Genomic DNA, 144,179 nt, shown 5'->3' with positions numbered 1-144,179 from the left:
TTACATATAAAAATTAGTTCTGACCAGGTATTGTTGTTTTTACTGTAAATAAAGGTTGGTTCTGAGGATGTACCGACATAAAGCTTCGTTATAAAATTTGGTTCTGACAAGGTATTGTTGTTTTACTGCAAATAACGGTTGGTTCTGAGGATTTACCAACATAAAGTTTACTTATAAAATTTGGTTCTGACAAGGTACTTATGTTTTTACTGTAAATTAAGGTTGGTTATGAGGAGGTACCGACATAAAGTTTACTCATAAAAATTAGTTCTGACCAGGTATTGTTTTTTTTTACTGTAAACATGGTAAATAAAGGTTGGTTCTGAGGAAGTACCAACATAAAGTTTACTTATAAAATTTGGTTCTGACAGGGTACTTATGTTTTTACTGTAAATTAAGGTTGGTTCTGAGAAGGTACCGACATTAAGTTACTTAGAAATTTAGTTCTGACAAGGTATTGTTTTTTTTAACTGTAAATGAAGGTTGGTTCTGAGGAGGTATGGTTGTTTTTACTATAGTTAAAGATTGGTTCTGAGGAGGTACCAACATAAATTTTACTTAGAAATTTTAGTTCTGACCTGGTATGGTTGTTTTTACTGTAAAGAACGGTTCGTTCTGAAGAGGTACCGACATAAAGTTTACTTAGAAAATTTGGTTCTGACAAGGTACTTATGTTTTTACAGTAAATCAAGGATGGTTCTGAAGAGGTAACGACATAAAGTTTACTCATAAAAATTAGTTTTTACTAGGTATTGATTTTTTTTACTGTAAATTAAGGTTGGTTATGAGGAGGTACCGACATAAAGTTTACTCATAAAAATTAGTTCTTACCAAGTATTGATTTTTTTTACTGTAAATAAAGGTTGGTTCTGAGAAGGTACCGACATAAAGTTTATTGAGAAAATTTAGTTCTGACCAGGTATTGTTGTTTTTACTGTAAATAAAGGTTGGTTCTGAGAAGGTACCGACATAAAGTTTATTGAGAAAATTTAGTTCTGACCAGGTATTGTTGTTTTTACTGTAAATAAAGGTTGGTTCTGAGGAGGTACCGATATAAAGCTTAGTTATAAAATTTGGTTCTGACCAGGTATTGTTGTTTTACTGCAAATAACGGTTCGTTCTGAGGATTTGCCAACATAAAGTTTACTTATAAAATTTGGTTCTGACAAGGTACTTTTGTTTTTACTGTAAATTAAGGTTGGTTATGAGGAGGTACCGACATAAAGTTTACTCATAAAAATTAGTTCTGACCAGGTATTGTTTTTTTTTACTCTAAATAAAGGTTGGTTCTGAGGAAGTACCAACATAAAGTTTACTTATAAAATTTGGTTCTGACAGGGTACTTATGTTTTTACTGTAAATTAAGGTTGGTTCTGAGGAGGTACCGACATTAAGTTACTTAGAAAATTTGATTCTGACAAGGTATTGGTTTTTTTTAACTGTAAATGAAGGTTGGTTCTGAGGAGGTACCGACGTAACGTTTACTTAGGAAATTTGGTTCTTACAAGGTATGGTTGTTTTATCTATAGTTAAAGATTGGTTCTGAGGAGGTACCAACATAAATTTTACTTAGAAATTTTAGTTCTGACCTGGTATGGTTGTTTTTACTGTAAATAATGGTTTGTTCTGAGGAGGTACCGACATAAAGTTTACTTAGAAAATTTGGTTCTGACAAGGTACTTATGTTTTTACTGTAAATTAATGTTGGTTCTGAAGAGGTACCGACGTAAAGTTTACATATAAAAATTAGTTCTGACCTGGAATTGTTGTTTTTACTGTAAATAAAGGTTGGTTCTGAGGAGGTATCGACATAAAGTTTATTGAGAAAATTTAGTTCCGACCAGGTATTGTTGTTTTTACTGTAAATAAAGGTTGGTTCTGAGGAGGTACCGACATAAAGCTTCGTTATAATATTTGGTTCTGACAAGGTTTTGTTGTTTTACTGCAAATAACGGTTGGTTCTGAGGATTTACCAACATAAAGTTTACTTATAAAATTTGGTTCTGACAAGGTACTTATGTTTTTACTGTAAATTAAGGTTGGTTATAAGGAGGTACCGACATAAAGTTTACTCATAAAAATTAGTTCTGACCAGGTATTGTTTTTTTTTACTGTAAATAAAGGTTGGTTCTGAGTAGGTACCGACATAAAGTTTATTAAGAAAATTTAGTTCTGACCAGGTATTGTTGTTTTTACTGTAAATAAAGGTTGGTTCTGAGGAGGTACCGACATAAAGCTTAGTTATAAAATTTGGTTCTGACAAGGTATTGTTGTTTTACTTCAAAAAACGGTTGGTTCTGAGGATTTACCAACATAAAGTTTACTTATAAAATTTGGTTCTGAAAAGATACTTATGTTTTTACTGTAAATTAAGGTTGGTTATGAGGAGGTACCGACATAAAGTTTACTCATAAAAATTATTTCTGACCAGGTATTGTTTTTTTTACTGTAAATAAAGGTTGGTTCTGAAAAGGTACCGACATAAAGTTTATTGAGAAAATTTAGTTCTGACCAGGTACTTTTGTTTTTACTGTAAATTAATGTTGGTTTTGAGGAGGTACCGACATAAAGTTTATTTATAAAAATTAGTTCTGACCAGTTATTGTAGTTTTTACTGTAAATAAAGGATGGTTCTGAGGATGTACCGCCATAAAGTTTACTTAGAAATTTTAGTTCTGACCTGGTATGGTTGTTTTTACTGTAAATAACGGTTCGTTCTGAGGAGATACCGACATAAAGTTTACTTTAAAAAATTTTGTTCTGACAAGGTACTTATGTTTTTAATGTAAATTAAGTTTGGTTCTGAGGAGGTAACGACATAAAGTTTACTTATAAAAATTAGTTCTGACCAGGTATTGTTTTTTTTTCAACTGTAAATGAAAGTTGGTTCTGAGGAGGTACCGACATAAAGCTTAGTTATAAAATTTGGTTCTGACAAGGTATGGTTGTTTTTACTATAAATTAAGATTGGTTCTGAGGAGGTACCGACATAAAGCTTAGTTATAAAATTTGGTTCTGACAAGGTATTGTTGTTTTACTGTAAATAACGGTTGGTTCTGAGGAAGTACCGACATAAAGTTTACTGATAAAATTTGGTTCTGATAAGATACTTATGTTTTTACTGTAAATTAAGGTTGGTTCTTAGTAGGTACTGACATAAAGTTTACATATAAAAACTTGTTCTGACCAGGTATTTTTTTTTACTGTACATAAAAGTTGGTTCTGAGGAGGTACCGACATAAAGTTTTTTGTGAAAATTTAGTTCTGACCAGGTAAGGTTGTTTTTACTGTAAATAAAGGTTGGTTCTGAGGAGGTACTGACATAAAGTTTACTTATAAAATTTGGTTCTGACAAGGTATTGTTGGTTTACTGGAAACTGATAACGGTTGGTTCTGAGGAAGTATCGACATAAAGTTTACTTATAAAATTTGGTTCTGACAAGATTTTAATGTTTTACTGTAAATAAAGGTTGGTAATGAGGAGGTAATAACATAAAATTTACTTAAAAATTTAGTTCTGACAAGGTATTGTTGTTTTTACTGTAAATTAAGGTTGGTTATGAGGAGGTACCAACATAAAATTTACTTAGAAAATTTGGTTCTGACAAGGTATTGCTGTTTTTACTGTTAATAACTGTGCAGTATCTGTTTACCCCTCCTATCACCAGTTTTTGGTGAGGTTCGTGTTGATCAGTCTTTTGTGTTTCTATATTTTGTGTCTTGTGTACTGTTGTTTTTTTTTCTTTTTTAGTCATATAGCGTTGTAAGTTTATTTTCGACTTATGAGTTTGAATGTTCATTTGGTATTTTAATTTCTTATCTCCTCTTAAATGGTAAGGTTTTTAGCGCCTTAATCGGGGATGAAGTGTACAAAAAAGTCATATCATAAGAGTTATACAATGTATTCAATGTGCTCCCTGCTGTCTATCATTTGTTGTTTAGTTTTATATGTATTGTTTATAAATTTGTTGTTTCAAATGTATTGGCCTTTTGTTGGGCAATGAATGACAAATATATGTTGAAAAACCTCGCCCGTAATTATAAATTATGTAATTCATTTTCCGCTGCCGACATGTGTAACTTCAAAGCATATTTTAGTGGCGATCGATGTCTTTCAAAATTACTGCACTTTTCTTATATCCCTGGTGCTTTCGACTGGAGAACCGTCGTACACAAGCATCACACAAGTCGGCACTCCGAGGCGGGTGGGGAGCAAGAAGGCGAACTGTGGTTTATTTCTATCAAAAGTACCGCTAACGTCGACGCTAGGGGCCGTCTTGACCTTGTTGTAGGGTATGAATGATTCGTTCATTGTTGAAGACCCTACACCAACTGTCAAGATGAAGAACAGGAATAAAAACCCTGTTCATTGATATTTTTTTATTTTTTCTATGTATTGTGTGCGATTTTGTCCCATGTTCATTTACTCCGTATCCTTTTATTTTCTACTGATTCTAGAGCTTGTCTCTAGTGATGTGTGGAGGCAGTAGAACGTTTCCCCGTGCTTGAGGTGTATGCTCTTATAGTATTTACAGTTATGGTGTGTTTGTTCATGTGAAATTTTCACATATTAATACACCGTCAAAAATTCATATTTTGCTATTTGATATTTTCTCAATTTCTTCAAAATACTGGTCTGGTCATCTGTATGGTATATTGCCCTTTCATACTATTTTAAACTGCTATGTTTTCTTACATATATTTCTATGTGCCCCGTGCTGTCTATCATTTGTTGTTTAGTTTTATATGTATTGTCTATCATTTGTTGTTTCAAACGTATTGGTCTTTTGTTTGGCAATTTATGACAAATATATGTTGAAAAACCTCGCCCGTTATTATAAACTATGTACATGTAATTCATTGACCGCTCCCGACATGTGTAACTTCAAAGCATATTTCAGGGGCGATCGAGTTCTTTCAAAATTACTGCACTTTTCTTGTATCCCTGGAGCTTTCGACTGGAGAACCGTCGTACACAAGCATCGCACAAGTTGGCACTCCGAGGCGGGTGTGGAGCAAGAAGCGAACTGTGGTTTATTTTTATCAATAGTACCGCTTAAGTCGACGATAGGGGCCGTCTTGACCTTGTTGTAGGGTATGAATGATTCGTTCATTGTTGAAGACCCTACATCAACTGTCAAGATGAAGAACGGGAATAAAAGCCCTGTTCATTGATATTTTTTTATTTTTTCTATGTACTGTGTGCGATTTTGTCCCATGTACAATTACTCCATATCCTTTTATTTTCTATTATCAACGTCATGGTCGTGAATGAATGCACTAGTGCAGATTACATCATTCATATACTCATAGTGTAACGTTTATGTTTGACGACAATTGGGTCGGGATTGTAAACTAGTTTTCATGTTGTTTGTTCTTTCAATAAAGTTTGAGTTCTGCAGACATATCTTTTTGTCGTAGCCTAGCTTTTGTTGATATCTGCGATTTGTGGTGGCAATTAGGACCAAAGAAGTGCTTTATTCATTCATCACAATATCGTATATTTTGATAACTATTAACGTGTATTTTTTTTACGATAAAACAAGTCATATGATAATATAGTAAAAGAAATAACTCTGTCAAAAAGTTCTTGGAAATTTATAAAACCAGCACGACATACCAGTTTCTCCGTGATCAATGGATATAGAATATGGAGAAAATTGTGAAAATATCTTTTTTTTTTCAGTCAACATTTCACTTATGACCGCAACAATCGCAGTCGAGATACGCGGAAGCCTTAGAGAATTTTGAAAAATATTCAATTCTGCAATGAACCTTAGATATTTTATTGTATGATTTTACACCTATACTAAATTTGAGCTTAACGGAAATGCAACTTTTTATGTTAACTTCTAAAATCCATTGAAATATTTACTTTGCAGTATGATACTTCCGTGCTCAAAAAAAGAAATAAAATAGATAAAACAATTAATTGTGATCTTCACAAACTTTGAATAACAGAAGCTTAATTAGAATGACACTTTTATTAGTCATTAATCCCCCATTTTCAGCTCGTAACGCACTGAGATGGGGCATATAAGATAGCAGTAATAAAAATATATATCAATGCAATACTAAAACTACTAATTAAGCAAATTTAAATCGCCATAGATCCTTATCATTGTCATACTAAAATCTCATAAAAGTACTGAAACCGAAAAATAAACACCCCTTTTTCTGTTTTTGTTTTTTTTGTGTTTTTTTTTTCTTCAATTTTTTAAATATATATTCTTTAATATTTGACTTATTTCTTAGATTTAATGTTTTCTTACTCTTATCCATACGATTTTACAATAACAGTGGTTTATATAAGGTGCCCAACTGTTCTTATTGACACAATAGAGCGGCATCATGTTATTCTTTATTCTGCGTTAATGTTTGTGTTTTGTTTCCGTCTGGCCCGTATACACGGATGTCATTCAGTTTAAAAGAAAAATTATCGTAAAAGAATACCTAACGGTGGTCAAGTATTGCGATTGGATCGTGAAATTTCTGGTATAGGATCGTGAAGGAAATCTTATCGAAAAGTCTTCAAGACATATCCAAGGTCAATTACTAATCTAATTTAATGAATTATACAGACGAATTTGCAAAAAATAAAACTGTCTGTCAAAAAGGTTCAACATAATGATCAGTATGTGAGAAAAATCAAGCCTTAAAAGTACATCGTTTTAACATAACAGTTTTACAAAAGGCAGATTGCTCGACATTTCAATGACATTAAATATGTAAACAAACAAGTTGTTTTTCATAATTCAAATGACTAAACAACTTTTCTTTGTAAAATATCATTCCATTTTGATGATTCAAATGGTTTTTAATAGATATATAAGAAGATGTGGTATGAGTGCCAATGAGACAACTCTCCATCCAAGCCAAAATTTATAAAAGTAAACCATTATAGGTCACAGTAGTTTAAAGCTACTTTGTGTTAGCATAATAAGAAATTTAGCAAAAATTGAGATATTTACAAAATATTGATTTTTTGGATTGTGAAAGATGGCGTACCGCTTTTTGAAGATCGTGAAAAGGATCGTGAAAGATCTAATTCTACGAAAACATTCAAATCATTATTTAATTATAGGATAACTTATATTTTTAATTGGTATAGCAAATATTGGATTTGCATGACTCATTCCGGTTCTCTTTTGTTGGTGAATAGGGCTGTAATCATTCAATGCTTTTTTATCTGATAATCTTATAATACCACACCGACTTTAGGTGCCTTATAGCAATATCAGTATATTTGTCCGTTCTCTATAAGTTTTGATTTCTTATACAAATTTAAGATTGAGAATAGAACTTAATCGGCTGAATTACAGTTCAAGCGTGGCACCATGCACTATCGAGGTACGTGAATTGGTAATTTCCCCACCAAGTTGGGTACAATGCGTACACATGCATATAGCAGTGGCGGATCCAGAGGGGGGCGTAGAGGGTGTACGCCCCCCCCCCCTTGCTTGCACTTTTTTTTTTTTTTTGTAAAATAATTAATCAGACTAGACTTCGTGAACTTTGCCATTTCCCGTGTATTTCATTTTTATGCGACAATTCTTCACTTATAAAGATATTTTTCGCTCGTATTTACTGTAATATATTACTGATTATGTCAAAGTCATGTGGTTCACTACGGTGGAGTTGACCAGTGCGTCGAAAAAAAAACGTCACTCAGTCATTTTGAAATTCAAATTTCAGTAACACATTACTTAGGCTGAGGATGATAAGCATGACACCTTCAAAGCGACAAAGGATTGAGCAAGAACGTATTGACTTCTATTTCACAATTCCACCAAACAGAAAGTAATACTCTATTACACTCTCATGAAAAAAAATCCACAGCAGTATTATTTACCTTCGAAAACATGTTTTAACCCCACACGCGCCAACCTATTAATAACATAGCTGAATAATGATCCTCGGTCAGTAAGCTCTAGATAGATTTAAAGTCTAAGGTACGGAACATTTGATTTGAGGGGACAGTCTGAGATATGAGAGAAAAAATTCTGACCCTGATTTTTGCCTTAAACAAAACTTCTGGCCGTATCAAGATTGAAAACAATAATCTTGTCCATTTTTTTGCTATTAGAAACAAACATTTCCAACAGAATTATTTAGCATTAAATGAACATGATGAATAACTAGAGGCTCTCAAGAGCCTGTGTCGCTCACCTGACTCTACTTTGGTTTTAGAAATCATGTAAAGATAGATAAAAATCATAACAGATACCCAAATAATGATTGAGGCCAAATTTTGATTAATATTGGTCCCGTTATTTAATAAAATATCATGGTGGCCATCTTGAACAGTAAATCGGCAACAAAGTAGCAACACTTGGTCAGCACTTCATAAGGAACATTCATGCCATGTTTGGTTTCATTCCATTCAGTGGTACTCTAAAAGAAGACATTTGTATGTATTTCCCATAGGGTCCTATGTTAAACTAAGCCCCCCCCCCTAGCGGCCATCTTGGATGATGGATCGACTGCAAAGTAACAACACTTGGTCAGCAACTCATAAGGAACATTCATGCCATGTTTGGTTCAATTCCATTCAGTGGTTCTCTAAAAGAAGACAATTGTATGTATTTCCCATAGGGTCCTATGTTAAACTAAGTCCCCGCTGTCGGCCATCTTGGATGATGGATCGGCTGCAAAGTAACAACACTTGGTCAACATCTCATGAGGAACATTCATGCCATGTTTGGTTCCATTCCTATCATTGGTTCTCTAAAAGAGGACATTTTTATGTATTTCCCAAAGGGTCCTATGTAAAACTAAGTCCCCCGCTGGCGGCCATCTTGGATGATGGATCGGCTACAAAGTAACAACACTTGGTCAGCATCTCATAAGGAACATTCATGCCATGTTTGGTTTCATTCCATTCAGTGGTTCTCTAAAAGAAGACATTTGTATGTATTTCCCATAGGTCCTTTGTTAAACTAAATCCCCTGCTGTCGGCCATCTTGGATGATGGACCGACTGCAAAGTAACAACACTTGGTCAGCACCTCATAAGGAACATTCATGCCATGTTTGGTTTCATTCCATTCAGTGGTTCTCTAAAAGAAGACATTTGTATGTATTTCCCATAGGGTCCTATGTTAAACTAAGTCCCCCGCTGGCGGCCATCTTGGATGATGGATCGGCTACAAAGTAACAACACTTGGTGAGCACATCATAAGGAACATTCATGCCATGTTTGGTTTCATTCCATTCAGTGGTTCTCTAAAAGATGACATTTGTATGCATTTCCCATAGGGTCCTATGTTAAACTAAGTCACCCGCTGGCGGCCATCTTGGATGATGGATCGGCTACAAAGTAACAACACTTGGTCAGCACCTCATAAGGAACATTCATGCCATGTTTGGTTTTATTCCATTTAGTGGTTCTCTAAAAGAAGTCATTTGTATGCATTTCCCATAGGGTCCTATGTTAAACTAAGTCCCCCGCTGGCGGCCATCTTGGATGATGGATCGGCTACAAAGTAACAACACTTGGTAAGCACCTCATAAGGAACATTCATGCCATGTTTGGTTTCATTCCATTCAGTGGTTCTCTAAAAGAAGTCATTTGTATGCATTTCCCATAGGGTCCTATGTTAAACTAAGTCCCCCGCTTGCGGCCATCTTGGATGATGGATCGGCTACAAAGTAACAACACTTGGTCAGCACCTCATAAGGAACATTCATGCCATGTTTGGTTTCATTCCATTCAGTGGTTCTCTAGAAGAAGTTCAAAATGTAAAAAGTTTACGCCGACGCCGGACGACGACGGACGACGCCGGACGACGGACGACGGACGCCAAGTGATGAGAAAAGCTCACTTGGCCCTTCGGGCCAGGTGAGCTAAAAAACGGGCGTAATTTTTTTGGGGCCGGGGGTTTGCATGTAAATCCCATATCTTACCGGAATGTCTGTTTCGCCGAACTGATATATTGAATACTTTTTTCAAGGCCCGACTGCAACCTGCCTGCTGAGTATGGCCTTTATGTCGCCATGTGTCAACCGTCATTCATAAATTCGTTGTCATTTTAGACTCATTCGTAGCCTTGGGTTGATTTGGAACCCCTCACTTCCCTTGTTGGGTGAAACATTTCAACCAAACATTTGGATAACAATTGCTTGTTTGTCTTTGTTAACTGTGTCGGTCGTATTGTAAATGTCATTGAATAGCCCGGCGTATATCTTGTTTACAACAAGAAATCTGTGAAGTTATGCTAACTAAACATACAACAAACGAGTATTTTCCATGTCCATTTTTTACTGACAAGTCCCACATCAAATATATTAGTACATAGCCGTTTGGATCCAATCATTTTATAATAGACAATAAATGGGGAGAATACGGCATCAAAAATGTCCAACCTTTAACTACTAGTATAAAATATACATGCCCCACGTCAGGAACCGTTTAAAAAGTGCATTTTACACTTATTTTATGTTTTTTAGCCAAAAAAAGGTCCAAAATATTTTTCGCCTAGCTTCGCTCGGCAAACTTAACATAATTCGCCCCCCCCCCCCCTTTCCAAAATCCTGGATCCGCCCCTGTATAGTTCAAGGGCCGATACATTAAGCATTATAGATACATATATTCTTTTACTTTTCGAAAATTTTCGCTCCTGAAGGTTCTTTCATCATGTAAATCTACTTATCTTCACACGTTTTAAGTTATTTTAATAACTTTTAAGGAAAAGTGTTGAAATAAAAAAACAAAAAATAGTTACACGCTTCAACTAGTTGCAAGTTTATCAATTGGTAAGAGAAATATTTTTCTCTTATTATTAAGTCTGGTCCGGTGCGGAACGTTTGCACTTTAATTTTTAGGGCATTTGCGCTTTTTTAAAAAGGACATCTGCGCTTTTTCATTAGGACATTTGTGCTTTATCAACATAACATAAAAAAAAAAACACAAAAAAACACAAAATATTCATATATTTATATACAGCTAAAAGCATCAACCTCTCACCATCATACTTGTGTCAGATGAAAACGACAACGCTCCGGGAGGATGGATGCGAGTAAATTCCTTTTAATAAACATGACTCTTTCTAAAAGTGAACATGTACAGCGGGTGATTTAAAAATACAATTTCGGTCTTCATAAAATTGAATTAAGCTTAGATAAACTATGATGAAATTGAGAATGAAAATGGGGAATGTGTCAAAGAGACAACAAACCGACCAAAGAGCAAAACACAGCCGAAGGTCACCCATGGGTCTTCAACACAGCGAGAAAATCCTACACCCGGCGGGCTTTAGCTGACCCCTAAACAAAATGTGTACTAGTTCAATGAAAATGAACGTCACAACAAACTCCAAAACATATAAATGAACTAAAATTAAAAAAAAAACATACAAGACTAACAAAGGCTAGAGGCTCCTGACTTGGGACAGACGCACAAATGCGGCAAGGTTAAACATGTTTTGTGAGATCTCAACCCTCCTCTTTACCTCTAGTACATTTCCTCGGACTATTCATGCAACAGACTGGACACAATAGGAATATAGTTTCAAATTCTAAATCCACTACTAAAATAATTAGAAAGCTAATTGAAAATTTTCGCTCAAAATTCAAATGTTCCATCTATAAAAGTTTCGTTTTCTCTATCGTTTACCAAGAAACTATATTTTTTTTTATAATACTAGACCATACCCGCGACATCGCGGGTCCGTGACTGAAATAAAGAACCTACGCCTTATTTTTAGCCTGGATTTTTAGAATTCGTATTGTCATTTGGTAAAGTCACGCTGATTATAAGGTGCACAGTTATTCCTTGTATAATGACGAAGTTCAGGTATGATTATTGTACTGATAAGTCGTTGAGAGATCAACAGTTTATTGGTATACAGACCCCCGGAGAGGGTGAAAAACTGAAAGTACAAACTAACAATCATAAGCATACTATTAAGGCAACACTTATACAATAAATGTCAAATAGTAGTACATTCACAAAGAAAATGGTTATACAGTTCAATACAAGTAACTCTTGTACACTACACTTCGAAATACAACATAAATATATCAGAAAAAGATTGCACACACGTATCTAAATATGCAAGAAGATTGAAAGGTTGCATTTGTCATTGACTGTACTCTTCATACCACGCACGATATAAAATTTACACACGTTAAGACTGTGCGGGACTGTATTTCTAGAAAATTCGAGCGTGACCCTTGTCTACATCAATAAAACACAAAAATAAATCCGAACATGTGGGATTGACAAATAATGAATGGAATTTAAGGGGGAAATGCATACATAAAAAATACAAACAGTACTGTATATTCACAGCGGCAATATTTACTCATGTCGTGTGTAACTGAACACCAATAATCAAATATGAAGTTGCATAAAATGTATAATTAAACAATATGCACAACGATATAAAAAATGAGCACAAATATAAAAGGTTAACTTACTCTAGTGGTGGATAAAACTTCCAAGTAGAAAAACAACGTGTTTCAGTTTTGACAATAATCGAGGGATTGATGAGACTGGGGAATGAAATGATAAGAAAGGGACGACATGGTCAATTCGGCACTTAGTCAAAACAGTACACTCCTCCTCTGATTTCTTTATGAAATCACTACATTTTCAAAATTAAAAGATAATGTCATATGACAAATTAACATGTGTTTCCCTAACAATGTTATACTAATTGTTCGTGTATTAAATGTGATTGAATAAAACACAATGTCAATATTATAGTCAGTCAGCTTCAAGGAGGGTAACCAATTCGGTAATTGGTCTGAAATAAGTTGTGCGCTTTCCGTCTTTGACTATGGCGACTTCCACTTTACGAATTTTGCCATCCGAGCTTTGAAATACCCTGTCCACAAGTCCTACGGGCCATGAATTACGTGGCGCACCTGATCTTTCATGAGAATTAAGTCACCAACTTGTAGATTACGACGGTCAGTTTGCCACTTTGTACGAATCTGAAGTTCATGAAGATATTCGGATTTCCATCTACGCCAAAACTCTTCTGCTAATCCTTGTGCGCATTTCCATTGAGCTTTCAACATATCCTTTGGACCGAATAAAGGAAACGGTTTCACGTCTGGTGAAGTTTTCATCGTAAGAAGTGACGACGGACTCAAAATACTGGGACACTCTGGATCAGTCGAAACTGGTAGTAACGGTCTATTGTTTATGATGGCCATAACTTCAGCCATGAGAGTAACAAGCACTTCGTGTGTAATTGTCCTACTTTTGTTTTCCAATAACAAGCCGTCGAGTATCCGACGAGAAACACCGATAAGTCTCTCCCATGAGCCGCCCATATGATGTGCATATGGTGGATTGAATTTCCAGGTAGTTCCGGATTTCAGTAAGAATTCCTTGATTGGTCCTTTTTCGACAAATTCAGGGTCAATATTGAGCTCTGATGTTGCTCCAATGAAATTAGTTCCTCGATCAGAACGAAATTGTATGATGGGACCTCTAACTGCAATTACGCGTCTCATAGCGTTGATGAAAGACGAGGTTGACATGTCTTCTATCACTTCGATATGCACAGCGCGTGTGGTCATGCATGTAAACAGTAACGCCCAACGTTTCTGGTTGGCTGAGCCTCCTCTAGTTTTACGAAATACGACGGACCATGGACCGAATGTGTCCACGCCGACATAAGAGAATGGTGGACATGGGCTAAGTCGATCTGTTGGGAGATCGGACATTTGTTGCCATTCAAGTTTTCCTCTGAGCTTCTTACAAATTATGCACTTGTTGATGAGAGTTGAAATAGAACGTTTTGCACTAATAATCCAATAGCCTCCGGCACGGATGGCCCCTTCCGTCAACTGTCGGCCTTGATGGTGTATACTTTCATGAAAATGATGAATAATAAGTGACGAAACATGGTGGTTCTTTGGAAGGATCACAGGATGGTGCGACATGTCTAATGAATCATTTACAGGAGCGTGTTTGAGCCTTCCTCCTACTCGTACGAGTCCATCTGAACCTAGTATAGGAGACAGCTGAGCCAACTGGCTTTTTGATGTTATGCTTTTACCTTCTTGAAGCAACTTAATCTCGTGGGAAAAGGCATCCTGCTGAACTGAACGTAGTATTAAGTTTTCAGAGTCTCTTAGCAGATCGGGCGAAATAACTCCGTCTTGGTGCAGTTTCTTACGAATTACCGATTTTATAAAGGCAATGCTTCTAACGAGACGTGTCCATTGAGAAAACCTGTCGAATCTACTACATCCTAATGAAGTTTCATTGCATTCGATTTGGAGTTCTGTTTTCTTACAGCTAACTGATGGACGAATTTCTTTGTCATTTTCTGGATCTACTAGTAAGTGATCGTGTTCATCCTGTTTGTTGTTAGTCAAGAGCATGTCGGGGCCCTTTATCCAAAGGCTCTCTGGAAGATCTATCGTGCTGATGGACCTAGTAGCCAAATCAGCTGGGTTTTCATTGGTAGACACATGAGACCACTGATTAGGTTGACATGAAGAACGAATTCGACTGACTCTGTTACCAACATATATGTAGAAGCGTCTTGTTTCGTTTGTCAGATATCCAAGTACTACACGACTGTCTGTATAATAATAAAAATCATCTGGGTTGATTTCTAATTGATCTCGAATAATGTCGGAAAGCTCTGCTGCTAAGACTGCAGCACACAGTTCCAGACGGGGGATTGTGTGTCCGTGAGACGGGGCAACTTTGGCTTTCCCGAAAAGAAAGCTAATGTTAACAGTGTTTGCACTATACAATTTAATATATGCGACAGCTGCGATTGCATCTTTAGAAGCGTCTGAGAATATGTGAACCTCCCGTTTAACACTATTGGCGAATGAAGGTCCATTGTACTTTCTAGATATACACAAATTTTCAAGTTCGCTCAATGAATGTACCCACGATTCCCATTGCTGATTCAGTAATTCTGGAAGTGGATCATCCCAATCAATATTAGATGAAGATGAGAGCATTTTACGCATGAGTAATTTGCCTCTAATGATAACTGGTGCAGCAAAGCCAATTGGGTCATACAGACTGTTGATTGTTGAAAGAACTCCGCGGCGTGTAAATGGCTTGATGTTGGAAGACACACTAAAGGTAAACTCGTCCAGTTCTGTGTCCCATGAGAGACCTAAGCTTCTCTGCATCGGGAGATCTGCCGATCCAAGGTCAAGGTCCTTGAGATTTTTGGCAAGGTCATCTGAATGAAATGCTTCTAGCACTAACCTGCTGTTAGATGCAACTTTATGCAATCTAAGTCTACCGTTTTCGTATAAAGTTTTCTTAGTTCTTTGAACAAGATCAATAACTCCCTCTGGAGTTGCACAAGAGGTAAGTCCATCATCTACGTAAAAGTCGTTGCTAACAAAGTCTTTCACATCAAGTTCAGCGCGTTGGACAGTTCGTCTCAGACCATACGTAGCCACTGCTGGGGACGGACTGTTTCCGAAGACGTGTACTAACATCTGATATTCTGTAAGTGGTTTTTCAAAATCGTTGTCCTTGTGCCACAGGAAGCGCAAGAAACGTCTATGTTCATCTATGACTCTGAAGTTATGAAACATTTGTTCGATATCAACGGTAACGGCGTAAGCCTCTTTCCTAAAACGGAGTAATATTCCAAGAAGGCTGTTATAAATGTCTGGACCTTTCAACAAGACGTCGTTCAAAGATAGTCCATGATGTTTTGCAGAAGAGTCAAAAACTACTCTTACACTCTCTGATTTCCTCGGATGATACACTGCGAACATAGGCAAGTACCAGCACTCAGTACCTGGCGATAGTTTGGGTGCTATCTGGGCATGTTCTCGATCAAACAGTTTCTGCATAAAATCTAACACTTGTGTGCGCTTTACGGAGTTGCAACGTAAATTCATATCAAACGATTTAGCTCTACGCTCTGCAATTTGTTTGTTGTTTTCTAAAGAAGGTTTGTTGGGTTTAAAAGGTAGTGGAGCGATCCAGTGTCCATCATCTTGTTTGAAGAATCCCGATGACATTATATTCAAAAAGGTTTGATCCTCTATTGACACACCTTCCTTTTCGTCTAGTTTAGTCTTGTCGAAGATTGGGTCTAGTTTAACTGACATCTCGCTATCACACGGAGACAATAAAGTAGGTCGTCCGTTGCCTAGGATTACAGTTCTGTTTACATTAACTACTTTTTGTCCATGAAATCTACCAAGACATACATTGCCTACAATAACCCATCCTAAAGGTAAACGCTGTGCATACGGTACTTCGTCAGCTCCTACACGGTGTTCAATAACATGGTGTGCTCTAATAAGGTCACGGCCTATTAACATCTGTATTTCAGACTGATTGTCAATGTCAGGAATACAACTTGCTATGTCCATCATGTGCAGATAACTTGAAGCTACAACAGATGAGGGTATTTCCTCCCGATTGTTTGGAATGTCATTACATTCGATTATTTCAGGTACGTTAAGACAGAATGATCCGTCAAGCGATGCTAACACGTATCCGGGAGCTCTTTGTCCACTAGTAACAAACCTTCCTGCACAAGAAGCAAGTACATATTCGGTTTCAGTGTCGTTTTCTCGGAAGAAGTACAAGAAATCTGACGTTGCTAAAGTCCTGTTACTTTGGTCATCGATCACACAGTAAACAGTTTTGAAATGATCTGGTCTATCAGAGTGATATACTTTGGCGAGTACTATCTTAGCACATGATTTACTGGTATTGTGTATCGAGTCACATATTTTGGTGCATTTGCTGCTAATCTGTTCCTTAGAATTCTCCTCCTCGTGCTTTTTCTGGGGTTCGGCTGTAATATCTACATGTAAGGCTGACGGATGGTCACGAGAACAACACACACTGCATTTGACATCCTCTTTACACTTGTCACGGAAATGTCTCTTAGGTCCGCAACACTTGAAACACAAACCTTTCTGCTTAATTAAATCAAGTCTCTCTGACAATGGTTTAGCACGGAAACCACGGCACGTGTTAAGTGTATGATTAGTTCCATGGAGGGGACACACGTCCTCATTTTGCTTCTGAATAGGTGGTCTATTAACACTGTGTCCAATGTCGGTTTTAATGCTTGAAACTTGCGCAGGACTTCGAAAACGATTTTGTACTCTCGTTTGTCTAGATGTGGTCGGTTTGGTGTCTTGATTGTCATATAAAAATCCAGGGTCATTACGCACTTTAGCAATGTTTTGCAAGAATGGCACAAAGAAGGAGAATGGCGGATATGCTCCATGGTTTTTTGATTTATAACCATTGGCAGTAGTAGTCCATTTTTCTTGAATACTGTAAGGTAATCTGGTTACAAAACGATTCACACCTAGAGACGAATCAAAGTAAGCGAATGTGGTGGCAAACTTTTCATCTTTGCGAATAGACTCGATCTCAGCAGCTAAGTCCGCTAACTCGTAGAGTTCCTTTCGGTTATTGTTTGAAAGTTTCGGGAAGTTAACTATACGTGAGTGAAGTGACGACTCTATCATCTCTGGACTACCGAATCTAGCATCTAAGCGTTCCCATATAAGCCGCACTGCAGTATCCGGATTATTGGCATTAGTACATCTAATGTTCTGAGCATGCTGTTTTGAGCTTGGTCCCAAATACTTTATTAGAAGGTCCAACTGTTCCAAAGGATTTGTATCTAACTCGGTCATTATGTGTTGAAAACTAATTTTCCAAGATGAGTAATGTGAAGGTTGGTCATCAAATGATATGAGCCTAGATGTAATCAAGTCTTTCTTTACCATAAACTTGGCCAATTCTTGTGCTTCGTTCCTCTGGGTCGGAACAAAAGGTCGTGCTATTGGATTCAATGGTCCTAAAGAATGAACAGGAATGTTAACACTGTTTGCTTGAAAGTCATTTTCGGTCAAATGAGAAGCATGCTGTGAGCGCTGTTGCTCCACAAATTCTACTGTACGTCGTTCTGTAATGTTATGTGTATCTGGTACTTTAGAACTACGGTACTTTCTTTCAGATATCCTGTCTACATCGGCATACTGAACTACCGGATTAGCAATTATTGGTGGTTCATAACTTTCACCATAGTCATTAGGATCATAATTCAAAGCCTTCTTAACGGCTTGCAATCCCGACTCAGCTTCGTCGACTTCTCGCTTCATAGAGAGGACGTTTCTCTCTGCTTTGAGTGTAGCTTCGCGGTGCAACAGTTCTGCCTCCTCTTTGGCATATTTAAGTCGTGTCTTTGCGGTTTCCAGTTTCACAGTTTGTTTAAGAATCTCTGATTGAGCACTAAGTGACGAGTTTCTTGTTGACCCAGTATGACGGGAACTATGATGGGAGCTACGACTTTTAAGAGTTCGTTCACTATCTTGTTTGGATCTACTAGGTAGCAATTCACTAAGATGTTGTTTGACGACGGATATTTTGGCCTTTAACGCATAGAATGACACTTTAAATGATGCATGCTCGATTTCACTTACTTTTGTCCTATATGATTTTAAGAAATCAAAATATGTGTTAGCTTCTTTTTCAAACTTTTCTGATAGTTTTGAAATTTCATCTCTGTACGTCGACGCTGTGGAGAGGTCCACCACTGGATTATCTTCTACGTCTAGTATAATAGCGTCGATATCTCTCTTAATAGTTCTAATAATGTATTGATGTCGTTCATTGGACTGTTGGAAAAGGTGATCTCCATCAGATGTAAGTGTTCTAGAAGTTCTTAACTCTCTTTCAGAAACGGATTCTGACTGTGACATGTTGAATCTATCTTGGGTTTATGTCTATAATGTAGATTTTTCACTGTACTGATAAGTCGTTGAGAGATCAACAGTTTATTGGTATACAGACCCCCGGAGAGGGTGAAAAACTGAAAGTACAAAATAACAATCATAAGCATACTATTAAGGCAACACTTATACAATAAATGTCAAATAGTAGTACATTCACAAAGAAAATGGTTATACAGTTCAATACAAGTAACTCTTGTACACTACACTTCGAAATACAACATAAATATATCAGAAAAAGATTGCACACACGTATCTAAATATGCAAGAAGATTGAAAGGTTGCATTTGTCATTGACTGTACTCTTCATACCACGCACGATATAAAATTTACACACGTTAAGACTGTGCGGGACTGTATTTCTAGAAAATTCGAGCGTGACCCTTGTCTACATCAATAAAACACAAAAATAAATCCGAACATGTGGGATTGACAAATAATGAATGGAATTTAAGGGGGAAATGCATACATAAAAAATACAAACAGTACTGTATATTCACAGCGGCAATATTTACTCATGTCGTGTGTAACTGAACACCAATAATCAAATATGAAGTTGCATAAAATGTATAATTAAACAATATGCACAACGATATAAAAAATGAGCACAAATATAAAAGGTTAACTTACTCTAGTGGTGGATAAAACTTCCAAGTAGAAAAACAACGTGTTTCAGTTTTGACAATAATCGAGGGATTGATGAGACTGGGGAATGAAATGATAAGAAAGGGACGACATGGTCAATTCGGCACTTAGTCAAAACAGTACAATTATTACCCGCCTTTATAGCAAATCCTGAATCATTGACACCGTTTGGTTGTGCGCCTGAAAAAGGCGGAACGTACAGATAAGGTAACAGGGATCAGGTAATTTTGTGACATATACTATTGGATTCTACCCGGAACTTGTTAATTATTATGTGGAAAACAAAAGGGCCTGGAATGCTGTAATTTTTTCAAATAAAATGTATGGTTTCGAGTAACTAAGATGAGTGCGTGCTTATGTGAATATATAGAAAACCTTTAAATTTGGGTGTCTGTCCAGCATGGAGATTTTAAAATTTATAAATGCATTGCAAATAAGGCAAAAATTGTGATGCTCTGATACAAATCTAATCCTCACCTTCAGAATCCTGCTAATAGCAGACAAGAATTTTAGGCAAAAATCAAGAGATAAATGATGTTCAATGAATTACAGCCTTGTCCGCACCTATCCTTACCATCGAAATCTCAAGATATTTTGTTTACATAAAACTGAATTTTTTTCCCCACTTTGATTGGATGCCGTCAAGTGAGGAGACCACAATTTCGACTTCTGATTGGACCCATATGTGAAGGAAATCCCCAACCTGTGTATGCAACTACTTACTTATGTAATATAATAGCCTAGAATTTACATTCATTTATTTTTTCAGTCCACATGATGCAATTATATACCTCATTGTATATTGCTTAACTATAACAAAATTTCTGCGTGGGACACATGTTCTGGTACACCAAAACTGGTACATGCCACCAAAGTTAAATTCTGCGGGCAGTACGTCGACTGAGCATGCGCGAAAGCGTATAAGACACGAATCAATAACGGTCTCCGAATTTGGATATGTTCTCAAAAATTGGCGTTTTCTGTGGAAAAAAAGATTGTTTCAAAGACAAATTTAGGAAGTAAAAATACTATATTTATAGGTCATATCACAAATACTTCCGACTTTGTATGGTTTAGAGGAGTTGCGCCTCAATGAAATCGGTCTCTTCCATTAGTAGTATAGATGTCTGGTTTACCCGAATAATTTTTTTCTGATTTTGTCGTTTGTTCGGAAGAACTTTCAAAGAATACGTGAACATCTTTCTATGACTTTGGTAAATTTCCTAAAGATTACAGGTAAACTATTATAGGTAAAAAAGCGCAAACGTCTTGTGTCCGTCTAGTCACGCCCTGTCTTTCACGATCAAGATAATGCGTTGCCCTGTCTTTCACGATCAATTTTGATGAAAAAGCAACAAAATTCACTGTTTTCAAAAACAAAATGAACGGTTTCAAGGGGAAAACACTTTTTATTTTACTGTACTATCTGACACACCAAAGATCCAGTTTCAAATATATCATTATATATTGGAATGTGACCATTTAATATAGGTACAAAACGTGTTTTGATCTTAATGAATCACATAGACTTGTGTTGCGCCTTTTGTGTTTTCTCATATAATACTGCATATTTTCTTTATCTTATTGCACAGTATTATTAAGAATCATTTTGACAGACACAATTTTTTTTCGGATTTGTTCCGCGTTTTGAAAGTACAGCAGATTTTTCATAGATTTTGAAGTAGAATTACAAATAATTTGATTCACGATCCGATCGCAATGCTTGACCACCGTTAGATATTTTTCACGATCATTTTTCTCAATATACCGAATGACAGTCGTGGTATAGGTGAAATAAGCAAATAAAGTTATTATTCATTTCCCAAATTAATCTCGGTGCAAGTATTTTAAGTTAATTTTATTAAAAAGACACACACACAAACCTATATACACACAAATGTCATTATAAAGGTGTGGGGAAAATTTCCCTCGTATATGTTACTAACAGTGTCAAAATCAGAAAGTTGTTAAAACCTATTCAAATATTTATATTAGGAGTCTATTTCATAAACTTGAATATACATAATTATTGAAATTATTTTTAGTGTTACATGAATGCTGCTGGTGAAGACAATATTGCACATTTTTCGTTTTTTTTGTGTTTTTTTTTTTGAAATTTTGCATAAAAAATATCGTTAACAAAAAATTAATAAATTTGCATCTGAAAGACCATATAGAATTACCGTCCAAATAATTTTTGGCTTGGTTAAATACGATATTCCAATCTTTTAATAACAACGCAAAACTATCAATATTACTGTTTTGGTGCATCTTTAGGCATTTACAATTTGGTCATATTTTCGCAAAATACGCCAACAATTTGTTAAAATCTATAAATGTGAATCTATAATATAGCGAATTATAGTATATATTTGAGGACATTTAGAAAATAGTCCTTGTGTGAAAATAATGAACTAACGGATAAACGAGCAACGGCATACATACCATTACGAGTTATAGAGCGTATAGAAAGTTACCACATACCTATACAAGATTTAAAACAAACTGAAGATGGACATATAGGAAAAGTGCGGACGCATATATAGACATGGCATAATAATGAGTAAGAAATTACTACAAGGACATTTGAATAAACTGAAGGAAACCAACGAGTTATAAAAAGCTATCTTGTCGTTAATGTAGCAAAATTTATGACTGATTTACAAGCTTCTGAAATAAGTGGAAGCATTTAAAATGCCTTGATCAAAGGTTTAACCGTTGATCAAGAAACTGTTCGATAAATTATGCTTATAAAAGAACATTAAAGTGCTAGGGGAAAACGCATATGAAGGAGATTGAAATTGAATGGTAGAATGAACTTTAATATTGGACCAAGTATTATAAGATAAGTGCTTTTCTTCTACTAGGTTTTTGTTTTTACACCCGTCAAATACATATTATGGTATAACATAGTACGTCCGTCCGTTCGTCGACATTTAGTATCATCACTCAAATTTATGTGAACTTATCAAGAAACTGTTCGATAAGTTATGCTTATAAAAGAATCTTAAAGTGCTAAAAACGCATAAGAAGGAGATTGAAATTGAATGGTAGAATGAACTTTAATACTGGACCTTATATTATATGATTAGTGTTTTACTTCTGCTATTTTTTTTTTACACCCGTCAATACATATTATGGTATAACATAGTACGTCTGTCCGTTCGTCATTATTTAGTATCATCACAGAAATTTATGAGAACCGATCATAATGTAAATACTAATTAAATTTTAACACATTAGGATTGACGGAAGCGAACCCACTATCGATTTATAAATTTTTGGCTGTATTCATATTGCTCCAGAGTAACCGTACCCCAACCGGTAGATTAGTTTAAACAGTATTTATTAATGAAAAATTATAACAATGAAGTACTTACAATTTTACATAAAATTCAGATATGGGATTCGGAAACAAGTTTGTAAAAACTTTAATGAATCCGTCTCCTGAACAAAATACATCTATTTAACAAACAATGTGACTAGCCAACAGTACATTCAGTTTAAGGTAACATATGATAAATTTTAATAAATATCCCCCCAAAAAAACAAAACTAAAAACAACGAAGCAGTTAAATAGTCACTGGAACCACCACACATGTCTGATTATAGTCGATTACGGACAGTCCACTCGATTTGACATTATACTATATATAACTAATAAAACAAGTCTAAATTGAAAACAACGTTCAAACCTATGATTGCGTTGGATAAAAACCGCAATTTTTATACGTGTGCATGCAAAACAAATTTCTTGGTAGAGGGGTCTAAATACAGCACAAACAACATTTTCCAAAAGACCAAATGAGTGAAAAAGTATATTTTAACAAAACGCATTTGATTAGGAAGTCGAACAACTGATGTTCTTAAACCCTGTTAACTGCCATTGGTGATTGCCAAATAAACGGATCACAAGAATAAAACATATACAAGGTCAACTTCCAAAACGTTTGTTTTATTTATATATTAAGAAATTTTATGAAATATTTGCCTTTTGTCCTCATCAGACTTTAAACTGTCCCCATATAAGATAATCTTAAGGTTAATATAAGAGACTGTCACGTTATTGATAGTATACCTTCGAATTTCATTATAATTTGGACATTTGAAGATGTAATGAGACATTATATACAGTAAAAACAACCATACCTTCTTAGAACCAAATTTCTTAAATAAACTTTATGTCGTTACCTCCTCAGAACCAACCGTTATTCACAATAAAAACAACAACATCTGGTCAGAACTAAATTTTCTAAGTAAACTTTATGTCGGTACCTCCTCAGAACCAACCGTTATTCACAATAAAAACAACAACATCTGGTCAGAACTAAATTTTCTAAGTAAACTTTATGTCGGTACCTCCTCAGAACCAACCGTTAATTTACAGTAAAAACAACAATACCTTGTCAGAACTAAATTTTCGAAGTAAACTGAGTGTCGGTACCTCCTCAGAACCAACCGTTAATTTACAGTAAAAACAACAATACCTTGTCAGAACTAAATTTTCGAAGTAAACTGAGTGTCGGTACCTCCTCAGAACCAACCGTTAATTTACAGTAAAAACAACAATACCTTGTCAGAACTAAATTTTCGAAGTAAACTGAGTGTCGGTACCTCCTCAGAACCAACCGTTATTTACAGTAAAAACAACAATATCTGGTCAGAACTAAATTTTATAAGTACTTTATACTTTATGTTGGTATCTCCTGAGAACCAACCTTCATGTACAGTAAAACAACAATACTTGGCCAGAACTAAATTTTCTTGGTAAACTGAATGTCGGTACCTCCTCAGAACCAACCTTAATTTACAGTAAAAACAATAATCCTTTATTTACATTAAAAACAACAATACCTGGTCAAAACTAAGTTTTATAAGTAAACTTTATGTTGGTACTGCTTCAGAACCAATCTTTATTTAAAGTAAAAACAACAATACCTTGTCAGATACAAATTTCTTAAGTTGATTTTATGTCGGTTACTCCTCAGAACTGATCGTTATTTACAGTAAAAACAAAAACAATACCTGGTCTGAACTAAATTTTCTAAGTAAATTTTATGTTGGTACCTCCTCAGAACCAATCTTTATTTACAGTTAAAACAACCAAATCTTGTCAGAACTACATTTTTAAGTAAACGAAATGTCGGTACCTCCTCAGAACCACCCTTTATGTATAGTAAAAAACAACCATACCTTTTCAGAACTAAATTTCCTAAGTAAACTTTATGTCGGTACCTCCTCAGAACCACCCTTTATGTATAGTAAAAAACAACCATACCTTTTCAGAACTAAATTTCCTAAGTAAACTTTATGTCGGTACCTCCTCAGAACCAATCTTTATTTTCAGGGAAAACAACAATACCTTGTCAATACCAAATTTTCTCGGTAAAGTTTATGTCGGTACCTCCTCAGAACCATCATTAATTTACAGTAAAATCACTAATGCCTTGTCAGAACAAAATTTTAAATGTAACTTTTATGACTGTACATTCTCAGTACCAGCCGATGTATAGAGTTGAAACAACAATACCTTGTCAGAACTAAATTTTCTAAGCAAATTTTATGTTGGTACCTCCTCAGAACCAACCTTTATTTACAATAAAAACAACCATACCTTGTCAGAACTAAATTTCCTAAGTAAAATGACTGTCAGTACCTCCTCACAACCAACCGTTATTTACAGTAAAACAAAAATACCTTACCAGAACCAAATTTTCAAAGTAAACTGAATGTCGATACTTCCTCAGAACCAACCGTTATTTACAGTAAAAACAACAATACCTGGTCAGAACTAAATTTTCTCGGTAAACTTTATGTCGGTACCTCCTCAGAACCAACCTTTATTTACAGTAAAAATAACAATACCTGGTCAGAACTTAATTTTGTCTAAGTAATTTAAATGTCGGTACCTCCTCAGAACCAACCTTTATTTACAGTAAAAACAACAATACCTTGTCAGAACTAAATTTTGTCTAAGTAATTTAAATGTCGGTACCTCCTCAGAACCAACCGTTATTTTCAGTAAAAACAACAATACCTTGTCAGAACTAAATTTTCTAAGTAAACTTAATGTTGGTACCTCTTCAGAACCAATTTCATTTACAGTAAAAACAACAGTACCTTGTCAGAACCAAATTTCTTAAGTAATTTTTATATCGGTACCTCCAGAGAACCATCCGTTATTTACAATAAAAACAACAATACCTTGTCAGAACTAAATTTTCTAAGTAAATTTTATGTTGGTACCTCCCCAGAACCAACCTTTATTTACAATAAAAACAACCATGCCTTGTCAGAACTAAATTTTCTAAGTAAACTGAAGTCGGTACCTCCTCAGAACCAACCTTTATTTACAGTAAAAATTTCAATAATACCTTATCAGAACCAAATTTTCTCAGTTAAGTAAATATCGGTACCTGCTCAGAACCAACCTTTTTTTTTACAGTAAAAACATTAATACCTTGTCAGAACAAAATTTTAAATGCAACTTTTATGGCTGTACATTCTCAGAACCAATCGTTATTTACAGTAAAACAACAATTAATACGTTGTCAGAACCAAATTTTTTATCTAAACTTTATGTTGGTACCTCCTCAGAACCAACCTTTATTTACAGTAAAAACAACCATACCTGGTTAGAACTAAATTTTCTGAGTAAACTGAATGTCGGTACCTCCTCAGAACCAACCGCATTTACAGTAAAAATAACAATACCTGGTCAGAACTAAATTTGTTCTAAGTAATTTAAATGTCGGTACAACCTCAGAACCAACTGTTATTTACAGTAAAAACGACAATACCTTGTCAGAACTAAATTTTCTAAGTAAACTTTATGTTGGTACCTCCTCAAAACCAACCTCATTTACAGTAAAAACAATAATACCTTGTCAGAACCAAATTGTTTAAGTAGTTTTTATGTCGGTACCTCCAGAGAACCATCCGTTATTTACAGTAAAAACAACAATACCTTTCAGAACTAATTTTCTAAGTAAATTTTATGTTGGTATCTCCCCAGAACCAACCTTTATTTATATTAATAACAACCATGCCTTGTCAGAACTAAATTTTCTAAGTAAACTGAATGTCGGTACCTCCTCAGAATCAACCTTTATTTACAGTAAAAACTTCAATACCTTATCAGAACCAAATTTTCTCAGTAAAGTGAATGTCGGTACCTCCTCAGAACTAACTTTTTTTTTTTCACAGTAAAAACATTAATACCTTGTCAGAACCAAATTTTAAATGTAACTTTTATAACTGTACATTCTCAGAACCAGCCGTTTTATACAGTTGAAACAACAATCCCTCCTCAGAACAAATGTTGTAAGTAAACTTCATCTCGGTACCTCCTCAGAACCAACCGTTATTTACAGTGAAACAACAATTAATACATTGTCAGAACCAAATTTTATATCTAAACTTTATGTCGGTACCTCCTGAGAACCAACCTTTTTTACAGTAAAAACAACCATACCTGGTTAGAACTAAATTTTCTGAGTAAACTGAATGTCGGTACCTCCTCAGAACCAACCGTTATTTACAGTCAAACAACAATACCTTGTCAGAACCAAATTTTCTCGGTAAACATTATGTCGGTACCTCCCCAGAACCTACCTTTATTTACAGTAAAAATAACAATACCTGGTGAGAACTTAATTTTGTCTAAGTAATTTAAATGTCGGTACCTCCTCAGAACCAACCGTTATTTACAGTAAAAACAACAATACCTTGTCAGAACTAAATTTTCTAAGTAAACTTAATGTTGGTACCTCTTCAGAACCAACTTCATTTACAGTAAAAACAACAATACCTTGTCAGAACAAAATTTTTTAAGTAATTTTTATGTTGGTACCTCCAGAGAACCATCCGTTATTTACAATAAAAACAACAATACCTTGTCAGAACTAAATTTTCTAAGTAACTGAATGTCGGTACCTCCTCAGAACCAACCTTTAGTTACAGTAAAAACTTCAATACCTTATCAGAACCAAATATCTCAGTTAAGTGAATGTCGGTACCTGCTCAGTACCAACCTTTTTTTTTACCGCAAAAACATTAATACCTTGTCAGAACCAAATTTTAAATGTAACTTTTATGGCTGTACATTCTCAGAACCAATCGTTATTTACAGTAAAACAACAATTAATACGTTGTCAGAACCAAATTTTTTATCTAAACTTTATGTTGGTACCTCCTCAGAACCAACCTTTATTTACAGTAAAAACAATCTGAGTAAACTGAATGTCGGTACCTCCTCAGAACCAACCTTTATTTACAGTAAAAATAAAAATACCTGGTCAGAACTAAATTTTTTCTAAGTAATTTAAATGTCGGTACCTCCTCAGAACCAACTGTTATTTACAGTAAAAACAACAATACCTTATCAGAACTAAATTTTCTAAGTAAACTTTATGTTGGTACCTCATCAGAACCAACCTTTATTTACAGTAAAATAAAACAATACCCTGTCAGAACCAAATTTTTTAACTAATTTTTTTTCGGTACCTCCTCAGAACCAATGGATGACAAATTGTGTCCTGCATTTTTTTTAGTTGTAATCTCTGTCCTGCCTTTTTATTTTTCACTCTATTCGATCCTGATTTTTTTTATTAGTTTATCCTGACATTTTTTACATAAATTGACACCCTGTTCTTTTTTTTTTGTGAAGTTGCTCATCCTCCCTTTTTTTTTACTCAAAACTCTTGTCCTGCCTTTTTTTCTTCAAATTTCATCCTAGCCCCCACCCCCCTCCCCCCATGAAAATCAAATGGTAGCTCCCTAATAATATAAGTCAAATCCAATCTTGATTATTATAAATTGTTACCTCATTATAATCAACCATTTTTTTTTTTACTTATTTTTGAAGTGAAAATTTAGTGGTTGCGATGCTCTTTATTGTCAGTAATCACATACTCATTTTTCAAGTCATGTAATATTTTAATTGTTAAATATACTGATCTTTGATTGCCTTAAAATCCATTTCCTAAAATTAATCAAAAATGGATAGACGCACAAATTTATCGAGAAGCAACTGTTTCCCTTATAACAGCTCTATAATGTGACATAAATGTTTTAATTTGTTTATCTTACAGACTCCATATTCCATATTTAAGAAAACAAGTGTATTAGAAGAAAAATTGTACGTGTAAATTCGGACAAAAATATTTAGAAAGAAAATAAACCAAAGATTAAGAATTAAACCAATTGTATAATATTCATAATTAAGTTTATTGTAGGATACACTATATCTAGCAAATAAAATCAAATTAAAATATGTCTCTCGGGACCAATACATCATGAAGTGTATATAACAGATGTTTCTAATACTATTACTGACAAAGATAATAAAATATAAAGTTATCTAATTAACATGATTAAGGACGCATCTCAAAACATTAAATTTTACGTACTGAACCCAAAACACCGGCTAACATGCAATTAATGAAGTCTTTAAGTTCTATATTTTATCATTAAATCATAGACATATATACAAACTAAAAGTGTATATAATCTAAGACTACTGTGTTATAATAGTCTCAGATATAATATATGTCTCTGATTAGATCACTCTGATTAGATCAATATATATGTCGTGATTATTGGTGTACATTCAGGTCACAATTGTTTGTCGGTAATTAGCTAACAAGTGCTGCGCATGACTTTTGAATGGTTCTGGAGACGTATTCCGGTGCTGCATTTGTACGGTTCTGTGCCCGTGCCGGCTGCCGTATATTGATGCATAAAATCTTTGTGCAAGAAGTTTACGTTAATATGTGTGCTTGCCTATCAATTGTTTATGCCACTTTTCAATTGTTTCGGCCTTTGTTTGCTCTCCTTCAATTTTTATTTTCAAACTTTTGATCTCGGGCGTACCCGGTCAAAGTTATTCCAAAAACTTGAATGATGCGTCAGACATCGTATACTTTTTAGTTGGTTTAAAAAAAAAACAATTCTTATTAATTTGATTTTATTTTTGGTTAGAAACAGGTTCATACAGGTTTATCACATTTAACAGATAAATGCATATAGGTGCAGGAAAGAGGCTTATGGTGGTTTGATAAATGGGTAATTTGAATTTGGCATTTACATGACATGTATGAAAGAGAATTTCCGACAAATATATATTGCTAAAAACATACCCTTTTACAGAACATTAGAGCTGATGTTCTCATAATTTCAGTTGCCCATAATATGACCCTGTAATGTCCTGTATTCCTGTATTAATTGACATCAAAGACGGAAGCTGATTAGCACTTACAAAATAATCACGATAGCATGATATGAATGATCAATGAAACGGGAAATTTAAGAATTTAGTCAATATAACAAGCTTTTAGAGCGCTATAAACCGCAATGTAATGCCATAATGAAGATACCCAGCTATTTTTCTGTGTATAGTTTGGAAGTCAAAAAGTCGACAGCCGATTACATGATTTCGTGTTTTACGACTGTGAATCTGCATTAGAAGATGCAAATGCAAAAGATCGAAGATAATTACCAAAACATATAAGTAACAATCTCATTCTGTTTTAACAGAAATCTGAAAATTGCAATACCCGACTATATTCAGAATTCAGTATAAACTCGGTAACTTAAGGACATCTTACTCGGATGTCCCTCCAACTAATGCCAAAGGGGGTTTGCTAGAAGGACCCTTTTCGGTCTACAGAAATGTAGAATTACAATACGATATATTTTAGCTTTGATATAATTGTTAAGCAAGTGCAAAGTTTTGAGTGTTGAAATCTTAAATTAAAAGTTCAAATTTCAGTACAATGTTAGGCCAAATGAAGCCCTTTGGTCTCGATTGTACCTGGTGAAGATATTTCCAAAATGTATTGCGCGCATAGAAATCAATCTATTAAATTATTGAATTATATGTCTAAAATCTTCAATAATTGTTACCGCCAATAAGTCAATGTCATGCACTGTTTGTGGACGTTTCGTCCCCGAGGGTATCAACGACCCAGTTTCGGTGCTACTACCCCTGGCATAAATATCCTTTAATTTTGTTTTTGGTTTTCAATCTTCCTTAACTTTGGAAGTAAATTAGCTTTGCAACTGTTTTAATTCGAGTGCTACTGCTTAGTCTTAAATAGACGAAATGCTTCTCTGGTGTATTAGATTATAAGCCTTGTTTCTTTGGTGAGTAAATACTAGTATGTTTTTACGGTAATAAAACAATTTAGACTAATTTCCTTAAAAAAGAGCTATAGAAAAATTGCTTTGATCACGTATTAGAGTAACTCAAGGACTTTTTGCTCAGATGTCCCTACCAACTAATGCTACAGGTAGGTTGCTGTAAGGACCCTTTTCGGCCTACAAAAATTTAGAATTACAATACGATATATTTTAGCTTTGATATAATTGTTAAGCAAGTGCAAAGTTTCGAGTGATGAAATCTTAAATTAAAATTTCAAATTTCAGTACAATGTTAGGCCAAATGAAACCCTTTCTCTCGATTGTACCTGGTAAAGAATTTTCCAAAAAGTGTTGCGCGCATAGAAATCATTCTATTAAATCATTAAGTTATATGTCTGAAATCTTCAATAAGTATTACCGCCAATAAGTCAATGTCATGCACTGTTTGTGATCGTTTCGTCCCCAAGGGTATCAACGACCCAGTTTCGGTGCTACTACTCCTGGCATAATTATCCTTTAATATTTTTTTTGCTTTTCAATCTTCTTTAACTTTAGAATTAAATTAGATTATAAGCCTTGTTTCTTTGGTGGGTAAATACTAGTATGTTTTTACGGTAATAAAACAATACAGACTAATTTCCTTAAAAACATGCAATAGAAAGATTGCTTTGATCATGTACTAGAGTAAATGAATTTGTAATTCTTCATCAGCAGGTTAAGTTCAATTGAGCTCGCTGCCATTTACTACAGCCGTAGTTTATTATGGTATCATTTAGTATTACGCATATGTTTAAGAAGCTGTTTTTGCTGTTGGCGTCTTATATACAATGTATACCAATCTTGTTGAGTGAAGCACTGTTTACTGATATCGTACATTCTTCTATGTGCCTTTGTTTTATCCACTGTTTTGGATTAAAAATGCTCAAATAACTAGTTGTACATGTGTCTGTCCTATGTCAGAAATCTTTAAGTAGTGTTGTCTTTAGGTTTATCTAAATGGTTCGGTCTTAAAAGAATTTAAAAGTGACGACAGGTCTTTATTCACATTTTTGTAAACTAGATGGCGATTAAGAACCTCACATATTTAATAGACGGGTATCTATAGTAAAAGACTTATGTTGACCTCTTGTAGTTTTTTTCGTTGGTTGTGTCATTGGATCAGTATCGACACAAATATAGTCCCACATCTCTTTATTGATATGCATTAACCTTTTAAAATCTTAAGTGTCAACATTTTCAGATTTAATTCGAATAACATTGCAAAACAACAGCAATGTATTACAAAAAAATCTATAGTATAGTTATAAATAAAACCATTTGTATTTTTAAAAGTACCATCTATAGAAAATATTCCGAAAATATTCGAAACATTTATTTTATATGAATATTTTAATATGTTTATTTACATGAACATTAAGACTGAACTTATTTTGTTACAGACCGATTTTACTGGGATTCGTGGGATCCTATAAATATGTCAGAAGGTCTGTTTGCTGTTGCCAACATTCTCAGCTTTTCTCGCATATCATACCTCCTTCCAGCCAATGAGGCGTTGGGACCACTGCAGATCTCACTCGGAAGAATGATTAAGGTAACCCTGGTTATCAAGTCAATCAAATAGTTTTACTACGAGATTTATATATTATAGTTTAACAGTATGGTGCTGACCTAAACTCTTTGTATTGTATAAAATATTCAGTGACAAAATAGAACTCAGAATGCAGAAAAAAAAGATAATTAATTAGATAAATACGTTATAGATATAGTGAGTTCGAAAAGCTTTTCTGGATTAACCTTTATCAAGAACCATCAAACCCCAAAATTTGAAAGTCAAGGATGTATTAATACTGGATAAGCTACAAAACCATAGTGGACCTAAGAAGAATCGCCAATCCACTTTTGGTCAACATTGCCTTAGGGAGTTGGATTCTAAGTTTCTTAATTATTTCTAAATTTGTTAACGTTTAATTTAAGAACGATACCGTATAAATCATGTCAGTATCAAAACACTGAAGACGCTTCCAATGTGTAAACAAGAACCATGAGCCTAAGAAATACATACAATACTATGACCAAAAAAAACATTAGACAAACAAATGACAGAAAATATTACACAGAAATCTAAACATTGAACAACAAGCACTCCAACAAAAAAAAAACAGGTGTGCCAGAAGGGTACGAAGCTCCTGCCCAACAAGTGGAACAAGCCGTTATGGTCAAGGGAAGCAAAAAATCTGGTGAAAAGTTACAATTTTGATGGGATGAAAAAGGCAATGGAAAGTAAATTGGATAGAGGCTACGACAAGTGGAACATATCCTTGGTCATCTGTAAAACTGATATTACCTGATTATCGACTAAATCATGATGGCGTTTGTTAATTTTCAGAGCTGAGATTGGAAAGTAATCTTCCTCATGCATAGATTTACAGTATGTTTTCTTTATAAGAGAAGAGGCGTTGTCTATCAATTTTTTTAATTGGTGGAGGACATATCTAATATATAATCGATCTTCCTCTTTATAGATCATTTTCAGACATTTTTGTGTTGGAAACTTTTGTTTAAATTTAAAACTTTTAACATAGATGTCGTCAGAAACATAACTTTATCTATATTGAATAGGCATTCAAAGTATATAAACTTTTCTTATAACGTTTTTAGATTTTGGTAATTTTAAAATTTAATCCAAATATTTATCTTTATCTTTCTTTCTTCTTTACTCATCGATGATGAACAGAAGGTAAATGTGTTTGTCTATTTTCTTGTTCTGAGTTGGAATTCCACTAGTTTTGTTATATTTTACTTAATAAAATTACTTTAAACTTAATATTGATGTTGTAATTTATGGTAATTATACAACCTATTATTATCTGACATAGTATAAAAAAAAGGATATGTGGTCTGATTTATTAAGATAATCTATCGAAACTCTTTTTGAAACTTTCAAAAAGGAGAAAGTCTAATTTCATTTGACCATCCACTTTATACTTGCGTTAAGCTATATGGGTTGTCTAAAAGCGTCTCTGTTTTATTCCTTTTCTTTTTTCCTTAGCTTAGTTTAGTTTAGACCTGTTCCACTTGTCGTAGTTTCAAACCGAATGTTTTTCTAGTAAACTAAATACCACTTACTCGTGGAAACGAAGCATCCTTGTACTTAATCCATAGTTTGTAGAAGATTTGCAGTATCTTGATTTACAGATTGTTGTTATTGATCAGAAGGCGACTGGACAAATTTGAGCATTTGCTATCGTCCGTTGTAAACTTCTTCTTTTTTCTTTAATCTCCTCTGGAATGACTTGATTGACAAATCTTTTCCTATTATTATCATGTTTATGAATTTTTATCTTTTATATGAATGCAAACTTCTTTAAAAAAATAATTATTAAAAAAGTGCATGGCCAAAATATTGTGAAAATGGCAAGTCTTTGTTTAAGCAATAGATTTTCAAAATCCCGTATGAGTTCTATAAATCATTTTCAAAAATAAATTATTAAACATTTACAGTACGTGTTAAGTACCTTAATATATATCCCATTATGTTCTTATTGTTATACGATCTCTGATAATTTTTGCAATTACTTTTGGTCATTTATTAATAAAAGTTGCCTGTTAGAGCCCGTACACAGGGAGGAACATTTTGTAATCCCGATAACCATGTTATTGTCGCCAACAGTATCATTTATTGAAATACAAATGATACACACATGGCCAGGACAAACTCCAAATTAAAAGTTAATGTCAGAGTTCGTATACTATATAGATAGAGATACATTGCCATTTTTTGGTTGTTATTGTTATACAATCCCTGACAATTTTTCTACAATTTTTGTCAGGAATTTAAAAAGTTGCCCGTTAGAGCTGTATAGTAAGTTCATACTTCACAAGCTACCGTCTACAGAGGGAGGTACATTTTGTTATCCCGACAACTGTGTCATTGTCCCCAAGAGTACAATTCATTGATATACAACAGACAGTGGCGGATCCAGGGGGGGGGGGGGGGGTTGGGGGGTTGGAACCCCCCTTTTTTTTTGACGATTAATGCATTTGAATGGGGACATATAATTGGAACCCCCCCCCCCCCCCCCTTATCCTGGGTTGGAAACCCCCCTTTAAAAATGGCTGGATCCGCCCCTGTACAAATGATGTACTTATCATTGAACAATCAACTAACTATTATGTTTCTTCTGTTTTTAGGACATCCTGAAGTTTTTAGCCTTTATTGTTTTGGTCTTTTCTGCCTTCATGGTAGGCCTTAACAACCTATTCTGGTATTACAGCATGAGGGAAAACATTGAAGTCACCAAACACAATTTTACAACAAGAGCAGAAGTACAATTTGCAGAGTTAGTAAACTTGAACACTATCTGAAAGTCGGTTTATCTATTCTTAACATTGAACATGTTAGCTTTGATCTTTAATGTGTAATTCTTAACATTGAACATGGGAACTTTGAACTTTAATGGGCAATTATTAACATTGAACATGGGATCTTCGGCCATTAATGTGCATTTGATTTGTTCTGTATTGTTTTTATGTCTTATGTCTTTAAATGTATGGGATCGTTTCATTTTTTCGGACCTAATATCCATGGGTCAAGATAATATAACTGTGACATGAAATGCCCACTTTAAGAGGGACGATAAAATCTTAAATAAATAAAAACAATTGTATACAAATTCTCAAGAATTTATTAAATACTATATCAGCTTAAAACTTGCAATGTGTTTTACTCGACTTTATGAAGTTCTAAACTGTATTGGAAAAGAATGTGACAAATAGTGTAACTTATTTTGCTCTAAAGTAGATATGAAATTGAAATTACATTTCAGTGTATTAGCCACATTCAGAACAGTTTTCTGGTCGCTATTTGGTCGCGGAGACACTGATGTTGTCAAGTTGGGAGAATATGAAAATAAATTTACAGAAGACATTGGATACATTATATACGGTGCCTATAATATCGCCATGGTGATAGTACTATTAAATATGCTTATTGCCATGATGACCAGATCGTATCAAGATATAACTGTGAGTAATGTTACAGGTTATTTTTAGTCGTGACAACATAATGACAAAGTATATTTTATTTCGTATATGTCTGTCCAAAACGGCTCGAATAAAAACAGTTGAAAAGGCGAAATTAATTACAAAGGGAAAGAGCATTTGAAACAAAATATTCCAAAAGTTGTGGCAAAGATTCTTGGGGTTAAAAATACCTTAGTGTTTCAAATGGTTTTCAAAACACCCAAAAGATATTTTAATTAGATGAAGAATAATATAAAGTTTTAAATTACTTGGCCGTATATAAACCCACTCCTTTCATGTGCTGAGCTGATAACCTTTCATCCTAAGGTTTGTTCAGAAAAAAAATAAAAATTTCAAATGAGCTCATGTAATTTGCCCCGATTTTTGTTTTACATTGCACCCAAAAAGATCTGGATATTCAAAATCTAACAGAGTTAATTCAAAGGAAGTTTGTAATAATATTAGTACTCACTTTCAGTTGCTAATGAAAATGTCATGCATATGATATAGCCCGTTCGAATATTGAACTAACCAACAAAAAAGCAAAGTCGAATATAATGTCCCATAAAAAAAATACAGAAAAAAAAAAGATTTACACATGTATGAATATTTCCAAGCTATTTTCTTTTTGTAATAAAATCAACATTTATTTGATTTTTTCTTGACACAGTAGATAATATTGTAACTTAGGTACTTGATCGTATATGCTAGATTTTTTTAAAGTGCTTTTACACAATAAGCGTATCTTCCGTTTATATATGGTTTAATATATGGTTGTATAGTCGAATTGATGGTTACTTTGATTGCTAAAATATTTATTTGACAAACAGGAAGACGCCGATGTCGAGTGGAAATTCGCTAGAAGTGTTCTTTACATGGACTATATTGGAGAAGGAAGCGTTCTGCCTGTTCCTTTGAATATGTTAGGACTTCCGAAAGCTATTGTTCGGAAAATTTCTCGATGTTGCTCAAAATGTTGCGAAAATAATGACAACGAAACACCTGAAGATGGCAATCCAGATGTGGCTCCAGAACCAATGGAAAGGAATGGTCGTCAGAATGGATTGGTATGTATTTAAAGAAAGATAACCTTAATATATGATATATATATATTACCCGGAAACCAAACTTAGTTGAGAAAATAATTGACTAGAAAAATATTATTTGATATACAGCAATACAGAGAATAATGCCTGTCATTACAATACAGATCGGAAATAGTAAATGCATGTGCGCTTGTAATATCTTACTATTGTTTACACAGCGCCAGTTCGAATGTTGAACCATTAAAACGCCAAATCAGACTGGAACGCCCATTTGAAATATGCTTGACAAGCACAAATCATTACGAAATACAGAAGTTTAACATTTCATCCATGAGTAGGCAGTTGTTTGATTGCCAAAAAACCTCGAAATGACACTAATACACAGGTCAATTGTCAATGTTTATGCCCCCGCCGCGGCGAAAAGGGGGGGGGGTGCATTAAGGTTTACCATTGTCCAACTGTACGTCCGTTCGCACGTCCCAAAATTACTTTTTCTTCTCTAACTTTAGTTTGCCTCAATCAAATGGTATTAAACTTATACACAATGTTTATTACCACCAAACACAGATCAAGTTCTCAAACTTGGGTGGCGTCACTTTCACTGTTCACAAGTTATGTCCCTTTGTAAATTGAAAAATTTCTGCATTTGTCGTATATTTACAAGCGGGGCATCTGTGTCCCATGGACACATTACCCATTTATTTTATTTTCTATCTGTTTTGGGACTGTTCATTACGTTGAAAAGTTGATCTTGTTCACTTTTTCAAACAGAATGGTAAACGTTCAAGAGACCGATCACGTGACAATCTCAATATTCAACTCAGTGATGGACACTTGAAGCCGGCAGACATTGATAGAAGAAGGAGTACAGAGAGTTTACCTTTCGGTAAAAAAAGCTATCACGTACGTATCGTATCAAAAACAGAATGGCCTACATAGAATGCATTCATCAATTCAACGTAATTTGTAAAATTAAAAGAAATATGATTAATCTTTTAACCGTGTGCATGTTTAAGTAACTGGCCCCAGTTGTGAAACTATATGAATGCATGGCTGAATAAATACATTTTGTGAACGAGGTATATAATATGTTCCATATACATACAAATAACTCTAACGCGTAATATATAAAATTGAGAATAGAAATGAGGAATATGGCAAAGAGACAACAATTTTTACCCGGCCAAAGAGCAGATAACAGCTGAAGGCCACAAATGTGTCTTCAACGCAGCGAGAAAATCCCGCACCCGGAGGTGGTCCTCAGCTGGCCCCTAAATAAAAATGTGTACTAGTTCAGTGAAAATGGACGCCATACTAAACTCCAAAACATATAAATGAACTAAAATTAAAAAAAACATACAAGACTAACAAAGGCCAGAGGCTCCTGGCTTGGGACAGGCGCAAAAATGCTGAGGGGTTAAACATATTTTGTGAAATCTCAACCCTCCCCCTATACCTCTAGCCAATGTAGAATAAAGAGACTCCAGACCTCAATTAAACTGATTGAAAGATTATGTCTTCATCATATGAAAATCAAGTACAATCCTTCCCGTAAGGGGTTTAGTATCATACCATCATAAATATATATGAGAGGAACAAAACCCGTATCATGCCAACATCATGTTTTAGAATACATGTGTTTATTTCCGATGCAAAGACCCTATGAGTGAATCAATATTCATAACAAAATATGCCATCTTTAATGACTTGACAACAGTATCGTAACTATATCCCTTCCGAATGAGTCTGTTTAAAGATTTGGTTAGCTTTTGAGGTGAATGCCGACATTTTTGTGCTTTGTAAAGAATAGTGCAATAAAAGATTGGATGTGAAATACCTAAACGTATAAGATGTCTGCATGTTAATTTATATTTACGAATGATGTCCTTGTACCGAGGGTAAAATTTAGTAAATGTTCTGACTAGTTTGTGATATCGAAAACCCTGATGTAATAATTTTTTCAGTAATATAGTGATTTCTTTCGTTAAAATCAAATACGTTGTTACATACACGAGCGAATCGAACAAGTTGAGATATATGAATACCATAAGATGGTGACAAGGGAACGTTACCATCTAAAAATGGATAATTGAAAATTGGAAATGAAACATGATCTCTTTTGTCATAAATTTTGGTATTAAGCTTCCTGTTAAAGATATAGATATCAAGATCCAGGAAAGGGCAGTGTTCATTGTTAGTATTAGCTTTATTTAAGGTCAGTTCGGCAGGATAAATCTTTTTAGTGTACATACTGAAGTCGTCGTTATTGAGAGTCAATATATCATCTAAATATCTAAAAGTGTTATTAAATTTTTGAATCAGATGCTGTTTCGATGGGTCTTTGCTGATTTTAACTTGTAACTCATAACTTAAATTGTAACTCATAACAATACAGAAACAGGTCCGCATTAAGTGGTGCACAGTTAGTCCCCATGGAAATTCCAATAACTTGACGATATACGGAATCTCCATAGCGAACAAAAATGTTATCTAGTAAAAATTCAAGGGCAGTTATAGTTTCAAAGCAGGATCTATTAATATAGATTTCATTTTTATATAACATCATTTACAGACACTGACAAGCACTTATTAACACAAATAGGCAAACATTCACCCATGAAACTGACATAATAAAGAGGTCCAACTTATCATAGGTACTTGGGGACAGGACAATATTTTTTAGCCCTCCCCTTTTTTTCTAAAATCCGTTATTTTTTGTTTTCTATTAATTTCAAATATTTTCGCGTTTTTCTGTATTATATGAACATAAATATACTAGAAATAACTTGTATTTAGCGGTCACATATATGGAAAGTAAACTTGGAATTGATAGAAAATAGCAAAAAATTAACGGATTTTGGAAAAAAGGGGGAGGGCTAAAAAAAATGTCCTGTCCCCAAGTACCTTTGCAAATTATAAACAGACAAAGACGCGCATTCACTCATGTAACTGACATAATAAAGAGGGCAAACTAAAAAACAGACATACACGAGCGTTGACACCGGTAACTGACATAATAAAGAGGTCTAAATTATAAACAGACATACACGAGCGTATCCCCACGTAACTGACATTTAAAGAGGTCCAAATTATAAACGGACATAGACGATCATGCATACAGGTAACTGACATAAAAAAGAGGTACCTCATTTTGAACAAACATAAACGATCAATTACACAGATTACCGAATCAGGTCATCCGAAACTTTTAAATTCCAATGATAGAAAGGAAGTTTTCCGTCGTTGATTTCTAATAAAGGTAACGAACAATTTATCATTTTTTAATAGAAAACATAATAAATCTTCTTTAATTCGTGAAATTACAGTTTTGACACAAGTTTATATATTCATCACACAAATGAAGATGTATTTTAAATAAGAACTTGGTAAAATTCTGAAATAAGAAAAATTTTCATAGCTGTGAAATCTACTAATATAATAATGACCTGTTCAAAAAGAGTCAAAGACTACTGCATATTCATGCTTTGTCACAAAGGTGTGTTTGTTTATTTATCTTAAAGTAAACTTGTGATTGGTTGTTTATTTGCAGAAAGTTATGCAAACGATAGTACAGAGATATATCTTTGATATGCAGAGAGAGGCAGAAGTAACAGAAGGTAAAGGTGGTATTTTTTTTTATATCAGAATGATTCTCCATTGACCACGAATATACTAGGGAGAACATTCTTCTCCATAAGCCGTAGTTTCATTGGAATTCAATCTGATTAAGATACAGATTCTGAGTACACGCTTGGCTTATAAGTATCTGACAACACTCCATTATACTTTCTAAGTTAAAGACCTTTCGGGATCACTGGTCATGTGGTTTTGTCGTAATGATACACAGTTTCAATAATTTGTAGGCGGGAATTTCATTGGCTGGTGTAATAATTACCAGAACAGAAAGTGGAACGGATAGTTGTAAGATCTTTATGAGCAAATCTTGGACACCGGAATTGTATTTTTATCAGATTGATTGGAATTTATTTTCTTAACTTTGTTGTTTATTATCTATAATATGTTTCCCTAAAATCTTAGTTCTTCTTCGTAAGGTCCAGATCTACTACCTCTTGGTTGCCAAACTCTAGTTAGGGGTATTTGAGAGCAGATGAGGCGTCCAGTTCTGATCCCAAACTCTAATTAGGGGTAGTTGAGAGCAGATGAGGTGTCTAGTTCTGATCCCAAACTCTAGTTAGGGGTAGTTGAGAGCAGATGGGGCGTCCAGTTCTGATCCCAAAAAATATTTCCTTGGTATGGAATTAAAATAGTTTTATCTTAAAGTTCTTTTAAACTTCCATTACATGTATAAGAAATTACATAAATTTTATATAATTTTGACCTTCGGTTAATGGAAATATTTGTCATTTAAGTATGTACTTTACTACAAGTAAATACCAAACAAGGTTCAAAATCAATGATAAAAACCTTATTAATTGATGTATCTTGACTATCTTTTTCAGCAGGATCATGATTTAATTCAAGTAATTTTTTTTTCATAAAATAGATGACTTTGAAGAAATTAAACAAGATATTTCCAGTTTCCGATACGAGATGTTAAACACATTAACAGTACGAGAAAAACAGCACGAGGAAGTTATGTTAAAACTAAGCCAGATATTAGGGGTCCCAATCAGTCCTTTTGAGAAAACAAAAGATAAACCTGGAACGCCAGTTAGTCAGATGTCCATAGATGAAGAACATGTCCCAGCACCATATGATAACAATTTTGATAAATCACGTGAGAACAGTAAAATTGTATGTGAAGCAGATATAAATGTGGAGACTTCTAATGTAGAACTAGGAGGGTCAAGTTATGAAAGGAAGGAAGAAGAAAATGATAAAGAGGGGGTAGAAATTGATAAAGAGGAAGAAGAAAAAGAATTAGGAATCGGAAACAGTACAAATGGTTATACAAAAGTGTCTGATGAAACTTGACGTTTATGAATTATTTCATTGTGGACTGAAATCAACTTTTATATCATTTGTCTGTTGTATTTGGACAATTCTGTGCCAATTTGGTTTATTTTTTACTTATTTTAATCTTACGTTAAAAAATAGACGTATTGCCTTCAGTACAATAGCACAAAGTAAACTATGTAAAAATAGTATTTATGTATATTTTTGTGTATATTTTTTTGGAAAATCATTTTTGTCTGATAATTACCGAAAAGTTGAAAACAAATATAAAACAAAGTCAAACATACTGTATTTGTTTCGGTGGGAGCACTTTTCATGATTAATTACGAATTGTTTTAAGTCCAAATCAATTGTGAAGTTAAAAAGATTAAAACCAAAATTCCAAAAGGTTGTGCCAAACCTGGCTTAGGCCATCTATACCTGAGGATGGAAGAACTTCGTGTTTCAAATGATTTTAACATATATCATATAGTTTTTGAGTGCTGTTGACTGTGCTGGTCTGCGAAAGCGGACTAAAACGAATGAATAACTAAAAGGCCGATGGTAAGTTTTGCATGAAGATGGAAAGCTCACCGTTTTGTAAAGATTACAGAACTTTAATAGAAAATGATGTTCAGATACAATATAATAAGATATATACGTTTGTCAAAAAGATTTTTTACATTTTTCAAAATATATCTTTGAATTGTTTTAATTATGACTACTATGAAAGTGCCAGCTAACAATGCGTTTCGAATGCAGAGAACGCTTCGTTTCTTTGTAGTGCTATAATTCAAGTGTCATCTCTCTTAAAATTCGTGATCTGTATCCATAATGTACATCTAAATCATTTTGATATGTTGTTTCCTTGTTCAATTTTTGTCTACATGTGCAAAAGTTGTTCTCGCATATATTTTTTTACCGTGTATGTCAAACGTTTTACGTTTAACTAAATCATTTTGTCGATATGTAGTGTACAACTGGATATAATGCTTATGGTGTCCAAGCGAAAACTCCTTTTTTATAATATTTTAGTATCGTTATCGTGTAAGGAATAGTGGAGTGCCGTTGTTGAATAATTATTTTATCTGTTTTATAGCAATTTCATTTCTTTTTGTAAACGTTATTCACAATAAATGATATTTAATGTCAATCAAGAAATATGTGATATATGTATCTTTAAAAGCTTTATTTCTGAGTTCAAAACATTTCATTTTCAGAATATTTACATGACATTGTATAATCTTTGTTTAGTCGTCCTGAATATGTATGAAATGGTTGCCACTGGTCATTAAACATTCTTTACCATACCGTTTTAACCAAATAAGCTTATACCGATAAACGATATAAACGCCAGCACGACAGCATGTCAACGACTCAACTTTCTTAAATTAAAAAAAAACTTTTTTTTTTAATCTTTTTCTTTATATCGCTACCTGGTTACCTAATATAACTGTAATCAATGATATATATTAGTATATATGATACATTTTCAGCAAATAACTGTGATTTTTACTGTGATATATATGAAATGATGTGTTTACTCTTTTATTCTTCCCTTATAAGGTTGTTTAAAAGTTACTTATGTTTTAAGTTTTAATGCACTTCAGTATAGCTGCGGAAAATTTGATATGATTTAGTATGCTATAATGGTCAACAAAAGAAATAATATAAAGCAATTAATTTTTCATATATAATGAAATTGGATAGATGATATAAATAAAATAAGTTGCCCAATTGGTCCAATGTTAATAGAGTGTTGTTTTCTTATCAAAATGATTGATTAAAGACAAAAATGCAATTTTTTTATTCACATTTTTATTGATTTCAAAAACCTTTTTTGCACCTAAAGTTTCAAAACCCAGATGTTTTAGCTGAAAACTTGAAACAAGAGCATGGTCTGATTAAAATTTTTAATTCCTTCGTTTATATTTTAATACTAAATCCTCATTTTCGAAATTGGGTGCCGAGTTTTGTCATCCTTTTCCGCAAAATAAATTGTATCCTTTGTTCGATAACACTGTATTTTTCTCATTTTCCGACTTGGTCAGTTCTTTTTTAGAATAATATGCATTTGATTGCAAAATAAGATTTTCATTGGATAATTTAAGACTTTTTCCTGTATATCAAATTTTATTTTAATTTCTAGTTCAAACTTGTGTATCGTTTCTTTTGTTGACTAGAATATTACGATGATTGTGTAATAGATCAATGCATTTTCTTCTGTCCTCCGTCATTATCTTAACTGTTAGAGATAATAACTTCTTTGTATTATATTCAAGGTTTGTTAAGATAAGTTCTGTTATATTATACATTTTTATCGTGCGTATACTTCTAGCATGACAAACATATGTATAAACTTATAGACAATTTGTCGCGTTATTCTTTTTACATGGTTTTAGATTCGGAAATGTAGGCAGACAGTATGACATAGATTTCAGATTTAATGCACAACTTACAGTGTAAGAAGACAGGTTTTTTTGTTATCCTCCAACAGTTTCAGGTCAACAAAATGATTGAAATGATTGATTGAAAAGAAATTTAAAAGGCCAAAAACAATGGGCAATTATTTTATGAACGAGAGTTTGTAGACTCGAAGTTTTAGGAACGAAAGACACTTACTGTAGCCTAAAATGTCGGATGTATGAAAAGATACGGCAGTGACAGAAGAAATAAATGTGATCAAGTTCAGATGGAAAAGACAAACCTGAAAAAAAAAAAATACAACAAAACTAAAGACTGAACAACACGAACCCCACCAAACTCAAGGATAAAATCAGGTCATCCGGAAGGGTCAGCAGTTCTTGTTCCACTTTAATACGACGTTCATCGTGTTTCCGTTGATGAAACATATCCAGTGGTAAGTTAAAAAGAAGACAAGTGTCTTGTAAACCCTTACTAACATTACTAAATTGGTAAACTACTGGTACATGTAATTTTTTAACCTTGGTAAAGACCCGATATGAATGTTTGGAATAGAAACACATCATGGTAGGTCAGGATTTTTGTATTTTTATGAAAATAGATAATAAAGATGTTAAGCAAGAAGTCATAAACTACATCTGAATTTTAAGATAAAGTAAAAATTTTGAAGAAAGAATTTAAATGTCCGACTTCGCTATACAGACTGTGTCTTTAAAGTTCTTTATATCAAAATATATTTTTTGGTACTCTTATTATTATAACGTATTGATTGTGAGATGTCTGTTTTTGTCTTTAATCTTTATATTTTTATGATTGCAAAGATATTAATTATATGAGATGATTTTTTTTTTTCTATTGTACAGATTAATTACATGTGATTATTAGATGTACCCAGCTCATGACACCTTAATTTGTAAAAAACGTGCCTTTGTGAAACACATAAGTGCATTGCACGTTATGGAGTCATAATTATTTGATATTAATGTATTGCTGAATGAAACTCAAGCATATGCTAAATTAAATAGTTGTGACTCTGATAGCGCGCCATACGATCCTCTGCAGGACAGAGACAATATGTTGTAAGTTTTGGGGTATAACGTTACTTGTTATGTTTGTATTAAAATTTTATAAAAAAAATAAAGTTTTATTTCATTTTTTAAAACAAAATATTAATTCACGACATCTACATAAAAGAAGAAGACGTTACTAATAGAAAAGAAAGGATATGGGTATCCATCCATGACAAAAAATCATAATAAAAATAAAATTGAGAATGGAAATGGGGAATGTGTCAAAAGAGACAACAACCCGATCAAAGAACAGAAAACATCCCAAGGTCACCAATGGGTCTTCAACACAGCGAGAAAATCCCGCACCCAGAGGCGGGCGTAAGCTGGCCCCAAACAAAAATGTGTACTGGTTCAGTGAATATGGACGTCACACTAAACTCCGAAACATATAAATGAACTAAATTTAAAAAAACGAACAAGACAAACAAAGGTCGGAGGCACCTGAATTGTGACAGGCGCAAAAATGCGGCGGGGTTAAACATGTTTTGTGAGGTCTCTACCCTCCTCTATACCTCTAGCCAATGTAGAATAAACAAACACATAGTAATACGCACAGTAAAACTCAGTTTAAAAGAAGTCCGAGTCCGATGTCAGAATAGGTAACAGAAGAAACTAAGCAAAATGACAATGATACATAAATTAACAAGGGACTACTAGCAGTTACTGACATGCCAGCTCCAGACCTCAATTAAATTGATTGAAATATTATGTCTTCATCATATGAAAATCAAGCACAATCCCTCCCGTTATGGGTTTAGTATCATACCATCATAAAATATATGAGAAGAACATAACCCGTATCATGCCAACAACTTGTTTATGAATACATGTGTTTATTTCCGATGCAAATACCCCCTATGAGTGAATCAATATTAATTCCAAAATATGCCATCTTTAATGACCTGACAACAGTATCGTAACTATATCCCTTCTGAATAAGTCTGTTTAAAGGTTTGGTTAGCTTTTGAGGTGAATGACGACATTTTTGTGCTTTGTATGGAATATTACCATAAAGGATTGGATGTGAAATACCGGAACGTATAAGATGTCTGCATGTTGATTTATATTTACGAATTATGTCCTTGTACCGATGATAGAATTTAGTTAATGTTTTGACTAGTTTATGATATCGACAACCCTGGTGTAATAATGTTTTAGTAATACAGAGATTTCTTTCGTTAAAATCAAAAACGTTGTTACATACACGACCGAATCGAACCAGTTGAGATATATAAACACCATAAGATGGTGACAAGGGAACGTCACCATCTAAAAATGGATAATTAACAATAGGAAATGAAAAATCATCTCTTATATGCACAGCAAAATACACAAAAAGCAAAGGAACAGATCTTGTATTGCTGTTCTTCATCTCAAAGTCTTAGTGAGGCCTTCAACACGGAGCAAAATAACTATCAACTCACTGCAAGTTTAAGACGGTCCCTAGCACCGGTTTGAGCGAAATTCTTTGCAAACTGACGATCACGCCACAACTGTGAATTGAAGAACAAAGCCATGGAGTAATATCAATAAAATACATCTGTCAAGGAAAGTAAGTTGTAAAACTTGTGTTTAATCCTTTTGTCATTTTGAACAATAAAATATGTATAAACTACACAAAACCAACTAAGTGTATATTACGTTCTTTCTCTTTATCCAGCAATTGTCGTTGGTGCCTTCCGGCTTGGTAGTCATGCGGTATCATGCTCGCCTGGAGTGCGTATGGCCATGAATTAGATCCCGAGGGTTGTTACACTTAAGTAAACTAAACTTAGTATAGTGTGTAATAGTTGCCAGTGAACATTAAGCAGACGAAACAATAAAAACAAATTGGATTGAGCGATACTTACAAGTATGACACGAAAAAATCGGGGTTGAACTCATGTGTCCTAAAATGGTAGGCAGTTCATGCTTCTCTAGTGACATTTCCCATATAACTTATGTTCAAATCAGATTATTATTTATAATCAGTGAATAGCAACATTTATCTAGCTATAAAACCAGGTTTAATCCACCATTTTCCACGTAAGGAAATGCCTGTACCAAGTCAGGAATATGACAGTTGTTTTCCATTTGTTTGATGTGTTTGAGATTTTGATTTTGTCATTTGATAAGGGACTTTCCGTTTTGAATTTTCCTTGGAGTTCGGTATTTTTGTTATTTTACTTTAAACAATAGAGGATTTTTAACCAACTTTTTTTTTGGCCTAATATCTTAAGAATTATTCTAGATAAATAGAAACTTAAAAAAGCAAAAATGAGCAGAGATACGATCTACAAATAAGTCAAACATGACCAAAAATTGTAAGTCGACTCCTTATTGAAGTTATTGCCCTTTGATGGTATTTTTTCCCCCATTTTTCCCCATTTTTGCCTCTTATCTTAAAAACTGTAAAAGGTAGATAGAAACTTTAAATAGCACAAATGATCAGCAAGACAAGATCAACTTATTAGCCAGTAAGGGTCGAAATATTCAGTCGACTCGTTTTTGGAGTTATTGCCCTTTAAGGATAATTTTCACATTTTTTTTATAAAAAAATAAATAGATAAATAGACACTTTAGACAGGAAAAATTATCAGCCGGATAAGATCTACCAATATGTCAACATGACTGAAATTGTCAGTTAACTCTTTATAGAGTTGATCCCCTTTAATGATGATTTTTACTCAAAAGTCGCCATTGTTGAAGATGCACGTGAGCTACACAGGTTCTTTAGAGCCTCTAGATGGATATTTTTGTCGTTGGGTTACTGTCTCATAGATATATGCCTCACATCTCATTTTATTGACACACACAGTTGTCCAATATGAATATAAGGGGTATACATCAATGAGACAACAACCCAACAACACAAACAACCAAAAGACATATAGATAGGGAGTGGCGCGAGATACGATGGTGGAATGTTTTTCTTCTAATAATTTAAAGATGATATATTGATATGTTAGATCCTTAAATTACACACATGCGGCTATGGTAATATAAATATAAGTAAAGATTGAACGACTTTTTAAAAGTGGCCCTGGTGTGCAATAAATTCAGGGGGAATTGACCCTACTCCTTTGAATCGATCAGATGAAAAATAGCTTGTATGTAAATGTTCGTCCAAAATCACCGCGGATCAAAACTGTATCATTTGCCTTTAATCAGCAGTCTGGCTTAAAAGTCGACAATGGTCACAAAAATTGTTATGCCAAGAAAAAAGGAAAAGGAAATTTTACTTAAAAATAAAATTTATATTGGAAATAATGACGATACTAACCTAATTGTGTGTGGTTTATTTTTGTCAAACGAGATGTATTAATGCTTATCGAACTAGAACTATTATCTGATAATAATGAAGATTATTTACTAAATCTTGTTCTTCATTTTCACGAGTCTTTGTTAGCTGATTGCTTTAAAAATTTGCAGAGTAATGTTTTCTGTTAACGAGACCTTTCTTTTAATCTTTACTAACTAGGTATTTCGTTTAATTGTGCGCAATGAGTTATTTCAACTGTCCTGATAAATAGCCTATGTTTTAATTGCATGTGTCTAGAATATTTTGCCTTGTCAACAAATTTATAGAATTGGTAACAGATGTAAATTACTAATCTGATGTCATGACAGACAACTGAAAATTAATGCACATTATGGACTTAATAAAGCTGCAAAAAAATGTTCAAAGGCTGCATCAATCGATGACTTAAATCAAGATAATTAAAGGAAAAAGATCTTTACATCATTGCCATGGAAATCCCAGTTGGTTTTCCAGTCATTTACAGCTTGTGAGTATTTCAAATGTGGATTAATATATATCTATTAATGAGCTTCTATAGAAGGTATATGTCTTATTTTGTGCACGGTATGTCATTCTAAACTTATGTGAAAAGATATTCTAAAATATTGATTTTATGAATTAACAGTAACACCGACAGCAAAAACAGGATATATTGTCTTATTTTGCATCGAAATCACAAAATTACGCCAACTAAATTTGTTGTGTTTTAATAAATATGTTCATGAAGTAAACGTTTTATTATTATTTGAATAAATTATAATATTTATCGAAATTGAATACATTACGACTTTTCTATTCTTCTTGTCATTATATGAGGTAAGCGAGCGAAGTGTATTTGTACAGTATGATAATAGTGTGTCGAGCATCAGACTCAATATTAAACGTGCAAAATAAAATGACGGATATCCTCGAGGACAGTAAACAAACAATAGAGTAGCGATAATAATGCCACTACTCAGAAATAGGATATTGAATCAATATATGTAGTCTGTTCTGTTTGTTTTCTAAGTTTACAGAGATTAAGTCTTTTTCGGGACCTGACTGGTTTTCTCTGTCTTTACTTATGCTTCGTCCAACTCACTCTAACTTTGGCTACATCGCTCCAGTATTTTCCAGGAATGAATAGCTAGCTAGACTGTCGCTTTTCCGTGTAATCTCTGTTATAAGATGTAGTGCTTGAAATATTGTATAAATAATTTTATATTAATGAAGACCGCATGGAGACCTCTAAATGTCTTTTGGAATCTGTGTGTTGTTCAATTGTCTTTGTGTTTACACCACTGATATCTAAGTACAGAACCCTGTTATTATATTCATATATTAGTTGGTTTAATTTTACTCATACACTTTTTAATGAAAAGGAAAAATCTCACTGATAGATATTCTGAAGAAGAAATACACATGTATCATGTAAACCTTAACTGCAAGAGGGTATCATCAGCTCCGTCGACAAAATTAGAAATTATTAAGAAACTAAATGTCTAACTCCATCAGGCAAACTGACCTTAAATGGATTAATGTATCTTTTTGGTCACATTCCTAGTTTATTTCTAATTCGTTCTTATCCCGTTCTAAATGATATAATAATCTTTTTTTTACCAAAGTCATAACAACTATTGCATACAACATATAAACTACACATAGTATACATAGAATAGCAGAAGGTAGTGTGAAATATATTACAACATGTCAGATCTTAACTTTGGGCACGAAATATGAATTTACCCAAATTACATAGCTCTCTAAGATAGCTCCTCACATGTTGTTTTTATACATCCTTGGCTTTATCATATTTGGGAGTGAGTGTTCCTGGTTAAGAATAATCCAGAAGAGCGTTTTGGATGCACCAAATTTATTTTCATTACCGGATTACGGTCTGCTGCATTGAGACAAGAACATAAAGCATGTGGTGGGTTAAACATGTCTGTGTGCACTTCATTCCTGGGTTATTGGAATGAATAACAGCAAAGCATACGAACAAACTGTAAAAACAAGTTGGAAAAGGCTTGACTTATCAGATCAACACGAAGAGTAAGAACAATCAACAAAAAGATAAAAGACACAAAGTTGCGATCTAAGGATCTTGTAATTCAGAGTTTGTCGTTGGTTGCTCTTGTATTTTTTTTGTTATAAATCAGGCCGTAGGTTTTTCGTTTGAATTCTTTCATATTTTGTCATGTCGGGGCATTTTTCAGCTGACTAAACGGTATGGTTTTGCTCATTGTTGAAGGCCGTAGGGTGACCCATAATTGATTAAATCCACGTAATTTGGACTCTGTTAGATAGTTGTCTCATTGCCAAGCATACCACATCTTCATATTGTCGAATGTCTTCCGAGAATAAAATTTCAATTAGAACTCAGCCAATGGAATATTGGTAAATATAAATAAGATGTGGTATGAGTGCCAATGAGACAACTATCCATCCAAGTCACAATATGTAAAAAGTAAACAATTATAGGTGAAAGTACGGCCTTCAACACAGAGCCTTGGCTCACACCGAACAGCAAGCTACAAAGGGCCCCAAAAGACTAGTGTAAAACAATTCAAACAGGAAAACCAACGGTCTAATTTATATACAAAACGAGAAACGAGAAACACTTATGAACCACACCAACAAACGAAAACCACCGAACAACAGGCTTCTGACTTAGGACAGGTGCATAAAAAGCCGAGAAAAGCATGACCCTGTGCAATGTCAAAATTAGCAGGATGCAGTACCATAAGTGATCATAACTGTACAGCAATACATATTTAGTTATGTTTGAATTTATGAAAAAACAAAATAAATGTTATTACTGATAAAGACAATATTTAATCGTCTTACTACAATGTTAAATTGAAATTAAAGAATAAGTGTATTTAAAGAATACACAAGTTTACATGAATCATATTCAAATGTACGGGACCTACATACAACATAATCGTAAAAGTTTGAATGTGATATACTGTTTGTAATATTGTTTCTACGGGTACAGTCAAAGGTATAAACCAAACATTTGTATCTATGAAAGAATCTAATAAAGGTGTTAAGAAGTAATGTGTGGTAATGAAATCCCTGACTTGATAATTTACCAGTTATACATAGATTACGTTCATTAAAATCTAAAACGTCATTACGACGTGTCTTTGTTCGTTTGAAAAATCTTTTTGTACTACATATGGAGTACTTTATTTAGTTGTAGTTCTTGAAACAATATATATACGGCTTCGTGTTTTTTTCAAGTAATGTCACAGGAAAAAGAGGTAGGAAAAGCTATCCCGTTCTATGATTACCGAACAGTATTATTGGCAGATAGTCACGAGCCTGACCACATGTCAGCTTAATGCCTCTTCTGAACATTTGAAGGACCCTACTATCACTTCAAAAGTCAAAAAGTCTGAAAGACCAGTTTTTGTCTGAATTTGCATGAATTTTTACTCGACATTCTTAATTTGTCTGAATAATTTTTAAAAATTCTTGACATAGTATGAATTTGTCTAATAAGGTTCTTGATTTTTCTTGACAAGTGTCTTGACAGTATGAACATTGTCTTAAAATTTCTCGACACTTCCTGTATCATCTGATAAGAGTCTGGATTAGTCTCGACCAATTCTTGACTGTCTTAAATTTGTCTCGATCTGTCTTGACATATTCTTGACATTCTTAATAATGTCTGAATATGTCTCGACACGTTCTTGACAGTCTTAAATATGTCTTGACACTATCTCAACAGTATAAATTTCGCCTGAAATGTGAACAGACTTATTCTACACTGTTTATGACATTCTATTGCTGTTATATACTCCTTTTTATTATGGCTAAACTAAACTTTGAAGAATCAAGGATTAATTTGGTATAGTAAGATACCCTTTTGGTGCAACTAAGTTGGAATATCCTGAATAATCCCCCATGTAGTTTAATTTTGATTTATTTTTATTAAACATTTAAGTAATTGTTTTCACTTGGAATATAAGTCGAAGGTATTGACAAACAGCATTTAGATTTTTGCCGTTCGCAAAACTGCCAGTCAAATTTGCTTTACTAAAATAGGTGTCTTGTATCTCTTTTGGACCCCACAATTCATCTTTTGGGTTTGTGTGGCTAAAAAAAGAGGGGGGATGGTGGGGGGCTTTCGTTTAAGTCAAAGAATTTGTTCCCATCTTGATTCAAAAACCTTATTAATTTTTTAGAACAACCCAAAAACATTTTTTATTCAAATTTGAGTGTTGAATTTTATAATTTTTTATCAAAAATAAATATTTGTGATAACTCCTTCCTGAAAAGAAAAAAATGTTTAGATCTATATTATGCATGTCTGTATGAGAACCATTTCATAAGACCGATGATTTCTATAGAAATCATTGATGGGACCCATTATAAATACATTTTTTTTATTATTCCTGGAGTAGATAATAATTTTCTTTTAAAGGGAAACTTCGCAAAAAAATGAAAAATTCATATTCTGTTCATTATGTATAAAAAAGCACAAATTCATGGATATTAAAGTTTTATTCTGCAAGTTAAGAGATCAACATCGATTTTAAATTTAGAGTATCAATTCTCCGCATGCGGCCATTTTGACATCCTCCCCGAATATTGACCACGATATATCTATAAACCACAAAGGACCAAAACAAGCAGTAACCTAACGTAGCCGTAATTGAGTGTCGATATCTTGTCAAGCGTACGGTTGTTTTATCCGACAAGGAAAGCATAAACAGTTTCCCGGGTCACAAAAAAGATTATGATAGACATGGTTGTGCAACCTTTCCTAACTAACTTGATACGGAAAATGTAATTTTATATATATTATTTTTTAAATAACTAGTACTAATAGTATGGTCTGTCGTTTTGAAACTGTTTTGTTTACGAAGTATTTAAAACAAGAAATTGAAATTAGTTAAAAAGTCAAAGTTATAAATAAGTGTTCCGTGTAAAATTGTTTTTGAAAATCTAGTTTGTTCATAATTGTTTAAAATAAATTCGGACCTTTCCTTATCTGATCACCAGAATGGCTAAAGGAATTGTTCCCAGAGGTATTGTGAGGTGACACGTACAGGTATTCAAGCGATTTCCTGTCGGGCTTTAAAACTGTTATTACACAATTACATAAAACAAGTTCGTGCATCACTTCTTTTCTGGGGGTATAGATCAGTGTACACGGCCGATAACATGTAACTTCCATTTTGAATCTATCAGGTGTAATATACAACTTTGTATAGCGTATCCGATAGTGATATACTAGTCATTGCTAAACTCATACGCATGTTTATAAATAACATTTTTGGTGTAAAGAATGATATTTATAAAAATTTAAATAATTAAAAAAAAAAGATTTGATGAAATAAAAATCTATTTACACATTTTCCAAGGGTAAATTGGGGAAAATGTAAGAATATACTCGTCAATAATTATGGACATTTTGAAACATACAAATATTGATTTATCAAAATGTGCGGCACTTGTCGATCATTGGTTTATACGCCTAGATGGAAGGTTTAATACGGAACTATGGATAGTCGCAATATAGAACTAATATCATACAAGTATATTGAATATACGAGAGAAACATCCAGAACCAATCTGATTTAAATACAGGTCGATATCTAACTTGCTTTGGTTCATCGAAGCTATAGGCATAGTAAAATCACAGATTTATATTTCAATAAGATTATTTCGAACAGTTTAAGAAATTCGTCATCATCACATTTTCCTGGTCCGACATGCATGTTATATATATATGCCACTGGACGTGCACTAATGATCCCCAAAAGCCTATTTGAAGAAATAAAGAAACTTCACTCCGGATAGACTGATGGTAGTTGTATTAACGTCTGGTCAGCTAGAGGGTTGATTTATTTATTTAGTTAGCTTGTAGGGGATTTAACCACTCTTAATATTGCACTTATGCATTAGATATTAAATGACAGTACCGGTAATATAAGAGAAAATATAAATACGAAAAGTCGCATATCAGATAGAAAAGGACTCACCATGAACTATAGGATTGTACGTACGATTGTCATTCTAAATCGCATAACGGACAGTCATTTAAATGCATACATGTACGCTGTGATAAAAAGGGGTGTCGCAGTTGCAAAGTATTCATCATAAATCTATTTCAAGTTTATTATTTCCTGTTATTTTTATAAGTTAACGCAGAGACATGTATACACTAGATCTCTATTTAACGACAAGCAACTATATAAATATCTGAATCTGATGTGACTTACAGTTCATCTCTTTCTTTTTTCTCATTTTATTTTTATTTTTGCAGGAATATACACATTGTAAGATATACTGTTCCTCGATTTGGGGGGTGGTCTGAGGTCATGTCTATCTATCTATGATTAACCTTGACATTTCCGGGTATAACAGAGCTACTTGTATATTACCTGAATGTGGTTAGGTGACGTCCCATGAGGTCTTACGTATACATGTTCATATTTATAATGGTTTCTGATATAACAATTAGGTTTTATAACATTCACACTTCTGCATGTTCTGTATACCAAATTCGTATCTTTTTTTCAGACCGAATGAGGATGTGAATATTTTCCAGGATCAAATTCATTTCGGGATTTTTTTTATTTCTTTGTATTAAATCTCAGAAATTTACAGAATATACTGCTTGTCCGCTTTAGGAGTTTTCTTGTCAGTTTAAACAGACGTATATATGTCTCTGGTTTAGAGTGGGTTAATGAATGAATGATAAGTCTTACAAAGGTACAAGATATCAAGCACAGTGAAAGTTGATTTCGACGTTCTGTCTCCATTTAAAAAAGGAAAGTTGACGTTAGATTGATTCTGCTAATTTTTTTAAACATCGTTGGTCAAATAGCTTAAGAATTATATAAATACGTTGTCATTCCTGATTAGGTAAATGAAGATCGCTTTGGACGACAAAACTATATTTTTGTAACTGATAATTTTCTCTGCACATTTAAATATTCAAGGTTACCGATGATAATTTAAAATAGTACTGTTTTAATTTATACGCTCGTTTTCGTGGGCCATTTATAATATTTATATAATTATTTTATTAAAAGTGATTCAGAATTTCGATGTTACAACAAAATACTCACCTATTTATTTAAAAACTGAGCAAATGCAAAATGTTAAAAAAATATATATATATAACGGCGATTAAGGTATTTTGCCACCATATTCCTCCCTTAATAATTAAAAAAAATCTGTCTCATACCTGCAACGGTGAACCCTTGAGGACAAACACCACTCTAGTGAAGATCAAAGGATTAAAATTACATAATGCTAATCTTTTAATTACCGTGAATTTAACCACGCCTTTACCAAGTGGTGTCAGCATAATACACATGCATTGTATTTACACAGTACTAGACTGAAGCAAGGATTTGTATAGTAAGACAAATCCTCGACTGAAGTAATAGGGGAGAATACAAACGTGAATTTCTATATACTATCAGTTATATATGTTGTTCAAAATATCCGTCGAAAAAAAAATCATAAAAAAATTCTATTATATGATTTGCTTTTATTACTATAATCATATCTGAAATCCTTAAAATATAAATGATTAAATCGTAAATTTTAATTTAAAAAAATGCACGGCTGATCACTTTTCTTTCTGAATTGTTAGTTGGTTAATAGCTACGCCAAAAGTCGTCGATGCGCTTTAAATCGCGTTATTAGATGATTAACGAACAAGACTTACAATGAGATTTATTCACTCCCGGCATGCAAAAAGACTTAAACTACGTCACATAAGTCAGGAAGTTGGAATAAATAGAATTATTAATTCCCAATTTTCTTCTTTATTAGTGTTCATATCCAGATAACACTTGGTGAATATGTTTTTAATGGTATTATGAACATAATAAGATGATAAGTAAAAAATCGCGAATTTTCCCTTTAATCTTTGGGAATTATTCAATTTGTTTTTATGTTAAAATAATTAACTTCATAATTTTGATGAAGAAAATCCATTTCAATTCAATTTTTTTTCATCAAAATGATGATTTTCATTTTCATCTATCAACAAACTTTTTAAATTGTAGTGGCATGGTCGGTCAACTGATAAGTTGTATGGCTGATTACAGGTAAAGCAATAACTTCTATTTGACAGTTGCGTGTACTCTGGGGTGTGGAATACCTTAATTTTATGGGGAACATCCTGTCCATGTGTAATACTTAATATATTCCAACAGATGACATTACACACATTTTTCTTCTGTTAAATGAATGATTTGTATATCATCATAATTTGCTATTTATATAAACCACATTTTGGTATAATAATTATTTACCATATCAACATTGAATATTATGAATGTAGAATGAAATATGTCTACAGTATGATTGGTTTGCATCATTTAATTTATAAGATTTAGGAATCAAAATTTGTAATTATTTAAAAACCCACTTTGAAATTGTTTTATATCAACACACCCACATTTGAATTATTTTATACTTTAGATTTCATAGCCATATTTGCATTTGTAAAAATATTTATATACCCAAATTTTCAATTATTTTACATGCCCAACTTTTATTTTTGTTGTAAAGAAGTGTGACTTGAAACAACAGTATATCATAAAGAGAAATAAAGATTAAAGTTATATCATGAATATTGGTCATGATTTGTAAAACTCAGAACTGTCAAGTAAATTTAAGACACGATTCAAAATGTTCAGAATATGTCAAGCCATACTGAGAAAAAATAAGAATGTTGAGAATATGTCGAGAAATTTCAAGACAGTATTCAAATGTCAAGAAATTTTAAGACCATATTCAGAATGTCGAGAATATGTCGAGTAAATTTCATACAAATTTAATATAAATCAGAATTTGTCAAGAAAAATTAAGACACAAGTCATACTTTTGGAGAATGTCGAGTAAAAGTTCATGCAAATTAAGACAAAAACTGGTCTTTTCAGACTTTTAGACTTTTGTAGTGTATATATTGGCTACCTATAAACTATACAAAAAAAACGTAAAGTATCGTTTCATCGCGGCCTCTAGTAAGTGTTCTACAACAAATCTTTCAGTGCTTTTTACCAGTTCCTTAACTACTATTAAAGAACTTAACCTAACTTTTTGAAATAAAGCATATGAAAATAGTAGAATTAACCATTTTTGTTGTGTAAACAAATCTTTTGATGTTTTAGATAAAATACGTAATTTTGGTGGTCTTTTGTATTCGGCGGACAATTTTGACTTTTGAACTCTTTACACTACACTTCCAAACAATCGTATCAAACAAAAGTTTTCCTATTTAATTAAATGATCGTTTGAAAACTCTTATTGCAAATTTGTCTGCTGCAACTTATATAAAGCCTTGTTCTGTAATTAAAAATCATAAATATACTAAATATATTTACTGGAAGTGTGATGAGATGATTAAAGCTGTTAATTTTATCCTTGACAATATTTATGTGCGTTTCGGAAATAGAGTTTATCGATAGGTTGTATGTATTCCTATGAGTATTTTACTTTTTCCTATGGGTACCAATTGCGCCTTTTTAATTGTAGTCTTGTTACTGTATTGTTATGAATCACAGTTTACGATCAAACTCAGTATATAATAGTGGAGTGACAGATCAAGAAAAAGGTGCTTATTTTACGACTTTAATGGACCGGCATACCTGTAGGCTAAAAACGATTTTTTTGCAAAGCCAATACCTTAAGCTAACTTTTTTGCCCGTTCGTAGACATTTCATGCGGTGCAGTTTTTTATAAAATGGAAAGAAAAAAGACATTTGGATTTTTTTTCAAATTTCAAGATGGGAAAAAATTTGAATTTTGTTAATTTTTTTTTGTCTTTTGACATATGATTATGCATTTTATACAGAGTTTAATTGTTTATTCATAACGTAAAACTAGAATTCCTTATTTTTTTTCTAAATTTTGTCCATTTTCACTCAGTTTAGCGAAAGCACACTCTGTATCATTTTAAGAAGTGGTTACAACATTTGTAAATTTAGATTACATTGATAATTTCATGATTTTCCGAATTAAAATGTTTTAAACTTCCTATTGTAAAGTTCCGAAGTCATTCCAAGTCAGTATTTCTTATAAATTAATTTTAATGAAGATTTTTAACTTTGCATTATAGTTCAATGAATATGATATGGACCTCCTCTTGATTCTGATGCTCATTGAAAGATTGTAGTAATGTTTCTAAACTTCCTGTCGACAAACTGCGAAAAGTACTGGCAATAACAAAATGCATACTTGCTTTAAACATATACCTGTTAACCCCATTTCATCTTGCTTTGGCATTACAATTACACCATGAGTTTGGCTCTGAAAAATTTATTGAAAATCCAAACTCTCATGGTTTTTGTGCATCCTATTCTGAAGTACGTAGATATCGGAATAGTTTAGCAAATTTGGAAATAGACAGCATCCAAGACATGTCCTATGTACCTAATGGTATTGCTGTATTTAGAAAAAGGTGGTCGTATTATACAGGAGAGAGCAGAAAATATTGACTTAAATGCTGAAACAATCGATGGTAAAAATACATTTCGCTCCATGGCTAGAGTTGTATTTCAGTATCAGAACGAATCATCAAACGCCCACATGAGTTCCATAAAGGTTAAACGGGGACTAGAAAGATCTTTGACGTTGAATGATTCGAATACCAATCTTATGGCATGTTTACCTTTCTTTCGACAAGCCAACAGAACGGTATGGACCTCCTCGTTATTATAATGTTTATGGGAAGATTGTGTATTGTTTCATCGAAAACCGAGATAAATCTGTCCTGTCTTTGGTATTTACAACTATGAAACAATGTTTAGATATGTCAAAACGTGCTGGTCAACAATATGCTGTGCAAACATTTGACAATCAATTGTATGCTGATGCCCAAATGTAAAATAGTCTATTCCAGGCGTGTTCGAGGATGAACTTTGGTATATGAGGCTAGCTTTCAATCTTCCAAGTTATGATAATATTTATCAAAGGTACCAGGCTTATAGTTGATACGCCAGACGCGCGTTTCTTCTACATAAGACTCATCAGTGATGTTCAGATCAAAATAGTTAGAAAGCCAAACAAGTATAAAGTTGAAGAGCATTGAGGACAAAAATTACAAAAAGTTGTGCCAAATGAGAAAAGTCTTCAAACGGGAGATTAGGAATCGCCGTAAACATTGGAAGTGCATTTATCGCCTCATTGTATGATCCGAAGGGAAAGTTCATGTATCTTCATGATGATCTAAACAAGCTAAGGTTGGAGTTTGCCGCCACAAAGGATGCCAGTCTTTTGAAAATTCCCCCATGTAAAAACACGTTTCTACAGCACATCCCACGTGCAATGCTTCAAACGCAAGTTTGGATAAACTCTCATATTGCTAAACCAGTGATCATACTTTCCAAAGACTCTGGTTGGTAAGAGGGTAAACACGGTTTGCTCTCGGTTTTCTTTGAGGGACATATGTCAGTAGATTTCATTCAAGACCTTGTTTGTACGTATACGGACAAGGGAAAACAGCTTGCAATAACAACTGTGTATGCAACCAACAGAAATCCGCGTATACCAATACTTGTTCATGTGAAGGGTCTGATGGTTGTAGAAATTATTTAACTCACCGAGCAATATTGGAAGAAAACGACGATGAAAACGATGACTGATGTCAGGTTTTCGAAAGTTGTCATGCCCTTTGTTTGTTAAAATACCCCATACAACCACTCTTTCTAAGGGGTTCATGTGTGCTTTTGTAACGCAAAGGCACATAAAACCTAAAAAGTTCATAGAGCTAGAATATATGCTGAAACTTTAGTCCATCATTAAACTTATTTGATTTAATTTCCTTGTGAAATATTTGTGACTGGCAATAAATATACATCAAAGCAAAATCCAAATTGACTTCGATTCTTTTTATAAATGCCGTAAAATTCAGAAATATATCTTTAGAAGTACATGCGATGTAAAAAAAAAATAATTGAGATTCCGTTGTTCCCGGGCATCTTCTATTTTGTTGCTAGTCTGAATTCCCTTTAAAATGTGCATTTAGTGGTTTCATTATTTTCAAATTAAGTTGAAAATGTAGTGTCACAGTTTACTTCATTATGAATTTCTTGTTTAGTAACAATTCAGATATTTTTTGGAGACTTTTTATAACCTCTTGTGAAATAAATTGACAATAGTGAAAAACTCAATCATTAACCTTTGACCTTATTTAAAAAAAAATTGCACCATATTTCAATTCTACGACCAGGCAAAAATTAAAGAATAAACATTTCTCTTTCCAAAAAGTCATAATTTAGCCTGCAGGTAGGGTGGTCCATTAAAGTTGAAAAATTGTTGGCTTGGTCACTCCACTATAAAGATCCGTCTTAATTCTATTTTATTGATAAATTCAACAATATTTACCGTTATCTTGGTGATATTTTTACCTTAAATAATCAAGAATTCTCGAAATATACTGCCAAAATTTAACCAAAGGATCTTACTGCAATTGAATAAAATATAAACAGCGATAATTGTCCTTTTGTAGATTTAGATATTTCAGTTTTACACGGGAAACACCACACAAAAATTTACGACGAAAAAGACGATTTTTCGTTCCCTACTGCTTATTTTCCATTTTTGGACGATGATGTTCCTTTGTTACCATCTTATGGTGTTTATATTATCCATCTAGTTCGCTCTAGCCGTCCCCGTAGTCACTGTGACGTGTTGGATTTCAGTACGTGACGTAATCTATGTATTATTGGTAAATTATTAGGTCAAAGAGTTGATGACCACAAATTACTTAAAACCTTTACTGAATTCTTTCATGGATACAAAGATTTAGTTGGGAAATGTGGCCGTACCTGAAGAAAAATTTCTTAACAAACAGGAAATCACATCCATGTGGCCGAGCCCGTGAATTTACGATCCGGATAAACTTGTCGATCCTTTAGATAAATTTATTTTAAAATGTTACCAAAGCACCACTGTTATTAGATCTTGGAATACTGCTTTTTCCCCGGCATAAATAATTATATTGATTTTGTTATCTATAAATTGAATTGTTAAATATTGTTGTTTAATACACATATGTACATGCATTTACGGTCTACAATCTGTCGATACCTATATTGTAGCATTGCACAATGTTATGTTTCTTCACTGTCTGTTAACGTCGTTCTTACCCTAAATCCATTGAAAGTTGGATGTGTTCTGATTGATATTTTAGTCTTAGATGCATGACATTCTGATTAGTTATTATTGGCTTTGAACTAGCTGTCAGTAACTGCGAGTACTCTCAGATCTGTACTTTGTGTCTTTTTTGTTTTTGTGAGAGTTTTTTTGTTGCTTTGTACTTTGTAGCTGTTCTCATATTGCCCTGTTACACAAGGACAGTCTATAGTAGTATAGAAAGTCCCTGTGTTACACCAGTCCTAGGTTAGGGGAGGGTTGGCGCGCACGCAAACATGTTTAACTCCGCCACATTATGTATGTGCCTTTCAAAAGTCAGGAGCATGTGTATCTGTGTGCAGCACTGCTGTATCTGCAGATATGTGTATATATGTCTCTGGTGTCTGTAATAACATAAAAAAAATGCCCTGAAATGACCGAAGTATGCTCACGGCGGGATATATATATTTTTTTATTTGATAACAACGCTCTTTTACGGTCAGTCTCCTTCAGATCAATTACTATTTATTGTTGTAGGCGGAATAATGGCATAACGACTAGATTATTGCTAGGTTTACGTAACCAAGGCCTCATTAAATTCTGCATTAGTGTTATTGTTCTGTGTTTGACAATCGTGGTTGTTGTTTAAACTAGCTTTGATGTGAATTCTGCATGTAGTTAGCATGTATTAAGCTTGGTATGAGTTAAAACAATGAAGGTTAAAAATGTTATTGTTGTTGAGTTTAATAGCGGTTTGGTATCTTAACATTAAAAAAATATTCAACACAAAAAACCCTTTTTAGAAAGTCACTTTATTTTGAAACAATGAAAAAAAATATATAGCAATACACTAACCAAAACACGATTAACAAATATTCAACACAAAAACCGTCACTTTATTTTGAAACAATGAAAAAAAACCGGCACAGTAAAAAAAACTTATGTATAGCAATACAATAACCAAAACACGATTTAAAAATTATTCAACGCAAAAATCGTTTTAAGAAAGTCGCTTCATTTTGAAACAATGAACAAAAAAAGACATTTATAGCAATACACTGTCAAAATACGATTGAAAAATTATTCAACACAAAACCAATAAAAAGGGTGCGGACGTGTAGGGTGCGAACGTGAAAGGGGCGAACGTGAATGGGAGCGAACGGACCAGGATTTAGCCTGGTATCCTGACCTAATCTAATACTTCGTCAAGTAGTAAGCCAGGATCCCAAGCTACCCCGGATTCTTATATTTGCCCAGTTTTGATATTACCTCCCCTACTTTACTTCTTTTACGTATGATTCATTGCAAGAAAATGAAAGAAGAAAGTCCCCAAACTGAAACATCGATCAGGAAAAGATTGGGTAAGCTTAAAAGGACAGATGACTTTAAACAAGACATTTTTGTCTTCCTTGTTTCAAATTAACAGTTGTTGTTGTGTCAGTGAATCATAATATATGAAAGTGACATTGGCCATGGAGCGGAAAATTGTCAACAGTAGCGAAGAATGGACTTTCCATATCATGATATTTACAGTACCGTATATTAACTATAATTTCCCATTAGTGACGTGCTGGGTTTTACTTATGAGGGTCCAATAACCACGGTTCCGTTCGCACTAGTTAAAATTATACCAATAGTTGTATATTTACTTTACATTTATTTTGTACTTATTTACTTTTCAAGGTTTGATTGATATTAACTAAAATAAACAAAAAATAACATTACATAGAAGTTTCATACCATTCCATAATTTTGGTTGGCTGAGGTATTCCAAAAGTTATATTTTATTTTCATATACAATACAACATCTATGACATGTATGACAGATCATTCTCTTTGAGACGCAGTATATTGCAAAGAAAAAGATATACTCATAATATCATGATTGTAGCATACAAAATGTTTTTCATTGTACCCCAATATAATTACAAAATAGAAACATTCAAGTCTCAAAACAAATACTATTTCAGAAAATGAATCAGGTTATACTGATTTTGCAGTTTAATAGACTATTTTCATATTACCGACTTTTGACTCCGGATTATATAATTTGTCGACTGGTTGCCTTGGACATCATGGTACCAAGTCAGGTAAGAGCAAGCTAAAGAAGTTAAACCAAGCATTCAATCGGTACAACTTCGGGGGAATATTACCTGCTTAACATTTTTTTTCACTACAAAATCATCGGAAAACAGTAAACTTTCCCCTCAATTTACACCGATTATATGTTTGATTTTACTTATTTTGGTTGCTCTTACTTGACCGAGTACCATGATGTCCAAGGTTACCAGTCAACAAATTATATAATCCGGAGTCAAAAGTCGGTAATATGAAAATAGTCTATTGAAAAACAAAGGATATGTACCCATCAGTAACACAAAATCAGTACATGCAGAGCAAAAAACACACAAAAAGTAAAGGATGTTACAAACTGCAACTATGAATCTGAGTTTCCACCAATTACCATTCACACCAAGAGTCATTTCCCCTGATACTTGTTCCCCCCTGGGTCATTTTGTCCTGATTTGATAATAAATAGTTTTTATCAAGAATGTAAAACAATCAGTTTTTATGTGTATTTGGCCAGGAATAACAACAACAATACTTTATTTTAATAGGGTTACCCAGTTAGCTATATAACTAATCTTCCCTGAGGCCCTCATCATAGAAAAGCATAAACAAAAAATTGTTGAAAAACAAAATTGCAAACTTATACATGGCATACATTAGTATTAAAGTTAAGTATAATGATATTGTTCATCACGACTGCATATAATGTTATGAAAAAATAATCATGATGACATAATAAATATTTAATATTTTTTCAATTGATTGATTTCAATAAAATGTCTGTTATTTTATATTTGAAAAAATGAATATTTGTAATATTTCTTAACGATAAAGGCAAATTGTTCCACAAGGATGGTCCAGAATACATAAAAGATTTCTTTCATTCAAACAATTCGCTTTTTTGGTTTCAGGAGTATGAGGTTTCTTTGAACAGCATTCCTAAAAGGGTATGGATTTCTGTCTGAAACAGAATAAAACTTGCTTGCTAAGATATGACGGAGCTTCATTTTTGATGCACTTAAATGTCATCACAAATTTGTGATATTTATTCTTTGTTCCACTGTCATCCATTTTAAGTGTTTGAATGAGGGTGCAGAAGGAGCGAAAGGGTCTTTTTCTACTAGTATTATTCTAGCAGCTCTCTTTTTTAATTTTAAGATCCTTAATTTGGCCTGTTGATACAATTTGTAATGTATTTTTGTTATTTAATGTTTACTTGTTTAGAGTTATATCTAGTCTCACTATTTTTAATATATACCACCTTTTGATAAGTGTTTAGTATGACGATAAGTTTTCACTTTTGTTCTCGTACTAGGAACAACAAAATTATTTATTTTGTAAAAAATTAATTCCTTACTCCATGTTTACCTTACAACAAAATTATTTTTATTTACCTGTGTACATTATTTTATTTGGCGGCGTTTTGTCCAAGGTTATGGTTGTTTTTATGCCCCCGTCGTAGTGGAGGGGGCATTAATTTAACCCTTGTCGGTCTGTACGTCCGTACGTCCCAAAATTGGTTTCCGTTCTCTAACTTAAGTTTGCCTCAAACAAATGTTATGAAACTTATACACTATGCTTCTTACCACAAAACTCAGATCAAGTACAGATTTGGGTAGCATCACTTTTACAGTTCTTGAGTTATTTCCTTTTATAACGTTATATGCAAGCAGGGCATCATCTGTGTCCCATGGACACATTCCACATTTATTTTAATCCTTAATAGTAGATATAGCCTAAATGAAATTTTTGAGTAGATCAAATCAATTTGGTTTGTCCAGGTGAGGGAAGGGTCAATTTTAATGCCTAATAGACTTTCACATTTGGGTGGTTGTACCACTTGATTGTTAACAGTTAAACTACTTTCACTGTAATGTGGCATTACTTTTTGGTTTGTTTATTTGGAATAATGTAAATGAATAAAAATTGAACCCCTTCAGCAAAATATGATGACCAACTGGTATGTGTGTTGTTGTGGCTTGCACAGTTTATTACATTTATATGACTGGACAATGTACTAACTTGAAACTGAGAGGAGGGGGGCACAGTCTTTGAAAAGGGGTATTTTTGAGCTGCAATCTTTTTTACAACAGGTTTTTCATGTACATTGACAAATACAGATAGCCTCTTTATATAAAAATAAGAAGATGTGGTATGATTTCCAATGAGACAACTCAGTTGAAAAAGGCTTAACTCATCAGATGGATACAAATAGAAATACATGTAACAAAAACACAGAGTGGACGTGGCAGGGTACTTATACATCCCCACAACAAAGACACTAAGTACAGATCTGAGGGTACTCGCAGTTACTGACAGCTAGTTCAAAGCCAATAACAACTAATAAAAAAAATCATGCATCTAAGACTTAAATATCAATCAGTACACATCTAACATTTAGTATAAAGACATCATTAACAGTCAGAGAAAAACATGACCTTGTGTAATGCCAAGATACAGGTATCGACAGATTGAAGAGCCATGAATGTGCATATGTATATAAAATAATATTAAGTTTGATTTTAATTTACCAATAACAAAAATCAATATTAATACCAATAAAAAAAATATTCAAATTTCTAATTACAGTGTTGAATAGACGTATTTACACTTGTATGCAAATTTGTCTGCCATTACTTAAAATCACACAAGTTCCAGTAAAATTTGACATCACAATTTTAAAAAATTTGACGTCATAGTTAAAAAATGATTGTTGCTTGACGTCAGAAGGTTATTCGGAGACAAATCTAAGGTCATTGGGAAACAAAATTCAGCTATATACCAAAAGTGTAAATACGTTTATTGGTAACCTTTTAGAATAAGTTTATTTAAAGGATCGATAAGTTTACCCGGATCGTTTCTAAATTTCCGGGCTCAGTAAACAACATCTCCATAAAAAGTAGGATGTGCTATCTCGTTTGAAATAAGTTTTCTACAGGTACGACCAAACTTCAAAACCAAATCTTTATATCTATGGAAGAATTTAGTAAAGGTTTTAAGTAATTTGTGGTAACGAAATCCCTGACTTAATAATTTACCAGTAATATATGGATTACGTTCATCATGTTCATTGAAATCCAAAATGTCACAACAGACACATAGGGCATAGCAAACTAGTTGTGATATATTAACACTGTAAGATTGTGCCAAAGGAACATCACCGTCCAAAAAAGGAAAATTAACAATAGGGAACGAAAAATTGTCCCTTTTGTTGTAAATTTTAGTGTAGAGTTTCTCGTGTAAAACTGAAATATCTTAATCTAGAAAAGGACAGTTATTACCGTTTACCTGCATAGTCATAAATATTAAGATGTGACATACATTTTAAAGAGACAACCACAAACAAAGTTTATGGCTTGTTTATATGTTTAGAGGCCAAGGTAAGTGTACATGACAAAGCTTCTTGTTGATCACAGTGGTACTTTCTGAAAGAAAAAAAAGGCTTATTATTTAAATGCATATTTAACTTTCATATATATATTTCAGTTACACAATACAATAATCTACATGATACACAATAAATAAGAGCACACACAATGGCTGATATGCAGGCTGTCCAGCAAGCCTACATACTGGCTCTCAAAGGGGGAGATGAAGATACAGCTTTGTATTTACAGACACTTATACATGCAGACTGTCAGCTGGCACTGAAGTACATGACAATCAACATGGAAAGTTTAATTGAGCTTAATAGTCAGGTAAATGTAAAATTGTATACAAGAGAAACTTGCAATGCTATCCTTAGCATATCATTTTTTTGTTTTAAATCTGTAGATTTTTCGGAATCAGTAATGATAACAGATTATGACATGGCAGAACCCACTAAAATTTTGGGAGGAATCCTTATCCTCCAAAAAATATTATTATAAACAAGTTTTTTTGTATGAATAGTTTTATTCTAAGCTCCACATTTTCCTAGAAGTACTTTTATAACCTAAAATAAACAAAAAGACTCATTTTTGGAGGAAATTGGCACTTTAAAAAAAATACTTAAACAAAAATGAGAAATTCATGACATTAGTGTTATAGAATATGAAGTGGAAAATTTATACAGGAGTAATATAATGTCACTTAAGGTGGTACATAACACTACAGGGAGATAACTCTGTAAAAATCAGCTGAACATTTTAATCAATTTCTATTGTTAAGAAAATATTAAGTTTCTTAATGATCAAAAGTAGTGTTTGTCAAACTGCTATATATCTAATGAAATTTTCCGATGAAGTGTGTGGTTCAAGTTTTTTGAAATTTTTATATTTTTGTCAAAGGGTCGAAGTAAATATTTTGTCAAAATATTATGAAAATTAAACAAGCCAAATTAATTTTAGTCAAGGTGTTTGGTACCACCTTAAAGTTTCAGAATTAAATAAATCTTCCAAGAGTGGTAAAGTGAATCAGCAGAATCGCATGTTTATTTAACAATAATTTATCTGTGTGTTGCCTACATTCACTTCTGTCAAATGGTACATGCAATTCACCTTTTTCTCTTTCACAATGGATTTAATCTGCTAAAACCTGTGAAGCAGCTAGATATTTAAAGCAATATATTCAGAGGTAAAACAGTGGATTCTTGTGTTAAAAATTTAATTTTTTTAGATGTATATTAACTACAATTGAATTTATATTTGACTAACTGGACCTGCAGTACTCAACTGTATACAAACTTATTTTTTCCCAGAATGTTGATCAGCTGACTAGAATCACCATAGCATTGAGTATCTTGGAAAAATATACTAGACACTTGCTCAAACCTGAAGAAAGTAGGTCAAACATGTGGAAGTATGTCAAGTTTTCTAACCAGATCTTCAAAGACAGGGTTGATGCTATACAGGTAAGGTCAGCTTATTCATTCATTTCTTTAATTTTTTTTTTGATTTAGATGCAGTAAAAGTGGTTTTTATATGACCACAGCAAGGGTACAGAAACGGTCATATTTGCCAGACTTGACCGAATCTGAAATTTAATTGTCCTCAACGAAAAATTGGGATTTTGGACAAATTTTATTTTTTTACAGAAATAATTGTGGTCATTTCTTTGAGATTGGGTTTCTATATCGCCATTTTGTACCGTCTTGTTTTTGTTTTGTTATCCCTTTTCTGGATTCTTGGACCACAGATCTAGTTAAGTCATATACTGGTACTGCACTTATCAAGTTATTATACGTTTCGGACGCATGAAATTATTAAACATGTTGTTTTCTTTTTTTTACAGCACTAAGTTGATACCTCTGCTGGTAGACTATTAGTCCCCAAGGGTATCATCAGCTCAGTAGTCAGTACATGATTTATAACTAACCTTTCTAAAATTGTCCATTTATAAATTTTGAAATTATAAAGATTATAAGGTTTCAACTCCCTCAGCCAAAGTTGACCTTAGATGGATTTGGCTATTTTTTAGGTATTTTTTTGTCATATAGCTCTTCAACTGTTTTGGTTCTTATACATCTTTGGCTTTCAAACATTTAGCTTTGAGCGTTCCCGATGAAGGTAAATCCAGAAAAGCGTTTCGGACGAGTTGTTTTCATTTTTTATCAAGATACAGAGATATGCTTTCAAGGCATTATTAAATAAATTGCTTAAGATAAAACTTGAAATTAAGAATACCACAAAAACATTTGCTTGACACCCTTGATATTATTTTGGGGGTCTAACCTCACAGCTATTCTGATGGTGGATTTTGACAAAAATTATGCTGCTTTCAAGGATTGGCAATTGACAGAAAAGCTACTGTAATAATAAATGAACACATGCACACGCATACATTGATTTCTAAAAATTGACTTATGAAAGAAACAGTATTCCCAAAACTGATGGCCAAATAAAAGCAAGTTACTTATTTACCATTTATGTGTTCACCTTGCACATATTACCTTCCCACCTTCCGTTCGTCAATGTCCTGTTACACTACCTTTCTCATATCAGATTAAGGTCAGGAATCTGAGTAGGTATATTATCTCCCATTATATTCCCCTAGTGGTAGGATATGACTCTACATGTTGCAGTCTCCCAACATGGAATAAATAAGAAAGGGATATGTGAGCATTGTAGTAAAAAAGACACACTGTATATTATAGGGAGGAAGAGAATTAATGAAAATGATGGGCTATACCAAGGATATAAAGGATGGCCTGGCATTCCCTGATGATGGCAAAACAGATCCAGAGGTTCTGTTTCAAATGTTGGCTGATATATTGCTTGGTAAACAAGAACTTCAGTTGTTCCTTACAGGATCTCATCCACATAGCCAGTTTATTGACAAACTTCTTCCACAGAATACTTTGTAAGTACCTTACTGGATCTCATCTACATAGCCAGTGTATTGACAAACTTCTTCCACAGAATACTTTGTAAGTGCCTTACAGGATCTCATCTACATAGCCAGAGTATTGACAAACTTCTCTCACAGAATTCTTTGTAAGTACCTTACTGGATCTCATCCACATAGCCAGTGTATTGACAAACTTTCATAGCCAGTTCATTGATAAACTTCTCCTAGCGAGTGATTTATTTTCCAAACTTTCGCGAGTTGAAAAATAACGCGAATATAAATCTTCACGAATTTGTGAAACTTTTTTCTTCCTTTATATAAATACGTCAAAATAATTTAAAAATCGCGAAAATAAATCGCTACAAATTCGGCTACGAAGGGCTTAACGCCAAATAAAGTATCCGTGAAAATAAGTTGGTTTACAGTACTTTGTAAGTACCTCACAGGATCTCATCCAGACCTTATCTCAGAGATAAAAAATCACCATACAGAGATAAAAATGTAATAGAATAATGTTAGATTTGAAGAATTTTTCAGAATATTTTCATGAGTCAAAAATTCATATTAGCTTCCAAAACAGCTTGTTTATGGTAAGGTGTGTGTTAAAGTCTCACTTAAGACCGAAGAACTCTAAAGTCAACTTGAATTTCAAAAACAAATAAAGACTATTTGTCATAATTGTTCTTTGGTATTGAAATACTCTTGTGTCTCGGCCAACAAATTACCTATTTTTTTTGTATTAAATATTTAGCCTGGTATTGAGTCCTCATATCGTTCATTTGATTCCAATACCTTTTATAGAATATTATAATGTAACTTTTTCCTACTTGAATGCTCTATCTATCTCCAGAATAGAATTGAAGAGGTTTCGTAACAAACTGCAGCAGATTGATCCAAGTTCAGTGATAGACAATATTCCTGCAAATCAAGCTACTTCAGTTAACCAGGTCAGAGACCCTTCTCTTAACCAGGTTTGTTATTACTAGTTAGACAATTATGCATTCTTTAATGAAAAAAAATATTTATAGATAATTATGATAAATTAGAATTTGAAAAACTTCGGAATATATACTGTATTCTTAAATGATTGGAATTTGAGGTAGATAATTATAAACATTCTAAAGCTAAACAGTCAGCTACACATTTGTATAGCTGTTATCTTACGTTTTGTATAATTAGGTGAAATCATGTTTTTAAGATTGGCAAACATTGAAGAAAAATCAAAATTTTGTTTAGGATGTTTAGTTCTGTTACACAAATTTACTTTATGCAATTTGTGAATTATTCAGTATTATAAGAAATGTATGCTTAATGATTAAACTATCAGAACCCATATTAGACATACAGAAAGGAAAATTTGGTAAAACTGAATGATACAAAAACCAAAATAAACATATAGAGGTCACCATAGGATCTTAAGCTACACTATATGGTAAATCACTGAGAGTAAAGATAAGTTAAGCATAACCACACTCAATTGATAAAAGAAAATGTTATGTAAGGGTGAATTAGACTTAAAAATGGGTTTACCAACACTGTACAACCATTGGTTTCTCAGGGGTATATTATACTACATTTGAAACAAAATAAATTATTAACTAGTATAAACAAAATACATTCCACTCCTGAAACATATATTGAAATATAGTAACTGTAATACAGAAACTGTTTTCTTGCTTTTTTAGTATCAGAAACACAATAATAATATTTTTTTAGCCAACAATAAAGCCGGAAAGTTATCTGCCTGAGTCCCGTTTATCCACGTCACAGTATGGTAACAGTCCATTGTCTAGTCCTACGCCCAGTAGTTACAGAACAGCTGCAGACCAAAGTCAACAGCTCTCCAGACCAGTAAATGAACCATCAGCCTTCAGCTATGTTACTGCTAATACTGGAATACAAGAAGCACAACCTCAACCACAATTTGTTGTTCCACAAACCAATGCGTAAGTTATAAATATATATATAGATTTAGAATAATTTACAGGTGTTTTTTTCTGACAGTATGAAAGCCCCTTGTTTCAGTCTGATTGAAATACAGCTCCTGTTTCCACACTTAGATTACAAGGATTGGACAGTGGTTTGTTCTACTTTCTGTTCTGGTAATATTTACATGAGCTGATGAAATTTCTGCCTCCAATTATCATTACTACAAAACCAGAGGGCCCAGAAAGGTCTTTAAAACTGAAAATTGAAAAGCCCATTGTCAGTGTCTGTATTATAATCAGATTAGGCCCTTGCTCATATATATTTATGTCTTTAAGGAATCCAGGCAAATTCCTTGCTTCATTGGTGGTAACACATTGTAAAAGTCATTTTCAGAATCTATAAGCTAATTTAAACCATGAATTTTGATATCCAACAAAATTTCTTTTTTCATTAATTGCTATGTGCAGAATGTGAAATCTCCAATAGAAAAACCAATGAGCCATTTTTTAGTTCCCTTCAGATGAAGTCAAAGGGGACTTAAGGTCTGTCTGTCTGTCTGTCTGTCCATCCGTCAGTCCAGCAAATCAGTTTTCCACACTATTTTTCTTCGTGCTTGAAGATATTGATTTGATATTTGGTGTATTGTTTTATTATGACAAGTTACAGGTCAAGTTCAAATTTTGTTCCGGTCTGATGATTTTGTGCAGAGTTATGGTCATTGGACTTAGAAAATTCACGCAAATAATCAGTTTTCAACACTTTTTTTCGTCATGCTTGAAGATATTGACTTGATATTTGTTATATAGCTTACACCATGACAAGTTATAGATCAAGTTAGCATTTTGTTCCAATACAATGAATTTTTAACTGGTTATGTATTGCCATGCAATACTCTCAGAATGCTTGTTTTTCTTTGTTTTCATGGAACTAAGTGGTTGAGAGGTAGTTCATCGACAATGATCATTATCCTCTCAACACTGAGGTTGTGAGTTTAAACCTCACTTTTGGCAGGTGCATTGAACTCAGAACTTAATTGACAGTTTTCCTGATCGCCATGATATAGCCAAGAGTGCTGTAAGTGGCTTTAAACATCAATAGTCAATTGACCGATCAATCTATCTTTACAGGACTGTACCACAGTTACACAATGCTCAGCCAAGTTTAGGTCGTATTGACTCCAACCAAATACCAATAGTGGCCAAGCTGATGGCACAAGGAAAGTCCATTTCATCATTGACTCAAGACATTGAGTCATCACCTTCTAACTCTACATCAACATCAACATCAACGTCTAAACCTGTTACAATATCATCGGGAGATTCACCAAGCGTCATGTCGGAAGTTAGTGTTCCACAAACACAGGTATGTCATTAAAGATAGGCTTAGGTCACAAAATGACACTTCTAACTCAAATTAACTATCACAATGCAGGTTTAGTTGTCTTCACTTTAACATGCCAGAATGCATTTAATTTGTATTATCCACATTGTCATATGATATGTAATCAGTTATCAAGTTGCATTAAGTATAAAGTCTCACTGGTTGTTACATTGATTAATGTTATTTGACATTGAAATTAATTTCACTATCAAAGGTTAAAATTTCCATTATACATGAATTCATACCACACTTATTTTGTTGTTTCCAGATAATAATTCATGTCATGTGTTTAATGAATATCAATCACTTCATGGTAATTAGTGGGTGCCTTCTTTTTTTGGGAGGTACTGGACCTGTGTCCAGTTTGGAAGTTGAATAGTTAAGATTGAATTTAGTTGTAGTTATTTTTTTACAAACATGGTCTACAAATCATTAGAATTGTATAATATAATGTAAGTGATTTTTTTTTGTATGTGTTTGTAGGTAAAAAATATTTTGAAATTATTTGATATGACAGTTGACCATTTTACTACACAAATGCAGTTGCACAAATCAACTAATGCAGTATTTGTAAAGTATAAGTTACAAATATCACCTGATGATATTCTGCATCTTTCTCTAGTTAAAGAAACGGCCTCCGTGGTTTTGAGGTAGCATGCTGTCCTCCAGTGCAGAAGGTTTTATGTTCAATCCCAGTCCAGTTCAATGAAAGACTTGAAAATTGGTATTCGCTGCTTCTCCACTAATCACACAGCATTTAGGAGTAAGAACAAAGACTGGTTGAGTCAGTATAATGTGGGTGTTGCGTCTCCTTCCAGACCTTGTGAACTAGCATGTAAAAAATCAGCTCAGCAGCTGTTGTCAGTCTAGAATAAAGTAGGTTCACATTAATATTACATTAATGTGTTCTCACGCTGAATTTGCATTTAAAAATGTTGCCACTGACGTTGAACATCCATCCATCAGGAACATCTCTAATGAATGGTAACATTAGATTACTGTTAAGGCAACAGTTCATTTTTTGCGAGCCCTCATGGTCAGTGTCTAAGCAATGTTGATTTCTTAAAAAAATCATAGACATCAACTTGTATTAAAGAACTGAAGATATTCAGGTGCAGGTAAATAAATTTATTTATACTCAATACAAAAAATGAGAAAAGATTGGCAACACTGCCCCTCTTTTGTCTTGTTTCTAATGTTCATTCAAATAAGATTTTGATTTTGTATATGTACACTTCTTTGACCAAAACATAATATTAGATATAACAAAAAGTTTATTCTGAATTGACAGGTATCAACACAACCTAACAATGACAGCATTGTAAATACTTCTACAGAGGAATCAGTATTTCCAAGCGGTAGGTCTTCACTTGTAAAAATATATCATGGAAATTTAGCAGTCTAATGGTTATGCCCTTAGATTGTAAAGCTTTTTCCTTATTTTCCTGCATTGCAATAGCTGATAAGCAGCGGAAAGCTTTGGCTCTTATCATTGGTAAGCTGGTAATGTTGCTGTCTGTAGATGAAATGTTTTCCAATCAATTTGCCTTTATTCTGATTTCACTATCATCAGAAATGTTTATATTTTTTTATTTTCATACATGTATTTGTAAATAGTTGTTTTAGATAGATATTCAAAGTCCAATTACCAGGGTCAAATTCAGCCCTTCCTTGACAAACTTCTTTCTATCCAAAAAAGCAACTGGCATATTTAGTATACTTGTGACATCACTCCCCTTATTGTGGTTCCATTCAGCATCTGTTTAAATACAACTGACATATTTAACAAGTTGACCAAAATAACCTTTACCAAGGTTTCAAGGTTAGAGAATCAAATAAATATGGGTTATGTTGCTTATAAGTTCAAACCATATTATTAGATCATAATTATATACCCCAGTCGGCATCACAGTCATCTGCTGATCAAATCCTCACTTTGGAAGAACAGTGCAGTTGTGAATTGCCAGCAAATGCTGACAAACAACGAATGTTTTTGTTGCAAACATAAGAGTTTTTTCCATCTAGATTTAGATGATCAACAATGTATTACACAAATTGAAAATTAGGAAAATACTGTTCTATCTTTGAACTCATGGAAACATGAAAACTGGAATGTAACTTATGATGTAGAAAAATGTCGCAACTAACCAAATTGTGGTAAATTCAAAATTGAGACTTATTTTGTGTGTAAAATTTTCCTTTGTGATATATGTACACAAAAAAGAAAGAAAGAACAATGACACTAATTGATACAAACCATTGATTGTTTTCAACAAGCATTTAGTTTGGGGTTTCTTTCTCCTTTAAAGGAATTAAAATGACTAAAATGGCTCAACATCCAAAATAGTATTTTATTCTTATTTGATGTAATTTTGATCAAATAATTTTTTGTCCTTTCATCAGAAAAATCATGAATTCAGTAATATTAAATAACCAAATACAATCCTGATTTGAAATGCCGTCATTATAATTGATAACCAAATATTATATGAAATAACTTGATATATTTCTTCAGGTTCAGCATGTGATATATGTGGTAATCGTCAGGCAGAAGTGATATGTGAGATATGTGATAATAAACAACTCTGTTTAGACTGTGATAACAAATGGCATCAGCATCCTAGACGACAGAACCACAGACGGGAAAACATTGCAGGAGAGGCAGATGACCATTTACCCAATCAAAAACCAAGAATCGGATCACATGGGGAAACAGCTCAAGTAAGGAATGTTTCACATGAAGGTAATACTGACATGATTATGCCACATGGTGGTGGCGGTGATAGCTTTGTGACGGCTAACTACAACCCTCCTCAGCCAATGGGTTATTACACACCTCCTCAAGCAATGGCTAATTACATCCCTCCTCAGTCAATGGCAAATTACAACCCTCCTCAGTCAATGGGTGCTGAAAAACGACCTGGTATGAATTATATAACCAGTCGGATGCAGAATCTGGGAGTAGAGGGACATGGACGGACAAGGACACCTTCAGCTGGGGAGAGTGGCATGGCAGAGATGTCTAATATAATGGAGCCACACAGTGTGCAAACAGGGTAAATGAATATGAAAATTAAGAGATGTAGTATAATTTCCAATGGACAACTATCCACCAAAGACCAAAGGATATAGATGAAAACAACTACAGTCTTTTAATTGAGCTGAATCATCGAATTATTTCTATATACAATAATCTTTTATGGACTCAATTGTAGAATCTTTATTTCTCAGTACTTTGAATCCAATATTTGGTTTATTTCGTTGTATTCAATTCTGTGAAGCAAAATTTCTTTGATAGTTTTTTTGGTATTTTTGGAAATATTTCTATAGAAAGGAATTGTGCATTTTCATTTAACAAAGATATAGATTTTAATTCGATAAAAAAAAACTGTTATTGTTTCTATACGTAAAATTTCAAAAATTACATACAGAACCCTATAATCAGTTTGATAATCAAGTAATTCATAATAAGTAGATCTTTCATTTTTGTTGTATCACCTGGACAAAAGTAGTGGAAGGCAAGACATAGGTGTTGCTTTTTCTGCAGCATCAACAATTGTTAAGTTTTCTACTTAAGTCAGTTTGATAGGAACTACTTGTGATAGATCAATGATATTTTTTGCATTACTATCAGTACATAACAGTTTGATGACTAGTTCTAGGCCTTGCCCCTAGGTCTATTCCATCAACTTCCAATTAATTAGCAATTTTCAATGATAAGTTTTCTACTTAAATCAGTTTAATAGGAAGTACTTGTGATAGATCAATGATATTTTCTATAAAGTTGCATTACTATCAGTACATATCAGTTTGATGTCTATTTCGAGGCCTTGCCCCCTAAGTCCGGTGACTTAATTAATCATGTTAATTAGCTAATTTTAATGTTAAGGTGAGACATATCTCTTTGTCAATAGTTTATGAGAATTAGGATTTCTACTTGGCATTAGATTGCTGGGTATTTGAGTGTACTTATAAATATTTTTTTTAAATTTTAAACAGAAGTACACTGGAATACAAACCATCATGAAGCAATTTATTATGACTACATTTACTTAATATTGGGTTTAGAAGCAATAATAACTTATAGGAGGAAAATATGACTGCACATTTTGGAAGTGAAATGTTAAATACTGCCTTAATCTGTGAAGACATGCTTACTAAGAATATCGGGCATGAGAACCAGGCAGTTTAATGTGCATACCATAAACGTTCTATGAATCTTTTGTTGATGTATTAAAATTTTGAATGGATATTATTTTATTTAAAGTTTTCACTGATATTATCTTCATTGCTTTTTTTCATCTCCAGGAGTTGGTCAAATCAACACCAGGTACCTTATGGTTACTCTCACCAGACCAATGTTGTAGGACCAGTCCAAGCATATGGAAGTCCCATGTCAGGAAGTCCCATGTCACAAATGCATCTCTCTTCCTCTCCAAGTATGGCCAGTGTAAGTGTCCTTTTATTTTCATTTTTTCCGTATTTTACTCATAAATGGACTTAGTTTTTTTTACAGTTAAGATTCAGATTTAGTCTGAGGTTAAAGTTTTTTATACATCAATAACTTTGTCAAACCTTCATGGAATTTTATGAAATTTGGACGGAAGCTTGTTTATGACCAAAAGACAGTATCCAGAGTAAAATTTCGAAAATATTTTTATTCATTTTTCTGCCACCAAATGCTTGGGGATGAATGACATTTTAGAAATGACCAGTGATAAAAATTCCATCAAGGAAAATAAGTTATAAAATGAAACATATCACTGGTAAAAGCTGAGATGTTTCTCATGTCATGAACATTGTTGAAGGTGTTTGGAAGGGGTTGGTGGGTGGTAAATTGAATTCTAGAACTGTTAAACTGTCAACTTGAACTTAGTTTGACCATGGAAGTAATATTTAAAAGGAATAACAACGTCGTCACTTCAAAGGTTTCATCTGCGTTACCGCCCATCTTTCGATAACTTGTTAATTGGTTTAATATCTGGCATGGAAGTTGATTCACCGCATGTGATCGATCAAATCACCGACACTTTTCGGTCATTTTCGTGTTCACGGAAAACTACGAACAGACAAGTTTTTGTCGTATATACGTGCGAAGTAACCCGAATAGTCCATTCGTTACATTCCGTTGATGTACGCTGCCGAATAGAGTCATTCGTTCAATTTTTATTTTAGTCCAATTTTCCTATTTCTGGTTAGTTCGATCTTAATAGTACCGACAGCTATTACATATGAAATTGGAGAACAAGGCTGGGTCATTTTCAATTTTAATATTTACAGACAGTTAAAAAGCCATTTCCGTAAGTTAAGAAGATGATTGTACAAAAAATACGTTTGGACACCCTTTTATTAAATAAGAATAATCTAAGTCTTTTGTGTATTAGTCAATTAAAATATTCACAATTCTAAACGGTTCTATCCTTTAATTTATAGTTCTTGATACATAAACTAATTCGTGTAAAAATGAATTTGCCGTAAGACAGATAGCGTCAAGCTCATTTTGTCGGTTTGTTTTGATTTTTGCTGTAGCTTGTTATATTAATACAAGTATTCCACAATAAACACTTTTAAAAAAGTATATGTTTACGAACATATTATCCCTATTTTAGCTGTCCAGTTTCAATAATGTAATCAATGACATTTATGACATATACATAAATTTAGAATACTTCTCGATAAACTTTGAACATTTCAACAGTAAAAAAATCTATGTCTAGATTTGTCTACATTATTTTGTTAAACATCATGTGAAACCTGATCAATTCATCGGTATTTAACTGTTTTACTCGGGATCCGCTTTTAACCGGAAAATACTTTTAGAACAATTTAAAACAAACGGTAAAAAGCAAAAATATGCTAAATTAAATACAATTTTCCATGCTAAACTGTTGTAGGTTGAACAATTCTTGTCCGTTTTTCAAGTTTTTTACATCATACGACTTCTTTCTGAAGGTAAAGGTTGTATATGATACAGCGCCACCTTCTTATTAATAAACCTCGGATTTCACACAGGTGCTTTATAATTACCGGACTCGATAAAATCAAGTGACTGATAAGAAATTCCAGATGCCATTTTACAACCGCGGTATCACAGATAGTAACCAAAGGGGTCTTGCCGCTGAGACTATAATTGGATAAAATCATATGACTTTAGTACAGAGCTCTGCAGGCTGTTAATACATGCTAATTAGTCGTTGTTATTCCTTTTAAATATTACTTCCATGGTTTGACTGCTTTGAACCAAGAAACTGATTACACAAAGACCATGCATATGGCTTAACACACAGATTTTGGGTACATCAATCATCTAGTGACTGAAATCACTGACCTTCAGTTAATATATACTAATTAATGGGTAATCATTTTTATGAGATCTGAAATTATCCTGCCTTTCACCACAAACAGTGAATAATTGTCACATGTATTTGAATAGATTAGTATGTTCCCTGGTGAGATTGCAGTGTAACTTCAAAGTGTCAAATGCCAGAGAAATTAATCTCAAGATGTAGCAAGTGGTCTGTATATGTTAATTAAATGTATCCAAGATGTTAGCATGTTTACTGGAAAGATTAATTATCAATGTTGGCTGGAAATATTGTTTGTTTAAACAATACTTATATTACATATAAGTAACCTATTAAAGTTTGTTATACATCAATTACTTTGGCAAACCATGGAAGTATTATATTGACAGGAACTCCAATGAAAAATTACCACATTCCCATCCCACTGGTTTCTTTAAGAAGATAAAAGGTTCCGACTCAGGTTGTCAAGTATGTGATAACTCCTTTGTGGGGTATCTGCGATGCTGCCTTCGCTGTTCTGTTTACTGAAGCTGGTCTTATCACCTGATATGTTATTGAATGTCTTATCTACCTACCAATGTAAATAAACACGGAAACTCCTGTGGTTATTTGTGGATCGTCACATGAATGACGACACCTGTTTCCGTTCAATTAATGAAGGCGAAAGCTGAAAATATTTTAAAAATCGGTCCATATTTAACAGAATGACATAAGAAAATTATCTGTATTCGGAAAGAGAGAAGGTTATTTTTAGTTTTGTTTAATATGTTTTAATCATTGTAACTTGGAAATCGGGAAATCTCCGGTATTGAAAATTACATGTACCTGAAGGAGGGTGTTTGCAGAAAATAATGTGATGCACGTGAAGTGTGCAAGATGGCGAAGGATAACTCTAATTTTAAGTTAAAGGTTATAAATTTTTATCATGCGTTACAAGAATATTTATGGTTTTCTCAATTTAGAAAAATGTAATTAAACGTATTTATCGATTATGTTTTAAAAACTAAAAAAGGTTAATAATTACACACATGTCATGGTATCTATATAGCATGTATCAGGTTGCGAGACAGATAACATGTTACACCTTTTGTAATAATTCAAAAGTTAAAACCAACCTTCAACCTAGTCCGAGATTTCTCTGACGTCTGACAGATTTTTTTTTAGGAATGCCGGATTAACTTTAAATATACGCATTTAAAGAATGATCATCATGATGGTCCCTAAGCAGTATAATATTTGAAGAAACAAAACATGAATTGCTTAACAAAGGTTGTAAGATGTTTCAGAACTGTTAAGCATTTACACACAAAAATAAATTCAAATTTGGTTCCCATGATAAAAATCTTAAGAATAAAAAAAATGGCTTGTCGAATTGCATAAAATATTTGCCATTGGACTTTCAGTAAACAATTAATCAAAATGTTTGTCAAGTTAGCAGTAAACCTCAATTATAGATGCACAATACGACTTTTTTTTCCTTACACAAGGAATTTATTGTTATTCAAGCCAATATTACAGTCAGGGGTACTACTTGTACAAGTAATATTTATTTACTTGAAGAAGTAAATATTAATATACTTATATAAGTAAATTTGTAGGATACTTATACAAGTGTATTTTATTTACTTGTATAGGTAAAAAAAATTGGGCTTAGTTATGTCCCTTAGACATTCAGATTTTTTTACTTATACAAGTAAAAAAGTCATCCTATGTTCTTTTCTTGAATTCTTAGGACTTCTTTGCTCTAATAGAATTTTTAATTGTCTGTCCTTTGCAGATGTCTTTACTAATCATTTAAGTGTAATTTCATGGACAATGAAAATCTCATTTGTCTGTTATCTTCAGAACACTGCTCATTTACAAGCCCCCAAGAGGCAATTTTTGAAGGCCTTGCGCAAATACTTAAGATCTTGGCGCAATCAGTTTCTTTGTTGAATTAATGAAATGAAACATTGAACTCTAATAAAAAATTATGAGCTAACCTGAGAAAAATTGTTAAAGGCATGTTTTTATACGACCGCAAAAATTGAAAATTTTTTGGTCGTATATTGGTATGACGTTGGCGTCGTCGTCGTCCGGCGTCGTCCGAAGACACATTGGTTTTCGCACTCTAACTTTAGTTTAAGTGAATGGATCTCCATGAAATTTTACCATAAGGTTCAATACCACGAAAGGAAGGTGGGGATTGATTTTGGGGGTTATGGTACCAACAGTTAAGGAAAAAGGGGCCAAAAATAAGCATTTTTGTAACTTCCAGACAATAACTTGTGTGTAAGTGTATGGATCTCTCTGACATTGTACCACAAGGTTCCATATCACAAAGGGAAGGCTGTAATTGATTTTGGGGGTAATTGCCTCAAAATTTTAGGAATTAGGGGCCAAAAAAGGGGCAAAAAACAAGCATTTTTCTAGTTTCATGACAATAACTTGTGTGTAAGTGTTTGGATATTTCTGAAATTGTACTACAAGGTTCCATATCACAAAGGGAAAGCTGGAATTGAGTTTGGGGGTAATTGCCCGAAACATTTAGGAATTGGGGGCCAAAAAGGGGCCAAAAATAAGCATTTTTCTAGTTTCCAGACAATAACTTGTGTTCAAGTGTATGGATCTCTCTGAAATTGTACTGCAAGGTACCATACCACAAAGGGAAGGCTGGGATTGAGTTTGGGCGTGATGAATCATAAGGGGGTTCAAAAAATTTGGGGGGGGGATTTTTTTTTTTTTCTTTTTTTTTCTTTTTTTCCTTTTTTTTTTCTTTTAAAATTTTCCATTTTAAGTTGGTTATTTCTGATTAATATTTAAAAGCAAATAATAATGATATGGTAGGAGATACACACCAAACAGGATGTGTAAATTATTATATAATAAGTATTGTGCAATAGCAAGAAATTTTCAATTGCACAGTATTGCACAATAGCAAGAAATCTTCAATTGCACAGTATTGCGCAATAGCAAGAAATCTTCAATTGCACAGTATTGCGCAATAGCAAGAAATATCCAATAGCACAATATTGCGCAATAGCAAGAAATTGTCAATTGTACAGTATTGCACAATAGCAAGAAATATTCAATTGCACAGTATTGTGCAAAAGAAGATACTTCGTATAAATTGCTTATTTCTTGATCAATTTCAATGGGGTTTTATTCTTGAATTCTTGGGGTTCTTTAATATGCTGAATCTAACCGTGTATTAAGTTTTTGGATTTTGGGCCCCGTTTTTAAATTGGTCCACATTGAGGTCCAAAGGGTCCAAAATTTAACTTTGTTTGATTTCATCAAAAATTGAATTAATGGGGTTCTTTGATATGCCGAATCTAACCGTGTATTTAAATTCTTAATTTTTGGTTCCGTTTTCAAATTGGTCTACATTAAGGTCAAAAGGGTCCAAAATTAAACTTAGTTTGATTTTAACAAAAATTGAATTTTTAGGGTACTTTGATATGCTGAATCTAAACATGTATTTAGATTTTTGATTATGGGCCCAGTTTTCAAGTTGGTCCAAATCGGGGTCCAAAATTAAACTTTGTTTGATTTGAACAAAAATTGAATATATGGGGTTCTTTGATATGCTGAATCTAACCATGTATTTAGATTTTTGATTTTTGGGCCCCGTTATCAACTTTGTCCACATTGAGGTCAAAAGGGTCCAAAATTAAACTTTGTTTGATTTCATCAAAAATTGAATTCTTGGGGTTCTTTGATATGCTGAATCTAACCATGTATTTAGATTTTTTATTTGTGGACCCGCTATCAAATTGGTTCATATTGAGGTCAAAAGGGTCCAAAATTAAACTTTGTTTGATTTCATCAAAAATTGAATTATTGGGGTTCTTTGATATGCCAAATCTAACCGTGTATTTAGATTTTTAATTTTGGGTCCCGTTTTTAAATTCGTCTACATTAAGGTCCAAAGGGTCCAAAATTAAACTTAGTTTGATTTTAACAAAAATTGAATTCTTGGGGTTCTTTGACATGCTGAATCTAAACATGTGTTTAGATTTTTGATTATGGGCCCAGTTTTCAAGTTGGTCCAAGTTGGGGTCCAAAATTAAACTTTGTTTGATTTCAACAAAAATTGAATATATGGGGTTCTTTGATATGCTGAATCTAAACATGTATTTAGATTTTAGATTTTTGGCCCAGTTTTCAAGTTGGTCCAAATTGGGGTCCAAAATTAAACTTTGTTTGATTTCAACAAAAATTGAATATATGGGGTTCTTTGATATGCTGAATCTAACCATGTATTTAGATTTTTTATTTGTGGGCCCGCTATCAAATTGGTTCATATTGAGGTCAAAAGGGTCCAAAATTAAACTTTGTTTGATTTCATCAAAAATTTAATTATTGGGGTTCTTTGATATGCCAAATCTAACCGTGTATTCTACATTAAGGTCCAAAGGGTCCAAAATTAAACTTAGTTTGATTTTAACAAAAAATGAATACTTGGGGTACTTTGATATGCTGAATCTAAACATGTGTTTAGATTTTTGATTATGGGACCAGTTTTCAAGTTTGTTCAAGTTGGGGTCCAAAATTAAACTTTGTTTGATTTCAACAATAATTGAATATATGGGGTTCTTTGATATGCTGAATCTAACCATGTATTTTGATTTTGGACATTGGACCATAATAGGTAAATTAAAAAAATTGAAGTTCTTAGACCACATTCTTTCTGTGTCAGAACCTATGCTGTGTCAAATATTTAATCACAATCCAAATTCAGAGCTGTATCAAGCTTGAATGTTGTGTCCATACTTGCCCCAACTGTTCAGGGTTCGACCTCTGCGGTCGTATCAAGCTGCGCCCAGCGAAGCATTTTATTACATCTCAAAACTAGAGAATTTTTGTGGGATTGTAAAAAATATTACTTATACAAGTAAATTTTTGAGAAAATTAAGGGGAGATTATTCAAACATTATAATTAACTTATATAAGTATATTTTATTTACTTCTTCAAGTAAATAAAGATTACTTGTACAAGTAGTACCCCTGACTGTATTAAAATAAAGATATGTGGTATGATTGCCCATGCGCTATTTTATTATTCCAAAATATGATATTTTTTCCGATCAAAGCCCTTTAAAACCACTTTTCATTTTGTTATTTCCTTGACAATTAAGTACACATCCCGTTATTTCGGTATATTCCGTAATTACGATGTTCCAAAAATTTGATTGAACCCATGCATCGATATGATATAGAATTTTTTCTAGATTGCTGCTTTACAATGTAATGCAGCATTCACACAGTGCCGATTATGGCTCCCGTTTGAGATCAGACAGCGCTAAGACACGAAAAGTTAAAAAGTCTGATTACTATCCTCAGTGATCTAGAATGTCCTAACATTGTCTGAACAAAGTCATATACGTTCGTTAAAGATTCCTACGGATCGGGAAAGGTCCGGAGAGGTCGGCCAAGCACCCCGACAGTTAGTTGTATCCCGTAACATTCAGGGAAACTCAGCCGATTTTGTCTAGTCGGATTACAATTGTAACAATGTTCTGTATTTTCTGGACGTTGTCCTCTAGAACGTGCATGATCTGGATATATTTGTCATTGCTTTTTTTTTTGCCAATTGAGTCCAGATTGCATCCAGATCTTGCCGAATGCGAACCGTCTTTGCCGGAACAGTTCCGGAATAGTCCATTTATTAATACGAAATTTGGCAGTGATACCTCGTCAGAGTCCCGACAATTACAGAACACAATACGACTGAGTCCAGACAAAGCCATGTGCAATGCGGTACATCAGAGTGTGATAGGATTGCGTTCCAACAGTACCTAATCATCCCGAATATGGCAACAGTTTTCTAATGTATATCTTCCATCAGCATCGGTTCATTGTCTGGTCACTGTCTGATCTCTCGGATCACATTCGGTAGAATCGGAATGCTGTTGGGACAGATTTGATCGTTTTGTACCATGCGAAAGATACAAATCGGATTAGAATCGGATTGAGAACGGGATTATCTGGACAAATTCGGCTGAAAACGGATGAATTTGGACGCTTCCTGAACAATATCTGATTGTTGTCGTGATTCAATAAATGTTTTTACAAATTTTAATTAAAGTTTGAATTTCCAGACACGATTCACAGGATGTTGATCCGACTTTTAACAAATTTTAAATGGGAATAGTCCTGTCAAGGACGGCAGTAAAAATGGTGAATGTGTGACCCCAGCTTAAACTGAACATAAATACAAATATCTTAGGCTAACCTGATAGTTTTTTTCAATGTTTAAAGACATTTCTAATGAGAATGAAGTAGAATTTCTAGGGCATAAACAAAACATTTTGTCTTCAGTCATTTCTTAATTGTTTTGAAAATAGCCAATATAATTCTTGTCTTTTTTCTGTAACAGGGTGGTCAGCAGTTCTACAATAACCAGCAAGTTCAAATGGGAAATCAGCCATATTTTGCAAACCAGCAATTTCCAAGAAACCACCTGCAGCAGCAGCAGCAAATAAATTCCTCCCTTGGCCAGGGTCATCAACAGAATCCATCTAGCACAGCACCAGGAGGACCACCTACATCACGTCTGCTACCCTCTATTCTGGCAATCCCCGACCTTCAGAGGAGAAAGTCAAAAGTAGATATAAATTTGATGACTCTTCGTGAAGAAATTGAAGATGTAGAGACAAAAATCAACGAATTAATTTCTCAGAATGGTCAGTTTTTCTCAGATCCTGAATATGCTTCATTGTATAAGAAAAAGGGAATGTTAACACGAGAGAAAATGGAATTAGAAAAGTATGAAAGAGAACTTGATCAAGCATTAAGAGGGGATGATCAAAACTCTTTTACACCAAGGAAAGGAAGTCTTCCTGATGTTTTAAGTCAGCCTGTAATTTACCCTCCCCCATATTTTGGAGGAACACCTAGTCACATCCATAGTAACCAGCCACAGATTGTTACTCAATCTCCTGCTTATTTTGTATATAGCCTCGTACCACAATCAACAATAACTCCTGGAAGTGTTTCTCCAGAGAGTCAAGGTCAACCTGGATACAGCTTAATACCAGCAACTCCTCAGCTTATTTCAGCTCATCAAAATATTCAATATCCACAAACTTTTAGTAATCAGCCTAGAGTTCCTGACTTTCCAGGAGTGTATCAATCACCACCATCCTCACAAAACTTTGTGAAACAGCAACATGCTACTACCATTCCTCCAAGAAGAATCGAAGATAGAGGTCAGCAAAAAACACCTCACCAAAGGTCATTTGAGGAAAAAATGGACAATGTTTTACCGAATCTTAATCCAAAACCCCAACAAATGACCCAAGATACATTGCAAAAGGAAGAACGACAAAATCAGCAAAATAACTTAAAGCTTACCCCACCAATTCCACATAGACAAATTGCTGGAGTTACTGGAAAACCACCTCATTCATATGTAAATGTACCCAATCTATCAACATCAATTGTTCAAAGTCATCAAAAGTTGGAGACCGTTGTAACAAATTCTCAAGACATACGAACATGGATTTGTTCTCACTGTACATTTCATAACAAAAATAATACCAAAATTTGTAAATTGTGTTGTAAAACAAGTGAGAAACCTCAATATGTTGATGAAGCGCCTTCAGTCGGTGATACCACTGATAAAGCAAAAGAGCCTCCTAGTATTGATGATGAGAATGAGACGGCTGTATTGGAAATTGGAAAACACATTGGAGAAATAACTGATCAGGCAAGTCAAAATTTTCTATTATTTACTGGATTTTTGTTAGGTATCACATAAAATAGTTATTGAATTACAGTTTTAAGATATGAAGTTCCAGTATTATGAAACATTATTGTTTTAATACCCCCACCCACAGATTCATGGAGTTGGTGGTAAACTGCAATGACCTTGTCAGTCTATTGGTCCATAATTTTCGCTAACTCAGCTTCCATATTGAGGAATGATTTGAAATTTGGTCAGACATTTTTTAATGTTCAGTTGTACTGTGGTAGTGATTATCAGATCTACCAGCCAAAACCGTTTTTAAAGCATTTTGAATTATTATCATTCCCTCAGCATGAAATTTTCTTTTAATGTTATTCATCTTCTGCATTCAGGAAATCGGTAAATATTTGATATTTGATCTGGAACTTAATAATGGTGACTTGTATTCTGTACATAATTTTCAGATCAGCTAGGCAGTCAATTCATGTTTGAAGATGCTTTGAGTTTTATTCTGCTCTCTAATCTTGAATTTCTCTTGTCAATTTCTAATAACGAGTGGGGTATTATACATTTCCTCTGACATTATAGAACAGCTGAAGCTCCAAACGCTACTCTACAAATTTGTGTACGGTAAATTAGATTAAAACAACTTAATACTTTATTTAAAGGTCAATTTTCACTACGGATTTCTGATTTAATATAACAAAATATAGAGTTTATAAGCTGTACTCTCAAATATAAAACATGAATTGCAAGTTTGGGTTTTCACAGCTTTTTATCTCAACTCATATTTCAGTTACTTGAAGAGTTATTTTTTATATTCTTATGTTGCGCAAACATTTTATTTCCCATGTTGAACATGATGTTATTGTGTAGACACATGTATTTAGGTTTCAGAATCAGACAAAATCTGATGACATATATAGTATATGTCCATATTTATTGTTTAGATTTACAATGAAAAAATAGCTGCTCAGAAACTGTACAAAGAAAGAGAGGAAAAAGAAAATTTACAAGCGGCGGCACTGAAGTCTGCATTACCCAAAGCAAAATTACCTGATCCAGTTCCTGTAGTCACGACAACAGTGACAAAAACTAAACCTGAAGTGACAAGACCTGTCCAGTCAACTCCCAAAATGATAAACAGACCCAATGAATCACCAAGCAAGATGGTGGTAGGGTCCCCTTTCTCTGCCGAAAGATTTTCTGGATCAAGCACAGGGAAGAATTTTGCAGAGACTCTGGAAGATATACAGAGAAGGAAAAAACAAGAAGAAATGCAGTTTGAAGGGAAAAAGTTACTCATGCTTTTGAAGGTAAAAATATAATAAAGTTTAACATCCTGCGAGTAGAATTTAATGTCATCTGTTGTCTGAAACTTTATAACTTGGTCATTTTTACTTTTTCATGATAATTCTGCATATACTTATATAAAAAAGGTTTTGCAGTAATCTGTATAGTTATTATCTATGCAATACTGTAAGAGTCAAAATATGAATTACATTGAAATTATTTCTTCAGTGTCCTAAAACTAATCACATGAATCATGTTATAGACAATTAAATCTTTATAGCAATATCGAGATTTCTTGATTAATTCTTGTTCAAGTACTGTTGAAATTAGGAAAATATATGGTGAGTTTGCAAAAGAACAGAAAGTGATTAACTATAGTTTAGTACTTATAATAACTGAAAGCAAAGGAAGATCTCTTTTAAATTGTTGTTCCTTGTCTCAAAGTCTCAGGGAGACCTTCAACTCTGAGAAAAAGCTAACACCTCACTGAAAGTTGAAGATAATCCTAGCACTGGTTTGATCAGAATTCTTTACAAGATCTTGCTAACACTACATCTGTGCTTTCAAGATCACAGATTCTTGGTAATATTGTACTGGCTCGACCAGTCAGTTTAAACCAGATGATTGGGTTTAAGAAGAGATAAAGAATCAGGTGCTGACTTTTATTCTAGTACCAATCCAAAAGTGGTAAATAACTGAAAATACAAAATAAAGTACAATTTTACAATGTGCCAAATAATTATTAAAGTTAATAATTCATCCGGTATGGAGTAACGGCATAGTCCGGAATGTAGCAATTCAATGCTCCGATACGGCATAGTCCAGAATGTAGCAATGAAATACTTCCAATATAAAAATAGTTAAAATTATACTTTGGTTACACAGTTAAATATATCACGGGCATTTTGAAGGCATCAAATATGATATTTCAAATGTTACTCACACTGTGGTTAGCCACAAATTGTGATCAAGAATGAATCCTGCGACAGTCCTTTGTCCAGTGTTATGACGTGGCAAGGTTGATTTGCAAAAGACGAATGCGAGGCTACGGTAACAATAGAATGTTGTACGGTGATGTCCAGATTTAACTCCTGAAAAACATAAACTAATCGTGAATATAATTACACAAAATATATAGATAAATAAACGGATCCAAGGCAACACAAATATCAACAAATTATATGGACTTATAAAGTGGGCGTTTTTCCTGTAATTCATGACAAGGAGCTAAATGTGAGATTACTAATATTTCTTGATATATTGTAATAAAGTATAACTAGTAAAAATTACTTTGTAATTTACTCCCAGTCAGATTCTTCTGTCATTAATAAAACATTACATTGATTCCTGAATTGCAGCAAAGTTTAATCATTACTAATTATAGAATTATTAAATTTAAATGTTATTTATGTATCATTGACAATATTTTTGACAGAATTGTGAGAAGGATGGAATCGATGCTGATGAAGTTGAGTTAGCTGTGGAACTTGCAGGTGATGTTCCTGCAGGCAAATGGTTAAGAGAAAAATGGATGCCTTTGGTTGACAGGGTAATACATTCAGCGACCAATCAGGGAGCTTTGATGGAACAGAATGATGTTGGGGAATTATCTCTGATAGAGAGTAAAGAGGCTCTTAAACAGACTGGGAATGAAATGAATGCAGCCAGAATGTGTGTTGAATACAGGAAAAAACTGGTAAGAATTGAAGTGTTAACATTAACAGTTATTCTGATGTACTTGTATTTGATTAGAAAGTTTGAAATATATTGACTATTACAACAATTACAGCACTAGTTATAGTGATAGTAATAATCACTTTATTTTTAAGAAATTTAGTTCAATGCTCAGTCTTTCCTTAGACTCTCTTATAAAAAGACACAATTTAAGATAATATTTTATATAGAAAAACATATAGGAAAATAAGTATGCACATTATTATATACCTACTCTGTAAGAGGGGTATACAGTTTTACCCTGTCTGTCAGTATGTCTATTCATCCTTAAATTTCCATCACATTTTTCACAGGAACTTTAAATAAGAGCTTCCTGAATTGGTATAAGGCTTTATGTGAGCATTCTTTCTGTTTGATGCATTTTCAGATTCATCACTCTTCAACTTCCTGTTCACTGAGAGTTATATATTCTAACACATTATGACCATGTATGAAAGTTTTCATAACATAGATGTTAGTATATTGCTTACGATCAAAAATTGTAAAATTAAAAAGAAAACCATGATAAATGACCTTTTTAGCTCACATAGCCATAAGACCACAGGAGCTATTGCTGTCACTTGGTGTCAGTCATCATAAACTTTATAAAAGATCTTCTCTGAAACTACTGAACAAATTTCAACCAAATTTCCAGTGAATGATACTTAGGGTATTTTGTATAAAGAATGTGCTTTTTTTCCAGGTCAGTTAACAACAGGGCTGCCATGTCTAAAAATAGAACATGTTGGTAAAATGCATTAATTGTCTTATATCTTGAAAATCATAATAGATAGAGAAAATCTGACAGGTCAAAAATGCTCTGATATTCCTTCCTCCTATGTTGACTACCCATGATGGTCTTTCACGTTCAGTTCTGTTTATGATAAAAAAGTGACTTTTAATCTCTATAAACCTTAATGCTTTATCTGATTGTAGTACAGTGAAATAGAAAGTCATGGAAACTTTGCTAGAGAAGATATACTCCAAGCAATGCTGCATACACAAGGTGACCTTGAAAATTCTGTAGATGAGTTGAATTCAAAATGGCTGCAGTTGTTTAATGACAGAATATGGCTCACAGAAGAAAATGCACAAGCAGAGAATCCTTTAGTTGATGATCAACAGATTGCACAAGAGCTTGCCATGGCTAGGGCTAGTGAAATATGTAATAGTGTGACAAACAGTGTCTTGTCCTATACCACATTCCAGGCTACTGTCAAGGACAGAACTGTTGACCTTGAGGTTTGTGTTTGTCATCCTTCTATCGTACATCAACAATCCTACAGATATTGATAGACTGTATTCAGTCTAATAGATTGCTATTGTAATTGATACAACATCACACCCTGTTTGTTCTTATTGTAGTTTATTTAACTTCTTAATGGTGCAATCCACTTTTTGACCATTGAAAAACCTTATGGTTTTTGTTTTGTTATCTTTATAAAGGAGATTTCAAAGCATGCAGCTGAAAACAATATCTGAACAGTTTCAGATATCAATTTTTTTTTGTCACTTGGGACAAAATTGTAAGAAATGCTCAGTTAAGCTGACAGTTGTGAGTGCTTCTTAGCCTAATATAAAATATAACTGATAGTCTAAGACATTTTATACAAATATATTCAATTTTATGAAAGGTTTTATTCAATTCATAATTATGCTACTTTAAATTCAGAAATTGTTGTGATGTTTTTATTACCAGTAATGCGAAATAAGGCATCAGAAGGATTTGCAAAATTTGCATTCATAATTTCCGTGCTGATTTTTTTTCATAAAATTATTGCAATTGCATTAATTAGATTTATTTTTTTGACAGAGGTCAACAAATCACAATAATTAATGCACACATTAATTTCTGAATTTACAATTCCTTTTCATAACAAGATTTTTTGTTCAATAGTATTGTATTGACTCATTCAATTTTAAGATGATTGACAATATATTTATGATGTTACAGTATGTTTCCTACTAGAAATCATGTGTGTGGAATTATATGTCGACAGGTTCACATCCAAAATTCATTTTATTTGCCCTTCACTTTCAGTTAAGGCCTTGCGGTCATAAAACTTTCGAGCACGATTATCGTACTCAGACTGAAAAAATCAACCAATCAAAATACTGGATTTGGTGTTTCGAGCACAAATATTGTACTCCCAGTACTAGTAAAGTTTTATGACCGAGGGCCCAGGAATTTTGTAGAAAAAGAAAAAATCCATGTCTGATAATTATAGGATGTTTTACAGAACAATGATTTAAATTGCTTGTCTTTCTTTCCAACTTTCTAAGATTCATGCAAAATAGAATTGTATTTTCAACAATGTATGACTAATTCTTATAAAACAGAAATTGATTGACCTTATAATATGTTTCATAGGTAGTCTATCATTGACATCGTGAAATGCAAATTGTTCATACTTAGGATTGCAGATTATTTGTCAGAAGGATTTGATTACAGATTGTATGTTATATACTTCACCTAGGTCTTTGTGCAAAACTGTCTGTTTATATGATAGCCAGTTGTATAGTTACACAAGGAGACATATATACTCAAATACTTTCAGCATTTGTTTATTTTTGGTATAACTAGTTATTGAATTTGTTAAGGGGTACAAAAAAACACTGATTATTAACATAACAAAAATAAGTATAAGAATATGGTTGAGACAGCTTGAATTATATTTGTAGAGAAGAACAAGACTGATACTTGTTGAAGGGAAACTACAAAGTTGGGGAAGAGCAGAAATTGTTATAAGGATCCTAGATGAAGAAGTTGTCACAGGCAATTTGGTAGCTTCCTTAGAAGAAGTTGTGGAAGCTGTAAGGAACTGTGGAGATCGTGCTAGTTCTCTTATCTTTCTTAAACAGTATTGTGAAATCTGTTATTCACAGTTTCCTATGACAAAAGTAAGTTAAAGATTTAACATAATATCTTTATGTTATTGCTTGGTGGCTTTGAGACTCAATAATGATGCTTTACTTGATATTCGGAAAAGTTTCAAAATCTCCTTTTACTTATTGACAATCAAAGAAAAAGTAATGCATTTAACTTAAGAAATTTTAGATTTAGACTGCAGAATACATCTTTTTGTACATGCATTGGGTCATAATAGATTATTTCCAACAAAATGTTTAGCTAATTGTTTTTAACAAAGTTTTGAAGTTAAACAGTGTCCATTTCATCACAGTAATCAATATCTTTTTCCTGTCAATTTGTAAAAAGTAATACTTCCATTCTAATTTTCATTTAACCATGTACACACATTATACAAACTGTCAATAATGTCACTCCCTTGTACACACATTATACAAACTGTCAATAATGTCACTCCCTTGTACACACATTATACAAACTGTCAATAATGTCACTCCCTTGTACACACATTATACAAACTGTCAATAATGTCACTCCCTTGTACACACATTATACAAACTGTCAATAATGTCACTCCCTTGTACACACATTATACAAACTGTCAATAATGTCTCTCCCTTGTACACACATTATACAAACTGTCAATAATGTCACTCCTGTGCACACACATTATTCAAACTGTCAATAATGTCACTCCCTTGCACACACATTATACAAACTGTCTATAATGTCACTCCCTTGTACACACATTATTCAAACTGTCAATAATGTCACTCCCTTGTACACACATTATACAAACTGTCAATAATGTCACTCCCTTCTATTTAAAGTTAAGTTACAGTAAAAGGGCTATGTCACAGGTTTTGTTAAAATTTTGCTTACAACTTTGGCTTGTTGAACTTTACTAAAAATAAAAATAAAATAATGTAATTATCTCTTTTATTTCCTGAAATATTAGTGATTGAATTTTATCAAACTAAGTGAACATTTAAAATTGAGAATGAAAATGGGGAATGTGTCAAAGAGACAACAACCCGACCAAAGAGCAGAAAACAGGCCAAGGCCACCAATGGGTCTTCAGGACAGTGAGAAAATCCTTCACCTGGAGGCTGGCTTCAGCTGGCCCTAAACAAAAATGTATAATAAAATTATCTTAAAATTGAAAATTTATGTATCGACAACACATAGTTTTTTAAGAAAAATCTATGGTCAAATATTTGAAATTGGAGATTTGATGATTTTAAGACAAATTTAAGATCGTTTTTCACCGATTATATGTGCTTTCTATTCAAATGTTCACCTATTTTGACAGAATTCAATCAATAATATTTCAGAAAATAAAAGAGATAAATGCATTATTTTTTATGGTTTTCAGTTATAGTTCAACAAGCCAAAGTTGTATGCCAAATTTTACTAAAATCTGTGACATAGCCCATTTACTGTTCCTTGAACTTATGTGCAGACTACACATTATACATATACTTATTAATGACACACATTCTACTAACTGTAAACTATGACACACCATCTTTTATATATGTATAGGTATATGTATAGCATACCTTTTTTCGACTAAAAGATACTCTTGGGTGGTTTATACATGTTACAATCATAAAACATCATATCAACAGGCATAATTTAACAAGAATACATTTCTGTAGTATGTGAATATTTCATGCCTTTTTATTGCACATTTTATATTGTATACTTAATACCTGCATAATATTATCATGACTTTACAATATTGCATGTTTGTTAAAACAACTATATTTTCTTATTATTTGCAGATAAGGAATCTTGGGTGTAATTGTAAATTATGTGTTCATTGTGTAAGGGAGAACTTTGAGATAATGATACGTGAGAGACATGTGAGGAATATGAACTGTCCAATGTGTAGTCTGCCTGACATGGAGAATATTGATGCTGCCTCAGATTATCTGTCTTTCCTTACATTACTTGTAAGTTACAGTAAAATCTATATAAGCTGAATGCCTCAGACTATCTGTCTTTCCTTACATTACTTGTAAGTTACAGTAAAATCTATATAAGCTGAATGCCTCAGACTATCTGTCTTTCCTTACATTACTTGTAAGTTACAGTAAAATCTATATAAGCTGAATGCCTCAGACTATCTGTCTTTCTTTACATTACTTGTAAGTTACAGTAAAATCTATATAAGCTGAATGCCTCAGACTATCTGTCTTTCTTTACATTACTTGTAAGTTACAGTAAAATCTATATAAGCTGAATGCCTCAGACTATCTGTCTTTCCTTACATTACTTGTAAGTTACAGTAAAATCTATATAAGCTGAATGCCTCAGATTATCTGTCTTTCCTTACATTACTTGTAAGTTACAGTAAAATCTATATAAACTGAATGCCTCAGACTATCTGTCTTTCCTTACATTACTTGTAAGTTACTGTAAAATCTATATAGACTGAATGCCTCAGACTATCTGTCTTTCCTTACATTACTTGTAAGTTACAGTAAAATCTATATAAGCTGAATGCCTCAGACTATCTGTCTTTCCTTACATAACTTGTAAGTTACAGTAAAATCTATATAAGCTGAATGCCTCAGACTATCTGTCTTTCCTTACATTACTTGTAAGTTACAGTAAAATCTATATAAGCTGAATGCCTCAGATTATCTGTCTTTCCTTACATTACTTGTAAGTTACAGTAAAATCTATATAAACTGAACCACTTATGAACAAGATTTAGGTCACATTTAAAACTTACTTGCTTTGAACAAATTTAATTTGTTACAAGTATAGTTTGTTTGTGTGTTCTTAAACTAGAGCTTAATTAGGTCATTATTACTACTGTTTTTGGTATATTCAACTTTAGACAGTAGTTAACCACAGTTGCACTGAAAAACATGGGCTATCAATAGGGATCATATTTATTGTATTCATAGTGTAATCCAATTTGTAAAAATATAAGAATTATCTTCCTTTTATTTATTAAACAAAACCTTCATTGTCTCTTAGTAATATATGTAGGAGGTCATCAGTTCCATCCCATTGTTTTAACTAAAGAAGAAAATTAACTTTTCTATTAAGCTCAAGCTTAGAACATTTCCCAAATTGAATAATATATCTCTCTGTGGATTGTTACCTTGTCACCTGGCAAGCTTACAATCTGACTCATTAATTCAAAACCTATTTAATTATTATTAGTCAAGTGCAAAGCAGAAAATATTTATAAGTATGAATAAAAGGTGATTTGGGGTATATGTCAATAAGACATCAACTTATGGTAAACAAAATTTATAGTTGAGAAAATTTATTAACATTTGCATGGGTATGAGTATGAAATTAAGTCCTCCTTAATATACTAAGTACCAATAGAAACAAAACACTTTCTGTTGAATAAGAATTCAAACCAACAGAGCTTTCCTATTTTGAGATCCAAATGTTTACAAATTCCACATATTAAACCATAATTTATTTTAGTGGTTGCAATTTACCACCATAAGAACTCAAAGATTATTAAAAGTGGTTGGGTTTAACAATTACCCTTTACATTTGGTTCATTGTGGTCACATTTAATGAACTTATGAGAAAAACAAAAAAATTCTTAACTTAAAAAAGGTGACGAAGACCGATCTGTTTGCGTAATATCGAAGCCAATTTACTTTGGGCAATGTAAGTTGTTAAACGGCCCAGTTAAGTTAAGTTTCTACAGTTTACATGTGTTTAAGTTGTAATTTGGGCAATGTAAGTTGTCAAACGGCCCAGTTCAGTTAAGTTTCTTCAGTTTACATATGTTTAAGTTGTACTTTGGGCAATGTAAGTTGTCAAACGGCCCAGTTAAGTTAAGTTCTACAGCTTACATGTGTTTAAATTGTACTTTGCAGCTACAGACCATGGTACCTCAGGATATGATGGAATTATTTCATTCCAAATTACGAGACTGGCATTTACAGAAAGATCCAAACTTTAGATGGTGTGTTCATGTAAGTGCAAGAAGCCATATTTTATTTTTATTTACACATGGTATGATGATGTTATCCCTTTGATTTGAAATTTTCATTAAGATTGAAAATGATACCTTTTTAATTAAAGAATTCACATACTTTAGGTAGTATTGAAATTTAGTATGCACTTTTAATGCACAATTTTTTTATGGCCCCGCAACAAAGTTGTCGGGGCCATATAGTTTTACCCTTGTCCGTCATTCCGTCATTCCGTCATTCCGTCATTCCGCAACAAACCATTATACGCTATTTTTTTCTAAACGCCTTCAGATATTGGGCTGATTTTTGGTATGTGAGTTAACCATGATGAGTTTCAGATCAAGTTTAAGTTTCGTTCCGCTCTGCTAATTTTTGCCCGAAATTAAGCGCTTTGGACTTTGATAAATTGTTGAAAATCACAGTTATACAGACTTTTTTTCTAAACGCCTTCAGATATTGGGCTGATTTTTGGTATGTGAGTTAACCATGATGAGTTACAGATCAAGTTTAAGTTTCATTCCGCTCTGCAAATTTTTGCTGAAATTACGTGCTTTGGATTTTGATAAATAGTTGAAAATCACAGTTATACAGACTTTTATTCTATACGCCTTCAGATATTGGGCTGTTTTTATGCCCCTGCCGTAGCGGTGGGGGCATTAAGTTTTACCCTTGTCCATCTGTACGTGACGTACGTACGTCCATCCGTATGTCCCAAAATTGGTTTCCGTTCTCTAACTTGAGTTTGCCTCAACAAAATGTCATGAAACTTATACACAATGCTTATTACCACAAAACACAAATCAAGTTTGAATTTTGGTGGCGTCACTTTAACCGTTCTAGAGTTATGCCCCTTTATAAATGGAAAAATTGCAAAATTTTTAGTTTCCGTTCTCTAACTTAAGTTTGCCTCAACCAAATGTTATGAAACTTATATACAATGCTTATTACCACAAAACACAGATCAAGTTTGAATTTTGGTGGCGTCACTTTTACCGTTCTAGAGTTATGCCCCTTTATGAATGGAAAAATTGCAAAATTTTTAGTTTCCGTTCTCTAACTTAAGTTTGCCTCAACCAAATGTTATGAAACTTATACACAATGCTTATTACCACAAAACACAGATCTAGTTTGAATTTTGGTGGCGTCACTTTAACCGTTCTATAGTTATGCCCCTTTATAAATGGAAAAATTGCAAAAATTTTATTTTCTTCTAAATATCAAGTAATTTTTAAAATTGGAGTTATCTTCCTTTGTCCATGATTATAGTTGAATCAACTACAATCAATGCTTTATACAATGCAATGTTTAATTTTGACTTCCACTGATAAAACACAGATCCAGTTGAATTTGGGTAGTGTCACTGTAACCATTATTGAGTTATGCCCCTTTATAAATCGAAAGATTGCAAAATTTTTAGTTTCCATTCTGTAACTTAAGTTTGCCCCAACCAAAGATTATGAAACCTATACACAATATTCATACCACAAAACTAAGATCAAGTACAAATTTTTTGTTTCCATTTTCTAACAAGTTTGCCTCAACCAAATGTTATGAAACTTATACACAATGCTTATTACTACATAATACAGATTAAGTATGAAATTAGGTGGCGACACTTTTAACATTCTTGAGTTATGTCCCTTTATAAACATAAAAATTGCTGAGTTTTTTAGTTTGTCTAAACCAAATGTTATAAAACTTATACACAACCGTTCTAGAGTTATGCGTGTTTACAAATAGAAAAATTGCTGAATTTTTAGTTTCTATTCTCTACTTAAGTTAGCCTTAACCAAATGTGATGAGACTTACACACAATGCTTATTACCACAAAACTCAGATCAAGTTCAAATTTGGGTAGCGTCACTTTTACCGTTCTTCAGTTATGTCCCTTTATAACTATATGATATGCAAGCGGGGGCATCATCTGTGTCCACATGTGGACACTATCCACATTTATTTTGGTATGTGAGGCAACCATGGTCATCAAACTAGTATTGGTCTTGAGAGCTGGATACTATCCATGCATGTTTGTGTCCACATGTGTTGTTAAAATTGCAGATTCTTCATCTTTTTGAGATGGGGCCATTCGTGTCGTTCCGACACATCTAGTTTTAAATTGTACTGATATCCATTAATTGAAATAAATTTTGAAGTTTCATATTTCAGTACTGATTTTTTTATTTGATTTGAATTTCAATTTATTTATAGAAATTATAATAAATATATATTAAAGTTTTAACAAATTTCTTTGACCAATTCTACTTGTCATATAAAAGTAAAGATAGTCATTATGAATTGTAATTAATATGACTTCTTACATTGTAGTGTGGCAATGGGTTTATTTGGGCAGCTGGAAACCAGACACTGATGATGGCATGCCCTACATGCAAGAAAGGAACATGTTTTAATTGCAAGAAAATGGTGAGAAGAATTTTTAATCAGAAATTAACAATAACTATTAGTTGGTAATTTTAGGTAGAATTTTTCAATTTTTTTTATTTCAGGCCTTAGAGTCATAAAACTTTGGAGTATGATTATTGTACTCAGACATGAAATCAATCAATAAAATACTGGATTTGAGCACTCGTTTTGTACTCTGAGTACTGAGTATAGTTTTATGACTAAGGCAAGATCCCTGTATTATTTGATGGAACTGGGATGGCTTGTAAGGCATAAGTAAACACAATTTTGACCAGTTGCATGGACATTGGTGTTTTAATGATTTCACTTATTGTAACTAATTTTTTTTCAAATGTACTTTTGAATATATATCATCACTGACATCTGAAAAATATTTGTACTTTTTCATATTTGATTTGTCATTTTTACACTTATAATTAGTGGGAAGATCAGCATGCAGGTTTAACTTGTGAACAGTATGCTCAGTGGAAGATTGATAATGATCCAGAAAATCAAACCGCTGGCTTAGCTAGATACTTAGAAGATAATGGCATTGGTAAGTTTTATTACAGGTGTTTATTACATACCTCATGTGTTTATTACATAGTGCATGTTTTTATTACGTAGTTCATGTGTTTATTACATACCTCATGTGTTTATTACATAGTGCATGTTTTTATTATGTAGTTCATGTTTTTATACATAGTGCATGTGTTTATTACGTAGTGCATGTTTTTATTACATAGTGCATGTTTTTATTACATAGTTCATGTGTTTATTACATAGTTCATGTCATGTTAAATTAATTAACAATCTATTGAGTTATTGTTTAATATTTTTAAAAAAATTATTGAAATTGTTTAATTACATTGTATGTGAGTTGAATTCCCAAGGTCAACATTATTGTTAGTCAGTAAAAATAAAAGCAGACATGGGTATTCAACAATAGGACAGCATTTTAACAATACAAAAATGAAAAGACATCTAGAGGTCTTCAATAATAGACAAGTGACAATATGTTAAGCTCTTTATTTCCCTCAGTCAAGTAAAGTTGTAAAAAATTTAACAGATACTACAGTATAGCGGGGTTTTCTCGCGGGTGTAAAATTTCACGATTTAGGGGCAACAAAGTATACGAAAAATTTTGGCAGATTCCTCAATTCCAATGAAATATTTTGGCGGATACTGAAATGGTTGCAGTTAAAAAGTTGTAAAAATTGACAAACAAGTGTCTGTTGTTATAGTTGAATGATTGTTTTATCTGCATGACGTCTTATTTATTGATTACATTTTGACACAGTTAATCAATAGAATACCAGTACTTAGATATTTGTCACAGGCGTACACACGTCTTGTTAATGTTACAGTTGATTTGTTATGACCTTTGATGTACTAATTAGATTATAAAATTATCAAGAGTGACTTGCTACTGTTATATAATTTGACACACTAATTAATAAGGGTAAAATACTGACAGAGTACCTTACACTCTGATATTATTTGACACCAATAAACTAATTAACACCTGATAGCCATTTTATAATTTTTATAAAATATATAGACGTTTACAAAACGCTGTTGTTATTAGAAAGTATCGAAGGTATGCATAAATTTTCATGGAATTTATTTTCGTGATTTTCCTTTACCCGCTAAAATAAACACCCCGCTATACGGTATAATAAATATGCCATCAATACTAAATTCCCAGAATGGCAAAAACTGTTAAGACATAACAAACAACAACCACTAAGGAGATTCACGGACTTGTGGTAAGCAGTTGAAGTTGTGGTACACTAATATTAGTTTTTTAAATTTCAACCCGCCCTGTTTTAATTTAGATCAAGCCTGTGTTTCACAAAAATTCTTACAACGAAAGTTGATGACAAGTACCCTGAATTGTTCATGACTTACAACCAATTTAAGTTGTAAGATTTTTTTGTGAAACCCAGGCCAGATGAATAACAAAAGATACCGGTACTTAAAAGAATTTACAATAAAATCAGCACTTAACTATAATCCTGGTGACTATTAAAAAACATGTACAAGAAATGAAATTTGAATTTATTTTAATATTCACTCAAAATTAACCAAACCATAAGTCTTGGAATCTGAATTTTTTTCCATTTGATATTGCAGAATATTTTAATTTATAAATCTATCAACAATATTTCATTCCCATTGAAATTTTTCTATACCTATGCGGGAAAGAAAATATATATCACAAACAATTTTTATATGGCTGAATTTAATGTATAATATTTGTTCATAAATTTGTACTTGCTAGCATCTATCAAAGATCAAAATGATGCTTCAAATTCAAATTTATTCAGATATTTCAGGTGTGGTAAGAACAATTGTTTTCTCTGGGAAGAACTTCTTCCTTAGCAGTAGAATCTTCAGAGCCTAATGGCAAAAATTATAAAACATAGATCATACTTTACTGGATTAAAGACCAACATTATTATTATCTTTTTAATCTTTAGATTGTCCAAGTTGTAAGATGAAGTATTCATTAGCTAAAGGTGGATGTATGCATTTTAAGTGTCCACAATGTGGATTTGAGTTCTGTAGTGGATGTTCACAGCCTTTTCATCAGAAAGGGGTGAGTTTTCATTATTATAAACATGTTTTACTTGTTTAATAGCTTTGATTAATAAATATTAAATCATAGTTTCAATTTGAGGAAGAAAAAAACAATTCTGGAAGATCAGTATTTTATTATCAAACGACCCAAATGATGAAAGTCCAATGGCAAATATTTCATGCATTGCAGGTTAAGAAACCAATTTAACAATAAGTAGGTTCTGCAAAGTAGTTCAGGGTGTAGGAATTTAGACTGTCACCTATAGATCCTTCAAAGTGTTGTTGCAGAGGTTCTTTTACTCGCAAAGCGAGTCACACTTTCTCAAGAGGAAATAGTGGACTAAATGTTCCCATTCCAATTGGAAGTGGCTGTGTATCAGGAAGTCCATCTGACCAGTCAGTTGAAAACTTGAATAAATCAAGTTAATTTGTCAGTCTTGATAAACATATGCTGAAATACTGAGTCAAGTATTAAAATCGTATGATTTTTTTGGGGGGGCAATCAATACTTTGTCAATCCAATCAATACTATGTCATTCCAATTAATACTGTGTCTTTCCAATCAATACTTTTTCAATCCAATCAATACTATCTCAATCAGATAAATACTATGTCATTCCAACCAAGACATGTCATTCCAATTGTTCAATTGGTCAAGATCTATCAGCTCTGAAATTTTCAGACGAATCGAACAACCCATTAATGGGTTGCTGCCACTGAATTGGTAGTTTTAACAAAATTTTGTGTTTTTTTGTTATTATTTTGAATATTATTGTAGATATATATAAACTGTAAGCAGCAATAATGTTCAGCAAAGTAAGATCTACAAAAAAGTTAACATGACCATAATTGTCAATTGACCCCTTAAGGAGTTTTTGCCCTTTAAAGACAATTTTACACAATTTGTTCATCAAGTTTGCTAACATTTAAAAATCTTCTCCTCTGAAACTACTGGGCCAATTACCTTCAAACTTTAACTAAATGTTCCTTAGGGTATCTTGTTTATAAATTGTATCCGAAGTTTGTATCCATCGACAAACATGGCCGCCATGGCTAAAAATAGAACATAAGGGTCAAATGCAGTTTTTTGCTTATATCTCAAAAACTAAATCTTTTAGAGCAAATGTGACAAGGGGTAAAATTGTTTAATTGGTCCCTGAAATTATCAGACTAATGGAACAACCCATTGTTGGGTTGCTGCCACCGAATTGGTAGTTTTAACAAAATTTTGCAGTTTTTTGTTATTATTTTGAATATTACTATAGATATATGTAAACTGTAAGCAGCAATAATGTTCAGCAAAGTAAGATCTACAAAAAAGTTAATATGACCAAAATTGTCAATTGACCCCTTAAGGAGTTATTGCCCTTTAAAGACAATTTTACACAATTTGTTCATCAAGTTTGCTAACATTTAAAAATCTTCTCCTCTGAAATACAGGTGAGCGATTCAGGCTCTTGAGAGCCTCTTGTTTGTAGGTTTTTGTAGAAAATACAGATCATGTCTTGGCCAAGGCTTACATTGTCTATTGTTCCTTTTTTGTAGGTTTGTAGAAAATACAGATCATGTCTTGGCCAAGGCTTACATTGTCTATCGTTCCTGTTTTGTAGGTTTGTAGAAAATACAGATCATGTCTTGGCCAAGGCTTACATTGTCTATCGTTCCTGTTTTGTAGGTTTTTGTAGAAAATACAGATCATGTCTTGGCCAAGGCTTACATTGTCTATTGTTCCTTTTTTGTAGGTTTGTAGAAAATACAGATCATGTCTTGGCAAAGGCTTACATTGTCTATCGTTCCTGTTTTGTAGGTTTGTAGAAAATACAGATCATGTATTGGCCAAGGCTTACATTGTCTATTGTTCCTTTTTTGTAGGTTTGTAGAAAATACAGATCGTGTCTTGGCCAAGGCTTACATTGTCTATTGTTCCTTTTTTGTAGGTTTGTAGAAAATACAGATCATGTCTTGGCAAAGGCTTACATTGTCTATTGTTCCTTTTTTGTAGGTTTGTAGAAAATACAGATCGTGTCTTGGCCAAGGCTTACATTGTCTATTGTTCCTTTTTTGTAGGTTTGTAGAAAATACAGATCATGTCTTGGCAAAGGCTTACATTGTCTATTGTTCCTTTTTTGTAGGTTTGTAGAAAATACAGATCATGTCTTGGCCAAGGCTTACATTGTCTATTGTTCCTTTTTTGTAGGTTTGTAGAAAATACAGATCATGTATTGGCAAAGGCTTACATTGTCTATTGTTCCTTTTTTGTAGGTTTGTAGAAAATACAGATCATGTCTTGGCCAAGGCTTACATTGTCTATCGTTCCTTTTTTGTAGGTTTGTAGAAAATACAGATCATGTCTTGGCCAAGGCTTACATTGTCTATTGTTCCTTTTTTGTAGGTTTGTAGAAAATACAGATCATGTATTGGCAAAGGCTTACATTGTCTATCGTTCCTTTTTTGTAGGTTTGTAGAAAATACAGATCATGTCTTGGCAAAGGCTTACATTGTCTATTGTTCCTGTTTTGTAGGTTTGTAGAAAATACAGATCATGTCTTGGCCAAGGCTTACATTGTCTGTTGTTCCTTTTTTGTAGGTTTGTAGAAAATACAGATCATGTCTTGGCCAAGGCTTACATTGTCTATTGTTCCTTTTTTGTAGGTTTGTAGAAAATACAGATCATGTCTTGGCCAAGGCTTACATTGTCTATTGTTCCTTTTTTGTAGGTTTGTAGAAAATACAGATCATGTCTTGGCAAAGGCTTACATTGTCTATTGTTCCTTTTTTGTAGGTTTGTAGAAAATACAGATCATGTCTTGGCCAAGGCTTACATTGTCTATTGTTCCTTTTTTGTAGGTTTGTAGAAAATACAGATCATGTCTTGGCCAAGGCTTACATTGTCATCACCCTAGAAATTGTTTGTATTATCTACGAGATGAAGATTTTGATGACTTACAGAAATTACTCAAGGTTAGTACCATGATATTCAGCAAAATATGTTGCAAGTGACCTTAAACTTCAGAAAGTATTGCAAAAATCAGAAAGACATTTCATTTCTCCTTCTGGTTCCTTCTTTTCACTTTTTTATCTGTCACCTGACAATGATAAAAAAAAAAAAAAAGAATACTGAACAGATTAACAAAACCAATCACTTAATAGACCACTTTCGAGTTCGTTGCATTTCCGTCAAACATTTTTATACGACCGCAAAAAAATTATGTGGTCGTATATTGGTATGACGTTGGTGTCGTCGTCGTCCGAAGACACATTGGTTTTCACACTCTAACTTTAGTTTAAGTGAATGGATCTCTATAAAATATTACCATAAGGTTCAAAAGGAAGGTGGGGATTGATTTTGGGGGTTATGGTACCAACAGTTAAGGAATTAGGGGCCAAAAATAAGCATTTTTGTAACTTCCAGACATAACTTGTGTGTAAGTGTATGGATCTCTCTGACATTGTACCACAAGGTTCCACATCACATAGGGAATGCTGGGATTGATTTTGGGGGTAATTGCCTCCAAATTTTAGGAATTAGGGGCCAAAAAGGGGCAAAAAACAAGCATTTTTCTAGTTTCATGACAATAACTTGTGTGTAAGTGTATGGATCTCTCTGGCATTGTACCACAAGGTTCCATATCACAAAGGGAATGCTGGGATTGATTTTGGGGGTAATTGTCTCAAAATTTTAGGAATTAGGGGCCAAAAAGGGGCAAAAAACAAGCATTTTTCTAGTTTCATGACAATAACTTGTGTGTAAGTGTATGGATCTTTATGAAATTGTACTACAAGGTTCCATATCACGAAGGGAAAGCTGGAATTGATTTTGGGGGTAATTGCCCACAACGTTTAGGAATAAGGGGCCAAAAATAAGCATTTTTCTAGTTTTCAGACAATAACTTGTGTTCAAGTGTATGGATCTCTCTGAAATTGTACTGCAAGGTACCATACCACAAAAGGAATGCTGGGATTGATTTTGGGGGTAATTCCCTAGAAATTTGAGGAATTAGGGGCCATAAAGGGGCAAAAAAACAAGCATTTTTCTAGTTTCAGGACAATAACTTGTGTGTAAGTGTATGGATCTTTATGAAATTGTACTGCAAGGTTCCATATCACAAAGGGAAAGCTGGGTTTGAGTTTGGGGGTAATTGCCCTAAATGTTTAGGAATTTGGGGCCAAAAAGGGGCCAAAAAACAAGCATTTTTCTAGTTTCCAGACAATAATTTGTGTTCAAGTGTATGGATCTCTCTGAAAATGTACTCATACATGTGAACCTCCCGACGGGAGTACAATAATCCCGTTTTCAGGGGTCTCCTCATCCCGACCTCCCGTTGAAAAAAAAAAAATCCCGTGTATGAAATATTTCATGAATGAAAAATTTCAGCCCAACATATCTGGTGTAACTGACATTACCTGAAGTTATATTTTACCTGTAAATCAATTAACATGCATAATTATATGGCTTCACTTGTCACTTTGGGTGTCAAACATACTGGTAATCAACGATTTTTACCTCAGGCTAACTGCTGTTGTGTAATAAAACTTTGTGTATTTAAAATGAATGTTGGGTTACTTCCCTTGATTTATCCTGTTTTAAGTTACTTTCCTTTAAATAATGTAAATTTTTAAAAGAATATAAATAAAATATAAATTGAACAAATAATCATAAAAGGATGGTAATTAAATGATTATAAATGTCTTAGGACAAATAAAAAAATAATAATTTGAAAATTATTTGAGGGTTCTATACTTCCTTTCAAGGCTTAAATTGAAATTTATATAATAACTATGACCCCTGTTTACAGTTTGAATGTGTTACTTATCATGCATTTAAAATCTACTTGCATAAAGATAAAAATAAAAAATCTACTTGCAGATAGATAAGCAAATGTTCTGATTGCAATGAATAATGGTAAAAAAGATATGACCTAAAAAATTTAAAGAACATACTAAAAAAGAAGAATGTTAGATTGAACAAGTTGAAAGTTTAAAAAGATAGAGGAAATTTATAAGTACAAGGGTACTATAAACATAATACATTCGGATGGAAAGTTGAAGAAAACACACTTTAACAGACAATTTCTACAGCACACGGTTACATTCACGACAGAATTTATGTCGATTAAAAACCTCCTGATCTGAGTCCTAATCTCCTGACCAAAATTTCCCAAACTCCTGATCTTAGTTTCACAGTCCATCACATGTATGTGTACTGCAAGGTACCATACCACAAAGGGAAGGCTGGGATTGAGTTTGGGGGTGATGAATCATAAGGGGGTTCAAAAAATTGGGGGGGGGGGGATCTTCGTGCCAAGTGAGCTTTTCTCATCACTTGGCATCCGTCGTCGTTAGCTTTTTACAAAAATCTTCTCCTCTGAAACCACTGGGCCAAATTTAACCAAACTTGGCCACAATCATCATTAGGGTGTCTAGTTTAAAAAATGTGTCCGATGACCCCCGCCAACCAACCAAGATGGCCGCCATGGCTAAAAATAGAACATAGGGGTAAAATGTAGATTTTGGCTTATATCTCTGAAACCAAAGCATTTAGAGTAAATCTTACAAGGGTAAAACTGATTATCAGGTCAAGATCTATCTGCCCTGAAATTTTCAGACAAATCGGACAACCTGTTGTTGGGTTGCTGCCCCTGAATTGGTAATTTTAAGGAAATTTTGCAGTTTTTATACGACCGCAAAAATTTTTGCGGTCGTATATTGGTATGACGTTGGCGTCGTCGTCGTCGTCTGGCGTCGTCCGGCGTCGTACGAAGACACATTGGTTTTCGCACTCTTACTTTAGTTTAAGTGAATGGATCTCTATGAAATTTTACCATAAGGTTCAATACCACAAAAGGAAGGTTGGGATTGATTTTGGGGGTTTTGGTACCAACAGTTAAGGAATTAGGGGCCAAAAAGGGGCCAAAAATAAGCATTTTTGTAACTTCCAGACATAACTTGTGTGTTAGTGTATGGATCTCTCTGACATTGTACCACAAGGTTCCATATCACAAAGGGAATGCTGGGATTGATTTTGGGGGTAATTGCCTCAAAATATTAGGAATTAGGGGCAAAAAAAGGGGCTAAAAAACAAGCATTTTTCTAGTTTCATGACAATAACTTGTGTGAAAGTGTATGAATCTTTCTGAAATTGTACTACAAGGTTCCATATCACAAGGGAGAAACTGGAATTGAGTTTGGGGGTAATTGCCCTAAACGTTTAGGAATAAGGGGCCAAAAAAGGGCCAAAAATAAGCATCTTTTTTAGTTTCCAGACAATAACTTGTGTTCAAGTGTATGGATCTCTCTGAAATTGTACTGCAAGGTACCATACCACAAAGGGAAGGCTGGGATTGAGTTTGGGGGTGATGAATCATAAGGGGGTTCAAAAAATTTGGGGGGGGGGGGGAGATTTTTATTTTTTTTCCTTTTTTTTCTTTTTTTCCTTTTTTGTCGAGCCTGCGACTTTTGTCGCAGAAAGCTCGACATAGGGATAGCGATCCGGCGGCGGCGGCGGCGGCGGCTACGGCGGCGGCGGCGGCGGCGGCGTTAGCTAACTTCTTAAAAGCTTTATATTTTAGAAGGTGGAAGACCTGGATGCTTCATACTTTGTATATGGATGCCTCATGTTACGAAGTTTCCGTCAGTCACATGTCCAATTTCCTTGACCTCATTTTCATGGTTCAGTGACTACTTGAAAAAAAAGTTCAGATTATTTGTAATGTTAAATTCTCTCTTATTATAAGTAATAGGATAACTATATTTAGTATGTGCGTACCTTGCAAGGTCCTCATGCCTGTCAGACAGTTTTCACTTGACCTCGACCTCATTTCATGGATCAGTGAACAAGGTTAAGTTTTGGTGGTCAAGTCCATATCTCAGATACTATAAGCAATAGGTCTAGTATATTTGGTGTATGGAAGGACTGTAAGGTGTACATGTCCAACTGGCAGGTGTCATCTGACCTTGACCTCATTTTCATGGTTCAGTGGTTATAGTTAAGTTTTTGTGTTTTGGTCTGTTTTTCTTATACTGTATGCAATAGGTCTATTATATTTGGTGTATGGAATGATTGTAAGTTGTACATGTCCAACTGGCAGGTGTCATCTGACCTTGACCTCATTTTCATGGTTCAGTGGTTATAGTTAAGTTTTTGTGTTTTGGTCTGTTTTTCTTATACTGTATGCAATAGGTCTATTATATTTGGTGTATGGAATGATTGTAAGGTGTACATGTCCAACTGGCAGGTGTCATCTGACCTTGACCTCATTTTCATGGTTCAGTGGTTATAGTTAAGTTTTTGTGTTTTGGTCCGTTTTTCTTATACTTTATCCAATAGGTCTACTATATTTGGTGTATGGAATGATTGTAAGGTGTACATGTCCAACTGGCAGGTGTCATCTGACCTTGACCTCATTTTCATGGTTCAGTGGTTAAAGTTAAGTTTTAGTGTTTTGGTCCGTTTTTCTTATACTTTATCCAATAGGTCTACTATATTTGGTGTATGGAATGATTGTAAGGTGTACATGTCCAACTGGCAGGTGTCATCTGACTTTGACCTCATTTTCATGGTTCAGTGGTCAAAGTTAAGTTTTTGAGTTTTGGTCTTTTTTCTTATACTATTATGCAATAAGTCAACTATATTTGGTGTATGGAAATATTCTATGATGTACATGTCAGTCTCGCAGGTTTTATTTGACCTTGACCTCATTTTCACAGTTCATTGCTCAGTGTTAAGTTTATGTGTTTCAGTCTGTTTTTCTTAAACTATAAGCAATAGGTCAGCTATATTTGTTGTATGGAAGGATTGTAAGCTGTTCATGTCTGCCTGGCATGGTTCATCTGACTTTGACCTCATTTTCACGATTCATTGGTCAATGTTTAGTTTTCTTGGTTAAGTCTGTTTCTTAGAAACTATAAGCAATAGGTCAACTATATTTAGTGTATTGAATGATTGTAAGGTGTACATGTATTTCTTGTTTGGTTTATATGACCTTGACTTCATTTTCTTGGATCATGTTAAGTTTATGTAATAGTTGTAGTAAAGCTTTCATTTAGGACTATCAACATAATATCAATGGTTAGTAAAGAAGGCGAGACATTTCAGCGTGTCCACTCTTGTTTTTTCTTTTAAAATTTTCCATTTTAAGTTGGTTATTTCTGATTTATATTTAAAAGCAAATAATAATGATATGGTAGGAGATACACACCAAACAGGATGTGTAAATTATTATATAATAAGTATTGTGCAATAGCAAGAAATTTTCAATTGCACAGTATTGCACAATAGCAAGAAATCTTCAATTGCACAGTATTGCGCAATAGCAAGAAATCTTCAATTGCACAGTATTGTGCAATAGCAAGAAATATCCAATAGCACAATATTGCGCAATAGCAAGAAATTGTCAATTGTACAGTATTGCGCAATAGCAAGAAATATTTAATTGCACAGTATTGTGCAAAAGAAGATACTTCCTATAAATTGCTTATTTCTTGACCAATTTCAATGGGGTTTTATTCTTGAATTCTTGGGGTTCTTTAATATGCTGAATCTAACCGTGTATTTAGTTTTTGGATTTTGGGCCCGTTTTTAAATTGGTCCACATTGAGGTCCAAAGGGTCCAAAATTAAACTTTGTTTGATTTCATCAAAAATTGAATTATTGGGGTTCTTTGATATGCCGAATCTAACCGTGTATTTAGATTCTTAATTTTTGGTTCCGTTTTCAAATTGGTCTACATTAAGGTCCAAAGGGTCCAAAATTAAACTTAGTTTGATTTTAACAAAAATTGAATTCTTAGGGTTCTTTGATATGCTGAATCTAAACATGTATTTAGATTTTTGATTATGGGCCCAGTTTTTAAGTTGGTCCAAATCTGGGTCCAAAATTAAACTTTGTTTGATTTCAACAAAAATTGAATATATGGGGTTCTTTGATATGCTGAATCTAACCATGTATTTAGATTTTTGATTTTTGGGCCCCGTTATCAACTTTGTCCACATTGAGGTCAAAAGGGTCCAAAATTAAACTTTGTTTGATTTCATCAAAAATTGAATTCTTGGGGTTCTTTGATATGCTGAATCTAACCATGTATTTAGATTTTGGATATTGGACCATAATAGGTGAATGTCCAATTTAAAATTTTTAAGTTCTTAGACCACATTCATTCTGTGTCAGAAACCTATGCTGTGTCAAATATTTAATCACAATCCAAATTCAGAGCTGTATCAAGCTTGAATGTTGTGTCCATACTTGACCCAACTGTTCAGGGTTCGACCTCTGCGGTCGTATCAAGCTGCGCCCTGCGGAGCATTTTATTGGTTATTATCTTGAATATTATTAAGTCTCTCAAACGAAGTTTGGGAAGACTTATTGTTTCTGCTCAGTTCTTATTATTATTATTATTATTCTTCTTCTTCTTCTTCCTCTTCCGCCGCTTTTAAATTTGAACTTGTCCGCACCCGTTCTCCAAAACCGCTAGTCAGATTAACTTAGGGTTTCACAATATGTTAGACTAACATGTCTAGTGGTGCAATCAGGGTTTTGTTTGTGCAATGGGGTTTATGAAGGGGTACTTTGAGGGGCAAAAAGAAAAGAAGGTTTTACTATAGAACCCTATGGGATTTTATTTTTTAAAATTTTCAAATGATTATAAATTGAAAACCGTTTGTGATAGACACAATCTTTTTAATTGAAAATGTTCTAAATGATAAAGCCCATTTAATGAAATACAGGGTTAGTCCCCAGGGGTCACCCCCACCCCTGCCATTTAAGAAAGTTCTAATACCTTGTAAGTGGTCAAGATCCCCACCCCTAAACCATATATATTTTGGTTTGTCATGCTAAGATGGTTTGAATGATATACAGGGTTAGTCCCCAGGGGTCATCCCGACCCCCTGCCATTTGAGAAAGTTCTAATATCTTGTAAATGGTCGAGATCCCCACCCCTAAACCATATATATTCTGGTTTGTCATGATAAAGCACATCAAATGTAATACAGGGTTAGTCCCCAGGGGTCACCCCCACCCCATGCCATTTAAGAAAGTTCTAATATCTTCTAAGTGGTCAAGATCCCCACCCCTAAACCATATATATTCTGGTTTGTCATGCTAAGATGGTTTGAATGATATACAGGGTTAGTCCCCAGGGGTCATCCCGACCCCCTGCCATTTGAGAAAGTTCTAATATCTTGTAAATGGTCGAGATCCCCACCCCTAAACCATATATATTCTGGTTTGTCATGATAAAGCACATCAAATGAAATACAGGGTTAGTCCCCAGGGGTCACCCCAACCCCTGCCATTAAAGAAAGTTCTAATATCTTTGTAAGTGGTCAAGATCCCCACTCCTAAACCATATATATTCTGGTTTGTCATGCGAAGATGGTTTGAATGATATACAGGGTTAGTCCCCAGGGGTCATCCCGACCCCCTGCCATTTGAGAAAGTTCTAATATCTTGTAAATGGTTGAGATCCCCACCCCTAAACCATATATATTCCTGTTCGTCATGTAACGAATATTTGAATGACGTATAGGGTCAGTCCCCAGGGGTTCCCCCTACCCCCAATGTTCTAGTATCTTGTAAATGGTCGAGATCCCCACCCCTAAACCATATATATTCTGGTTTGTCATGCCAAGATGATTTGAATGATATACAAGGTTAGTCCCCAGGCATCACTAATGCATATAACTTTACTGGACCAAGCCAATTTTCACTGGACGTTGCCCAATGTCAGGCGACCCTGGGAATTACGAATTATGGGAGCTTCGTTTGGGAGACTTCGTAACAGCATCCTGTTACAATCATTTCTTGTTATAGATAGAGATAAACTGTAAACAGCAATAATGTTCAGCAAAGTAAGATCTACAAATAAGTTGTCATGACCAAAATTATCAGTCGACCCCTTTAGGAGTTATTGCCCTTAATAGTCAATTTTTAACAATTTTTTGTAAATTTTTGTAATCTTTTACAAAAATCTTCTTCTCTGAAACTACTGAGACAAATTTTACCATACTTGGCCATAATCATTATTAGGGTATCTAGTTTAAAAAATTTGTCCGATGACCCCGCCTTCCAACCATCATGGCCGACTTGGTTAAAAATAGAACATAGGGGTAAAATGCAGTTTTTGGTTTATATCTCTGAAACTAAAGCATTTAGAGCAAATCTGACAGGTGGCAAAAATGTTCATCAGATTTAGATTTATCTGCACTGAAATTTTCAGACGAATAAGACAACCTGTTGTTGGGTTGCTGCCCCTGAGTTAGTAATTTTACAAAAATTTTACAGTTTTTATACGACCGCAAAAATATTTTTGTGGTCGTATATTGGTATGACGTTGGCGTCGTCGTCGTCGTTGTCGTTGTCGTCGTCGTCCGAAGACACATTAGTTTTCGCACTCTAACTTTAGTTTAAGTGAATGGATCTCTATGAAATTTTACCACAAGGTTCAATACCACAAAAGGAAGGTTGGGATTGATTTTGGGGGTTATGGTACTAACAGTAAAGGAATTAGGGGCCAAAAAGGGGCCAAAAATAAGCATTTTTGTAACTTCCAGACATAACTTATGTGTTAGTGTATGGATCTCTCTGACATTGTACCACAAGGTTCCATATCACAAAAGGAATGCTGGGATTGATTTTGGGGGTAATTACCTCAAAATTTTAGGAATTAGGGGCAAAAAATGGGGCAAAAAACAAGCATTTTTCTAGTTTCATGACAATTACTTGTGTGTAAGTGTATGGATCTTTCTGAAATTGTACTACAAGGTTCCATATCACAAAGGGAAAGCTGGAATTGAGTTTGGGGGCAATTGCCGAAACGTTTAGGAATTGGGGGCCAAAAAGGGGCCAAAAACAAGCATTTTTCTAGTTTCAGGACAATAACTTGTGTGTAAGTGTATGGATCGTTCTGAAATTGTACTACAAGGTTCCATATCACAAAGGGAAAGCTGGGTTTGAGTTTGGGGGTAATTGCCCTAAACGTTTAGTAATTTGGGGCCAAAAAACACATTTTTCTAGTTTCCAGACAATAACTTGGTCCGGGTACACAGTTATCGTCCTTTGATTTTCGTTGTCCACGAATATAGTCCCTAGTGTGGACAGTGTGTTACTTGTCGATTTTTTTTATACCCCTTCCGAATTTATTTCTCCATGTTTTATGACTCAAATAGTAAGTAGGGGGGTGAAATGACACTGTAAAAAAATTTGGGTCATGAATTTTAAAGTAAAGTAGTGATTTGGTCCAGCTGAAAAATGTTAAAAATTAGCACATCGGAAGCTGTCAAAAGATTTGAAGACCCCCTTAGCATGAAATTGTCCATATTTTGAGTTAGAGCCGATGAAGTTTTCTATAATTTTGATATAATTTGTCCCAAAAGTAGTACAACACACTGTAAAAATATTATTGAGAAAGCGCAGGTGGGATTTTTTTAATTTCCATTTATTGTCTAAAAGAAATGCACTACGAAATAACTGTGTACTCGGACCTAAGAGGTGAAATCAGGAAATATAGAATCTGTACTTTGGCAACTTCCCTGAATGATTTGATGGTGTCAATTTATCAAATAGCATAAAACTAAAGGATTTAAACTTTTATTTGATAGAATTTCTGCAAAAATGACCAATTTTGGCATTTTATGGTCAAAATAAGCATTTCATAGCTTTTTCAATTTTGATGCATAAGTGGCATTCTGACTTTCTATCTGACAGGTTTTTATGTGTCAATATTTGTGTTTCTATGTTTCAATCCAGTTGTATTACTCATTTGTGAACTCTGAATCTACAGAAAAGAAGATTATCTCAGACAATATGCGCAAAATGTGTTGTATATATGATCCTCGTCTAACGCCCTGTTTGGATCAAGTTAAATGTGAGGAGCTTGGAACATAAAAGTTGAAGTCCATTATAAAGACCTCACTAAATTTGTATAAAAAGCACTTAACAATGTCTTTTGTACCTGTTTTATGTCACATAATACCTTTCTTTTCTTCTGTAGGATAGCAAGTGGTTCAAATATAAGCCTGTTGAGACTAAAATTGCATGCATGTTTTTCACTAAAAAGTGAAAAATCTTTGTATCAGACCATACTGTCTGCAAAAAAAGTTGAATGCAAGAGTCTTTTTGTGCTCAGATTTATTGTATCATGTCACCTGAGTATAGAAATGATAGAAAAGACACAAAATTTTATTTCATATAGCTTCAATATGCATTTTTAAATGTAAATATGTGATACGGCCTAAATTGACCCTAAATTATTTTCAGTCTTACTTGGCCTAAGACCCTTTTAAGCTAATGTGATATGTTATTTGTAAGTTTTCTTTCCATTTAAAGTACATTAAATACATATGTAAGGATTATTTATAACCAAAAAGCTTTACAAATTTAAAATTGCTGGAAAATATTACATCTTCATGTAAGGCCCCCCTTCATTGGAAAACCTCCATTTTTAGCCACAGGCTCATATAAATTTGACTTTTTAATAATTATGATAAGTCTGATGAATCAAATGAGTACTCTATTGCTTTTAATACATAATATATTATATATTAAGGCATTTCAAAAGTATTTTTTTGCAATATTTTAATTTTTTAAGCCTCAATTGTTGATAGTTGAAAATTTTCAATTTTAACGTCTAAATTTAACACTCAAAGTTCAATATAGAATTAGTCATATTGTCTATAATATATATCCTATTGCCATGAAACTTTGTAAGCAGTCTTATAATTTAATAAGCTTTAGTCATACCAAGTTTCATTAAGATTGGTCAACTTTTTCTACCCTATTAGGTCCGGGTACACAGTTATCGTCCTTTGATTTTCGTTGTCCACGAATATAGTCCCTAGTGTGGACAGTGTGTTACTTGTCGATTTTTTTTATACCCCTTCCGAATTTATTTCTCCATGTTTTATGACTCAAATAGTAAGTAGGGGGGTGAAATGACACTGTAAAAAAATTTGGGTCATGAATTTTAAAGTAAAGTAGTGATTTGGTCCAGCTGAAAAATGTTAAAAATTAGCACATCGGAAGCTGTCAAAAGATTTGAAGACCCCCTTAGCATGAAATTGTCCATATTTTGAGTTAGAGCCGATGAAGTTTTCTATAATTTTGATATAATTTGTCCCAAAAGTAGTACAACACACTGTAAAAATATTATTGAGAAAGCGCAGGTGGGATTTTTTTAATTTCCATTTATTGTCTAAAAGAAATGCACTACGAAATAACTGTGTACTCGGACCACTTGTGTTCAAGTGTATGGATCTCTCTGAAATTGTACTGCAAGGTACCATACCACAAAGGGAAGGCTGGGATTGAGTTTGGGGGTGATGAATCATAAGGGGGTTCAAAAAATTTGGGGGGGGGGGATTTTTTTTTTTTCTTTTTTTCCTTTTTTTTTTCTTTTAAAATTTTCCATTTTAAGTTGGTTATTTCTGATTAATATTTAAAAGCAAATAATAATGATATGGTAGGAGATACACACCAAACAGGATGTGTAAATTATTATATAATAAGTATTGTGCAATAGCAAGAAATTTTCAATTGCACAGTATTGCACAATAGCAAGAAATCTTCAATTGCACAGTATTGCGCAATAGCAAGAAATCTTCAATTGCACAGTATTGCGCAATAGCAAGAAATATCCAATAGCACAATTTTGCGCAATAGCAAGAAATTGTCAATTGTACAGTATTGCGCAATAGCAAGAAATATTTAATTGCACAGTATTGTGCAAAAGAAGATACTTCGTATAAATTGCTTATTTCTTGACCAATTTCAATGGGGTTTTATTCTTGAATTCTTGGGGTTCTTTAATATGCTGAATCTAACCGTGTATTTAGTTTTTGGATTTTGGGCCCCGTTTTTAAATTGGTCCACATTGAGGTCCAAAGGGTCCAAAATTAAACTTTGTTTGATTTCATCAAAAATTGAATTATTAGGGTTCTTTGGTATGCCGAATCTAACCGTGTATTTAGATTCTTAATTTTTGGTTCCGTTTTCAAATTGGTCTACATTAAGGTCCAAAGGGTCCAAAATTAAACTAAGTTTGGTTTTAACAAAAATTGAATTCTTAGGGTTCTTTGATATGCTGCATCTAAACATGTATTTAGATTTTTGATTATAGGCCCAGTTTTCAAGTTGGTCCAAATCGGGGTCCAAAATTAAACTTTGTTTGATTTCAACAAAAATTGAATCTAACCATGTATTTAGATTTTTGATTTTTGGGCCCCGTTATCAACTTTGTCCACATTGAGGTCAAAAGGGTCCAAAATTAAACTTTGTTTGATTTCATCAAAAATTGAATTCTTGGGGTTCTTTGATATGCTGAATCTAACCATGTATTTAGATTTTGGATATTGGACCATAATAGGTGAATGTCCAATTTAAAATTTTTAAGTTCTTAGACCACATTCATTCTGTGTTAGAAACCTATGATGTGTCAAATATTTAATCACAATCCAAATGCAAAGCTGTATCAAGCTTGAATGTTGTGTCCATACTTGCCCCAACTGTTCAGGGTTCGACCTCTGCGGTGGTATCAAGCTGCGCCCTGCGGAGCATTTTATTTGTTATTATCTTAGATATCATTATAATATCTAATATCTAATACTATTAATTATGATTTTAACCTTATTTTACATGATTTCCAAAGCATCAGTAAATACAGGTGAGCAACACAGGCTCTTGAGAGCCTCTAGTTTTCTTTAAAATTTTCCATTTTAAATTGGTTATTTCTGATTTATATATAAAAGCAAATAATAATGATATGGTTTGAATAGATAAATTAAAAATTTTTAAGTTCTTAGACCACATTCATTCTGTGTCAGAAACCTATGCTGTGTCAAATATTTAATTACAATCCAAATTCAGTGCTGTATCAAGCTTGAGTGTTGTGTCCATACTTGCCCCAACTGTTCAGGGTTCGACCTCTGCGGTCATATCAAGCTGCGCCCCCAGCGGAGCATTTTATTATTCTAGTGAACAACATTCGTGCGTTTAGGGGCATCGTCACTTCCTTCCCATGTTGAGCGAGTGGTTGAAAAAAATATGATGCTGTATTGCACGAATTATTTGGCAAATTAAATTCTTATAATTGACAATCAGCACTTCTGTTATTAGGGAATTGTGATTAATTACCTACGGAATAAACATTATTTCTAGTTTATCCTGCATAATGACGATCACAAAAACGCTTGATGAACTTGAATAGTGCAGGTATACAGGCGGTCCCCTCTATCTGGTAAATGACATCATAAAGGCGGGCATAATTGACCAACTTTTCTGGTGAAGAACATAACTTGAAAGTGGTCTATTGATATACAATATAATGTTACTATCGAAGCAAATCAATGACTTAATTGATTTACTCTTGTAGGAAACAGAATGGGTTTATCAACAGTATAAGCTTTGCTTGTTATTTCACTATGACCAGTTGTGTGAAAATTAACAACAGGTTTCCCTGCTTTCCGAGCATCAACTATAGTATAGGTGTAAAAAGTCATTGTGTAGGGACTCTGCATGATTGACGTCATTGTTACTCTACATCTTCCACATTATTTTCACTTTGCCATGTTTAAACATATTGGTAGTTAAAATTACCTCGACAAAAAGGTATTGCATTAAAAATTACCTGAAAGTATTCCTTGAATTCTGAACTTTTTATCTATGCATTTACAGACATTTGTAAGCATTATTTTTATTCAATCTTACCTTTTACCTGACAGTCAAATTATGAGGTTGCCCAAAACGGGTGTTTATACTAGGTTCAGATATTTTGTGCTATTTATAATCACATCAAAACAAATGGAAAAGGTTCAAGATGAAGAAAGGGTGGGTCAAACTCAATTCTTCTTGTGTTAAAAAAAAATGAATGATTTTTATGTTTTCAACATGATTTAACTGTTATTGTAGGACAACGAAGCTTGGCCTTTCAAAAATACAAGTTTTTTACTGATTTTAATTTGTTTAATTTTGTTTGTCTCGTCTCTTATAGGCTAGGGCATATCAAATAAAAATATACAGTTTTGATTTATAGATTCATTCAGGATTGATGCCAAGAATTGATTTTTTGTTGTGAACTGCTCATTTACCAATAGTTGTTCTTGTTATGACAGGCATTGTAAACTTTTATACATGTCTTGCATTTTCTTTGACAGACCAATAAGATACAGTTTAATACAACAGCACCTGACCAGGAATCAGGACAGTCATGTCCTGTTATGGAGCAAAAAGAAGATCCTGAAGGGAAAAGAGATGAAACTTGTGGGAGAGAGGTGGAAGATGGATTTGCTGGTTTGTGCAAGTAAGTATTTATTTAACCCTAATATATATATATATATATTTCAACCTAATTTGACTCCTCAAAATTCGAGAGTCTATCCTAAATTGAGGGAAATTACATGGCCTTCCAAATACTGTTTCGATTCCAAACATCACTGAAGAGACATCTGTCCCATTTTCGTTTCCACACTCCAACTTAAGTTTGCCTCATGCAAATTTTATGAAACTCATACATGAAGCTGAGAACCAAAGCTTGCAGACAGAGTTGAAATTTGGGCAGTGAGTCACTTACCGTTCTAAAGTTATGCCCCTTTATAATTTGGAAAATTGCAAATTGTTTTCGTTTCCACACTCTAACTTAAATTTCCTCATACACAATGGTAAAAACCAAAACTTGCAGACAGAGTTCGAATTTGGGCAGCAAGTCACTTGCTGTTCTAGAGTTATACCCCTTTATAACTTGAAAAATTGTAAATTTATTCGTTTCCACACTCTTTCTTAGGTTTTACACATCCAAATTTTATGAAACTCATACACAATGCTAAGAGCTACAACACTCATACAAAGTACGAATTTGGGCAGTGAGTGTTTTTACTGTTCTAGAGAAATGCCCCTTTTTAACATGGAAAATTGCAAAGCTTGAGCAGGTGTATTTGTGTCCTCAGACACATTCTTCTTTTATTTTATCCATATTTGTAAAATGAAAAAATCTGTTATAAGGCAACATCTTAGTTGGAAATGCTCCATACTTTTCAATAAGCCCATTATCCAGTTATGTTAGGGTCCATTTGTTAGGGAGCCTTTTTATACGACCGTAAAAAAAATTTTGTGGTCATATATTGGTATGACGTTGGCGTCGTCGGCGTCGTCCGAAGACACATTGGTTTTCGCACTCTAACTTTAGTTTAAGTGAATGGATCTCTATGAAATTTTACTACAAGGTTCAATACCACAAAAGGAAGGTTGGGATTGATTTTGGGGGTTATGGTACCAACAGTAAAGGAAAAAGGGCCAAAAATAAGCATTTTTGTAACTTCCAGACATAACTTGTGTGTTAGTGTATGGATCTCTCTGACATTGTACCACAAGGTTCCATATCACAAAAGGAATGCTGGGATTGATTTTGGGGGTAATTGCCTCAAAATTTTAGGAATTAGGGGCCAAAAAAGGGGCAAAAAACAAGCATTTTTCTAGTTTCATGACAATAACTTGTGTGTAAGTGTATGGATCTTTCTGAAATTGTACTACAAGGTACCATATCACAAAGGGAAAGCTGGAATTGAGTTTGGGGGTAATTGCCGAAACATTTAGGAATTGGGGGCCAAAAAGGGGCAAAAAACAAGCATTTTTCTAGTTTCAGGACAATAACTTGTGTTCAAGTGTATGGATCTCTCTGAAATTGTACTGCAAGGTACCATACCACAAAGGGAAGGCTGGGATTGAGTTTGGGGTAATTGCCCTAAACGTTTAGGAATTTGGGGCCAAAAAGGGGCCAAAAAACACATTTTTCTAGTTTCCAGACAATAACTTGTGTTCAAGTGTATGGATCTCTCTGAAATTGTACTGCAAGGTACCATACCACAAAGGGAAGGCTGGGATTGAGTTTTGGGGTGATGAATCATAAGGGGGTTCAAAAAATTGGGGGGGGGGGGATTTTTTTTTTTTTTTCCTTTTTTTTCTTTTTTTCCTTTTTTTTTTCTTTTAAAATTTTCCATTTTAAGTTGGTTATTTCTGATTCATATTTAAAAGCAAATAATAATGATATGATAGGAGATACACACCAAACAGGATGTGTAAATTATTATATAATAAGTATTGTGCAATAGCAAGAAATTTTCAATTGCACAGTATTGCACAATTGCAAGAAATCTTCAACTGCACAGTATTGCGCAATAGCAAGAAATCTTCAATTGCACAGTATTGCGCAATAGCAAGAAATATCCAGTAGCACAATATTGCGCAATAGCAAGAAATTGTCAATTGTACAGTATTGCGCAATAGCAAGAAATATTTAATTGCACAGTATTGTGCAAAAGAAGATACTTCCTATAAATTGCTTATTTCTTGACCAATTTCAATGGGGTTTTATTCTTGAATTCTTGGGGTTCTTTAATATGCTGAATCTAACCGTGTATTTAGTTTTTGGATTTTGGGCCCCGTTTTTAAATTGGTCCACATTGAGGTCCAAAGAGTCCAAAATCAAACTTTGTTTGATTTCATCAAAAATTGAATTATTGGGGTTCTTTGATATGCTGAATCTAACCGTGTATTTAGATTCTTAATTTTTGGTTCCGTTTTCAAATTGGTCTACATTAAGGTCCAAAGGGTCCAAAATTAAACTTAGTTTGATTTTAACAAAAATTGAATTCTTAGGGTTCTTTGATATGCTGAATCTAAACATGTATTTAGATTTTTGATTATGGGCCCAGTTTTCAAGTTGGTCCAAATCGGGGTCCAAAATTAAACTTTGTTTGATTTCAACAAAAATTGAATCTAACCATGTATTTAGATTTTTGATTTTTGGGCCCCGTTATCAACTTTGTCCACATTGAGGTCAAAAGGGTCCAAAATTAAACTTTGTTTGATTTCATCAAAAATTGAATTCTTGGGGTTCTTTGATATGCTGAATCTAACCATGTATTTAGATTTTGGATATTGGACCATAATAGGTGAATGTCCAATTTAAAATTTTTAAGTTCTTAGACCACATTCATTCTGTGTCAGAAACCTATGCTGTGTCAAATATTTAATCACAATCCAAATGCAAAGCTGTATCAAGCTTGAATGTTGTGTCCATACTTGCCCCAACTTTTCAGGGTTCGACCTCTGCGGTCGTATCAAGCTGCGCCCTGCGGAGCATTTTATTTGAAAATTGGTATTTGCTGCTTCTCCCCTAAGCATAGGGCATTTTTTAGTAACAGCAGAGACTGGTCAGCTTGGAGGCATAATAATGTATCTGTTTAGGATGAGATGTCTTCCTGCAGACTGTTACCTTGTAAACTAGCATGATAAAAGTTTGGCTCAAACTGTAGGTCTAGTAGAACAAAGTATTCATGTCATGTTAACATGTCTTTTCCCAATATGTATGTAAAATTTGCCACTGGATGTTTAACACCAGTCCAACCATTAATCCATGATTTTTATTAGAAGCTAACAGATTTTCGATTTTTATGAAATATCTTTTTTTATTTTAGAATTCATTACAAAGAATATTTAGTTAGCTTAATAAACAAAAGAAATGTGGATCCTGTGGCTATGATGTCTGTAGATGCAATAAAGAGATTAATTGAAAGAGAAGAAAAGAAAGTACCAGAAAAAAAGGCAAATGAGGCTGACGCAAAATACCGTAAGCGCCTAGAACAGGTATGTTCACAATGCAGCATAAGTTATATGTTTACAATTTGATATATCTTTATTAAGGACAATACTGAACATGTATTTGTTCCACCTAACAGAAGTTCCCCTGGCAACTTTTCTTATAAACAATGCCATAATATGTGTTCCTGTTGGAACAAATATTTTATACCCTTTATTCCATTAGGAACTTACACTGTAATATTTGATCGAGTGGAAATAATATTCCAAAATATTTCTTTTATTAAGAACTTCTATTTCATGACACACCTTCATTCTTGACAATTAGAAAAACTAGCATTGATAATAATAAAGCAACACCTTTATTATCGCCAAAAATTACACCTGTGTTCTATCACAATCTTTTTGCCTGAGTAAAATTGTGGCAGTTAGTTAAAAGAAGAACTTTCTATAGAATCATTTTATTATATGATGTTTTTTTATTATTTTGATGATAGCCTTCTCAAAAATAAAAAAAAAACAGCATTCAGAATTATTAGATAGAATTTTTTGTATACAACTGAGTTCACAATACTTTATCTTACATTTTTGTCCATTATACAAAATTGCAATAATAAATGCACCCAAAATTTCTGAATTTAATGTAACTGAAAAATATCTACCCACCTTAACAATTTGTTGATCTTTTTGAGCTGAAAACTTACATAATGAATAACATCATATGGGGAAGTTGATAATTTATTATTAATCTTACTGTTCAATATAAAAATCAAAGAAACTTGTATTCAGAAAGAGGTGATAAACTTTACTACCACATGTCAAAAGTCATTTATCCATTTTTCTTCAGACTTCCCTTAATAGACAACACAGTGTGGTTATTTGTACACTATTTAAAACATTATTAAAAAAAAAACATTATTATAAAATTATGGACACATGTTCTTGTGTTGTATATTTTCAGTGGTCCAGTTTATAAAGTCAAATGATGTGACTTTCAAACATTTTTCAGCAAAATAATTCAAAGTTTATCATGTCTAAGTAATCTTGTAACTTCAAGTCACTCAATCATTACCCCCCTTTGGGTATGTGTTTTATATATTTGACCATTTCATAGAATAATGCTTGTTTTACAATTATCGTAATGTTTTTTTTCTATTTGCAGTTTATTAGAGAAATTGAACCTTTAAACAGACAGGAGTAAAACAGAACTATCATAGCTTCTCAAAATAATACCTTTTACTGGCTTGTCTTCAGAGCACACTATAATGAAGCAGCTAGTTTTGTGAAATACTTTTATTGCTAAAAGCTTAACTATGGTACTTGATCAGTCTTGATGATATATATATGTGAATATAAAATATGGTAATTGTGTCCATTAACAGTTTGCTGTATGTAGCTGTTTAATGTTGGTTTTGTACAAATAGACATCAAGCTTGAATGAAAAGGCTTTACTTCATGATTTAAATAGGATATGACTGGTTCATAAGTTAATGAAATTGAACATCAAGAAAAGGGGCATAAAATAGAAGTTTCAAAAACTTATACCTTTTCACGAATGTGACCTACCGAATTAGACTATTTACCGGATTTGTAATAACATAAGCAACACGAGGGATGCCACATATGGAGCAGGATCTGCTTACCCTTTTGGAGCACCTGAGATCACCCCCAGTTTTTGGTGGGGTTCGTGTTGCTTAGTCTTTAGTTTTCAATGTTGTGTCATCTGTACTATTATTTGTCTGTTTGTCTTTTTATTTTTGGCCATGGCGTTGTCAGTTTGTTTTCGATCTATGAGTTTGACTGTCCCTCTGGTATGTTTCGTCCCTCTTTTATAACAAACCATTATATCCCTCCAAAAGAAGAGAAACATAAATTTTTCAAAAAGTTGAGCCTTTGTCATGCAGAGAATTTATCAATGAACATTTTTTATAAAGCTTACCTATAGAACAATTACCTATACAATATTAAAGTTTTTGAGACAAGTTTTCAATCCAGTAATACTAGTTTTATGTATAAAAAAAAGAAGATGTGATACAATTGCCAATGAGACAACTCTCCACCAGAGACTAAATGACATAAAATTTAACAACTATAGGTCACCTTAGATTTCAGCAATGAGCAAAACCCATACAGCATAACTATAAAAGGCCCCGAAATGACAAATGTAAAACAATTCAAACGTGAAAACTAACGGCCTGATTTATGTACAAAATAATGAACAAAAAACAATTAGATAGACAGCAACAAACAACAACCACTGAATTACAGGCTCCTGACTTGGGACAGGCACATAGAATGTGGCAGGGTTAAACAGGTTTGAACTTTGAAGGTGCCGACTCTCCACCTAACCTGGGACAGTGGTGTAACAGTACAACATAAGAACAAACTATAAACATCAGTTGAAAAAGGCTTAACTCATCAGATCGATACAAAGCAGAAATACATCTAACAAAAACACAGACCTGAGGTGGCAGTGTACTTATACATCCCCACAATAAAAAAGACACTACAGAGTACTCAGTTACTGACTGCTAGTTGATGTGTTCCTATTAAAAAATGCATTCCCTCCTTGCTTCTAAGAATTTAGAAATTTTGAAAAGCTATGTAATTTTGTAAGAATATTTATGTAATTGTATTCAAAAATCAAGATGACACTTATGAATTACTTAGCTGTAAATTGTTATTGTCTTTAATTAATGCTGTTATGATTTGTTATTTATTTTATAGATTATAAATATGAATGAAAGAAAATAAACCACCAAAACCTTCATTGATTTTCTTAAAATTTAAAATGGCAAAAAAGTTGTCAATAAAGTTTCTCTAGAAGTGCCTGCACAAAGATAACTTAATATATTTTATTTGCTGATATCAAACTTGTTCCAATAAGATTGTACTAGAAACAATCATTGACAAGGTTCCTGGCATGGGACTGGTACATGAAAATGTGGTGGGGTCAAACAAATTTTTTTCTGACCATAACTAAGTCGAAAAAAACCAAGACAGGCATACTGATTCTGGCTGCGTCAACAATTTATTCAGTTTAAAGGGAACCACTAGTGGAAGTCCATGATATTTGGTATTTACATTGGCACATCTCGTTTCCATGGAATTTATTTGGCTTACCCCCACAGTCATGTTCTATTGCCTTTAAAATGATTGCTTAGTTTTCATGTTAAAGTTTGTAACTAGGTCGGTTTATGGGAACAACATGTGGTAGGTCAATGATATTTGGTATGCAGTTGTATTAGCATTGGCACATCTCATATCAAAGGAGATTTTTGTTTTTTCAACAACCCTTCAGTCATGGTCTAATGATTTTAAAAACTTTTGCTTAGTTTTCATGTTATTTGTGATAAGTTCAATTTAAGGGAAGCACTATTTTTAGGTCAATGATATTTGGCATGCAGTGGCACATGCTATTTCAATGAAGATTGTTTGGCTCCACCCCCTCAGTCATAATTTATTGACTTTGAAACTGATGCATAGTTTACATGTTACAGTTTGTGATAAGGTCAGTTTAAGGGGAACCAATAATAGTAGGTCAATGATATTAAGTAAATGTGTGAGGCTGATTAACATTTGCATTTATCATTTCCACTAAGGTTATTTGGCCCTGCACCTTCAGTCATGGTTCATTGACTTTGAATATTTTGCATAATTTACATAATAAAGTATTGCAATTTCAATTTAAACATATGCATACAATGTACTATCAAAATAACATAATAAGGGTGAGACATAATCTCTGTACAACACTTATTTGAGCTCTCAATACTTTCCCCTTTTTGATTAATCAATAGAATAACCAAAGGTATTAAAAAATGCTCAATAAAAATCAGTTCATGGTACTTAACATGCTGACATAGAAATGATGCCTATATACTCTTATATCTGCGGCTGTACTTCTAAGTAGATTTAATGAAACAATATCATGTGAAATACAGAAAGACACCATCTTGTGCAATGCTCAAAGTAAATTTGTACAGAATTTCAATATAGAAAAATATAAAAGAATTATTTTAGTCTTCTTTCAAACCGTAAATAAAAAAATAAAAGGAGATATGGGAATATGTATATGAGACAGCAACTCAACGGTACAAATAACCAAAAGAAATATAAAGAGCATTAAAGAACCTTTGTGAGCATGCTCACATACCCCACGCCCCCACATTGTCACTGGACAAACAAAATCTCACCAGATTCCTAAGTTCAAAGACTCATAATTCTACAAAAGTCAACTGATAAAAATTTTCTTGTGGATATGTACATTTACATATTATGTCCTCATTAACTACAAAGTTTCATGAAATTCTGTTGTGTGGTTTCAGAGGAGTTGCAATGACAAACTGTTGCAGTAGTATATTGAGGCCAATAAGTTCATAGGGGCTTAACTCCTATAAAAAAAACTGAATCATAATTTCCTGTTGATATGCACATCTACATAGTATGTCCTTATTAGTCCCCTACCGACGAAGTCGAAGGGGACTTTAGGTTTGCACTCCGTCCGTCTGTCCATCTGTCCTTCTGTCCATCTGTTCATCCGTCAGTCCGGCAAATCAGCTTTCCACACTTTTTAGCTCACCTGGCCCGAAGGGCCAAGTGAGCTTTTCTCATCACTTGGCGTCCGTCGTCCGGCGTCGTCCGTCGTCGGCGTTAACTTTTTACATTTTGAACTTCTTCTAGAGAACCACTGAATGGAATGAAACCAAACATGGCATGAATGTTCCTTATGAGGTGCTGACCGAGTGTTGTTACTTTGTAGCGGATCCATCATCCACGATGGCCGCCAGCGGGGACTTAGTTTAACATAGGACCCTATGGGAAATGCATACAAATGTCTTCTTTTAGAGAACCACTGAATGGAATGAAACCAAACATGGCATGAATGTTTCTTATGAGGTGCTGACCGAGTGTTGTTACTTTAAAGCCGATCCATAATCCAAGATGGCCGCCAGCGGGGGACTTAGTTTAACATAGGACCCTATGGGAAATACGTACAAATGTCTTCTTTAAGAGAACCACTGAATGGAATGAAACCAAACATGGTATGAATGTTCCTTATGAGGTGCTGACCGAGTGTTGTTACTTTGAAGCTGATCCATAATCCAAGATTGCGGCCAGCGGGGGACTTAGTTTAACATGGGACCCTATGGGAAATACATACAAATGTCTTCTTTTAGAGAACCACTGAATGGAATGAAACCAAACATGGCATGAATGTTTCTTATGAGGTGCTGACCGAGTGTTGTTACTTTAAAGCCGATCCATAATCCAAGATGGCCGCCTGCAGGGGACTTAGTTTAACATGGGGCCCTATGAGAAATACATACAAATGTCTTTTTTTAGAGAACCACGGAATGGAATAAAACCAAACATGGCATGAATGTTCCTTATGAGGTGCTGACCGAGTGTTGTTACTTTGAAGCCGATCCATAATCCAAGATGGCTGCCAGCGGGGGACTTAGTTTAACATGGGACCCTATGGGAAATACATACAACTGTCTTCTTTTAGAGAACCACTGAATGGAATAAAACCAAACATGGCATGAATGTTTCTTATGAGGTGCTGACCGAGTGTTGTTAATTTGTAGCGGATCCATCATCCAAGATGGCCGCCAGCGGGGGACTTAGTTTAACATAGGACCCTATGGGAAATGCATACAAATGTCTTCTTTTAGAGAACCACTGAAAGGAATGAAACCAAACATGGCATGAATGTTTCTTATGAGGTGCTGACCAAGTGTTGTTACTTTGAAGCCGATCCATAATCCAAGATGGCTGCCAGCGGGGGACTTAGTTTAACATAGGACCCTATGGGAAATACATACAAATATCTTCTTTTAGAGAACCACTGAATGGAATGAAACCAAACATGGTATGAATGTTCCTTATGAGGTGCCGACCGAGTGTTGTTACTTTGAAGCGGATCTGTAATCCAAGATTGCCGCCAGCGGGGGACTTAGTTTAACATGGGACCCCATGGGAAATACATACAAATGTCTTCTTTTAGAGAACCACTGAATGGAATAAAAGCAAACATGGCATGAATGTTCCTTATGAGGTGCTGACCAAGTGTTGTTACTATGAAGCTGATCCATAATCCAATATGGCTGCCAGCAGGGGACTTAGTTTAACATAGGACCCTATGGGAAATACATACAAATATCTTCTTTTAGAGAACCACTGAATGGAATGAAACCAAACATGGTATGAATGTTCCTTATGAGGTGCTGACGGAGTGTTGTTACTTTGAAGCTGATCCATAATCCAAGATTGCGGCCAGTGGGGGACTTAGTTTAACATGGGACCCTATGGGAAATACATACAAATGTCTTCTTTTAGAGAACCACTGAATGGAATAAAAGCAAACATGGCATGAATGTTCCTTATGAGGTGCTGACCAAGTGTTGTTACTATGAAGCTGATCCATAATCCAAGATGGCCGCCAGCAGGGGACTTAGTTTAACATTGGACCCTATGGGAAATACATACAAATGTCTTCTTTTAGAGAACCACTGAATGGAATGAAACCAAACATGGCATGAATGTTTCTTATGAGGTGCTGACCGAGTGTTGTTACTTTAAAGCCGATCCATAATCCAAGATGGCCGCCTGAAGGGGACTTAGTTTAACATGGGGCCCTATGAGAAATACATACAAATGTCTTTTTTTAGAGAACCACGGAATGGAATAAAACCAAACATGGCATGAATGTTCCTTATGAGGTGCTGACCGAGTGTTGTTACTTTGAAGCCGATCCATAATCCAAGATGGCTGCCAGCGGGGGACTTAGTTTAACATGGGACCCTATGGGAAATACATACAACTGTCTTCTTTTAGAGAACCACTGAATGGAATAAAACCAAACATGGCATGAATGTTTCTTATGAGGTGCTGACCGAGTGTTGTTACTTTGTAGCGGATCCATCATCCAAGATGGCCGCCAGCGGGGGACTTAGTTTAACATAGGACCCTATGGGAAATGCATACAAATGTCTTCTTTTAGAGAACCACTGAAAGGAATGAAACCAAACATGGCATGAATGTTTCTTATGAGGTGCTGACCAAGTGTTGTTACTTTGAAGCCGATCCATAATCCAAGATGGCTGCCAGCGGGGGACTTAGTTTAACATAGGACCCTATGGGAAATACATACAAATATCTTCTTTTAGAGAACCACTGAATGGAATGAAACCAAACATGGTATGAATGTTCCTTATGAGGTGCCGACCGAGTGTTGTTACTTTGAAGCGGATCTGTAATCCAAGATTGCCGCCAGCGGGGGACTTAGTTTAACATGGGACCCTATGGGAAATACATACAAATGTCTTCTTTTAGAGAACCACTGAATGGAATAAAAGCAAACATGGCATGAATGTTCCTTATGAGGTGCTGACCAAGTGTTGTTACTATGAAGCTGATCCATAATCCAAGATGGCTGCCAGCAGGGGACTTAGTTTAACATAGGACCCTATGGGAAATACATACAAATATCTTCTTTTAGAGAACCACTGAATGGAATGAAACCAAACATGGCAAGAATGTTCCTTATGAGGTGCTGACCAAGTGTTGTTACTTTGAAGCTGATCCATTATCCAAGATGGCAGCCAGCGGGGGACTTAGTTTAACATAGGACCCTTTGGGAAATACATACAAATGTCTTCTTTTAGAGAACCACTGAATTCAATGAAACCAAACATGGCATGAATGTTCCTTATGAGGTGCTGACCAAGTGTTGTTACTATGAAGCTGATCCATAATCTAAGATGGCCGCCAGCGGAGGACTTAGTTTAACATAGGACCCTATGAGAAATACGTACAAATGTTTTCTTTTAGAGAACCATTGAATGGAATGAAACCAAACATGGCATGCATGTTCCTTTTGAGGTGCTGACCAAGTGTTGTTACTTTGAAGCTGATCCTTCGTCCATGATGGCTGCCAGATGGGGACAATGTTTAACAAAGGATCCTATGGACAATACATACAAATGTCTTCTTTTAGAGAACCACATACTGAATGGATTGAAACCAAACATGGCATGAATGTTCCTTATGAGGTGCTGATTAAGTTTTGTTACTTTGAAGCTGATCCTTCATTCATGATGGCCGCCAATGGGGGGGACTTCCTTTAACATAAGAACCTATGGGAAATACATACAAATGCTTCTTCTAGAGGTGCACTGAATGGAATGAAACCAAAACATGGCATAAATGTTTCTTATGAGGTGCTGATTAAGTGTTGCTACTTTGTTGCCGATTTACTGTTCAAGATGGCCACCAGGATTTTTTATTAAATTACAGGACCAATATTAAACCAAATTTGGCCTCACTCATTATTAGGGTATCTGTTATGATTTTAATCTATTTTTACATGATTTCCAAAACCAAAGTAGAATCAGGTGAGCGACACAGGCTCTTGAGAGCCTCTAGTTTTCTTCGTTCTTGAAGATATTGATTTGATATTTGGTATATAGTTTTACCATGACAAGTTATAGATCAAGTTCAAATTTTGTTCTGGTCTGATGATTTAGTCCAGAGTTATGGACCATAACATTGGACCATATCTAATGTTAGAGTACTATGTTAAACCATATTTCTGTACAAAGGGAGATAACTCATTTTTTAAAAGACATTCTTTGTTAAATTAAGAATTTTTTGGCAGGTTTGTTTGTTATTTAGTATAAACTAATTTTCTGAATGCTATATATATAAAAAAAAATTATGAAGAGAAATCGTTAAATTAGATAATAATCTATTTTTATTAATGTATATATTTCAATACATTACATTGTGTAGATAAAAGTTGTTGACATTTTATAGAGAAGTTACAAATCTATATTAGTTTGTGACAAATGAAAGAAAAAATATTTGGAACTATTAATTATATTTGATTATAATTTGAAAATAGATATACACTGTTTTACAGCATATCTAATTTTAGAGAACTATTAATCATATCTAATGTTTTTTTTCGCTCATATAATCAGTTTTCCACACTGTTTTTAGTCATGCTTGAAGATATTGACATGATATTTACTTTTTGTTTACACCATGACAAGTTATAGAACAAGTTAGCATTTTGTTCCAGTAAAATGAATTTTTACCCGGTAGGGGACTATGTATTGCCATGCAATACTCTCAGAATGCTTGTTATCAAAAAAGTTTCATGAAATTCTGTTGTGTGGTTTCAGAGGAGTTGCGATGACAAACTGTTGCAGTAGTATATTGAGGCCAATTAGTTCAAAGGGGCATAACTCCTAGAAAAAAAATTGAATCATAATTTCCTGTCGATATGCACATCTACATAGTATGTCCTTATTATCTACAAAGTTTCATGAAATTCTGTTGTGTGGTTTCAGAGGAGTTGGGATGACAAGAACAGGACTGACGGACGAACGGACAGACAGACGGACGGGTCAAAAACATTATACCCTACGCAACTTCGTTGCGTGGGGTATAAAAATGCAGTCTTCTGCAGTAGACAGTTGTTTATACAATATTTCATAATTATCCTGAGCCTAAAACACTTAAAATCAAATTAACAGAAACCGTTGAATCATAGTCACCAAAAAACAGAGAAAACCAATTAAGACATAACATTAGATAACCTCTTACACAGTTCCTGACTAAACAGACAGATTACATGTGGACTGGAAATATACTTTTTATAATATCTCATAACCCCCCCTTTTTATACCCACTTAGTGAACTTACAAAGGAAAATACAAGAAAAATCAGTACAGGAAAAGCACTTTAGTCAATATTAACTTTTATAACAGAAAACACAAGTACAAGCAAAACAATGAATTTGCCATATCTATTAAAGAATGGTCACAGTTACTGAAAGCAAGCTCAAAGTACTTGCTGATATGGAATCCTATATTCTAATATTGGTGGCTGTACTTCACATCTTCGTACAGCAAGGTCATACACAATAAGAAATACTCAATCTTGTGCAATGCTCAAAATAAACCTGTACCGAATTTTAATTCCGAAATTAAGACTTACAATTTTACTCTTGCTTCAGACTATGAATATAAAGCCAATTGGTGTTCATTCAAAAAATATCCGATGCAATAACTGAACAAAAACATTTTCTTTCTAACATTTATCAATAACTATATTAACGGCCAGAAAGATTTAAAGGACAAATTCCTACCAATCTATAGGACAAACCTTAACGGAATATAGAACTGTGAAAGACAATATACTCCATGCTAACCCATCGGTCACTGTTATTGCCATTGAATGCCCCTACTTTGCAATATACAGATGGAATCAATCTCGTGGATTTCAATTCAATGTTCATAGTACAGAGCGATACAAAGATACTGATCTCAAATTAAAATCAGCCATCGATTATTGAACAGATATATCATGTTAAGGAGGGGTATTTGCGAAAAATACCAGTCGAGAGAATGTTAAATTTCGCGAGCCGTAAGGCGAGGGAAATTCATTCTCAAGACTGGTATTTTTCGCAAATACCCCTCAAGAACATGCTATATCTGTTTAATTACACCGAATGTTAACGTTCAAAAACGCATTGATGATCGTGACGTTACAAGCGTACGTCCAGTCGGATAGAGTATTTTTTGGCAAATACCATGGCAGAGAGAGTAAAAAAGGCATATCCTTTTTGCATATACCCCGGCGGCGTTTAAAAATGAACGATATTCATTTGATAACAGTAAATTGGTGAAAAATACACTGGCTATCAACCAATCAAAACCCAGGATTCTTACATAAGGTGTAATTATATAACAAACAACCATCTCACTTCAACAGAAACATATTGGCACCACATATTGCTCAAGACCAAATTATCTCATCAAAACAACGAAGGCGCTCCCGAACACAAATAAAGTCAGCTTTAAATCATTATTTGACGGCATACAACCAAGGCGTACAATTTCACGCCTTTGGTTACATCGATTTGTGAAGTTGGGAAGAAACTTGAGAAACATTAGTGAATAAGGGAAGTCCTGTTCACACTGCGATTTGGGATTCACTCATACAGTTGCCACATTATGATAATCAATACTATAATGAGCGCATTTAAGCTAGAATACCGTGTCATATTCAGTGAAATAAGGAAAGCCCCGTTCACTGCCCATTGCTGATATTACTTAAAAACAGACCATTTTTCTTTAGGCTATACTTCAGATATTTACCCGTTATACAATATTTTGATTAGTAATCTGTAACCAGTGAAAAAGGGAAGCCCTGTTCACTGTCCAGCATTGATATATAAGAATAGGAAGCTTAACCAATTTTGTCTGATCTCAACAGTACATATAGAAAATTCTGATCTTACATCTATAAAAAAAAATATACAAACTGTGAATAAGGGAAGCCCTGTTCACGCCGTTCCAATATGCTATGCATGTGATATGTATTTTTTCGATTCTACAAACAACTTTTATGATGTCATCATGAAGCTACTGATACCAATGGCTGCATAGTACAGATTACGTATAAAATAAGAGAGAACAAAAATGATGGATATACAATAAACCTATATCTTACAAAGAGCTCAATACTTGTCAACCGTAAACTAACAGTCAACTTTATAAGTAGAGACATAAAAATAATACATGAAATCATGACCAATACCAATGTTAATGGAATAAGAATAAATGTTAACAAAATGAATCATTTAATAGCCTCCCAGTTGCAAGACATCATAGACAATATGAGCCAAAATACCAATGATGCAGACCCCCCAGCAGGCACACAACGTTGAACCAACGTTGAAAATATGTTGAAATTTGGTTATAGCGTTGATCAACGTAAAACCAACGTTGTATCAACGTCAATCCTATCAACGTTTATATCACGTTGTTGAATCAACGTTGATTTGTGGTTAAAAATATCAATGTTGAACTGTCAACGTTGAATCAACATTGAGTTTAAGTTGATGCTTTCAATGCTTTAATTGGTTGAACATAAGACGTTGATAAAAGGTTTGTTTAAGGTTGATTATTAAGTGTCGACCGAAATTTTTATTTAAGATGAGATTGAACCAATTTTGTTAATTATCACTTTTTATTTATATTGGTTTACTGATGTTTTTGAATAAATTCAATGATTGCTGTTGCATGTATAAATTAATCTTCAAATTGCGATACAATATTTCAATAACGCGCAACAGATTTCTTTTTCCGATTGGCGCATGCGTATGAGGCCGACATTTCGAATTTTTTTGCGCCAATTTGATTACCACAACACGTTAACAGTTGCAGTGCAAAGTAAGTATAATATTCATTTATTGTTTGTTTTAATGATAGTTATATAATAATTTAATGTAAACATTAATGTAGCTGTAATTATTCGCTGTCCCAGCAATTATGAGTATAGTGATTTAAGCAGATCTATCGGATATAATGTACGTAGTTGTCATAATCCATCAGGCAAGATACAAATTTTTGAAGCATCGGGGAACACCTTGACATTAAGATATATTTGTACATTTAATTGGGTGAGGCAACTTATAATGTAAAAACTTGAAAAAAAAAGGGGGGGGGGGGGGGCTATGCACAATTATTTGGTAAAAAGCAAAAGCGTATGGCAAAGTATTCTATCATTGCAGATACAGAAAGGTGGATTTTTTTAAATACCATGGATCATCGGATGAAATTGAAGAATTTATTCATCTGGCAAATAATTAAAACCAATTATTGAAATTCACCTATATATGCGATCTCAAACTCGCTCTTTTATATGTTGATGTAATTAAAAGTCAAAAGATTTACAACACATGACATTCTTGACCTTTAAACACATTTAAAACAAACAAATTCTTTTCTCTTCATCAGAATAGATGTCACTCACAGCATGTATTCCGAGGATTTATTAATCTTGGTATCAGTGAAGCAATACGGCAGATAAGAAACACGTGTGACCATAACAAATTAATACACAATCTTACTAATTTCAAAGTTGGTATGATACAGGTATATATATATGTCTCTCGTATATGATAACGTCAAAATAAATGCTTTATCAATTGACAGTATTGAATTATTACAGCACAAAAAATTCAAGGAAATAGTAAATATTCGATCCTTTAGTTTTAATATCTAAATATAACCTATATGCATGAATACGTTAATTTTATAACACGTATCACGAAAGACTTGAATTTATTGCAGTTTGAAGAAGAATGTAAACAAAGTTTCAAAGTTGAACTACTTCTTGCGTTAAGCAACCATGCCGAAAGTATCTATTGATGAAGAATTTAGGTATAAAATGACATGTATCAATATAATTAATTATACGTGAATAATAATTTATTTTGAATTATATTAAAGTAAAGCATCTAATTAAGATGACCATCCAAAGCTTTATCTGCTGAAACACTAAAAAGTGTATGGATCCTATCATGCAATATAGGATGCGTTGTTTTATGGATGTTTTATGATAACAATTGGAGTTGCTGTAAAGAAATCAGTGCTTGTTGGGCATTATTGTATCTTAAGAGGAGTAAGTGTCAAGATCTCGGTGCTTGCGGTGCATTATTGTATCTTAAGATGAGTGACTGTCAAGATCTCGGTGCTTGTTGGGCATTTTTGTATCTCAAGATGAGTGACTGTCAAAATCTCGGTGCTTGTGGTGCATTTTTGTATCTCAAGATGAGTGACTGTCAAGATCTCGGTGCTTGCTGTGCATTATTGTTTCTCAAGATGAGTGACTGTCAAGATCTCGGTGCTTGTGGGGCATTTTTGTATCTCAAGATGAGTGACTGTCAAGATCTCGGTGCTTGTGGGACATTTTTGTATCTCAAGATGAGTGACTGTCAAGATCTCGGTGCTTGTGGTGCATTATTGTATCTCAGAATGAGTGACTGTCAAGATCTCGGTGCTTGTGGTGCATTATTGTTTCTCAAGATGAGTGACTGTCAAGATCTCGGTGCTTGTGGGGCATTTTTGTATCTCAAAATGAGTTACTGTCAAGATCTCGGTGCTTGTGTGGCATTTTTATATCTCAAGATGAGTGACTGTCAAGATTTCGGTGCTTGTGGTACATTATTGTATCTCAAGATGAGTGACTGTCAAGATCTCGGTGCTTGTGGTGCATTTTTGTATCTCAAGATGAGTGACTGTTAAGATCTCGGTGCTTGTGGGGCATTTTTGTATCTCAAGATGAGTGACTGTCAAGATCTCGGGGCTTGTGGGGCATTTTTGTATCTCAAGATGAGTAACTGTCAAGATCTCGGTGCTTGTGATGCTGTATTGTATCTCATGATGAGTGACTGTCAAGATAAAAAAAGATTAAAAACCCATTAGCTTATTGTGAGACCATTAAACTATGATTTAGGATTAAAATTAATTATAAAGCCCTTGATGCCGGCCCCATTTGAGAGAACAAAATGGTTGATTATATAAGGAATCACTGAAGGAAGACTGGAGCAGTCCCCTTATGCAGTCAGTGTACCCCCTTATAAAAATTTATGGATCTGCCACTGAATCCAGAATCTTGTTGGATTCTGCAGGATAAATTTCCTGTAATGCTACAATACAAATAGTTGGACTTCAACCAATTCATGAAAAAAAGTAAAATCACAAAAATACTGAACTCCGAGGAAAATTCAAAACGGAAAGTCCCCAATGAAAGGTTTTGGAAGTCCAAATTTTGTACGCGTTTTTATTTTAAAGTTAAAGAGGGAGTTAACAATTTGGAAATGCTGCACTTAAAAGTGTTTTTTTTTTTTTTGTAGATGATGTCTTACCAATAATCCCATGTCTGAAAAATACATATCGGGTAAAAAGAATAACAAGCCTTTGGTGGTTCAAGCTTGTTTGAAATAATAAGGGATGAGTATTGAAATATATACCATTGTTTTTCCACATTAAAAATGTATGAGATTTTGTCACAATTTCTTTAAAATGTGCTCTAGCATCTTTGTCTACTAAAATCTAGTATAGTTTTTTTTTATTAAAAATATTTATTTTTTACTATCTGAACTCAAGTTTTAAAAAAAAACACATGGTCGCTCTTGATACACTTTTAAATAAATAAAAATAGCATTGCACAGAGATTATTTGTTCACATATGACAGTAGTGTTCTTTATTTGAGCTGTATAATGATATTAATCAAGTTAATCTGATAAACATAGTACAATATGTTTTTTTTGTTGCAGATGCTGTAGTTACGAATATGCAACGGAGACCACAATATGGAACTACTGTGCAAGATGCCTAAAATATGCCCCTGAAATATCTGGGAATGTGTCTAGCAGAAGGACTAATTTTTTAAATAAAATTAAGTATTCAGTTTGTGTTTGTTTGAAATTGTAAGATGCATATGTGAGCAACTTGTTATATAACTACTGTTTTATGTCACAAACATATTTTGTGTATGACACAACAATAAAGTTTCAGATTAAGGTTAAAAGTTGTGCCTGTTCTTCTTGTCAAGTCTTGTATAATAAATACCAGATTCAGAAGTGAGTGGTCTCCTTACCAGTATTACCGAAACAAAGGTTATGACTTATGTTCCACTTACAGCTAATTTCCTAATGCTTGTAGAGTAAGACTTTGATTAGCTTGCTTGCTATGTTTGTATAAACGTTAGCTCAAACATTGTAATTAAGATTAACATCTGCTAACAATATAGACAGGCATAGTTATTCTGTATAAATTATATTTAAGTTTGATTGGACGTTATCCCAATAACAATTGTACAATATACAAACAAAGCAAGCAAGCTAACCAAAGTCTTACTCTACATGCATTAGGAAATTAGCTGTAATCATAAAATGTAGAGAAATATAAAAAAGGAAATATTCGAACAAGCAGAAATCTCATTGAAAATACACTGACTACGGTTCAACCATCATTCGACCTGATTTCAACATACACTGACCACAGTAAAAACAACATTTGACCTGATTTCAACAGACACTGACCATAGTTCAACCAACATTCGACCTGATTTCAACATACACTGACCACAGTACAACCAACATTCGACCTGATTTCACCTTTCATTGACCACAGTACAACCAACATTCGACCTGATTTCAACTTTCTTTGACCACAGTTCAACCAGCAATCGACTTGTTTTCAACATACACCGACCAAATTTATACCAAAATTCAACCTAGTTTCAACGTTGGGAGCTGACGTTGAATCAACGTTATGTTTTCAACGTCATATCAATTTTCAATCCAACACTACTTTTCAACGTTGAAATCTGACGTTTATTCAATGTTGAATAAACGTTGTTGTGCCTGCTGGGCCAGCAATGGTAGAAGATGCTTTAAATGTAAGAGGAGCTGTAGATCAAGAGCTGTCTAATGTAACAATTGTCATTGGGTGCACTATGGATGTGAGAAGCTTCCCGAAGCCGAAATCCTGCGTCTTGATGATAAAAAAGATTCCCCATCAATTTATTGTCAACAATGTTTAAGGCCAACTCTTGGCAAGGTTGCCAGCTTGCTTTAACAGGTCATCCTTTACAACTTGACGATGAACTATCTAATATACAACATATCAATTCACCAACACCTGCACAACAAATCATGCTTGAAGAACAATTGACTAACTGTCCTAGTTGTGACAGACCATTAGATATGAGCAAAATATCATGTGCTGAATGTAATCAGCAATTTCATTAGAGATGTATTGATAGTGAGTAGGATATATGCTTTGCATGTATAGGTAAAAATCATCAATTAGCAAGAAATACAAATGTTGAAGTCTCACCTACTGTTGAACTCATTGTCGACACAGAACTATCTTCATCTCAAGATAGTTTTGAGGAACAAATTCCAAATACAACGATGCATATATTAACATCAAGAATACGTCAAAATACATCATTAAATTCTAGCGTCGATGAGCACCAAACTTCAGTTAAAGGTATAAACAAAGAAGACCAATCTCATGTAAAACAACGAGATCTTTAATAGACAACTCAGTTAAAACTTAAAGAAAGAAGAGCAACTAAAAATTAAAGAGGCAGCTAGCAATGACGAAGCTAAGGAAAAAACACGACTGCAATATACGTCACAATTAATGTAATTAATCATCATACTAATCCTGTAGGACAAACTCGTACAAACGTACACCTTAAAACAACTGAATTCGACCATCACAATGTATTCAATCTACAAGGGTGCCAACAATCTAATATACGACCTGTACCAAGACCAACCAATGTCAAGGGGGCAGCAGACTTTCAGTATTGTATGCCTCCAAATGAGTTAAATGGGCGACCAATATATTACACTGAGCAAAATGCAGCACCTACTAGGCATTTTTTATACCGGACAAGCCTACAAAGCCGGATACCCTAGCAGTAGATAGTAATGCTGGTGGAAAGTCGCACAGAGTTGATATTGTAAATATTGTAAATGATAATTGTATTGTGATGAAGAAGAGCATTAGAATTTGATCTTTTAACTGCAAAAACATTTTATCATGCGATCCATTTTTTGACGAAGTCTACAGACATATGGATATATGTCTCATTCAGGAACACTGGCTCTTCAACTGTCAGATTGATAACTTAAATGAATTACAGGAACAACTATATGGGATAGGAAAAGCTGTGAAGCTGTGAATGATAGAGACCCAATAACTCCTGTGCAAATGCCTCGAGGATATGATGGGGTTGGAATATTATGAAGAAAAAAGTTGGCCTAATAGCTTAGTTATCAAATTGGATGTTGGTAATGAACGTATACAGTGCGTTGAAGTTAAAGGAGATGACAAAAAGCTATTATTAATTTCAGAATGTATGCCATGCAGCATCTGTAGAGGATCTGCAAATAATATCTCTGAACTTCAAGAGTGTGTGGATATGTTATATGAAATCGTGCAATCATTTACAGGAAAACATTGTATATTTACAGGGAAACATTGTATCTTAGTTGGAGGGGACTTTAACGAAAATATTTTTAATAAATCTGGTCATACGAGGAATCAGTACATGTTAGATTTCATGGAAGAATGTAAATTTATAGCAAATGAGTTTTGAAAAACTTTCATACACTCCAATGGGGTAGATAGTACAAGATGACATAGCATATGTTAAGAAATTAAACATTGTAAACAATGTATCAGACCACTATCCGATTAGTCAGTCGAAAAGAGACCAAATGCATTGTAAAGTTAACTTGAACAAACTAGATAAGGATATGTATCAAGAGTCCATAGAGAAAGGAATAGATGAGTTAAAGTTAAATCTTAATACCATTGAAGGTATTAGTGACGCATTTTCTGGCATAAATACCATTATTGGTTCTGCCACCAAATCAGTGGCACCTGCTCACAAGGCATTTAGGAAACGACCAAAACTGAAAGTAATGAACGAGAATATAGACAATGCTATTAAGGCGAAGAAACAAGCATATGGACTGTGGAAATGTAAAGGGAGACCAGTAGATTCCTATCATGAGCTCGTTATCAACAAAAAACGAACAACATACGAATTAAAGACGCAGTGCAGAAATGAGATCGCTCAAAGACGGATCAATGATAGAGAAGAAATAATTCAGGCTAGACTCATGGATAATAAATTACTCCATAAGCTAATCAATTAACAACGAGGGAAACTAGGCAAACTTATTGATGAGCTACCTGTTGATCAATCCATTTACAGCGAGACTAACATTTTAGAAGGCTAGCGAAATTACTTTTCAAATCTGGCAAAAAAATCAAATACATCAAAATTTGACATACAATATTTTGACAACGTAGACAGCGAAAATGAGCATATTATTCAGATCTGTAGGAATGAGAGAGAACACATTCCTGTTGCAATGAAAGAACTTTATGAAGCCATACATAAGTTGAACAGAAATAAAGTGGCAGCTTTTTTTGGTGTTACAGCTGAAAGTATTTTATACGATGTGAGGAAATTAACTGGCTCTTTAGACATCCAATTCAACTGGTATCACATCTATCAAGTCACTATCAAAGTTCCCTACACAAACAGAGCAGCTCTCAAGTTTTGATAAAAGAGATTGAATGTTAATGGTCCAATGAAATATTGTTGGTATATCTTTCCATAATTGGTAATCAGAGCAAAGTTCTGGTCAGTAGTCACATTTTATCGAGTGCCTGTAGAGTAGATGGATTCAACTGGATAATTTGAAGGTAGTTACAGTTTTGATTAAGTGTATTGGTATTTTGTACACTAGTTGTTAAATCTTCAAAAGGCATTGTTGAACTAACAGGGTTAGATTTATTGCTCTTTTTCGAGTTGTATATCTTCAACATCTGGCTGTGTGTGAATTGATTCAATTTCTACTATCACTGCAAAATTTTTCAATTTTATTTCTCTTTGAAGGCATGCTGTCGGTGAGTCCACATGATTAGTGTACGAATGGTCAACTGCTGTTGGCACACAACTGCTTAAGCTGTTTTGGGGGGTTTTCTTTGTGATGGGACAAATCTTCTTTTCTTCAGTTTAGACATTTTGGAGCATACTGAAAAAATATTAAATTGCGCAATATTTAGATGGCAATAATTAATAGATAAATATGACATCTGATTCAAGTGTTAGACACTTCTGTTGAAGAATCAGATACTGATTTAATGCATCATTAAATTAGCTATTTTTTTCGCATGTTTGAAATACAGAATTGAACAAACCTTATAAAATAAAATACCCCTTCTCATCTGAAGTATTGAAAAATGATCAAAAATGTGTGCCACTCCCCTGTTCATACCCCCAAAAAATCAAGGCCTCTCCCTTAGTTTCTTCCCAGTCCCCTTTCTGGTTACAATAACCGGTCTTTTATGTGGAATTCTAGACAGTTCAACACCCAGACAAACGACATGCACCCGAGAAAGAAACTTCGGCATCCAGACAAATCGCCAGCTAACAAAGACAAATTGGCACCTCATAAGGATAAAATCAACCATGTGTTTATTCGCTTATTAGCTTTCAGATCTTATTAAATCCTTGATCAAAATATATTGAACTAAAAATTAAAACTACCTGGGACTGATATAGGTATGTGGTAATGACCTCAATTTGCAAGTTTAGTGTTTATATAGCAATTATTTTCGACTGTTTTTACAAATTAACAATTTGATTCCTGCACTATTTATGACATTTTTGTACATGGTATCTTCTGATGAAGTAGTTTATTCTTTTTGTTGTTTTTTTTGTGTGAAGACTGTATTGTAGCTTAGTCATTTGGGTAGCTGTCTTATTCGCGTGTATTCTTTTTCCTCATGCATGAAAATTGATTTCAAAGAGATTATAGATTTCACCATTTATGTACTAGTTTTAATGTAATGCATAGTTCTATTCCGTTAGTATTCTAGTATTAAATAAAAAAAAACACCTGTAGCATATTTATTATATTTATTTTATCTATTATAATTATATTTTGCAGTTTATAGGGTGTCATCCTGGTTTGCCCACTTTTAATTACATGCATATGTAAACATAGGGGGAATTGTTGTTTTAACAATTATAGTTTATTTCTGAATTATAGTCATATTCTTACCTTTTATTTTACCTGTAAAATTTTATAAAAAATACTATATTCTGCTATAAGGAAAATGTGCCAAAATATATTATATTTAATTTTGATATAGTTTTTTTAGCAGGAAAATGTATTGAATTTGATAAATATGAAAATAAAAAACAAACAAATATATGTTCAAAAATGTTTATTTATTTTTTACAATTTATCAACAAATAGTGTTAATTGTTGGTACATTCTGAAAAAAGTTAAAAAAAAATAATAATAATAGATTAGAATAAATGTCATTTAAATTTCTTTTTATTTATTCAACATTTTTTTTTTTAAAATTTTGATAAATATATTTTTCTGAATAAAATCATCATCATGATCATATAGATGCCAGGATTGAAATTTTGTATTTGCGCCAGACGCGCTTTTCGTCTACAAAAGACTCATTAGTGACGTTTGAATCAATAAAAGTTAGAAAGGCCAAATAAAGTTCGAAGTTGAAGAGCATTGAGGACAAAAGAAATCCTCAAAAGTTTTGCCCAATACAGCTAAGGTAATCTATTCCTGAGGTAGAAAAGCGTAAGTATTTCAAATTTTTCAAACTTAGAAATTTAATATAAAAAATATCCAATTAATTCTAACAAATAGAATATATCAAAATGCAACTGTTCTTTAGCCAAGCTGTACGTTTGATAGCTACTAGCTATTGATCATTTACAAGCTTCTGTCCAAGTTTGGCACAAAACCAGGATAGTTTAAGAAAGTTATCAAAATTTTAAAAACTTTAACCAAAGAGTGATTGAATGTTAATTGGCAGAAAAACTAAGTCCTTTTTTAAGTAAAAAACGGATACACAGGATTTTTTTTTTACAAAATTACCTTCTGGATACTATCTTATGATCATAAACAAGCTTCTGTCCAGGTTTGGTAGAAATCCAGGATAGCTTATGAAAGTTATTAAAATTTAAAAAACTTTAACCACAGAGTGAATATTTGTGGACGCTGCCGCCGCTGCCAACGACGGCATGTAGGATCGCTATGTCTCGCTTTTGCAACAAAAGTCGTAGGCTCGACAAAAAGATTGTATTTTCCATCATTATACATATAGTGCCCCATATTATTTATTTTACATTAGTGCTTTATTTATTTCATTATGCAATGCATTTATAAACTTGATTCATTTAGTATATAAATTATGTTTGCAATAAAAGCCAACTTGTATTGGTGTATTTATATCATGAAAATCATTCAGAAACTAATGAATTATTATGACACTTTTATAACTGAAGGTAATTGTTTTGTCATTAGTTGTTCAATATGTATGTGAATCGATTGAATTGATATTAAATTATTGAGAGAAAAAAATATTTGATTTATTCATTTT

General features: G+C 33.6%; 2 protein-coding genes and 5 long non-coding RNA genes across 15 annotated transcripts in view; 4 read left to right on the top strand and 3 right to left on the bottom strand.

Annotated features, from left to right (window-relative positions):
• LOC127702121 (short transient receptor potential channel 7-like) overlaps positions 1 to 45,029 on the top strand; it is a 92,194-nt gene extending 47,165 nt beyond the window's left edge. The window contains exons 8-14 of the mRNA XM_052206195.1: positions 31,940 to 32,091; positions 34,692 to 34,840; positions 35,327 to 35,525; positions 36,353 to 36,589; positions 37,340 to 37,471; positions 40,119 to 40,185; positions 41,073 to 45,029. Of these exons, the coding sequence (XP_052062155.1) occupies positions 31,940 to 32,091; positions 34,692 to 34,840; positions 35,327 to 35,525; positions 36,353 to 36,589; positions 37,340 to 37,471; positions 40,119 to 40,185; positions 41,073 to 41,503 (1,367 nt within the window). The 3' untranslated portion in view covers positions 41,504 to 45,029. The remainder of the gene's footprint in view (positions 1 to 31,939; positions 32,092 to 34,691; positions 34,841 to 35,326; positions 35,526 to 36,352; positions 36,590 to 37,339; positions 37,472 to 40,118; positions 40,186 to 41,072) is intronic.
• Positions 11,819 to 12,693, bottom strand: LOC127702193 (uncharacterized). Its single transcript, XR_007982312.1, has 2 exons — positions 12,420 to 12,693; positions 11,819 to 11,869 (listed from the first exon to the last, which is right to left on the bottom strand). It is a non-coding gene; the product is annotated as an uncharacterized LOC127702193 (long non-coding RNA).
• LOC127702191 (uncharacterized) lies at positions 18,743 to 19,476 on the bottom strand. The gene is made up of 2 exons (XR_007982310.1): positions 19,344 to 19,476; positions 18,743 to 18,793 (listed from the first exon to the last, which is right to left on the bottom strand). It is a non-coding gene; the product is annotated as an uncharacterized LOC127702191 (long non-coding RNA).
• A 17,513-nt stretch (positions 45,030 to 62,542) lies between the features above and the next one.
• LOC127702110 (uncharacterized) lies at positions 62,543 to 125,127 on the top strand. Of its 9 annotated transcripts, XM_052206167.1 has the most exons (25): positions 62,608 to 62,691; positions 64,312 to 64,347; positions 66,887 to 67,098; positions 68,079 to 68,231; positions 69,474 to 69,679; positions 70,518 to 70,638; positions 71,384 to 71,613; positions 72,724 to 72,958; positions 74,268 to 74,334; positions 75,492 to 76,032; positions 77,285 to 77,426; positions 85,643 to 86,974; positions 87,904 to 88,269; positions 89,682 to 89,942; positions 90,896 to 91,201; positions 92,642 to 92,860; positions 94,616 to 94,786; positions 96,692 to 96,790; positions 99,116 to 99,211; positions 99,632 to 99,746; positions 101,674 to 101,792; positions 104,621 to 104,734; positions 118,919 to 119,064; positions 122,237 to 122,405; positions 123,520 to 125,127. In XM_052206167.1, the coding sequence occupies exons 3-25, from the start codon at positions 66,937 to 66,939 to the stop codon at positions 123,556 to 123,558; spliced, it is 5,409 nt and encodes a 1,802-aa protein (XP_052062127.1). In that variant the 5' UTR covers positions 62,608 to 62,691; positions 64,312 to 64,347; positions 66,887 to 66,936; the 3' UTR covers positions 123,559 to 125,127. The 9 variants fall into 9 exon arrangements, with proteins under 9 accessions (XP_052062128.1, XP_052062127.1, XP_052062129.1 ...); XM_052206168.1 differs by lacking the exon at positions 64,312 to 64,347 and having other exon boundaries at positions 62,543 to 62,691; XM_052206169.1 differs by lacking the exon at positions 123,520 to 125,127 and having other exon boundaries at positions 104,556 to 104,734; positions 122,237 to 122,399.
• On the top strand, positions 104,741 to 106,758 carry LOC127702186 (uncharacterized). Its single transcript, XR_007982302.1, has 2 exons — positions 104,741 to 105,234; positions 105,396 to 106,758. It is a non-coding gene; the product is annotated as an uncharacterized LOC127702186 (long non-coding RNA).
• LOC127702192 (uncharacterized) lies at positions 107,755 to 113,799 on the bottom strand. The gene is made up of 2 exons (XR_007982311.1): positions 113,421 to 113,799; positions 107,755 to 107,809 (listed from the first exon to the last, which is right to left on the bottom strand). It is a non-coding gene; the product is annotated as an uncharacterized LOC127702192 (long non-coding RNA).
• LOC127702187 (uncharacterized) lies at positions 119,850 to 121,917 on the top strand. The gene is made up of 2 exons (XR_007982303.1): positions 119,850 to 121,224; positions 121,360 to 121,917. It is a non-coding gene; the product is annotated as an uncharacterized LOC127702187 (long non-coding RNA).
• Positions 125,128 to 144,179: the final 19,052 nt, after the last annotated feature.

The sequence above is a fragment of the Mytilus californianus genome, unplaced genomic scaffold, assembly GCF_021869535.1.
Source record: "Mytilus californianus isolate M0D057914Y unplaced genomic scaffold, xbMytCali1.0.p SCAF_5, whole genome shotgun sequence".
Lineage (NCBI taxonomy): Eukaryota > Metazoa > Mollusca > Bivalvia > Mytilida > Mytilidae > Mytilus > Mytilus californianus.
The sequence above is the reverse complement of the archived record's forward strand: the minus strand, read 5'-3'. Positions and strand labels throughout refer to the sequence as shown.

Excerpts from the sequence above, each read along its gene's own strand:
- LOC127702110 (XM_052206168.1), top strand. The coding sequence starts at position 66,937 with ATGGCTGATATGCAGGCTGTCCAGCAAGCCTACATACTGGCTCTCAAA. Across the intron at positions 76,033-77,284 it reads CCACACAGTGTGCAAACAGG|GAGTTGGTCAAATCAACACC; the intron begins GTAAATGAATAT and ends TTTCATCTCCAG. Across the intron at positions 122,406-123,519 it reads ACCGTAAGCGCCTAGAACAG|TTTATTAGAGAAATTGAACC; the intron begins GTATGTTCACAA and ends TTCTATTTGCAG.